Source organism: Orcinus orca, chromosome 6 (genome assembly GCF_937001465.1).
Source record: "Orcinus orca chromosome 6, mOrcOrc1.1, whole genome shotgun sequence".
Lineage (NCBI taxonomy): Eukaryota > Metazoa > Chordata > Mammalia > Artiodactyla > Delphinidae > Orcinus > Orcinus orca.
The window spans coordinates 42997225-43141403 of record NC_064564.1 but is presented as its reverse complement, the minus strand read 5'-3'; the positions used below and the strand labels follow the sequence as shown (position 1 = coordinate 43141403).

The 144179-nt window shown below is 34.1% G+C and overlaps 2 long non-coding RNA genes across 2 annotated transcripts; both read right to left on the bottom strand.

The window, feature by feature from the left end:
• Positions 1-40123: 40123 nt before the first annotated feature.
• On the bottom strand, positions 40124-120783 carry LOC125964691 (uncharacterized). The gene is made up of 3 exons (XR_007477931.1): positions 120698-120783; positions 94262-94312; positions 40124-40157 (listed from the first exon to the last, which is right to left on the bottom strand). It is a non-coding gene; the product is annotated as an uncharacterized LOC125964691 (long non-coding RNA).
• Positions 120784-121001: 218 nt separating this feature from the next.
• LOC125964690 (uncharacterized) lies at positions 121002-126664 on the bottom strand. Its single transcript, XR_007477930.1, has 3 exons — positions 126641-126664; positions 125697-125768; positions 121002-121121 (listed from the first exon to the last, which is right to left on the bottom strand). It is a non-coding gene; the product is annotated as an uncharacterized LOC125964690 (long non-coding RNA).
• Between the last annotated feature and the right edge of the window lie 17515 nt (positions 126665-144179).

Here is a 144179-nt window from a genome sequence, read left to right as displayed (position 1 = left end):
ATAACAGAGATATGCAATATAGCCAAATATTCTACAGATTAAAAGAGAGAATGTAAAACTCAAGCCAAAATGTAAGGTGAAAACATCAAGACTATGACTATAGCACAAAATTCAGAGTATGAAATCCTTTTTATTTGCTATTGGTAGAAGACATATTAATTAGTTGACCAGTATAAAGAGAAAAAAAAAATACTCAACTTGCAATTCTGTATCCATAAAATAAAAATAAAAGCAATTACTCCTGAGAACTGAGATTTATTCTGGAAATGAGGCAGAGACCTAATTCATATACTCATCCTCACAGAGAAAATATTGTAATGTGATAAACAACATCATGCACCATACAATAATGAGTTTCAAAGGGCCATATTTTGTAAGGAACTCATGTCTCACTCAGTAAGTTAACACCAAAAAACAATTCAAAGTAAAAGAGATCAACTTGCTTTATTTAAGGACAATCATAGACTCCAGCCAATGGTTGCTATAGGTTGATGCCAGGTAATTTTTCAGCACTCATTTAGAGGAATGGTTAGAACACAATCGTAGGAAACCTCTACACATACATATTTTTCCTCTCTCCCAGACATTTAATATTTATTGAATTTCAGTGAGATCAAAAGTTAGAAATGAGTTAAGCGTAGTTGTCATGCTTTAATATCAGCCAACAAGGGTTGTAGATTTGATATTATCTTTGGAATCTTGAAAGCCCAGAAAGGTCACATCCCCAATGGAGCATATCATTGATTACTATTGATTCTCCAAAAGATCAGCAAAAAAACATACTGAAAAATCAAAGATTGGGCCATTAGTCCTACCACAGTCAGAAATAACACACCTTGATAGAGTTTTAATAGTGTCGAAGAAAGGGAAGACAGAGGAGGTTATTTATAAGGTTTTAGGAGCTGAGCTGAATCAGTTTAAGATGGGTGTTGTAGGAAGGAAAATAGGTTGAGATTGTGCAGAGTTTATTACATAAAGCTTTGCATTGGTGGTAACGAGTTGAGGGTCTAGCGCTGAGTCTTGATGAGTAATAAGTAATACATTAGTTTGTAAAAGACAGCAATTATAGTTAAATCACAGTTTAATCTTTGGGAATATTTATGTTCTGGAAAAAAATGGCTAATATGGTTTCTCATTGTTATTGAGCACAGAAACAGAAATATACACCTAGTCCTCATACAGTCTAAATTAAGGACAAGAAATTATATTGGTTTCTGTTCCAATCACTTTGCTACAAAATTTGTCAAGGAAGTATAAAGAAGAAACATCCAGAATCATTACAGGAAGTAAATTTGTTTTTATATTTTAATGCATTAAAATACGGTAATGAAAATTTAAACAGTAAGTACTACTACATACCTATCAGAATGACTAAACCCAAAAAAGTGATAATAAGCCATTTCTGGAGAGAATATGGAACAAAAGGAGCTCTTACTTATTGCTGCCAGGAATGCACAACAGTATAGTTCTTTGGAAGACAGTTTTGAAGTTACTTACAAAGCTAAACATAATCTTACCATGTAATCTAGCAATTACACTCCTAGGGCATTTGTGCAACTTATTTGAAAATGTATTTACATGCTGAAAACTGCATGAGATATTTATAGAAACTTTATTCATAATCACCCAAAACCAGAAATAACCAAGATATCCTTCAATAAATGAACAGATGAACAAACTATCCTGCATCCTTGCAATGGAGCAGTATTCAGCAATAAAATAAAATTGAGCAGACTTCCAGTTTCTAGTTCCGTAAGTAGGGAGCTTGGAAGTTGCCACTGTGTACTAAAAGCAAGTAGAAAGCTGAGCAAACTGAAAAATTCAACAACTGTTTTTGGATCTAAAAGAGGAAGGGCACAGGACAAACCACTGCCGCACCATTATCCACAGCAGGGACTCAGAAGCAGAAACTGCCATAGGATCCAGGGCTGGAGTAGGAATATCTGAACTGTAGATGGTGAATTTCTGGATGCTCAATGTGAAAAACCTTGAGAGCTAAAAACTTCAAGGGGACCCAGCCATAGGGCCCCCCACCCCACAGTTTTGTGAGATTTATCTCCAGAAACTCAACCGAATTCTCACAATAAATATCAGAGAAAAATTTTTGTGTGCTTCCTGCATGGAGAGGGGAAAAGGGACCATGTTGAAATATGAGACTGCATTCTGCCAGAAAGTAAAGGAATTATTTTAAAAATTTCATAATGGTGAACCACCTCAGCTTTCTATAGAAAAAAACTTTTTAAATACGAAAAACCATATGCAACCACAAAAAACTGAATAATAGCTAAAACAATCTTGAGGAAGAAGAACAAAGCTAAAGGTGTCTTACATTCTAATTTCAAAATATGTTACAAAGCCACAGCAATTAAAACAGTATGATAATGACAAAAAGAGAAACATATATAGACCAATGAAACAGAATAGAGAGACAACCCAGAAATAAATCTACACACTTATGGGTAACTGATCTCTGATGAGGGTGCCAGGAATATACAATGGGGAGTGAACAGCCTCTTTAAAAATGATGCTGGAGAAACTGGATATCCACATGCAAAAGAATAAATTTGGACTCTTCTACATTATACATAAAAATCATCTTAAAATAGACTGAAGACAAATGTAAAACCTGAAACTATAAAAACTTAGAAGAAAACATAGGGGATAAGCTGTATGACATTGGTCTTGTCAATGATTTTTTGGATATAACAATGAAACACAAGTAACAAAAGCAAAACTAGACAAGTGAGATTACCCAAACTAAAAAGCTTCTCTTCTTCAACCTGTTAATGTGGTATATCACATTGATTGATTTGCAGATATTGAAATATGCTTGCAGCCCTGGGATAAACCCCACTTGATCATGGTGTATGATCCTATTAATGTATTGTTGGAAATTCTCAGTCATATATGAAGATTTTTCTTCACTTTAATCTTTTAAAGTGAACATAATGTCTGAGTTCAGAAAAATTTAAGTTTTACTACCTTACAAGAAATAGAATTCTAGCAGCATTATAAAAAAGTATTTTAATACCTGGTTAGAAAATTAATCTCATAGAAAAAAAAATTGTTTAGAAAAACAAAAAGAAAATTTCTTGGAACAGATGATGATGTGATGATGGCATGAAGTATGAGTTTATAGAGAAATATATATGCATCTATATGTGTATATGTATTTACATACATATTTACTTAATAATAATGTAGGGGTGTGGGGGGATTAAAAATGAAGGAGAAGAATAAAAGGGCCATCATATTTCATTTCTCATGGGAAAGAGAAGAGAAGGAGGGTAGCTGAACAACACTGCAGAGTTCCCAAAGAAACTGTAAGAGCATGAATATCTAAATAATGTTTTTATATTTCTTGTGATGTTTCAATATAACTAGGAATTATCTCAAAAGCTCTATGTAAAAGCTTTAAGTAAATTCTGTTACTCAAACAAAATCCTTGTGTGTGTTTTGAATTATTTTTTGCTTGTATTATACATCAAGACTATGGGTTATTTTCCATGTTTTTGTTTATGCCAGAGATAAAGGAATATCCCCCAAAACAGAACAAATTATCCAGCAAAGGCAGATAGAAGCTACTGGTAACAATAAATTGATATTCCTAAGGAATTTGAGGAAACGGGAAGAAGAAATATCCTGCCACTGGATATTTACTTGATCTTACCTACAAATTAAGAGATAGACATATTTCTGACATCAAAGAGACAGAAACATTGGGCTTATATAGCATTTCTTACATCTGTTTAGATATTGCCCATCTTGATACATCTTAATACAATGTATATATCATAATATGATAAACTTAATACTCTGACACATCAAGACAACTGTTCTTCTTTAAGTCTCCATAGGCATTAATCTCTGCTCTTCTAAGAAACATTCCAAATTTGAAAACTTCAAACTACCCTGAAAGGGCTTGCTTAAAATTCTGTCTTGTGATGATGTTAATCCTTTTATCATGAAATTCTATTTCCAAGTATATTACTGGTTCCTGATGTTAGAAGCCCTATGAATTTATTTAGAACTGATTTTTTTTTAGTACACCTACCTTCTATTGTAAACCACGTGCTTAAACCTCCAGATGAATTTCTAGTGTAGTGAAAAATTACCATATTATCATAAGTAGAAGAGCATAAAATTACTATGTCCTGGAGTATAAAATCACTACATATTATTTTTAAATATGATAAATCTTATGGTAACTTCGAAAACTAAAGTAATATAAAACTTGAAGAAATAGATTTTTAAAAATTTGGAACAACAGTAATAATGAAGCATTTATTTTTCTGGCTGTTACTTATATCAAATGAAATGGCAGTCAGCATTCTACAATATAAGAAAAAGTTGCTTTTTTACTATATTCTGAGACAGAAGTCTACAATAGAAAAATGTTATTCTTCCTTCTCTCAGAAACTACTTGATTGGGGAGACTGTGAATTAGATGACCTTCAGCATTCCTTGAACTGAACACCCTGAATTCTACTGGTCTCCATCATAGCTGTGATACTGGAATAGAATTAGCACAAAGCCAGATAAAATGGGATATTTGTATCTGTGGCTTCCTCTCACATTCACAACAAAGGATCATTGAAAGGAGGGATGAAATTAACATCATCATTAGTCAACATAATAGATTTGACCTCAGTTAAAACAAAACAGTCTTCAGAGCTTGAACAAAGTAAAGTTCTCTGTAAATAAGTTTATAGCCAGGAAAACTGAATAATATGTGTTTTCTGATATTTTCTTAATAAAATATAAAGTTTAGATTTTTAAAGGCATGACCTAGAATGATTCCATGATGTCTGAAAGGACAGTATTAAAACAGAGACTGCACAACTCAGTGCATGAAAGCAGAAGCAGTAAGCTACTTATCCAGGAAAAAAAAATCTTTATTTATATTACTAGTCCTTCCTTCCACCTAGGTGAATGTGTTTAATTTTTCATTACTTTTATAATTAATTGGAAAATACTTGAGAGTTTTTGAAATTTTGGTCTAATTGAATATATGTGAAAACATCACTTGAGTCAAGCTTAACCTGAGATGTCATTTATTGCATGATGTGGGAATACAAACTGATTCAACCATTAAGGTAAAACATACAACTATACATGATGTAGCAATTGCACTCCTAAACATATACCCAAGGGGAATAAGTGACAATGTCCACCAAGAGACATGTATAGTTTCATTAATAATTGCCAAAACATGGAAACAATTAAAAATTCCATCAACAAGAAAATGGAAGAATATTGAGGTTATTTGTACAATGAAATATTACTTAGCTATAAAAAAGGGAAAACCACAGGTTTATACAACATAGTTGATCGTACATGTATAATGATAAATGAAGGAATGAAGGCATAAAAAGGTTTATGATTTATAATTCTATCTATATGGAGTTCAAACAAGTGCAAAAGTAATTGAGGGTGATGGGAGACAGAGGAGTGGATACTTTAGGGTGAATGGAAGGGGCACAAGAAAGTCCTTGCAGTTGTTAGGATTATTCTATATCTTGATCTAGGAGGTGTTCACATACACACACACACACACACACACACACATACACACACACTCACACAAGTTTTAAAATTAAAGCCCATATTGGTGTTCTAATTTTGTAAGTGAGGAAACTGAGTTAAGAGCTTATGTAAATACTATGACCTGACTGTGCGCAAATGGCAGAACAGGATCAAACAGTTTATAATATTAAGAAATGTTTGAAAATGTCTTTTTAAAAATCAGAGTTTTTAATGTTTCAAAACAAATAATTTTAAATGCTCTATATCAAGTTTGAAATTAACTTTAATTTAACTGAACGTTATCTCAAGTTGTAATATAGTAACATTGTCAGCTTGCATTTCCAGCTTAAGACATAAGCAATTTCGAGAGGTTTGCCCAACTAAAGCATATTTGAGAGATGTTTAGCAAGTGGAGTTTCTTTAACAGATATATTTGTATCAGCTCAGGACAATTTGCTGTTAAAAGTAAAGTTCAATATTCTCTAGCTATAGCATTTCAAATAACTGAATCCTGTAAAATGTAAAGATTCTATCTCTATGATTATTTGAATTTATTTTTATACCTTTATACATTTTTTTTCCTTATGTCGAATTCATACTGTCATACACATTCTACTCTATTTTTGTCAATCTGTAGGGTAGAATATTTTTTAATGGCGTAAACCCATCCATTTTATTTCCCTTTGTTTATGTAGCAAGTGTTTCACTAAGAAAACTATTTTTATGTTCTATATTTGTAGACACATCATGAAAAAAATTAAGTAGAAAGAACCTGAAGATCCAAAGAGTTGAACAGAAAAGATTGTATGTTATCTTGATAGCTGAACCAGTTCAACATAATGAATATTAATAGATAATTCCCTGAACTGTGTTGTCAGCTCATGTTCTAACTGCAGGAGCCTCTTTAAATATGGTTGTCTTAGTCTGCTCAGGCTGCCATAGCAAAATAACATTGACTCTGTGGCTTAAATAACATAAATGCATCTTCTCCCAGTTCAGAAAGCCAGAAGTCCAGGATCAAGGTGCCAGCATGGTTGGTTTCTGATGAGAGTTTTCTTTCTGGGTTATAGATTGCTCTCTTTTCACTATGTCCTCATGTTACGGGGATAGACAGAAAGAGAGCAAGTCCTCTGAGGTCTTTACCTAAAAGGGCACTAATCCCACCATGAGGACAACACCCTACAACCTTAATTAAACCTAATTATCTCTCAAAGATCCCTTCTCCAAATACCATCACATTAAGGGTTAGGGCTTTAACATATGAATTTGGGGGTGACACAATTAAGTCCCCAGTAATGGTTATTACAGAATTTGTGGCACATGGCTTGATACAATTTTCCAGCTCTTCCTTTATGCCTCATGGGATCATTTTCTTTGAATAACACTTTAAGTGCTTTTTCATTTTCAGTTTTCAATTTTATTTGCCATAATTCTAAAGTACTACAGGGTTCTACAGAAAGCAATTTGATACTATGTAAATTATCAAGAATTTTAAATTCATATTCTCATTTTAATTCGAATGATTATACCAGGGTATACAAAGTATTGATAAACTGCAATTGGTTTATCAATAGATCAAATACTCCATAAATAGCAATATGGTCCCTACTATGTATATAATTATGTGCAAGATGCTAAGTAGTGTTTATATTTTAAATCATTCTGAATTTAAACTGACCTCAATTCTCCATTATTAAAAATGCTTGGACTTCCAGAAAATAGGCTAATAAATTAACAAATGTATACATGAAAGACACAAATATAGAATGCAAAAGGGAAAGAAACTTCCTTAAACATGATTTTAACTTACTGATCTAGAGTTCAGTTTGTAATTGGATGTGAATCACACACATTAAAATTTTCTTAGTATATTGAACATGGAAAGCCCTTTTTATATTTTATTCAAAGCCAGCACAAAGACATACAGATATATTTATACTGAAGAATTCTGGGGGAAGCACTGCTTGACAACTGAGACCATTAATGTGATAATCAGATGAGCTAAAATCACAGATGAGTTAGAAACAGGAATTTGTATATAGTGACGTTGCTAAGGTTCACTTGATTTCTACAAACATCAGCAATAAATGAGGAAAATATCTCCCCAAGATATTATAATCCGAAGTGCAGAGTCAGAAACGGCAGAATAAGAACATTCTATATGTCAAGAGTGGCCTTCAGATAACCTTTAGATATCTTTTTTCTTAATGTATTTTTTCTGCTCTTTTCAAGTTAAGCATTATTACTTAAATGCTTCAGAGTAGACAAAAAGTATGTTTTTCATTCATGAGATTTCTATAACTTCTTTGAAAATAAGATTTTAAAGTAAAATATTTACAAAGTGGAAGTGTTGCATAAATTTCTATATTTTTTAAACATCTTTATTGGAGTATAATTGCTTTTCAATGGTGTTAGTTTCTGCTTTATAACAAAGTGAATCAGCTATACATATACATATGTTCCCATATCTCTTCCCTCTTGCATCTCCCTCCCTCCCACCCTCCCTATCCCGCCCCTCCAGGTGGTCACAAACCACCGAGCTGATCTCCCTGTGCTATGCAGCTGCTTCCCACTAGCTATCTACCTTACGTTTGGTAGTGTATATATGTCAATGCCACTCTCTCACTTTGTCACAGCTTACCCTTCCCCCTCCCCATATCCTCAAGTCCATTCTCTAGTAGGTCTGTGTCTTTATTCCCGTCTTTTTTTTTTTCCCTTAGATTCCATATATATGACCCAGCAATCCCACTACTGAGCATATACCCTGAGAAAACCATAATTCAAAAAGAGTCATGTACCAAAATGTTCATTGCAGCTCTATTTACAATAGCCAGGAGATGGAAGCAACCTAAATGTCCATCATCAGATGAATGGATAAAGAAGATGTGGCACATATATACAATGGAATATTACTCAGCCATAAAAAGAAACAAAATTGAGTTATTTGTAGTGAGGTGGATGGACTTAGAGTCTGTCATACAGAGTGAAGTAAGTCAGAAAGAGAAAGACAAATACCGTATGCTAACACATATATATGGAATCTAAGAATTTCTGTATTTTTTTACATTTAAATATTAAGTACACAACAATTCTCAAAGCAATTAAAAGTAAACATTATCCAACTGTATCCAACTATAATTTTATGTAAATATTGCTTCATTGCATCTCTGAGGTAATTCCTACAGTCTCCCAAATTCACTATGGGCATTTTCACCTTTGCTCTTTTGCACATATTGTTATTTCTTTCTGGAACATTTCTCTGCTCTTGTCTGCCCAATAACTACTTGAATTTCATTAAGAGTGAAGTTTTCTTTTGATTAATTTTGGATATGTCTAAGGTACCATTTACAGGGGTAAAAAGGTAAGCACCCTTGCCTCAACAGAGGATAATTCTGTGAAGCAGTTTATGCTAAATTTTACCTGAGAACACAATTTTATTCTCACCTTTTCCTTTTGCTATTCTGCTGTAATTCCTCAGCAGACCAAAAGCACCCGAATTTTTATCTCATGCTCTTACTAGCGAGACTGATCCATTATAAGTTTAACGTATTTTAAACAAGAATTAAACCACCTTTCTTTTTCTGGCTCTTTACTGCCTACCCTCAACTCCAGATGCCAGGTCCTTATAATTTATGAGAATTCTGAGATACAAATTAAGCTCCTTCTTTGTTTTCCCCTCTGCCAGATAAAGATTTGTATTTATGGATCCTCTTAGTCCATCTGCTTTGTAGCTTCCAAAATGCCACTGTTGTCAGTTTTCGTGTTCTCAGTGTCTTGGTGGTGTAATGCCTTAAAAAATCCTTTCCCAATATTATCTTGGTGTTTCAGAAGGCCAAAAAAAGTAGATGTGTGTGTTCTGTTTGACATTTTTATCAAGTTACTTCTTTTTAAACATAAATTGTATTTGGCTTTGCTATGTACCCATAGTGTGAATGCATAAATTTGAGGTTAATTCAGGAAGGCAAAGTTTCCCCATGAAATTCACAGTTCTTTCTTCAGTCTAAGCTTTCTATTAATTGTTATAGGGTTGGAAATATCTTTATATTCTTCAACCACAGATTCAACCAACCACTGACCTTGTAGGACTGTAGTATTTACTACTGAAAAATATCCATGTATAAGTGAACCCACACAAACTTACATGGTTCAAGGGTCAATTGAAACCATGATTATTGTTTGATTTGGCAATATCTTTTAACTACCATCTTTTCTCTTTCCCATCAATTTCCCTATTTGTCTTTTTCTTGCCCCAGGCTAATTTGGGGGCTACTCCTTTGTTGTCTTATAATTCAGTGCAAATTTTAATCATTTATTTCCCTGAACTGCCATCATTATTTTTCATGTTAGCATATCTGCAATACTCTCCTGCAGGAGGAACACATGGAATTCCTCAACACCGCTCATTCTGCTGGCATGTGTGATCTGCTTCTGTCTCACAAATATCATTCTCAGAGAATCTGAAATTTTTATTCCCCTCACGTATTCTGGTACAAACTCAATGGGTAGCCCTTTTCTTGGACCATTTTTAAATGTCAATTTTTATTTTGTCAAGACACACGGTTGGAAGCCTTCACTAAGAATTCCGTGTATAAACCAATGCCACAAATGATCATCTAACAAAATCTAAAAAAAAATCTATGTTGAGACAGATTTTTAACTTCCACGTCATAATAGCCCAAATATTTATGTATTCTTTTATAATTCACAATTTCCTTTGATTTACAACATAACATTGTATGCAATCAATAGACTTGTAAAGATACTATGTTAAGTGTTATTTCCAATTTATTGATAAGAATACTGAGCCTCAGAGAGATTCATGATTCATCTAAGGTATTACATATAATATAAATATGGGAGCTTGGATTCTAGTATGATATGCATTCTCCTAAACCTCAGAGCTCTCATTTAATTAATATTTTATATAATTACAAAGTTGTTATCTAATCAGCAATCTCATAAGTTTATAAATACTATATGGAATGTAAGAGGACAGAATATGCTTGGAGCTCAAGTTATCAGCATACCACACTTCAATGCATGCGATTATCAATGTGCAACTAATCAACAGTTTTACTGAACATACAATAAAAGGATAATAGCATATGGATTTATGAATCTGCTTAATATCAAATGCTAACAAAGAGCCATGAAAAGCTCATCATTGGGTTATGATTCAGATTCCACAAGTACATATTGAGAGCTTACTCAAATATTCAATAACATTCAATCCTTAAGACAAAACTGTGAAGTAGGTGATGTTATCTTGATTTTGCAGATGAAGAAACTAAAACTTAAGAAAAGTAAAAGAGCTCCGTATTATCTAGACTGCAAATATGAAAATCAAATGCACATATTCTGATTATTCTTCTATATGCCATACAATGTCAAACAGGTCCATGCTAATTCCTGAGTTCTGTGAGGCCGTGGAAAAAAGTATTTTAATTCAATAACTGGTTCTTTTGTACTTTTTCCCTGTTGGAAGTACTACTGAATCCAGTGTTCCACTGTACTAAATTAAAACAATCTAAACTTTTCCATGATATGTTTAAAGAATACTTGGTGTATTTTATTTTAGAAGGAATTTAGCTTTATTTTTTCTATGAAGTTAAAACTAGCAGAACCGAAACTTGTTATATCATCAATGTGCAATTTGTTGGATTTAAGATAACACAGATCCTTTTTATTTAATAGAAGTATCAATCTCATTCTTCTTTCCTGTTAAAGAGCCACGTGTGATAGGCTTTGGATAGTGCTAGACTAAAGAAGGTAAGTTTTCTTACCAGACTTTTTCAAGCCAGTGTCTTAAACTGCAGAGAAGCAATTTTGGTAAACATGGGATCTTAATGCTGCATTCTTTGTTGGCTCAACACAGGAAAGAGTCACAGATTGCAACAATCAATAGAAAGCAGCAAGTTAGCAGCTAATGCCCACCCTCTTATAAGCTCCAAGAAAAGTTTACCTCGGCAAAGAAAGTCATGACAACAGGAAAATCAAAACTAAAATGTCAATCATCTGCTCTCAGAGTATCTGAAGCCATAATGATCTGGTTACATCTCTCTAGACTCCACATAATTCTGGATTATTGCTCTCAAGTTTGGGGGACTATTTTCTATTTTATCCACTGACCTGACATTGACTTATACTGATAGATCATCTTCCAATCTTGATTCCATTTCATACTATCTTCTAGCACTTTTCAAAACAGTCTAAAATATCCGAGCATCAATTGCTAAGGTAAAACATGACAGGGTGAGCTCTAGTCCAGGAACCTGACTCAGTTCTCACATTCAGAAAGAAAATAACCATCTTTACAACTGCTATGGATAAAAGGCTTTGCAGTGATGATTAACCAAATGTTATATAACTGTCATATTATGTTTGCAAAAACTATGACAATGATAATGGAATATAATCTTTCTTGTTATTTGCTTAAAATTTTCATTTGAGAATCAGTGGTTGTAATCTCTTCATGAAGATACAATATATTGATCATTGGAGAAGGTATTACTTTCCCATCCAGACTGTCACATTAAGAGCTGTGAGACTGGAAGAGGAGAGGCAATAAATATAGATTATTGGTCATTAACTTGTATCACACAGTGTTCTTCACACTTTAATTATGCTACCAAAGTAATCCTCACAGCTTCCATAAGTGCAAGGTATTAATATTAGCTCCAGTTTATAGATGAGGAAAGAAAATCTGGGTGACTAAGCACTTAGCTCAATTTATCCAGCAGCAAGAAGTACGTGTCATTCCCCTAGACTTTCATTTGTTCATCTGAATAAGTTTAACTAGATTGCTGCTAATAACTGCTTTATTTTAAATCACTCGCCTGTGTGGGGAGAAAAGATGCTTGTTGGTACTTACATGGATCTAGAGAAATCAGTGAATACATCAATGTATGGTTTGTGTCATTGGTTATAAGAGCTTAAAAATTATCTATCTACCTGAAGGTTCATTTGAGAACATATCTAACCCTTTGAACTGTGGTTAGTCTGGCTAGAATAAAAGTTGCAGGAAATATGAAATTATACCTTCTGGTTTTAAAGATGTATATTATTTTTATATTATACAATATAAAATCATACTATATAATTTACCATAAGAATAAAATTATTACTCTAAACATGAGTTCATACTATATCTTTTTCTTCCAATATGATATAGTTTATTCTAGAATTTCTTCCCTGTTTATCTATACCTTCCAAATCCAATGGTGAGAAACCTAGCTTCCACCATCTGCCATCTATTTTTTTAATAGTCCCATCCCACTATACATATATAGTAGCTTCAGAATTTTTAGCTCATGCTCTCATGAGAGATAGCTTTACAAAGTAGAGGACAGTGCATAGGTACAGTTTCTTTTGACTTTAGTCCTACAGTCTTCATTATTTCAAAGTTACTTTGGTTAACACCCGCCCCCCGCAACATGCCACCCGCTTTCAGGGAGATTGTGTGAAATAATAGAGGATATACATACACGTCTCTGCCCCCAGGTGTTGGCACAGAGCTCCTAAAACCATTGGAATGTCCTGGATGATAGGAGTGTCTTTTGATCTAATGAGGTGACTGTTGGTGAGCTGTATAGCTTCAGAATGGGGGCTCATTACCAGAAAGACCATGACATGATTAGAAAGACCATGCCATGATCAGAAGCTTGGAACATTCCACTCCAACCTCACATCCTCTGGGAAGAGAAAAGAGACTGAAGACTGAGTTAACAATCAATTATGCCTTCATGATTAAATGTCCCTAAAAATCTCAGAAGTAAAGCATTCAGAGAGCTCTTAAGCTGCTGAACCCATGGAGGTACTAAAAGGGTGTCATGCCTGGAGAAGGTGTGGAAGCTCTGCAGCTCCTCCTTCACACCTTACATCTTCATACCTTTGCATCTCTTCCACCTGTATGTTCATCTCTATCCTTTAGTATATCCTTTTATAATAAACTGGTAAACTTAAGTGTTTCTCTGAGTTCTATGAGCCTTTCTGGCAAATAACTGAAACCAAGGAAGGGGTCATGAGAACCCCATGTACAGCCTATCAGTCAGAAATAGAGGGGACAAATGGGTTTGTGATTGACATCTGAATTATGTGTGTTTCGGTGGGGAGGTGGTGGGCGTTCTTGTGGGACTGAGCCATTAACCTGTAGTATCTGACATTATTTCCAGGTAGACAGTATCAGAATTAAGTGTAGGAGATCTAGCTGGTGTAACACAAAATTGCTTAGTGTGGGGAAAACACCCATACATCTGGCATCAGAAGTATAGTGAATGTGTGAATAAAGGAGGAACACACAGGAGTGTATTTTTTTTCTCATACAGACTCTTTTATATGTTTGTAATCCAATTAGATTTCCTCATCACAGTCTGCATTCCATTGTGGGATCCCCCTGACCTCCTAATTATTTTTTTTCAAGAATTTATAAACAATAGGGCTTCTCTGGTGGCACAGTGGTTGAGAGTCCACCTGCCGATGCAGGGAACACAGGTTCGTGCCCCGGTCTGGGAAGATCCCACATGCCGCGGAGCGGCTGGGCCCGTGAGCCATGGCCGCTGAGCCTGCGCGTCCGGAGCCTGTGCTCCGCAACAGGAGAGGCCACAACAGTGAGAGGCCTGCGTACCACAAAAAACAAACAAACAAAAAAGAATTTATAAACAATAAAGTTCACTCTTGTGCTGTAAAGTTCTATGGATATTGACAAATGCATAGGACCCTGTACCCACCACTACAGTATCATATAGAATATGTTCCCTTTTCTAAAAATAGCCCCTTGCTACACCTATTCAAACTTTTACTTCTTCTCCCCAAACCCCTGGCAACTACTGACTGACTGATGGATTGACTGATTTTACCATCTCTCAGCTTCTGAACTCTAATCCAGTTTTCCAACTCTTTTCCAAAAAGTCATATAAATGGAATCATACAGAAGAAAAGAAGCCGTTTTACAACTGGCTTTTCAATTTGTATATATATGCATTTAAGGTTCATCCATGTAGCTGTGTATTTTGATAACTCATTCTTTTTATCTCTGAATAGTATTCTATTGAGTGATGTACAACAGTTTGTTTATTCATTCATATACTGAGGTCACTTCCAGTTATTGGCAATTATAAATAAAGCTGTTATAAACATTCATGGGCCAGTTTTTGTGAGGATATAAGTTTTCCAATAATTTTGGTAAATATGTAGGTGCGTATTGGCTGGATGATAATACATGACTATGTTTTGTTTTATAAGAAGCTGCTGAACTGTCTTCCAAGTGGCTCTACCATTTTGCATTTCTACCAGCAATGAATGAGAGTTCCTCTTATTCAGAATTCTAACCAGCAACTGATATTTAGTTTGTTTGGATTTTAACCACTCTACTAGATGCACCATGATACTTCTTTTTTATTTTTCACTGTAACTTTAACCTATTTTCTTCTTATTATCATGTATCTAGTATACCTTTGACAACTTCTTTGCTTTTAGTTTTCCAGAGTCACTTTAGATTAGATGTATCTCCTGAACACCAAAAACATTTGGATACACAAAGGACCCCGAATAGCCAAAGCAATCTTGAGAACGAAAAATGGAGCTGGTGGAATCAGGCTCCCTGACTTCAGACTATACTACAAAGCTACAGTAATCAAGACAGTATGGTACTGGCACAAAAACAGAAATATAGATCAATGGAACAGAATAGAAAGCCCAGAGATAAACCCACGCACATATGGTCACCTTATCTTTGATAAAGAAGGCAAGAATATACAGTGGAGAAAAGACAGCCTCTTCAATAATTGGTGCTGGGAAAACTGGACTGGTACATGTAAAAGTATGAAATTAGAACACTCCCTAACACCATACACAAAAATAAACTCAAAATGGATTAAAGACCTAAATGTAAGGCCAGACACTATCAAACTCTTAGAGGAAAACATAGGCAGAACATTCTATGACATAAATCACAGCAAGATCCTTTCTGACCCACCTCCTAGAGTAATGGAAATAAAAACAAAACTAAACAAATGGGACCTAATAAACCTTAAAAACTTTTGCACAGCAAATGAAACCATAAACAAGACCAAAAGACAACCCTCAGAATGGGAGAAAATATTTGCAAATGAAGCAACTGACAAAGGATTAATCTCCAAAATTTACAAGCCGCTCATGCAGCTCAATATCAAAACAACAAACAATCCAATACAAAAATAGGCAGAAGACCTAAATAGACATTTCTCCAAAGAAGATATACAGATTGCCCACAAACACATGAAAGAATGCTCAACATAATTAATCATTAGAGAAATGCAAATCAAAACTACAATGAGATATCATCTCACATCAGTCAGAATGGCCATCATCAAAAAAATCTACAAACAATAAATGCTGGAGATGGTGTGTTGAAAAGGGAACACTCTTGCACTGTTGGTGGGAATGTAAATTGATACAGCCATATGGAAAACAGTATGGAGGTTCCTTAAAAAACTAAAAATAGAACTACCATACAACCCAGCAATCACACTACTGGGCATATACCCTGAGAAAACCATAATTCAAAAAGAGTCGTGTACCATAATGTTCACTGCAGCTCTATTTACAATAGCCAGGACATGGAAGCAACTTAAGTGTCCATCAGCAGATAAATGGATAAAGAAGATGTGGCACATATATACAATGGAATATTACTCAGTCATAAAAAGAAACAAAATTGAGTTATTTGTAGTGAGGTGGATGGACCTAGAGTCTGTCATACAGAGTGAAGTAAGTCAGAAAGACAAATACCGTATGCTAACACATATATATGGAATCTAAGGGGGAAAAAAATGGTCATGAAGAACCTAGGGGCAAGATGGGAATAAAGACACAGACCTACTAGAAAACGGACTTGAGGATATGGGGAGGGGGAAGGGTAAGCTGTGACAAAGTGAGAGAGTGGCATGGACACATATACACTACCAAACGTAAAATAGATAGCTAGTGGGAAGCAGCCGCATAGCACAGGGAGATCAGCTAGGTGCTTTGTGACCACCTAGAGGGGTGGGATAGGGATGGTGGGAGGAAGGGAGATGCAAGAGGGAAGAGATATGGGAACATATGTATATGTATAACTGATTCACTTTGCTATAAAGCAGAAACTAACACACCATTGAAAAGCAATTATACTCCAATAAAGGTATTTTTAAAAAATTGGATTTTGATTTGTGATATTTTTGGATATTTTGATACATTTGGATGTTTTTCTTTCTTTTAATAGGTGAGTTAAGCCCATTTATACCTATTAATGTGACTGAAATAGTTGGTCTTAACTGTGTTATTTTATACGTTTTTGTTTCTGTTTTTGTTTTTTGCAGTATGCGGGCCTCTCGCTGTTGTGGCCTCTCCGGTTGTGGATCACAGGCTCTGGGCGTGCAGGCTCAGCAGCCATGGTTCACGGGCCTAGCCGCTCCGCGGCATGTGGGATCTTCCCGGACCAGGGTACGAACCCATGTCCCCTGCATCGGCAGGCGGACTCTCAACCACTGCTCCACTAGGGAAGCCCTATTTTATACTTTTGTGTTTTATTTTATATTTTTATGTTTCTGTGTCTATGAGATTTATATCACACTATTTTTAAAAATATATTGTACTCAGGAAGATTTTTTTAAAATTTTTGTTCTAGTAGTTATTTATACCTCTGAATGCCCTTAGACACCTGTTTTCTTATTTAACTTTTTACTATCTCGTTTATCAGTGTTTAATTGTACTCTTTTACTACTATATATTTTATATGCTATAGTCAATGTGTTTTTACTAATTTTCTTTTTACTTTCCCTTCTCCTTCCATTGCTTACTTTCATTAATACATTTTAATAATATAAATTTGATATATCATTCATCCACTTTTATCCTCACTTTTGTTTTCAGCCTTAGATCTGTCATGATATATATTTTTATATCCTACATCAGTCCTTCACTAAAGTTTGCCTAGACATCTTCATTTGAATGAAACTTAAGCCACAGTAATTTCCTTAAAAGGGCTCATGGCTATACAATATTGATATACATGTTGTTGTATACTTAAAACTCATTTTCTATAGGATTGATACTTGAAGGAGATCTGAGATGTACATACAATCTTTGGATCATGCTTACGATCTCTCTTTTGTTGTGTGTTTTTGAAAAGGCTGCTTCATTGTTGCTTCATTTTCTATGTTAATTTGAAATGTCTGCTGCATTTGGGGTAAAATGTATAATTGTTTTGCCCTAAAATTTATTTTCTCCCCCATCCCCAGGAAACATCATCAAGAACTCTAAGAAAAAATTTTTTTCTTTATAATTAAAATGAAATACTTTTACTAGGATTAGAGTTGATTATTTGGGCTTACATTTTTTCCTCTATTTAATGGGCCCTTTCAAGGTGTAGGTTTAGGTTTTTTTTCTGGAAAGTGCTTTTGGATATAGTTTTAAACACTAGTGACATCCATTATTTTCTTTTTCTTCTTCAGGGACTTAAATTATATTAAAATCCCTTCTTTGTCCATCTGCTATTGTCTTACACCATATACACTCTATACTCCTTTTTTTTTTTTTTTTTTTTTTCAGTATGTGGGCCTCTCACTGTTGTGGCCTCTCCCGTAGCGGAGCACAGGCTCCAGACGCACAGGCTCAGTGGCCATGGCTCACGGGCCCAGCTGCTCTGTGGCATGTGGGATCTTCCCGGACCGGGGCACGAACCCGTGTCCCCTACATCGGCAGGCGGACTCTCAACCACTGCGCCATCAGGGAAGCCCTATACTCCTTTCTTGATCTCTCTCACTTTCATTCTCTTGCCTGTTTGCTTGCAGGTCTTCAGTACACCAGGTGAATTTTCATTACATTATTGCCTTCTGGGCATGTTGAAATTTTCTTAATTATTGAGATTTTTACCAAAAAAACTCCTAAATCTTCCTAAAATGGGGAAGCATCATATCTTAAGGTGTGTTTAAACTCAAATTCCGAATTTTTAATGGCAACTCTTAAGACATATATTGAAATTTAAAAATTGCCAGTGTAATTTCAAGGTGGTTTACAAGATATTTAGTTCAGTGGCACCCTTTTCTTTCAGTTTGGCAAAGTCCAAATTCTTTCAGAAATTGTTTTTGTTTGTTCATTTGTTTGTTTGTTTCTGGTAGGGAGATGGGATATGTGTCCACATCTCTTCCCCTTAACCAGCCAGTTGCTAGAGGATGCCTCCCCTGTCTTTTTTTCCTTCTCTTTTTTTGCCACATGTGGCGAGGTTACTCGCCACATCAAATCATTTTTACTTTGAAGCTCCTTCCATGCAGTCCATGTTCTTATCTAGTAGTGTACATTTTTAGTACTTTTCAACTCACAATGGACCTAGTTCCTCTTTCTGTGGTCTATCAGTAGTTCCCCAATTCTCTCTTCCTTGCGGTTTATCTCAGAGTGATCTTGCTTACCACAGAGGCTTGTGGTTGGGTAGGAGTGGTAGGATCTGGAGTTATTTTCCTTTATTCACTTTCAAATAGTTTTATGTTTGGGCATTCTATGACTTTAAGTTATTCAAATTTATTCTGATTGCTCTATATTTTTTGAAGGAAATATAAAGAGCTACCAGGAAGGCTTGAATATTATTTTTTAAACTGTTAATTAAATCTGTCTCTATATATATTCTGACTGTATATCTCTATCCTCTTTCTATACATGTCTATCATTTCTCTTTGCACACTTTGGTGGGGATTGTTTTATCCTTTCACTCCTATATCTAGTTCCCAAATTAGGTTTTCTCTTTAGTAAGTATTTGGAATATTTTTATTGCCTCCAGTACAATTTTAAGTTCAGCAGTTTTTTTATCTTCATACCAATTATCTTGATATTTATCACCATGTCTCCAGTTCCATAAGCCTAAAGTGCCTTGATTAAGTTGAAAGTTTGAATCTAGAATCCTAAAGAGAAAACTTTTTCTTTTTCTTCAAAACATATGTTTCTGAAAAGGTAATAATTTCCCTTTATTCTTTGGTGTTGTTGCTTTCTATTTACCTGTAATATGTTTGGCAGTTTTGATGATTTTTATCTCTTTCTTAATTTCAGACAAATTTCCTCCATGCTGGTTTTCTGTTTATTATACCTGACCACTCTGGGGCAAAGAATTGCTATGCTTTTCTTGTATGTTCTATAACTTTCTGAAATAAAAGGAAACATGGAAAGTCACTTACACAAAGGAAGTGATTCCCTAAATTTAGTTCTAGTATTCAGTGGTGATGGCTGACTGTCTTACTCAGATTACAATCATTGAATGAGGAAGAGAGACATTTAGCAACATTATTTGAGTGAAAGCCCTTTCTCAGTGTTTAGTTCAGTTCAGAGGGTTTTATGTCCTGATATTCTTGATTCCACAGAACTAGCTGTCACTTTTCATGTTCAGAGACACTTCTAAGAATACTCCATCTCTAAAATGGCCCCAAACCACTAGAACCAAGAACTTCTATTTCCCTTTCTTCATTACAATAATGTTCACATCCAAAAGGAATGTAAGATCTTTTGAAACTATTAAAAATACACAGAACAATGAGGAAAACTCTTCAAAAGCAATTTTTAAAGAATAAGGAAGTTTTGCCTACAGGTAATTTTATTTTCATGATTATAATGTGAAATAATGTGCAATTTCTGTGCTAAAGAAGAAAAAATATACAAAAATTTATGAGTGGCACCCCTTTACCAGTCAATGTTCAAAACCATTTCATAGTTTTCCATGTATTCAAACAATACTGGATTTTATGGTTCCTAATAATTTCAGAATAATGATTATTTCCATCCATAAAAAATGAAAGAGAAGTAAAAAAAACCCAAAAAGCTTCAACACGTTTTGGATACAACTACCCAGGGCTCTCAGATCATCCCCCTAAAATTCAGACAAGAAGAAAATTGTTCTATAAATGTGTTTACAAGTGTTTGCTTACTAAATGAGCATGATTTATAGTAATGACAGCATTAAAATATGAATCTGTTTTATTTTCTATTTCTTCTTTAGCATTTAAAATGTAATTTATAAAACAATGTAAAGAAATTTAAATAAAACTATATATGTATATCTATATGTATATCTACATCTATATCTCCATGGGAGGCTTTCTAAGAGTTGTGTTAATATAAGGTTGACAACCCTTTTACTATCTACTGGCTTCAATTTTCTTAGTTAGAAAAGCAGGTGTATCCTGAAGAGAACTGTTGAAGATGTCACAACTTCCACTAGAAAAACAAAATGATATCATATATAAGAATTCCATTATCTTCTCAGCATTCTAGCAGCTGGCACAGGCAGATGGTTGCTTTTTCTTTTTTCTTCCTTTTTTCTTTTTTTTTTAATCGAAAGGAACAATAAAAAGGCTGTACCTCACTTGAAAACCTGTGCTTTCTTTCGTTTAACTGCATACAGAGGTAAGGGATTAAAATCTTAAATTTACAATAAAAAATCAAAATACCAGATGGTTTTATAATTGGATATTTTTTTCTCCCAGAGCAAAGCAGACTTTCGAAAAGATGAAGACATGGGCTAAAAATATGTGTACATGTAATATCCAATCTTTGTACTTGAAAGTAAAAAAATATATATATATATATTAATGAGAATTCTGGAGAGTTTGACCAAATTATATTTCATAGTAAATTATATTAGTATCAGCCATCAGCCATTGTGTATTGATTTATGCTCAGCTATTTTTAGTAATTTATACAACATAATAAATCATACTTTTTGAAATGAAAGAATAGGGTTTTATATTCCATTGAGGCAAAGATAGCAATAAATTTATAAATTTCAGTTGAGTTATTTTCACAAACGATGCAAGATAATGAAAATATAAACCAAAAAAATATTATATCAAGTTAAATAATCATCAGCTCTGATATATCCAAGGTTCGACAAGAACATAATTACAAATATGTTATGTTGAGGTTTTTGAATTTTCCTTTTTGGGATATGCTCAAAATTGTCCTCAAAGATATCCATATCCTGAAGCCTGTTAATATTACTATATATGGCAAAAGGGAGTTTGCAGATATGACTAAGTTAAGGATCTTGCTATGGGAAGATTATCTTGGATCATCTGGGTGGGCTGTAAATATAATCACAAAATTTATAAAAAGAAGAAATATATAAGTTTTAAGTATTGAAATAAAATTTCATTTTAATAGCCATACTAAGTGAAGTTGAATAAAAATGCATCCATGTATATTTTTTCAATTTTTGCGGGGAATATTGATTTACTGTTATCAGAAAATGATGCTTTAAACACAAAGCAGTAATATTAGCCATTTCTTAAGAATCTTTTCATAATGAATACCTTATGATTAATGAAAATATTATATACCTAATTCGGGTTTTAAATGAGAAAGCTCTATGCTATAATGTAAAACTTCAAATAATTTATATTTCATAAAACTTTATTTAACACTTCTTTTGTAAAATGCACTAAATAACCATTTTGCATATATAAAATTTTGCAAGTTTCTTTAATTGAATGAATTCGTATCACTACACAAGTTCATTTTTTCTAATTATTCAATGACAAAGTCAAACTATGTATACATTAAAAAGAATTTAAGAACAAATATTGATTGATTATATTATCCCATAGAATTACCTGAGAATTGTTAAGTTTGCCTTATTATGTTGCTACTGGGAGGCATGCAGTGCACTTACTGTAATGTCTAGTTCATTCAAGGTAGCCACTCAGCCATTTGGAAAAATGTTCACTTGACAATAACTTTGAAAGTTTATATATTGATCTAATTTCAACCAGACAATTTTCCTATCATTTTCTGCAACTTATTGTTATCAAAGTAGGCATTTCTTGAACCCCTGATGTAATTTCCTGAGAACTAATTTGACCATCACTTTTATGTTGACACCAAACCTTACTGTCTAATTCATAGAGACCATGCTTTCATGAAGATGGCCAGTGTAGATCAGTTTGGTAAAACATTAGACTAGCAGTTAGTAGATAAATGGTTCTCCAAGAGACACTGAACATCCTTTAAGACATGGACTGAGTGATTAATCCCCTTATTAATTCAACAAAGATTGAATAAGTATGCGTTTACTATACAATGATGAACAAATCATTAAAACATCAGTATATCTGGAGCTTAAATTCTATTGAGTAGAGATATAATTAAATAGTATATACAGTATATAAGTAAATCATATGTTAGAACATAGTGTTATAGAAAAACTAGATGGGATAAGAATAAAAAATTCTTGGAGGGGCACTATTTGAATTTTTTAATAAATGCTTACCCTCATAGAAGAAGTAACGTCTGTGTAGAAAACTAAGTTATATTTTGAAAGGACTGCTCTAGCTGCTGGGTTGAGGATACACTATGTTTTCTTGGAGGGAGTGGGGAGGCAGAGAGAGTTTCAAATCTGTGAGTCTAGTTAGGAAAGCAGTGCTAAAACCATGCTGGAAATGTTTGCAATTGTACCTGGCTTGTAGCAGTGAAGGTGATGAGAAGTATCCAGATTCAGGCTTTATTCAGAGAGGGGAGAACCCAGGGATTTCTTGCAGAAAAATGTGGGATACGAGAGAAAAAGAAGTACCAAACATGATTAAAATATATTTGTTTTGAATAAGTAAAAGAATAAAATTAACATTAACCGAGAATGGGAAAGGTTGTAGAGTGGATCAAGCGTGTGAGGGAGATTTGGATGGGTGTTAAGTTTAAGATGTCTGTACAAAGGTCAAGTAAAAATGTGAGTGAGCATTTAGATATACAAGTCTGTTATTTACTGAAAGGAGAACTCTAGGCGTAAGATAAATATTGAGTATTTTTAAACTTATCTGAGGTATTTAAAGTCAAAAGACCAGAAGATGACAAAAGGAATTGACTGAGTATATGTAGAGATCCAAAGATTGAGTTTTGAATTCTACAAGGTTAAGAGATTGGAGAAAAGAGATGAATAAGAAAAGTAAAGTAAAGGGGCTAGTTTGGTAGCAGTATAACCATAAGATTTTGGTATCTTGGACATCAAATAAAGAAAGTACACTGAGGAAGAGGTAGTAATCAATTGTATGAAATGCTAAATGCGAAGTCAGAGATGGCTGGTGGCACTGACAAAAGGAGTCATATGAATTAAGTCCATTTGTCCATTCCACAAGAGTTTTATTCTCATACATGTAATCACCTTGGTATTCTCTTCTGAACCATCTGGCAAAAGAAGGTTACTGAGAAAATTAGCTAGTCTACAGCATATTTTTTTAGTATTTAATATTTGATACAAAGTGGTCAGGCAATTGACCAATCACCCATCTACTGATAAGGCCATAATAAATGTTGATTCATCAGAAATTCTGAAGCTTACGTCTTAGATACCCTTTCAGTCTATACTCACTCTTTGATTACATCCTCCAGTTGCCTGGCTTTATATTATCTCATATAAGATAGAAACTACTCAATTTATATTTTCAGCTCAGACTTCTAATCTAAATGCCAGAAATATATATATCCAAATACCCGCATAATACTTTACTTGAGCTTTAAATAGATAATCTCAAATTGTTCTACTATCTAGTCTACCATAATTGAAATGAGTTAAAATTTACTCTAATAAGATTAAGTTGGAGCATCCACTGGAGCCCATCAGTGTTTTTGTTTGCTTTTTTTAAAAAATAATTTGTTGTTGGAATATAGCAAGATCTTCTGATTATTACCTCATGAATACAGTTTACCAAAAGTTGGAGAAGTTCAAGATGAAGACAAGTTTAGTTGCTTAGGTTTGACAATAAATACCATACTCTAAAGTAGAATTATTTGCTTAGATCTGCAGCAGAATTTTCAGCTCAGTTTAGAGTTTATAATGACACTACTGTAGTTGAGTGAAAGAGAAAATAAACTCTTGAAGAAATTTCCATGACTGAAGAAAAATACTGCAAAAAGGCTAAATAGGGAGAAATATGGAAATAGAGAAGGAGGAAAGAGGGAATGACACTAGTTCATCTCTTATCTATCTATCTATCTATCTATCTATCTATCTATCTTTTTGAATTGAGGCTTCTGCTTCCTGAGTTGGAAGCACTGCAGAAACTACAGACAGTTGGAAGGCTAGATTCATCCTAATCTATTAGCAGCAAAAAGAAATATGACAAACATTAGCCTTCTTCAGTAGTAAGCAAACCTATATGCTGAAAGTATAACGAAGCTTAACCAAGATGAAAGTGTTCTCAGTGAACATGTTTTTCACTGAGAAATAAAATTTTCTAAAAAAAGAGAAGAATTCATAGTGTTTTTTCTTTGCTTTTTCCTTAAAAAGTCTAAGGTTAATTTTCAATGTGTATATAGAACTTCAAAAATGAATGATTCTTTTGGTCAACATAGCTGACTGCTGTAGAACATTGGCTAACCGCTATATCTCTATTAATGGCAGGAATCATTATGTGATTCACATCAGTAATCAGGGTACCAGACACTGCAAGGGGTAACACATTTAACCTTCACTTTGTTTCACTGAGCTATGTTTGCCTTTCATCTTTTCTGGTCCCATTACAGCTTGCCAAGGGATTGTGCATCTGTTATTAGCAAATCTGATTTTATCTTATGTCAGACAGGAGAAATGAATGATTGGCACCACCATAACCTTTTGTTTCAGGAAGATCCAAGGTATTGTGTTTCAATAGCAGTGATATAGCACATGTATTAGCCATAATCAGCTTGACAGGAAGCAAATATTGTACCTCAAAGCAGCTTAAAAGTTGAAAAAGGTGAATACCTTATATTTTATTAAAGAATGTCAGTCTACTGGCCATAATTTACTCTTTTTTAATGTAAGAAAGAAACAAAAAGAACCTAGTTTCTAAAACAGTTCAATAAATAACATTTGCCAGTATAAAATGGATAGGTATTCCACAACAGGTTTCAATGAAAAAAAAAAGGGAAATTCAGAAAAGGGTTTGTCCCCTTTTTAATTGGAGCAATTTCTTAGAACCCCTGACTAATTATTCTTCTGCATATATTTGTGAACTATTCTTGAGAATCCAGAAGATTCTTGTGAAAGGTACAAAATGTCACTTTTATTTTTTGGTCATATTTACACTGAAAGAAGCAAAAAGGGAGCAATATATAACGTAATCTTTGAAGGAAAATGGGGTTGAAATGCATTAACTATGTTAGTATATTTAGCAAATACACACACACATACACACACAAACACACACACTGCTCCCATCTTAATTACAACTCTGTCAAGATAAATATTTAAATGCCAAAGGCTTTTTGAAGAAATGGGAAAAAACAGTTTTAGGGTGAGCTTTTTCTGGGAGTATGATAAATTTGTGATGAAATATATTAAAATGGAGTATATTTGTATAGAAATCTGTGAGAATTGAACAGCCAAGGAGGTTGGAGGGGACCAACCATCTGCAGGCATCATCTGTTTGTCATGAAGGCATCAGTGCTCATTAGCAAAAAGAATTGTTCCCTAAACCTACAGATGTCCACCCTGGTTGCCTAGAGTAGACTATATCCAAAGGGAAGAGCATGAAGGAAATCACCACCAGCAAATAAGTAGAATGTGCTTTCTCTGTTTCCATATTGTTAGATTGCTAGATTTAGTAATTCTCTACTATGCTCTCTCGATGGTTAGAACTTTGAAAATCAGGTGCCTATAGAATGATTAACATCAGCTCTAATTAATTATGCCCGATTAATAGGTAGTTATCTGACAGTTAATCAGTATAACATCACTAATATCTCATTTCCTCCAACTGCACTAATTTGCAAACAATCTAATCAATTGATTGACAAGTTAATGATCGTCTTATGCTCCTTTAGGTTTCTCAAGAGAATCACATATTTCTTCCTGTAACTCAGTCAAAGGAGGCACACACGAGTATTACTGTTGTTTTCTTTTCTCTCTCTCTTTTTTTTTTTTTAATAGACGGGGGCATACATAGGTTTATGATCACACATATAACAAGCAGCAGAAGAAGAATCTTAATGCAAATGGTAATGTGTTATCTAGTTTCTACCTGTTTCATTTCTAATTAACATACTACTAGTGTATTAATAACCAGAGTCAGAAATTCACTGATTAATTTATTGGATTGGGATCTGACTTAACAATGTTCTTTTCTTCCTTATAAGAAATGAGTCACTGCTAGTAGATTGGAGAAGGAATTCCTGAACCTTTAGCCCTTCCCATTGATATGGCTAGTTCACAGCTTGCTGAAAAATGTTCATTAAAGTTTTTAAAAATCATTTTATGTAAAACAGTTCAAGAATCTGAACTTGCACGGAATTGAAAAAGGTTTTCCTAGCAGTTTTCTATAGACATAAAGACAAACTAGGGAGATGGCATAAGTGAAATTCATTTGTTCTTAAACATGTACCTTAATATAAGTAAGGGAAATTGAGCAACAAATACTTACAAAGTAAATTTTGCCATCAAAATCTCCTGCCACCCAGTTCTAAATTAACAGGAATTTTAAGTTCAATTTTAGGCCTAATAGATATTGTTAAGATATTAAACAAGGAAAAAAGCTATATGAGTATAGGGTAATTGTAGTTCTTGGAATACACATTACAATAAAAACACCCAATTACTAACCATATTTACATGCTGAATAATGCCTTTAGTTAATTATTTGCAACCAATTGTATTGTATAAACTGTGAAGATGGGATTTTTAGAAGGGTAAAGTCAATATAAATTGAGTTCAATTCAAAAAAACGTCATTACTATCTATGAGACAATCTGAATTCAAAACTCCTAATGGGCATTAATAACATTTACAAATAAAATCAGATCTTAGCTTACACAAATATTAGGATATTGGGAGTCATAAGAATTAACTGTTTGTTGAGAAATTATTGTTATTTAGACCATTATAGTGCTCTTCAATTGTCAGCCTAGAAAATTCAAAGAAGGGAAATGTGAGCTCATGGTACACATGTAATTTGTACTATATCCAAATAAGCATAAGATTTTGAAAGCAGAATTTCACATAGTCTGCCACCTAGGGAAACAGAATATGATCTGTAAGTTTCAGCAGGATTCTACCTGGCTTAGATATCCACTTCTGGCTATACCTACCTATAGTAATTATTTATTTTAGAAATTTATGAAGATAACTTGAAGGATTCATTGAGAATGGTCAAATAAACACTATAGAATAATAGCTATATGTGCTTACTATATAGTTGGTATGCACAATTTTACATATAAATCTATAAGTCATAAGCTCATTACATAAGTTTCCTCAGTTCTTCCATTTTAGAAACAGTATAGCCTTCAGCTAGGAGTAAATCAGGATTTGTCTTAAATATTCATTTCCTCACCTGTATGACGCAACAGGCCATGTTTCTCCAATGAAGGTCTTTATAACTAATTGTAGAAACTTTTTTCAGTATGCGTTTGTTCAAATTATACATAACAGAAAATGGTGATTGTATTTCTAGGCCTTATTTTTACGTAGATTTCCTACTACTTATTGCCCACGACAGTGTTGTTTCGTCAATATTCAACCTTGTATCTTTTTGTTCAAAACTGTTTTCTAATTTTTTTTTTTCCTGTGTTTTGCTACTAGCATTCTACATCAGTGAGGCATGAAGGCATGGAGAATGGAGACCTAAGTTCATGATATCAGCTGAAGTCTAAAGGAGAAACTATAACGGAATTCAAAATAGTACTAGGTCTTCCTTTATGATTAAAAACAAAACAAACAAATGAAAGAAACAGAAAGGCATGGAAATTGGTTTCCACATAATATTAATAAAGACCCTTCTTGGTTGTAGTATTTTGCAATAACATTATTTGAGTATCATGCTCACTGTTGGATATAATGCTAGTACCTTTCCAAATTCTTCTAGTTAAAAATCAGAGCATGTCATATCTGGTAACAAATATAACAAACATACTCATAGTGAATCAAGATGTTAATAATAGTGGAAATTGGCTGAGGGGGGTGGGGAGGTACATGGGAAGTCTCTGTTATTTCCACCTACTTTTCTATAAACCTTAAACTTCTGTAAAAAATAAGAGTTCATTAACTGAAAGGATAGAAAATAATGTAAAGTATCATCTGTACAAATGACCTGCAAATTCCTTAGCATATTTAAGATTTTCAAGTATGAGACAAATCTGTTCATAATAATCACTTTACAACTGATGGTATTTTAGTTAATTTATATTCATCTCAGATTTTAAAGGCAATTTCATGGCACTTTATAGTTTATTCAAAATTATGCAACATTTTGGTGTTGCTTTTCCTCATTTGCGAGTTCACAAATGTAGAGAAAGCTGTCTCATATTATAACTTTCCTCATATAAGAGAGTGGAAGTCAGCACATCTGAAAGTGCATAATATAACAGAATTACCCAAAATGATGTTCAGTTAAAACATCAGGAGATTTACTGAGAATGTGAATTAAGAGAGCTTTCCTTGACTGCAGGCCCAGAGGATTAGGTATGGATACATTTCTTTGGAAACAATCATCCCCAGTTTCATTTTATTTTGTGTTTGCCTAGTCTTCCTTACCTAATGGATGCCAAATTAGCAGCAAGTTTTCTTAAAGTTGTTTAGGAATGTTTGGTTGATTTTATAAATAGAAATGAAAGAAATGATGGTTACTAAACTAATTTGTAAATCATGTATACTTTATGCTAAACAAGTCTTCAGTAGCTGCTTTCTAAAAATGTAATCTAAAATTACACTTGATTTGACAGCTGCCACTCTATTCAGTCAAAATATTGAAATGCCAGCCTTTCAGTTATAAGAAAATGGGAAAATTCAGGTTAATCAACATATTTATTGAACAAAAAAGGACACATAAGTGGAATTTTTATGTCAAAATATTTCATTTTTAGTAAGGACTTATCTGGCATACCTTTGGTGGCACTAAAAAGAGTTACCAATTTTTCTTGTCACTCAAATAATCACATTTTATAATAAATGTTCATACACTGCATGGGTGTCTGAAGGAATTTCAATTGATAAAGGTTTCTATTTTCATTTTTCTCTCTCACTTTCCTAAAGAGATTGGACTGTCTACTCCTATTAGTTTTCCACAGAGAGTGTTACCATCCATGGAAGCTGAGAAGATTTGGCTTTCATTCTTTTTACCATATGCATATTCAAGCTGGTTGAAAAGCTGTTGGATGTCATTGTTCTCACAGATATTAAAATGAAATTGTTATATTTCCTTTTTTTGTGGTTCTCAAATACAAATGTGGCACCCCAGATGTCTAGATGCCTGTAAGAAATTATTTTCTGGAAAGAATTCAGTTGGCTTTAACTCACCTCAGGAACAATGGAATTGAAAACAAGTAAATGGGAAGAGATCAGGAATAAAGTGGCAAAAGAAATGAGTACCAGTTAGTGGTACAGTATGTAATACTTTACTCCATTTAATTACATTGATATTTATTGATTTCCTATTATACACTGTGCTTGGCACCATGGGTGATCCAAAGATCAATTGGACATAACTGTTTTGTTGTCAGAACTCAATCTACTGCGAGAGATAAGAAAAGTATATAAAACAAGGTCAATTCTAATAAGCAATGTAATTGAGCTATAGACAAAGAGTAAATTAAACAAAGGGAGGGGAGAGATTGCGTGTAATTGAATAATGTGGGAATAATTTACTAAGGATAGACCATGAAAGATAGATGGAAATTGTAAGAGTAGGGAAGGCAAATGAAGCAGAAGGAACACTATGAGCAAACTATGTAGACAAGAAATGTCTAATTTTATTAAATAAATCTAAACAAGTTCATTACAGCTAAAGGTTATTACTAATATGCTTCTTTCCACCCAACAGTTCACTGAAAACACTTATAGCCATATGACTTTGAGAACTGAATGAGTTTGCTTTGAGAATTATATTGCTATTAAATTATTTACCCATTTATGCAACAAATGTATTGAGTTTTGGGGGCCTGCTCTGTAGTCCCCCAAACAGAGTAAATACTAAAAATTTGAAGAAAATTGAATTTAATAGGTTCCCTACAGGGAAAATATGAGAGAGCAATAACACATACAACTGGTAATGGATAAATGTGTTAACTAATAGCTGTTTAGAAAAGTGAATATTTGAGATTTTAGCCCAATTCTGAAATAATATGATAGCCTGCTACAATTCTTATGGTGCTGGCAGAAGACACAAAAATCCTGGGTCAGAGATAAAGGACAGTTTATCATTCATAGTAATAACTAAAGGAAGAATACCCACCTTTTCTTGCACTAATTCCCCAAGCCATTATTGTTCCAGAGTGACACCAGTGGAGCCATGTGACAGTTGTACATGTGGTAGATTGTATTACAGGAGAGGAAACCTGAGCTTAGGGAACCCAAATCTTTCATAATGTGCACTAAGCATGCCTACCCTTTGTTTCAAGATAGTTAAAAACTATCTTGGTCTAACAGGGCTGTTGTTATACAAACATCATTAAAAAACAATCCAAAACAAAGACAGTCAGTCAGTGGCTCTGCTTGCAAGATATGCAGTAATGTGAGGAACCAATGGAGAATTGTCTTCCCACAAAACTAGAATACAGAAAAGGAAATTACTCTTTCTGACTAGACAGCAGAAGGGACTAATGTATCATAGACACATTAACAGTTGAGCTGGCTCTTGACATTTAAGTAGCTATAGAATCATAGGTAAGGATATTATAGGCAGAAAGACTAAAGCCAAAAGTATGGTGATGGGAATATCAATAGCATCTTTGGTGAAGGATGGTATTGTTGAGGGAAGTGTGGATAAAGAGGGAAATGCAGAGGCATTAATTTGAACAAAATGTGAGGTAGTGCCAGGTTATGAAGGTAATTGAATATTCTGCTAAATAATCTGTTCTTTCTATAGAAGTGTTAGAGAGCCATCAAAGATCTTTAAGTTAGGCAAGAATAATATAATGTCAAATGACTTAAAGGGGAAATATTGACAGCCTTTTGAAGGAGGACAAGAGATAATTGAGACTAAAGTCAGAAAATAAAAAGAGTAAGGGGGTGACTGTGATAAGAGATAAAGGTCTGTATATATATTGAGAAGGTTGCAGAGATATGTGAAATTTTAGTTGGTGGGACTTCTTGATTAATTGGATTAAGGGCATGAGGGTAAAATTGAAGATGCTTTTCAGGATCTTAGCTCCGTGAGAGAGAAAATGATGATACCATCAACTAAAAGAGGCAGAAACCAACACCAAACAACAAAACACACAAGAGAACTCTATATTAAAGGGGAAATTTAAGGTCTATTTTTAGACACATTTATTGTCATGTGCCTGGGAGACATCTAGCTATAGATGTCAAGTACATAGTTTCCAATTTAATTTTATCTTGAGCTAGGGGAGAAATGGAGTCTGTAAAAAGGACCAGCTTTGCAGACAAACACTCTATGTAGTTGCACAGGGCATCACTGGAAAAAAGGGACTCCCACTATGCTATGCCACTACTGTCTAGACATTCCTAACAGTATCTCAACAAGGAGCTCTGTTTTTTCCATTCAGTACTGGCCCCACAAATTATGGAGCTAGTCCTTAATGCAGATCTTAATTTGGAAGGCAGTACTACATTAGTAATATTTTAAGTTATTGGAGTAAATGTACAAAGTATTAATATAAATTGAAAAAAAAGAAGAATCAAATTGTGAACCTATATGAATGATTGGAAAAAAAAAAAGTCAGTGAAGACAATCATAAGTGATCACCATATATTTTTGGGAGAGGGGATATAATCTAAGCTATCATCATCCTTCCTCTGAGCTACTTTTTTACAGTAAAAATCTGTAAAGACCATTCTTGCTCATCATTCATTCTTTTTCACATGTGAGACATATTGTTCTTTTCAAAATACAAATTGATTCTGTTACCCTCAACTTCCATAGTATAGAACCCCTTCAATAGTTACCATTGCTGTTAGGCAAAAGAAACAAGCAAACAAAAAAATACTTACTCTGACCTACTTAGCTCTTCATGGTGTAGCTACTAACTCTCCAGCCTCATTTTATATGTCTTGCCCGCTCAGACACTCCACACTTTATTCAGTGCCTTAAACTAATCTTCCTTGCTAATTTTTTCTTCCACACCAACTTTGCTGTTCTCTCTGCTGGGAATACTCTCTCCCTTGGCCCCTATCCACATCTACACATAAGTCCATCCTTACTTTTCAGATCATATTTTCAGCACTAAGGCATCCAACCCCTACAGCTTCTTCTCTCACCAGAGATAGGTCAAGAGCTCAGTTTTAACCCTTTCATAGAACTCTGAATCATTCCAATTAGTATGTCTCAAAATTTATATATTTATTTTAAATATCCGTTTAATGTCTGTCTTTTTCTGTGGAGTTTAAACTCCACAAGGATAGGCACTGCTTGTGGTTACAAGCATAAAACCTGATGCATGCTTATTTCTTCTTTCAACAAATATTTCTAAAAATAATATTGAGGTACTGATATGTGCTATTATGATATGTGCACCTAATGAAAACCAACACAAACTTCAAAGGATCCCAGCTATGTAGCTTATATTCTAAGAAGGAGGTAAAAAGGTAAAAACATAAAAAATAAAGAAATAGAATTCTATTTTAGAAATTGGTAAGTCAAACTGAAAAAAAAAAAGGACAAATAAAGCATGGTACAGTATGGCAAATGTAAAGTTCTTTGGTGGGGGCTGGAAGAGCTAGTAACATCAAATAAAGTGATAAGCTTAGGTCTCAATGAGATGATGTTTGAGCAGAAACCTGAAAAGATGAGAGGATAAGCAGTGCTGATATTAGGAAGATGGTAAAGAGCAGAGGGAACGGAGTGCAGAGGTGCTAAATTAGGAGCTTGCCTGTAATTTCAAAGAACATGAAGTAGATCTACATATTGGAAATAACAGCCAGAAGAAAACCAGACAGTGAATAATTATCCTTCCAACTGATACAGTATGAGCAAGTTTAAGGTGTTTAAAAGTAATTAAAGGTTAAAACTCTACCAAACTTTGGGGACATAATGCATAATGATGCCATTGAATATTTTAATAAAATAATAAATATTACAGTACCAAACAGAAAAAATTAGTAACTATAAGTATATTAGTAATTTTTTGAAACAAGTTAGACAAGCTTATACATACATATTGGTTTGTCACAACAATTAATAATATTGATTAATGAGTTATGATGTAAAAGTTATGATTTTCTCAAAACTGATCTTCACATTGCAAATACTACAGATAATATTGCCTGATTTTTAAGTTTATTTTGGCTCATATTTGGTCAAAGAACATATTTTGTTGATTATAATTATAGAAGTTTTTAAATGAAACCAGATACATAGTACTAATAGCTAAGGTGGTAAGAAGTGGTCATATTTTCTAAAAAATCTTGAAGAGAAAGCTGAGAGGATTTTGTGATGAAGTGAAATTGTGATATGGGGGGGCAGAAAGGAAATAAGGATGATTTCAAGATTTTTGAGCACCAAGAAGTTATCATAAACTGGGAGGCTTCAGAGGAGTCAGTCAGGTGGAGTGAGGAAATTAGAAGTTCACTCTTTTTTTATTTGATTGAAGTAGAGTTGATTTAAAATGTTGTGTTAGTTTTAGGTGTACAGAACAGTGATTCAGATACATATATATATATATATATAAATATACACATATATATTCTTTTATATGTATACATATATGTATGCTTTTTCAGAGTATATATCTTTTCCTTATAGGTTATTATAAAATATCGAGTATAGTTCCCTGTGCCATACTCAGTAGCACAGTACATCCTTGTTGGTTATCTATTTTATATATAGTAGTATGTACATGTTAATCCCAACCTCTTAATTTATCTCTCCCCTACCCCTTTCCCCTTTGGTAACCATTTGTTTTCTATATCTGTGGGTCTATTTCTGTTTTGTATATAAGTTCATTTGTATCTTTTATTTTTTAGATTCCACATATAAGTGATGTCACATATTTTTCTTTGTGTGGCTTACTTCACTTAGTATGATATTCTCTAGGTCCATCCATGTTGCTGAAAATGGTATTATTTCATTCTTTTTTATGGCTGAATAATATTCCATTATATATATACACATTTATATATACATATATATATATAAATATATATATCACCTTCTTTATCCATTCATCTGTTGATGGACATTTAGGCTGTTTTCATGTCTTGCATATTGTAAATAGTGCTGCAATGAACACTGGGGTGCATTCACCTTTTTGAATTATGGTTTTCTCCAGATATATGTCCAGGAGAGAGATTCCTGAATCATATAGTAACTCTATTTTTAGTTTTCTAAGGAATCTCCATACTAAAAGAATTTCCTAAAAAGTCTGAACTCAGTCTTCTCCTTCTCCTTTTTACTCTGAGGACTTTTCTTCTCTTACTATAATAAGGGTCCAAGGTATCAGGTAAGTAAAATCACAAGGATATTAGATACACAGTTAGCTATAAGGAGACTGCTTACTTTTATGTGTTCATTCTTTTGGATTTCTAATAGCTCTAATGAACTCAAAGATTTCAAACTGACATAGCAACATTACAGCCAATGGACTGATTAGACATATACTTTTCTCTTAAATACCAAAATATTCATAATTCATTTTTATTGTCTGGGCAGTTGTTTTCAGTGCTTCAGAATCCCAGAGGTAATACAGAACATTCTTGATGGGGAAATCCAGGCTTTTGATTAGACACCTAGCCAGTTACCCCTCTTCACCCATCATCCATGTCCAATGCTTTTTAAATTATACAAAAGAATATAGACTACTGGACAATAGAAAAAATGTTTTTATAATGACAGGAAATAAGAACAAAGTTGGTTACATGGCTTTACCACTATTTCTCTTTCTTGTAGCAGGAGACTAGTGTCTTATTTTAGGAAGTGTTTTTTTGTACTACATAGGTGTCAGGAATGGACTAAATGTCCCTTAAGAACTCCTTCTACTCAAACTCATTAATAGAAAAGCCAATACTTTCATATATGTAACAGGATAAAATAACCAGCTCTTTGGGAAAGTATTACATAATACATCCTTAACAATATGTTTTGTCTCAATCAGAAGATCACAGTAATTAAAAGGTAGAGAAGATCTATATATACAACAATATATTTTGGTGTATAAAAGAGAACACTATTTTTTGGAATAAAATGCCATAATTATAACCTAATTTTAAACGAGATAGCCTATCTACCTTCAAATGCATGGCACAAAGTCCACCTTGTAAAAGAAGCGAGGTAATACTGGTGAATGTGTTTTCTTTATGATCTGGGATCATGTTAATATAAAAGAAAAAAATTATGCCATAATGAAATAACAGATTTAATAAAAAAACTACCACATATAGTTTTTGGCTTTTTAGATTCCACATGAGTGAGATCACACAGTGTTTGTCTTTCTCTGTCTAACTTATTTCGCTTAGCACAATGCCCTCAAGGTTCACCCTTCCTTCTTTCTCATGCCTGAATAATCCATTTGTATACCACATCTACATCTTCTTTATCCATTTATCTGTTGGTGGACACTCAGGTTATGCCTATATCTTGATTATTGTGAATAATATTGCAATGAACATGGGAGTGTCTATATCTTTGCAAGTTAGTGATATAATTTCCTTTAGATACATACTCAGAAGTGGGATGGTTGGATCATATGCTAAATCTATTTTTAATTTTTTGAGGAAACTCCATACTGTATTCCATAATGGCTGTAGCTTTTCATGTGCTATTGTCCACTTGTCTTTTTTAGAAAAAAAAATGTCTGTTTAGTTGCTCTGTCTGCTTTTAAACGGATTTTTTCTATTGACTTGTATGAGTTCTTTATATATATTTGAATATTAACTCATCAGGTTCATGATTTGAAAATATCTTATTCCATCCTTTAGGTTACCTTTTCCTTTTGTTGACTGTTTCTTTGGCTGCACAGAAGCTTTTTAGTTTGATATGCTCTCATTTATTAATTTTTCTTTTGTTGCTTGTGCTTGTGGTATTATATCCAATAAACCATTGCCAAGCCAATGTCAAGGAGCGTTTCCCAATGTTTTCTTCTCGGAGTTTTATGGTTTCAGATCTTATGTTTAAGTTTTTAATTTATTGGGGAAAACTTTTTAAATTTGTTATACCATTCCTATCAGGAATACATTATAAGCTCCTTTTATATCTGAAAAAAAACAGAGCCTCAAAAAAGTTAAGTGACTAAGCCAAGGTCACACAACTGGTAAGTGGCAGGATTTGAAATCCAGATAGTATTCAATCCCATCAACTTAACTGCTACTACACTGAGTAACAGAGTGAGAAGAAAAGCCAAACCATGAAGTACAAAGATGAAAGAAGTTTATGAGAATATGTTTTCAAATTTTAGTTACTACATATTTACAAAAACAAAGGAAAATTGTATTTCCAAATTTTTTAAAATTAATTATTTTTGGCTGCATTGGGTCTTCATTGCTGCGTGCGGGCTTTCTCTAGTTGCGGTGAGCGGGGGCTACTCTTCGATGTGGTGCATGGGCTTCTCACTGCGGTGGCTTCTCTTGTTGCTGAGCACAGGCTCTACGTGCATAGGCTTCAGTAGTTGTGGTGCACGGGCTCAGTAGCTGTGGCGCATGGGCTTAGTTGCTCCACGGCATGTGGGATCTTCCTGGACCGGGGCCCGAACCTATGTCTCCTGCACTGGCAGCTGGATTTTTAACCACTGCGCCACCAGGGAAGCCCCATATTTCCAAATTTTAAAAAAGCACTTCACTGTTTTGCTATTTGTTGAAATTTAGAAAATTCTACAATTTCAGTTTAAGCAAATATGACATTCAGTGAGTATTTTTGGAGGCACTAAGATGGCATTCTACTAAACTTGGGAAATTCCCAAGGTGTTCAATTGTTCTTACAAATCATATGGATTTAGGATGTAAAAGAACGAGAGAACAGTGAGCAAGGACTTAGATATATCTGAACATATTCCTGCAATACTAAACTGCCTTTGTTTCAGAGACTCTTATTTCTTCTGCCTCTGCTTTCCTTTCTTTCCCATATTAATGCTGCAGCTTAAGCTCATTTTGATATGCATGCACGTTTGAGGGTGCCATGGAAAGTTCTGTTATAATATTATTTACAGTTTTATTTGAAACACATATCTATTTGTTTGTTGGTTTCAGTAGAATGAAATGGTCATGTTTCTCAATTTATATCCATTGCCTTTTAACGCTTCCCTTAGCAAATCTAATATATTCACTTTATATTGTGTTCTGCAGTTTTGCAGTTCAAATGCATGGCCTTCTGTTACATTCTTGAGAATAAAATCTCTCAAGACATTTAATATCTATGATTTAGACAGTGTTGTCATTATTATAGTGCTACAGTAGGAACCAATGAAAATATCAGAACACTTAAAAAGTAATTTTATATACATAATATCACCGAAAGGAGATCATGTGGAAATAGCTAAAATATTAAAACAGTCTCCAGTATGGCAAGGCTAATATTTTCTGCCCCACATCTTGCGGGATGAAACAAGTCATTTATCATATATCATGGCTCTAGAAATGCTTCAGAACGATGAAAAACTCTGATAATAGGAGTTTATATATCTAAAAAGGGAAAATGGAAACAACTCTATACCTTAAAAATAATAGTCTATTATAATAATGTTATGACTCGATCTGGGAACTAGATCAAAATATTAAAAGATATATTATATATTTTAATTTAAGGTGGATATGTTATTAGTAAAATCAGGTTGCTGAGTAAAAGTACTGCAAATATAGAGCCATTTTAACATTTCACTTTCAGTCTCTTACCAAGAAGCAGGACTGGTGTTTGCATCCAGAAAGTGTCATTGAACCTATTTAAACAGGGCTGCCTCTACTTGTTTCTCATATAATATCTACTCCTTAAACACCCCAAAATTCACTAGAACAATATTTGTTACTTGTTCTCTCTCTCTTTCCAACGATTATACAGAGTCGGTATTTTTTTTTCTCCCAGCAGAGCAGTCGCTTCCTATGAGCCAAATGCTTGGCCCTTGGAGAAGCTAAACAAGATATGAATTCCATTTCAATAAAAACGTGTACATGTGTTTCTTAAAAAAATGATTATATAAATTTGCATACGTTCTGTAATAAGTCTAGCATATGGCTGGTCTATAATAACTCTATAGAGCACATTGGTACCAATCAGAGAAAGGGTTCTACATATGCTTAGTCAAATTGACATAATTACAGCATAATTGACATGAATATATATGACAAGTGCTTTACCTACTTAATTCATTTGTTCACTCATTCCTTATCCCACTTAGTATTTATGAAGGTTATCTTGTTCTGTTAGACACTAGGGGTATGATGAAAACAAAGATTGACAGGATCTCTGACTCTAGGAGCTTATGAACTACCTTCTGCTTATGCAGGTACAGGTAATTTCTGCATCTGGTAATTATAATGCATTTTGGGGGAGGAAAGCAAGGGAAAAAAACAAAACAAAGAAGCACTATATATATGTTAAAACTTGTCTATCACCAAGAAGTCATTATCTTAACTGTCCCCCATTACCTCTTCCTTTTACACCCAGATAATTCAATTTATACCCGAGTCACTTTTTACCGTCAGATAATATAATCACTTTTTTATATTCATATAATAAAACTACTTTTACTAGAAAATGCCTAAATAGTTCTTTAAAACTTTCAGAAGTATTCAGCAAATATTACTTGAGTGCCTACTATGTGCCAAGGATAGGAGACGTATAAAGGTGTCACTTTTCTCTTTCCCTTCCTGGTATTGCTTTACTGAATAAGAAACAGAGAAGAGGGCGCTGTGCAGGGGAATGGCACGGAATGAATAAAGATAGAGAGTAGATGGGACCACAGTTGACTTCTTTCATTCACTGCTACCTTTCACAGTATTTTGAGAGATGGTAAACATTTATTTTAAATGCAAGTACATTATAAGGTTTAGTTTGACCTGGATGGTAATAATACAAAGACAATGAGTAATTTGTCAATATTTAAAAATAAGAATATTTTATGTAATAATCCATATTTCTGGCTTATCTTGAAAACTTGAAGGTAGCTGGCCCTAGTCCCTACAGCCAAGGCATTATCTCAGTTCCTCACCTGCCTGACTCACCATGCTCCATCCACTTACGTCATCTACTTAGCTCCTATCGGCTAGGGTTTCCCAAAACTGCCAGATTAGAAAAACCATCGAGACTCTTGACTAAAAATATAGATCCCCAGCTCAACCTCTGGAGATTCTGGTTCAAAAGATCTAGAATAATGGTAGATTCTGAATTTTAACAATCATCCTACGTGATTCTTTGTAAACAAAGTAGCTGGGGAAACACTGTTGTAGGCATTTCAGTTTGCAACCCCAAATGATTAAGAACACACTATTAACCTCACATTAAGAGTTGGTGATCTCAACACAGTATTAATTTATGGGAGTTTAATAAGTATATAAGCAGAAATCAATAATCTCATATAGTTCATTATATGTGAGGAGATAGATAAAAATATAGATATATACCAATGTGAAAGTAATTTTTGATGTGCTTCATCTCAAGTGCCCTAGATTGATTTAACAGTGTCTAATGCATGATTATAGCACCTCCTGGGGGATACAGTTGGAATTTTTCCTGAATTATGTCAATATCAACCATGACTGACTGGTACAAAATTGGCTGGGAGCCCAAGCACTCTCTAAAAAACAAAACAAGATAAAAAAAATTTACAGATGATTCTAATATGCAAACTGGGCTAAGAGTCACTATCATAGTTATAGAGCTTTGGTTTTACGTCAGTATTGATAAACATTTAGTAAGGGATGTGCTAGTAAATGAGGCACAAACTGCTCTCCGACATAGGAGGAAGCCCCGATTATTGGTATTTTCAATTTCTATGATGTAAATAGTCCTGCCGTGGCTAATTTCAAGCTAACAGGATGATGTCATTGAACAAGAAGTTGAGAATGGGAAGAGATGTGCCCAATCAGCTATGATGTTGGCACAAGGCGAATCCAGCACATCACATGGTTTAATGACTCCTACTATGTTAGGTGTTGAGGATAAAAAAAGAGCCTTGCTTTCAAGTCTTTCATTATGTCACTGGACCTTTATATTGTATACACATAAAAATACAAAGAAACACTGCCTTCTCTGGTATCAAATAAAGTACTAATGATAACAGTAAAGATAAACACTATCATCCACTGAACATTTACTCTCTTCTGAGCATTATGTTAATAGTTAATTACATACAAACATATTACATTTATATACATACAATATATATAATTAACTGAATCCTCACTATGTGCTGGACATTATCCCTAGCAATTTACCATATTATTTCAGTGGTGTCAGTACTATTTTTCTCTCATTCCAGAAACAAAATATACAACTTTTTAATGTCCTACAATTGGTAAATGTGAATATTGAATCTGAATCTAGGTAATGTGACTTCAGAGCTAACATCTTTAACAATTAATCCCACTGCCCTATTGGTACAGACAATAAATGATATTAGAGGTCAGCACAAGGAATAAATACCCAGGCAGAGTGGTTAAAGGTGGATTCATACTTATGTGACCTATGAACTCTTGCTCTCTTCAGAATTTGTAATCAATAATTAATACTGCAAATATCACTGCAAAATCAGGACAAGTCACCATATTATAGACTGTCCCAAGAAAACCTACAAGAAACATATGTTATGACAAAACAAACTAAACTTATATGAAAACTATGATTTGATATTTTTATAGATTCACAAAATATAGTGACCATGGTCCCCTCAAAGCTTTATTAGAGCAAAGTTAATTTTTTCCAATTTCAAGTAGAAAATAATATTTCCTTTGTTTTCAAACATAAAACAACTGGACTCATTGCCAATTTATTGAGTTATTATCTTCAAAACTAAATGCTCCTTCCTCTATTTCTTCGAGCATTTAGTACTACAAGGATGTCTAGGAGAAGGCTTATTTTTCTCTCGTTATGTTAACCCCTCCCACTCTTTCTCTTTCTCTCCCCACCCCCCCCACACCTCCCCCAGTCTGGAGGCAGGAAAACTTCTTTATACTTTAAATTTAAAATATGTCTCTAGAGTCTGGACTCTTACAAAGTGTGGACCACTTTTGACTGATTTTTTTCATGAATATATTGTGTACATTAAATCTGCGTACTAAATCATTTCCCTTAATTGTTTTCTGGTAGTCTTAGTGTCAAAGTAGATCTAGAAGGAAAGGTACTAATGGGATGGGAAATGATTGGCAGCAGTGTGCTCCTCCACCAAATCAAGGAACCGCATAGTAAGAGTGCCCACAGCTTACACTGTGGATTGATTCTGAGCTTGGGAGGCTAGTGGGTTAGGGAACTAGGGGACTTTATTGAACTTCTCTGTAGACTGTCCCACTCTGTTCTGGTAGTATCTGTACAATGTTTGTTCTTTGAAAGCCACTCTATCAGTTTCATAGATAGAGAACATTTATTTTGTCTAGATTCTGGAATTTCTATTAGTATTCCTGATTTTACTCTCTTTTATGTATGTCTTTATAATTATTTTAGTGAGAAGTTGAGAAAGTCTATGTCAATTGTTTCAAAATAAATATAATTTTAAAATCTGCCCTAGGAGTTCTTAAACCATTCGGCTCTTGGGATTATTTCTAAGATACTAGTTCTGTTCTGAGGTTGTCGTCACCCTTCAGACCCTTCAAGATTGTTTATTTAGTGTGAACCAGGGCCAGATGTGCCTAAGAATATCTGCTCTAGTCCTCTGAACAGCTGTAGCATAGGGTTCTCTGTTTTGGCCCATCAAGTGGGATAAAAAGAAATGTAGAAATGATTAATAACTATAGAGCAAATACCCAGTGCTCATCTAAAGAGTATGCTAAATTATTTTATTTAATCTTCATAACAATCCTAACACTAAGGAACTATAATTGTCTCTGGTTTAAAGATGAGAATGCTATGGCTTTGGGAGTTTATGTAATCCACCCACTAACAAACTAGGAGACTCAAAGTCAAATTTAGAATTCAATTTTTGCCTAACTTCAAGAGATGGACTCTAATTTACATATGTAAGTGATGAGTTTGTACCAATACTAAACACTAACATAAGAAAAGACACACAGTAAGGAGAGTGCTTGTATATTATTTTGGCTAATCAAAAAATGCAAATAGTCTAGAAAGCCCCATAATAGTCAATTCTACCAATAACAGATTAAAAATTCTTTGGGGAAAATATAAACTATTTTGATAACAGAGGTTATTTGTTAGTTTTTATCTAAAACTCATCTGCCTATTTTTTTATGAGGCATATATTTAATAAAATGTTGTCAGAGGAGAGAAATTTTAGAACTCGAACCTTACTAAAAATCCCTAAATACCCAAAAGTCAACTTCAATCTGTATACCACCTTTTGCGTATTATGATCAGAGAAAATATTCATAGGAGAGAGAAATATACCATAACACAGGCTTTTTTTTTCCTTTAGAGATCAGAATTACGACAGCTCTCATTGCTCATGGTGGAAAAATCTAATTTCACAGCCAGTTTCAAAATCCTGCTGTTTCAGCAGAGCTTACAGAGATATGTGAATGAGTAGAGTCAGCCCTTATTGTAAAGCAGCTATGAAATCTACTTTCATATATCCTTCTGTGCAACCTTTATTGCTAATGTTATATTTCTTAAAATAAATGGGGTTTCTATGGTGCTGGGACCCCTAAAATTATTAAGATTCTGTAAGTGATATACATATCTGCAATGGCTAATGCCTCTTGCTAGAGGATCATCATGAATGCCTCAATTAAAATATTGAAAAGGTACATTCTCATACAGATAGAATGAAAGTAGGGTAGACAAGGTAGATAGGAGCTGAAGTATACTAACATTTTATTTGAGAAGCCTGGAAATTGAAATTATAACCTTTTATGTTTAAAAATTGGGAGTTTGAAACTTTTCCTTAAATTTCTTCATTCTGAACATAGTAAAATTTTGCAGTAAGTAGGTTTCCTTGTATTTACAAGGAAAAAATGTCTTCAGGTTCCTATGAAATAAGAAATCAAAAATCTAGATCCTCCACATTTTGCTCTTCAATAACCTAAAAGGAATGTGGACAAATGATATATCAAACTCTCAGTAACTGACAAGTTTGAATGGTCAGATTTAATTTTTGTCTACTGACATGAAAATACTGTTAAATTACATTCCTAATGGACATGGCTGAAGGATTTGTGATATTGCAAAAATAACACAGTGCCAGAGTGGATAATATTCATAGGTTTATCAATGCTCAAACTAATATCTAAATCACACCAGCATAAACTATATTTAATCTCTAAATATTGCTGTTATTTCTAATAAAGTTGACATACAAATCCACTTTTTTAAAACTAATTACTTAAAAAGAAGCATTTATATTACTAAATATTTACAAAATTTGGTTTTATTTTCCTAATACTAAATATATTCTCTATAATTTATTTATCAGTAGATATATAAATAAATAGTAAAATCTTAATTTATTGTAATCTTTAACCTTATCTTATGAGAGAGGTGTCCCTGATATGACTCAACTAAAATTATTTTCATTTTAACACTAACAATTATATATAAGGTAAATGTTTCTAGAACCTATATCTAGGGGCTGTATACAGAAATTAAAGTAGAACATGTAATAGAAGAGTACATTATATGCCAAAATGATACTTCTACATATACCCGCAGATGATTAAAACAGAGTGAACAACGCCAATCAATCAAATGTAGTCTGTGATCACTGGAGAGGAAGGGCCACCAATTACGTACATTTGCATTCTTTTTCCCCACTACCTCTCCCAGTATCTTCCATACAGTGAAAGTTCATTATGTTTGTTAAGTATTTATTGAACATTCTCTATCTTTCCAGAACTATGAATAAGTTAGTATATTATTCCTTATACACAACACTACATTCTATTAATTTATATTCTAATTCTATAAAGTTTTAAAATTCATTTTGTAAGTGCCACTGGAGCATTTATTCACTATCATTTGAACAGTAGCCTCAATTAACCCCCTTTTGTGCATTTTGTATATTCACCATGACAGAATAGATTAGAGATCACAAAACAAATAGGCACACTCATATACACTGGGATCCGTTGAGAAAGGTGAAAGCTGCAGACTTTGTCCCCAGAGATGTACACTCTATTTCATGCTAATTCAGAAATGCATCCTGAGGCTAATGGACTTCAAGTTGAAAAAAAATACATGATTATAGATAACTTCAAACATGATAAGAATATCTGGTACCTGACTTGCCCTTCTAACATGAACTAGAAATTTGACAAAATATATAAAAGAACTGTTTGTCAGATATTTGACAACAGGCATCATCGTACTATGATCCTTGAGAGAGAAGAAATAATAAAGTGAGACTACACTTGCCCCGGCTTTCTACCTAGAAAGGCAAGACGTGCCTTTTCAGATCATGACATAGGCAGGAGACACCCAAGCACTACATGGTAGTCTTGTTGAATTGAGACAGATACTGAAGTTTGGGGAGGCCAAAGTAGGTGGAATTTTAGGAGCAAAATAATAAAAGAAAAAGTTATGTAAATAACATTCCAGAAATATGCATAGGGGTCCCTCAAATTTTTGGATGAATCTTAAGTAGCACACAAATAGGATTTAACTCCACTAGGCCAGCCCCCCCCAAAAAAATGTTTCTTGATACCTGTATATCTAAACAATTTCTAAAAGCTCATGCAGGCCCCAGATCTTGAGTTACAACCATCATAGTGGAGAGACCTTGTTCATACTTGGGGCATACAGCAGAGACCCAAGGAGAGTCATGTCTTGGTAGTAGGGATAAACAAGCTCTAGAGTAAGACTACTGTAAACTCACCCTTACAAATTATTAAAACAAATAAACAAACAAACTTTTAAAGGATGCAGTAACTAAACTGTCCTCTAGAATAAAGTCAAGTACTGTAAAGGGAAGAAAAAGAACTCCAGACCCAAATCAACATAGAATTTCAAATGTCCAAGCATACAAAATATGTTAAAAAATGATTTAAAAAATTTGACATTCATTAAAAGAATAACCTACAGGTCTAAGAAGTTCAGCAAAATAAAATGGAATGAAACAGAAAAATGTACCAAGGCATATCATAATTACTGATTATTAAAGTAATAAAAAGAAAATCTGGAAACTAGCCAGGAAAAAAATTCATATTATATATGGAGGCACAAAGAATGACGACCCACTTCTCCTCAGAAACTATGAAAGGCATCTTGGAAATGTCAAAAGACAAAAGAAAAGTCAGCCTATATGAAATAAATTAGTTCAGACAAACGAAAGCTGAAAATACTTCTTGTTTTTTTCTGCATTAGGCCTTCACTATTAGAAATGCTAAAGGAAATTATTCAACTGAAGACTATTACATGGAAAATCTGATCTACAAAAGGAATAAAGGGTACTGGAAAGAGAAAACCATACTATAGAAACTTGGCTTCATCCATTTATTATTTCTTTAAAAGTGAATTTAGTGCCTTGTTTTATACATATATATATACACACACATACATATATATGACAAAGAAGTGTGGGATTTACACTGTAGATAACAAATAAAATGTATTAAGCCACAGTACACATGTATGGGGGGTAACACAGGAGTACGCTGTTGTAAGGGTCTTATGCTCTATACGTTACAGTAAGTCTCACACATACACTATCACCAGATAGTAAAATGTGTTAAGTTGAAGATTCACCTTTAACACTAGGGCAACAAGTAATAAAGTAAATCAAAGAGGGATAACTAAAAGAACAACTATTGGAGATACTATGGAATATAAAATATATTCAATCCAAAAGCGTGGAAAAAAGAAAGAAGAAATGGACAAACAGAAAATAGCAAGATAGTAGATGTAAATTCAATCATATTAATATATTCATTAAATATGTGTAGTCTAACAATTTCAATTAAAAGACAATGACTGTCATACTAGATAAGGCAATGATTCAACTCAGCAATAAAAGAGAAACACTACCGGTACGTGCAACACCATAGATAAATCTCAAAAAAATTGGGCTAAGTGAAAGAAGCCAAATACAAATGGTTACATATTCTAGGATTCCACTTATATGGAATTCTAGAAAACAGAAAACTATAGGGACAGAAATTAAATCAGTGGTTTCCAGGGCCTGGTGGGGGTGGTGGGGGGAAGATGATTCACTGCAAATGAGCATTAGGGACTTTTAAGATGATGGAATTGTTTGAAACTTTATGTTGATGACTACATGAGTGTATAATTTTTTAAAACTCCATGAACCCACACCAAAACGGGTGAGATTTATTAAATGTAAGTTATACTCCAATAAAACTAACTTTAAGAGAATGAAAAAAATCAACATCCGAGTACAGGATCTACACAAAAGACACAATGTAAATCTAAAACTAATAATAGGTAAAAAGTAAAATATGAAAATTTTATACCAGGTGAAACCAAACATAAGACAGGTGCAATGGCTATACCACTATCAGAATGATCAAGGAGAAATTAGTAAATTGTTTAATAAAGAGTTTGCAAGTCATCAAGAAGATATAACAATGCTAAAATGGGTGTATCCAGTAACAGAGCTTCAAAAATAAACGAAAACTGTCAAAACAGGAAATATATGTATTCATATCCACAATTAAAAGAGAAGATTTTAAAACTCAAAACTGGTGGACAAGTAGACCAAAAAATTGGTAAGAATATACAAGATTTAAACAACTCTGTCAAATAAATGGACCTGGCTGACATTTATAGAACAACCAAGGGGTAATGGAGCTGGAGTAATTAGATCCATCAGCTTTGGGTCAAGAGCTACCTAGATATGCAAATTCTTTGAGACAATTCCCGCTTTTTGTGCTTGAAGGCAAAGAGGGCTCCAAGTAGCCCAGGAGGCCGCACCCTTATTAAAGATATGCTGGTGCTGGCAATTGGAAGTGAAAGCACAACAGTAGCCTCCCGGGTTGAGAAAATAATAATATGGCATATGGAGAAAACGCTGGCAGTTTCAGAGATGGAATGAGGCAGAGCCCAGATTGCCACTGAGAAAGAAAGAAAGGCAATTATGATGATCAATGTAAGAGGAATCAAAATCCACGGAGAACAGATTAAGTTGGGAAAAACGTGAGTATATCTGTTACATATTAGGGACAAATGTGTAGAATGTTTAAAATGAGAGCTTGCAGATACAGGAGAGCCAGCATGACATATAAAATCATTAAAATCTAAAGCACACAGAAAAATGTTATGGTGAGGTTGACTTTCAGGTAAAAGTGAAACTGAAGGACTGAGAGAAGTGGAAGGAAAATGGTGAGAATGAAGTAGAAAGAAAAAAGAGTGAATTACTGGATATTTACTATGAAGCACGCATCATTCCAAGCACTTTAGATGTATTAACACTGTCAATCCTGAATATATATAATTTTTTTTTTTTTTTTTTTTTTTGCTGTACGCGGGCCTCTCACTGTTGTGGCCTCTCCCATTGTGGAGCACAGGCTCCAGACGCACAGGCTCAGCGGCCATGGCTCACAGGCCCAGCCGCTCCGCGGCATGTGGGATCTTCCCGGACCGAGGCACGAACCCGTGTCGCCTGCATCGGCAGGCAGAGTCTCAACCACTGCACCACCAGGGAAGCCCGTCAATCCTCAATCTTTTAAGATACATAATATCAGTATTCCCATTTTCCAGATTAAAAATTAAAAAAAGAAAAAAAATAGAACACAAAGTGTTAAATTGGAGTGCCCTGGTTCTAGAGTCAAAGCTCTTAAAATGGCTCCCTAGCCTACCTCCCTCCATGAATTACATTTTATCTTGATGTTTCAAATGGGATCTAATTTCTAAGGAGGAAGGCTTGGTGAGCCATCAGAGCAAATTGCTGCAGTGATGAGAGGGTAAAAGTCCCAGCAAGCAAGGAGGTCAGAGGAGGATAACGTTGACCTAAATTTCTCAGAATGGGGCAGTTACTTGGAAACAAATAAGAAAAAGAAAATGAGTGTGAGAAAGGAGATAAGACCTGAAAAGGGGGATTTTTACAAGAGCCTGAAGCACGCGAGGCTCAATATTAAAAGAATGCTAACCTCATTTTTAAGTTGAGGGACACAAGGTTTGCAGGAGAACGATAGGTTGGTATACATTAAAAGAATCTCAGAACACAATGACCAATATTGTTTGAATGAAAGAACAAAATCTAAGAGATATGAACAAAGTGGAACGGACCTCCTCAAGCCGGGAAGAGTCCGCAGGTTCCATGCAAGCCATGGTGATGCTTCCATAGCCTTGAAGTCAGCTCTGTTACTATGCGTTAGTAGTTTTTCTAACCACCTACTAAACTGTATGATAAACAGGTTGCACGTGGAGGAAAGACTTAAGACTGTCCTAGAAGGAGAGGGGTGTGAGATTAATACAGAAGAAGGTTCCCTGAATATTAGGATCATAGGCACAGAGGCATAATCTTTTTTTTTTTTGAGTGGTAGGGACTGCTCTGTATAGGACACTTCATTCTATCATTCCCATTCTTTGTGCCCTCCTCCAAACCCCCTTCTATTGTTTTGATTCCCTGCATTGTGACCATAATCTGTGTTTCACTTAAATCCTGTTTCCTAGGGCTAACTGCAGTCTATTCCTATCCAGTCTGTTGGGCTCTCCTAATGCCAAACTTATTGATTATTTGTCTTTAATCCTTGCCTTCCTCTTTCCTATTGCTGTGGAACATCTGAACTAGGAAAATGGCCTTCCCTAAATATTTGTCTGCTCACCATCAATGCCTCTCACCACGTGTGAACTGCTGGGGCACTCTGAGTAGATAAATACCAGTTTCATTCTTGGAATATCTCGCTCATAAGTTATGTAGCATAACATATCCTAGATATTTAAATTATTAATACTAATTTTAGTACATAAAAATGAGCATGTGAATACTAAGAAAATTATAAAGTTAGAGAAAATAATGTATTGACATCCAAGGCTAATCATAATGGAAAAAGGGGTATGAAGGAAACATACTAATTTATAATACTTTTTTCCACTTCTAGGAATAAAAGTGAATAAGAGAGTCAGTGAAACACTTATAATTACAAGTAACATTCAGCTGCAGGGAAAGAGTACACCAAAGTGAGATTAATGGTGAGGATTCTAGATTCTTAAAGTGGGTGAGTATAAAAATGTTTGTACATATACTTTGTACCTGTTTTTGAAAGTCCCAAAACAAATAGAAAAATATTAAGCACTGATACTAAACAACTTAAAATTGATTTAAATTTTAATTATATATATAACAAGATAAAATTCCCAGGATATTTTTCTTATAGCCAAATTTAAGCAACAATATGAATGAATACGTAATATTTGAAAATTACATGTATGACAGGTAATTTTGAAATGTATAAGCATGAGTCCATCTGGATATATCAAATTTTTAATTAAAAACTTGGAAAAAAATGTGTGATTAATGGAAGTTGTAATAGGAAAAGGTACATGGAGGTGTCCTGAAACATAGAATTCAGGATTCCACAAAAGGGGGGTTGGGACACAAATCTACAGAAAAATGTAGTTTTAAAAGTGAACTTTAAAGAAATGTTAGCAGACTACATTTATCCAGTGTATCCAATATAGATCCATTTAACAATATGATCGGGTGGGAAAGAAAACACTGGTTGACTAACAACTATTCAAATAAAGGACACTTGTCTAAATAACTAAAGATTTCAACACAGTCCTTTAAGGAGATTAGAATCTATAGAAAAATCTAACTCTGATGTTCAAGTTTAGTCAAAAGTTTAGTCAAAAATATATTTTTAATGTGGTTAATCCACCCTACTAAGCAATATAGTATATGTTATTGACTCCGTCTAGAATTTTCTTTTCTTCCAGAAAATAAATTTGTATTTAGGTATCAATATTTCCCTATCTTAGTCATCTATTGTACCATTTGATGTACACACATATCAGCTTGGCTCTACACAAAACCTGAGGCTATGACATTAATAGGATTGGAAACCCATTCCTAAGCTGCCAAGTGTCCTGGAAATCATCTTTGCTGTGTCATAGATACCACAGTCCAAGGCAAGGCTAATATTAAGAGGCCTCCACAAAATATGTCTATTGGCTGTATTTTTTTTCTTAGAAATACCAAAAACCCAAGATAATTTACTATAGTGGGTGAATTGTGTCTCCTCAAAAGACAATGTTGAAGTCCTAACCCCTGATGCCTGTAGAAAAGATCTCATTTAAAAATAGGGTCTAGGCAGATGCAGTCAAGTTAAGACGATGTCATACTGGATTGGGGTGGGCTCCAAATGCAAGGACTGCTTATAAGGAAAGAGAAATACAGAAACACAGACACAGAGAGACGACAGCTATTTGAAGAAACTGGAGTGATGCAGCTACAAGGCAAGAGAGGCCAGCAACTACCAGAAGCTAGGAAGGGGCAAGGGAGGATCTTTCCAAGAAATTTTAGGGAAAGCATAGCCCTGCCAACATCTTCATTTTGAACGTCTGGCCCCCAGAACTATGGGGGAATAAATTTCTTTATTTTTTAGAAACAAACTTGTGGTAATTTGTTATGGCCATCCTAGGAAACTAATACACCTGGGACAAAAGTCTTTGTATATCCTTGTATTTTCACGAAAACATCTCATTAGGTCAGAACCTTACTAGTCTTCTGATGTGAGGGAGACAATACATCATTTTCTTGGATATTTAGCATCATAGAAAGGACATGGGCCCTGGAGTCTGACAAACCTAAATTTGGTAAGTCTGAGTTCAATGGCAACTTGAGCAGTTTGTCATTTTTTTGACATTTGACACCATGGCCTCAGTTTCTCTATGAAAATAAAATAAAATCTACTTTATAGGCTTGTTGTACTATTATTTGTGATAATATATGGCATATAACTGGTTCTTATCTTTTACTCTGCTTTGCCTTTAATAGGTTACCTTCTCCTTTAAAGCATACAATATCTAGATAAGTACATAGGGATGTACGGCAATGGGGCAGATTTCCACATTGATTTACAGGATAGAATAGATTGCCAAAATTATTCCATCTTTATTTTCTTGTTCTCTATGTTCTGTGACAGCTCAAGTTGAGGTTCATTTGAGGACTCTGACTTCTATCTTTAATTATTAAAGGAAATGGGATCCCTTAATTACTTTAACAACTTGTTCTCATTTGGCCTTCCTATAGTCTTTGGACAAAAGTACAAGAACCAATATTCCTCTAAGTTCTAAAAAGAAAATATAAATAAAATGTGGCAGTGATTTTCACCTATGGATCAACATGAAGTTTTCAATTATCATGACAACATTGTGAAAATTCTCAAAATGACTGAGAAGTCAAAAAATGCCTAAGAACAAAGCTATATATGTATATTATTTTTAATCCAGGAATTATTTTTATAATTTTATTTTGTGGAAGAATTAGTTATCTAACAACAGTTCTGTTAAATTTAGCTAATATAAATAGCCCAGAATAACTCTGTGTGTATGTGTGTGCACCTGTGTGTGTGGACACAGGATTTGAGAAATTCTTATTCATGCTTTCCCCACGATAACCTATGAGAGGCCAGATTAGTAGAGGAGACTTAAGCAACAGTAATGAATTATTAGAAATGTTTCACAATTAGTTCGTTATAAAAGCGAGAAGAAAAGGAATGGAAGGTGGGAATCTTTGATTTCTGAACAGTCTAGAATTTCGTATTTGGCACAGTTTACACAATGATGAGGGCAAAGATGTCTTGTCTATTATTTGTTACAAGGTGACTTCAGACATTATTGTTAAGAGGCCAGGTTGGAGACTAGCTCAAGGGTTGATTTCTCACATGTTTTACTATTTACTAAGGTTGGAAATTAAAGGTGTATGATGACATCTAACCACACACACACACCCCCATACACACACATCCTTATTTACATTTTCTCAGATGCTTATACGTATTCTCCATAATTTACTATCAAAAAGAAAGTAAAATTTTCAAAGAGAAACTTGAAACAAAGAGAAACTGGGAAATTGTGACATGAAAATATTTACACAAAAATACTCTTAATTTCAGATATTTAGATATTGACGATTCATACTACCTACAGGAAAGAGACAAACTTTCATTTAGCTGGAGCTCACAGACCTCAGCACCCTTGACCTAAAAACAATAGCAAAAATCAGGTAGTCATTTTGCTTCCCAAGAGAGAACATGGTGGTACTCAGAATATCAGATTATCATACAGATTCATTTCCCAAAGATATTCCATAATGCATTGGGCAATGTAAAACAGAAAAACAGCTATAAACTTCAATTACCTGACCTCTGCTGCAAAGATTAAATATTCTTTAGTTCTGGGCTTTCTTTTACTTATTTGTACAATGCATGGCTGGAGGAAATGCTCTATATATGATTTTTTTTTATAGCATGACATATTTTTTGCCTCAACTTCATTTTTAAACTTAGAAGTCTAATTGATCATAACTGTTAACTAAAACATACACAACTTCACCAACTTTGGTGGTAATACATAGTGTACAGTCCTGATAGCCAATTATTTCCATGTGAGGGATTCCAACTTATAGGAGCTAATACCTATCATCTATTGGGTTTTCAAAAGCATATTCAATATTAAATAAAACTGAGAAAAAGGCAAAGCTTTCTCTCACGTTTAATGATTTAAGATGTCACTGTAAAGCACCACAAAAATAACAGCGAACACTGCAAGAATCACATTACTTCTCTTATATTAATTGTGAGACGATGGAAAAGTCAAACTGTAGAGAAGAGCTAAGCTTTCTCACTGCAGCCAAAGCATATGAGACAAAATTCCCAGAAAACTGTTTGTTTTCTTGCACACTAAACCATGCATACGGATATCAAGATATAGGTTCCTGCAAGTGAGAGGGAGAGAAAAGGACTCTCAAAAGTAAAGCATCAAGATTTACATATTATTGTGCAAAATTAATTTATTTCAACTCATCATTAAAGGAAAAATATTTTCATTCATTGAATTCCTTAAAAAGTGAGAAAGACTGTGCAATGTGCATTCAGGAAAAAACAAACAAGAATGGAGTATAGGATGTAGAAGATACCTTTTTTTTTATGTCAAAGGGTCAGAAAGCTGTATCATAGTGAAGTTACTGCTTCAAAAATAGGCAGTTCAGTAACATTTTACTAGGAAATACCGTAGCTTGTCATACAGTTAAAGTCCTACATTAGTAAGCATTCCAAAACAATTGGATGACAAATCCACTTAATAGTGAAATTCTCACTAGATATTGCTATTTAAATAATATTGAGGATTGACCTAGATGTATTTGTTCCAGATAATATGTTTTTGAAGACAAAAAAATATGAAACAAGTAAATGAGCAGAGAGAAGAGAGTCTAAACTTCAGTAGCTTTATTAATTTGTATTTGTTCTACATAATCTGAGATGGTCTAGTCCACTTCAGTATTACTAAATAAATGCATTTCCTCCAGTGCTTTATTTGGGGTCATACATACATGGCTTTAGTTAATTTAGAAGTGACTGTCACAATGTAAATGCAAATCAGAATGGAGTTAGGAAGAAAGAATAGGTTAACTTCAAAGAAGACAGAGACACAAACAACCCAATCAAAAAATGGGCAGGAGACCTAAATAGACTTTCTCCAAAGAAGACATACAGATGGCCAATAGGCATGTGAAAAGATGCTCAATGTTGCTAATTATTAGAGAAATGTAAATAAAACTACAATGAGATATCACCTCACACTAGTCAGAATGGCCATCATCAAAAAGTCTACAAACAATAAATGCTGGAGAGGGTGTGGAGAAAAGGGAACCCTCCTATACTGTTGGTGGGAATGTAAATTGGTATAGCCACTATGGAGAACAGTATGACGGTTCCTTAAAAAACTAAAAATAGAGCTACCATATGATCCAGCAATCCCACTCCTGGGCATATATCAGGAGAAAAGCATAAATGAAAAAGATATATGCACCCCAAAGTTCATTGCAGAGCTGTTTACAGTAGCCAAGATGTGGAATCAACCTAAATGTCCATCAATGGATGAATGTATAAAGAAGATGTGGTACATATATACAATACACTATTACTCAGCCATTAAAAACAATGAAACAATGCCAGTTGCAACAACATGGATGGACCTGAAGATTATCATACTAAGTGAAGTAAGTCAGAGAAAGACAAATAACATGATACCGCTTATATGGGAAATCTAAAAAAAATGATACAAATGAACTTATTTACAAAACAGAAATAGACTCACAGAAGCAGAAAACAAACTTATAGTTACCAAAGGGGAAAGGTGGTGGTGGTGGTAGGGGTAAATTGGGAGTTTGGGATTGACATATACACACTACTATATTTAAAATAGATAACAAACAAGGATCTACTGTACAGCATGGGAACTCTGCTCAATATTCTGTAATAACCTAAATGGGAAAAGAATTTGAGAAAGAATATATGTGTGTGTGTGTGTGTGTGTGTGTGTGTGTGTGTAACTGAATCACTTTGCTGTACATCTGAAACTAACACAATATTGTAAATCAACTATAGTCCAGTATAAAATAAAAATTTTTTAAAAAAGGGAAGAAATACCAAGACCCTTACTATGCCTGTCCTGGCTCCTGCCTGCTCATACCTGCACAGTAGTTAGCAGCATATTTATTGCCTGAGCAGGTAAGCCTAGCCCCTCCTGAAGCAATCCTTCCCCCCAGCTGCTCTAAAAAATTTCCTTGGAAGGGCTCCATTTCAGTTGGTTTAGGGAGAATGAAAGGCATTCCCCTAACTTATGGAAAATGGAGAGACAAGATAAATTCAGTCCCTTTTCTCCCTATCATATTGATTACTTGTGACCACACTCTTTTGCTTGTATAGACAAGGGTCTGTATTTGGCTGGTAGAAAGAGGGTACTGTTGCAGCAATGGCTTGAGTTGTGCAGCCATTTCAAACGCTTCCTCCACAATCCTCAAAGCAGCTGATTCTCTATAGCTTCTTTTTTCTTGGTTTTATAATGTACACAGAAATACTTGGAGGACAAGAAGAGTCCTCAATATATTACATTTTATATAAAAGCACACATCCACACAAAAAAAATCAAATGCTAATTTCATATTAAAGATGAGAAACATAAATATTCAAATTCCTATTATATGCAATTATAGATGCTTGGGAGAACACAGTATATCATTAATATTCAAGAAAATATATTACCAATGAGAGTATTTAGAAGTCATTTTATAGTTTAGTATATTTATAACTCAATTACAAAAAAATAGCAATCAAGTAACACAACCAGGTTTTTGTTAAGTTCTGCAAGCAATTTTTTTCTTCCTTTCTTTCTCCATTCTCTGCTTATATTTCCTATGTGCATACTCATGTTCTCAATTAAATTTAAAACACTGTTTTGTATTTTGTGTTGTATTTTCTTCTTAATCAGTAAAGTGGACTGCAAGTACTGGACACTATATGTTTTTAAAGGTAAAATAAAAACCAGTTTTCATTCTTCTACAGACAATATTTTTAAACACATAATAGAAAACTATTTACCTATTATAAATTATATTTTAATATTTGACACTAAAATGGATGATCATGTTAAACAAATACATTTCAGCAGGAAAAAATTGTTAAGAAATAAATACAAGGACTATGTTTACATTCCTAAATTAGTCAACAGAAGCTGGAACTAATTTGCAATATAATATGCAGCAAAATACATAAATGCGTACCTGTAATTTTTTTCAAATAATGTTTAACATTGAATCCTAACATTAAAATGAAGTGCCAATAGATATGTTCCCATTGTTATTCTTGATTTTGTGAATTTCTTTACTTTGAGAAAGGATCTCTCAGCAGTTGGTAATATACTCCTTTTGAGGAATGCTCTAGATAGGTTGCCTTGGGAAGTACTTAGTTTTATCAAATAATATGTCAGTGCCAGATATATCTTATAAGAAACTTGATTTCTCTGGGAAATACGTTCATTTGTGTGGCTTTTAGATAAATAAGTTTGGAGAATGGTCAGGAGGCATTTCAGTTCTTTTCTACTGCGTTTGTTAAAAGTAATATGAGCACTGTCACAATTTCACTGAGATGAATCAGACAGTTGCAAAGGTCTCTGAAAATATACCTACACCTCTTAGGTAAAACACTGGAAACCTATGAGATATTCAGAATTATATAAAATAATAAACTGATTTCTAAAACAAATTAATGCTAAAAGGGGAGTAACTAGAACTAATATGTAGGTTTTGGATAAAAATAAAGTGCTTAAAGAATGCAGAAAACATATCTGCAAAACAACTACTCTCAACTAGCTCCTCCCCAACAGACTCAGAAACAAGTAACCAAACCACATTTGTCTGCGAGCAGAGTGAGACAACAGATTTTATGCATAACTAATAGAACAACAGAAATCCATCTTAAATGAAACTATAGAAAAAAAGCATTCAATGAAATATGATCAGCATCAGAATAAAAAGGTTAATACAACTAATCATAAAATAATAAATTATTAATAATGCATATTGATATCATTGAAATAAATATTTGACTTACAGTTTTACCAAAGTTCATAATTGAAAGAGGAGGGGAAAAATTGCAATAATATGAAAGATTATGATTTATAAAAATTAATCTATAAATAATAGAAATATTTAATTAATAGGCAAACAATTGAGAAGAATGGATAATAAAGAGAAAACCTACTTTTTGCATAAGAATAAAATGTATGTCAAAATAATAAAACTAAATATGCTTAAGATTTAAATACACTAGAAATAATACATAATTCATCATGTTAGAAGACTAGAATATTTTTTCTTTCTTTGAATTTTTTGAAATACCTAAGGAAAAAAGAGATTATGATTAAAAGAGAATTTCTCAGGCAGTTAAACTAGCCATTTCCCTTTGTTTCTTTTTTGAAAATTCAACTGATAAAATACTAATTCGAGAAACATAATAAGGTGTAAAACAAAATAAGGTGTAGAAAGACAAAATGCCTTGGAAAATTAAGATTATTTTATTCAGGCTATTGCAATAAGAAAAATGCTCATTAGTAAAAAAAAAAAAAAAAATCACAAAGAATGGAAGGAAACCTGGGGTTTCACAGAAGCAGGTAAACAAGGGAGCAATATGTGATGATTAATATATGTGTCAAATTGGCTAGGCTACTGTACCCAATTGTTTGGTCTAACACCAGTCTAGATGTTGTTAACATACTTTTTATATAAGAATAACATATAAATTAGTAGAATTTGAATAAAACATATACCCTTCACAATGTGAGTGGTCCTAACAAAACCTACACATGGATGTTTATAGCAGCTTTATTCAGAATTGCTCAAACTTGGAAGCAACCAAGATGTCCTTCCGTAGGTTAATGGATGAATAAACTGTGGTACACCCAGAGAAAGAAATATTATTCAGCTCTAAAAATGCACAACTATCAGCCCATGAAAATATATAGGGAGATCTTAAATGCATATTACTAAGTGAAAGAAGTCAACCTGAAAAGGCTACCTATGGTATGATTTCCAGGTATGGAAGGTATGCATTCTGAAAAAGGCAAAACTATGGGGACAGGAAAAAGACCAGTGGTTGCCAGTGGTTAGAGGGAAAAGAGGAGGATGAATAGACAGAGTATATCGGATTTGGGGGGCAGTGAAAAAACTCCTATGAAAAGAGCACCTGTATGATAACATAATGATGGACACATGTCATTATACATTTTCCCAAACTTATACAATGTACATCAAGAGTGAACCATAATGTGAACTATGCTCTTTGGGTGATTATGATTTGACAATGTAGTTTCATCAACTGTAACAAATGTACCACTCTGGTGGAGGACATTAATAATGGGGAGGAAAGTGGAAATTTAGGGGTATACAGGAAATCTCTGTACCTTCAGGTCAATTTTGCTGTAAACCTAAAATTGCTTCAAAAAATCAAGTCAATTAAAAACCCTGCATATACACACTACTGTATATAAAATAGATAACCAACAAGGACCTACTGTATTGTAATAACCTATAATGGAAAACTATATGAGAAAAATACATATACGTATAACTGCATCACTATGCTGTACACCTGAAACTAACACAACACTGTAAATCAACTATACTTCATAAAATAAAAAAAAACGCACAAAACCCAAGACAGATACACATGTTATTAGATACAGAGTCCCATTATCAATCTACATCAGTCAGAAAAAGCAATATAATATTTATTTAAATTATACCATTTATGAGATAAGATTAACAGTTTATGAAGTAGGATAAATTAAGATAACTAAGAATACTCTTCTTAAAAACATTGTTCTCAATGTATGTCATCTTTGTAGCCTTTGTAGTGACTTCAAAAATAATAATAAAAATTCCCATTATGTAATACTAATTCTTTGCCAGGCACAGAGGTATATTTTACACATGTCCTTTAATCATTATAGCAAGTGAGAGAATACCATTTTCCACATTTGAGAGTAACTTGAGCAAGCCTCTGAGCTAGCTAGAGGCAGACAGAGGAGCATCTGGTCTAAGCAACTCCAAATCCCAAGCTATTAATCACCACTGTCTTGTTCTGCAGCATCAAAATATTTTATTTCTGAATTCAGTGCAATAAAATAACAACTAGTGCACAAAGGAAATTTCAAAATGGTCTGCTATATAAGAGCTAGCTCACCGGTAATTAGAGAATACAGTACAATACGAAACCTTAAATCCAAATGATTAAAGAATTACTGAAAAGAAAATATGCTTGCATTTATGTTCTCTCTAATAAGAAAGAAAGAGAGACACTGTTGTACTAAAAATACATTTTAAAGGCATAGAAAAAATGAAAGATAAAAAGGTTTTAAAATGGAAATTATTAAAAAAACACTGGAAAATGAAGAAAAGATCATTTAAAATGGCTAAATTATTTGGAAATTCTCCCACGTTTCATAAAGAAAAACACAAAATAATAATTTAAAAAGAGAACTGATAAGGTACACACAATACTGGCGATGTATGGAAGAATATTATATGCCATTATTTGGAAATATATTTGTCCTTTAAGAAGAAATAAAGGTGATTAAATAGATAATCTAGAGTTTTTAAATAGGAGAGGGGTCCATTTCAACACGCAATAACATGAAATAAAACTACCTAAGACCGCTTTGTCATTTCACGAAATTTCTCTAAGATTAGTATTTAAATAACCTGTACAGATTTACACTTTTAGACAATTTCCACATATATACCCTGGAAAATTTGATCAGAATGGATAAATATCTATTAAATCCAGCTATTGAATAGTTCTCAAATAGATGCTGTACATAACATAAAACACACTAACATGTGTTTGAAATTGATTAATTCTATTTTCTATAACAACTTTCTAGAACGGAAATCATATAACGTCTCAAAATTCGAAACTATATCTTTGCTGTGAAGATTTGTTAGATGTGTACGCTAAAGGAAAAGTCTATCTTTCTGATCTCCACCACAAAATAAACCATCAGTAAAACTTTCATGGGAATGGTTAAGTAATAGCAGTATAGGGGGTGCTATGGCATGAATGGATAAAATCCTTTATAGGTGTTGGTGACTAGTAGAAGCGTCAATTCTGTGTCAGATGTCAGGTTTCATAACAAAAGAACCCTTAGCGACACAAGTTGTAAGAAGGGAAAAATAAGTAATCAAGTGCAGGTTAATTTAATCTAAAATTTAAACAAAATGGAGGACCTTCAGAGATCTGCAGTATAAAGCTGATTATGTCAAATAATAAAGCATGAAGTTGAAGAGATGGATGCTTTGTCCTCATGCTTTGATAATTGTCACAGAACAGCAAGTTGTTATGCTGGGAAGGTGATAATTGCATCTAATAATTATTAGAAACTAGCTTCTGCACTAATATTTATGAAAGAAAGGATCAAGTCCTAAAGAATCAGGAGTTCTTCAGTTCAAAACAAATGTCACATACTTAGATGGATGAACTCCAAAGATCTTTCTAACAAATATTGTGTAAATCATAGAATCAAAGAATTCTGGAACAGGAAGAGAGCATGCAGCAATCAAGCCTAAGCTGGTTGTTTTCTGTGTAATGATAATGAGGATATAAGATGTGGCTTAAGTTTGCTTTTGTCACAGATCCATCAATTACTAGCAATTTAAATAAACCTGTATCTGAAAATGGTAATGAGAGATGACAGTGAAAATGATGGTCTTTGCTGTATTCCTAAGAACCATGAAACTAAAGCCCTATACAATCCCCATCCCCAAATCTTATCCCACTGAAAATGTATTCAAACAACTTTAATCATTGTGGGTGATTTTAATTAAATCATTATTCATTAAGTATCAAAATTTACAACTCCTCTTTTCAATTAAATAAAACAGTGTGCTAAGAGATGCTGCGAGTTTAAACATTGGTAAGATACAATGGAGAAGCACTGGACCCTGAGTTGAAAGATACTGAGTTAGATACTGAGTTAGTCTTGGGATGTATAACTATAGGCAAATAGCTTCTGTGCTACTTTGAGAGACTGCACAACTCCTATTTCAATATTCCCTAGCACTTTCATTCATTTCAATACAAAGAAGAGTAAAATTTTGTAATAGTGAATATTCATACATAATCCTATTTGTGACTGGTGTCCAGATCTCAGAATTTCTGGCCAGCTAGTTTTGCAGCTAGAATAACCTTGGTTATTTCATTAGCCTCAAATCTGCATGACTTCTCATTTCATATAATAGTATTTTATTTTTACATCCTATTGTTTTGGTTATCTACTGTTGCATAACAAACCACCACCAAAGTTGTGGATTACAGCAACAACTATTTTATTATCTCTCGTGGTTTTGTGTATTGATTGGGCTTCACTAAGCAAGCCTGCTATTTTGCTGGGGGTCTCTTAACTGGTTGCAGTCACATGGCTTCTAGGGCTTGAGTCACCTGGAAGCTGGTACAGGAGGCTTCAATGTTTGTGCCTCAATCTCTCTTGTTCTCTCTTCATGTAGATGAAGGGCCTCTCTCTCTCTCTCTCTCTGAGTGACCTTATATATGGTGTCTGCCTATGATCATCCCAGTAATATAGTCAGATTTCTCATATGGCCAATCAGGTATCTCCAAACTGAGAATCCGTGAGCAGAAGTTGACAACTCTCCTAATGGCTAGTTTGGAATGGATTCAACACCTCTTCTGACACATTCTACAGTCACAGTGAGGCAGGAAAGACAGGGCTGGGCCCAAGGACAGCGTCCTCATGTATAGGCATTAGGACCAAGGCAAAGCTACCTCCTTGATTGCACTTAATGAGGCCATGACGCATGGAGGAATGGCATGTAAAACAGAAACGGTGTAGCATCTGAGCAAGAAACTCTGACCATGAAAACCATGGAGCATGCGCAAAAAAAATGCACAGGTTGCTGATGACCCTGTACGACCTTCCACATGTGGGGCTCGACTAGTAAGGGAAAATTTAAGGGAAAACAGCTCTTAGAGCTCATGTACAGTGTCTTCAGGAGACAAATCCACAGGACCCAGAGCTGATGCAACCTGGTGCAGTCCAGACCACACCTCAACCCTCCCCTCAATGAATATTCCAGCCCTAATCAAAAATAAGCCAATCATTCAAAGGGCTAAAAATAAGATAAAAAGGGGGAGAGCCCCTCACTCACGACAACACCAGCATTTTTCGTGGAATGTGTAACTTTCACTTCTGCCCTGAATAAACTGCTTGTTTGTTCTGTTTGCTCCTCAGGGGGGTGTGTGTGTGTGTGTGTGTGTGTGTGTGTGTGTGTGTGTGTGTGTGTGTGTGTGTGTGTGTGTGTGTGTGTGTGTGTGTGTGTGTGTGTGTGTGTGTGTGTGTGTGTGTGTGTGTGTGTGTGTGTGTGTGTGTGTGTGTGTGTGTCTCACCCAAATTCTTTTGGATGAGACAAACAAGAGCCTGGACTTTTGATAAAGCTTTTCCAGTATCAACAGGGTCAACCTGAAACCGAGCAGGACCCTGTGGGACTCCTTGGCACAGATGTCTTTCTGTGTCCCCTGTTCTTTGCAGGGGACAGACTCCAGCCTCCATGACCTTCCTGAGTTCCAAAGGGCAGATTCAAACAGTTGCTAATCAGGGAAGGGAGGGGATGCAGAGACAAGAGAGAAGCAGCCAAGAAACAATAGTGCAGGCTTGGGGCAGGGTCCTGGTTCTGCCTTAAGGGATACACATAACAATATTTTTGAGCTCTTCTGCAGAACTAAAACCCCCAACAAGTGGAAGATGTTAGCATTCTTCATTCCAGAGAAGACCACCTGAGGCCAGATTAAAGGAGCCAGAGTAGCTCATCAAGAGATTACCTGAGACCAGATTAAAGGAGTGCTGGCCCTGCACATACCCTAATCCTTATCATCAACCCCACCCTTGAACCACTGCTATTAAACTCCTCACCAAATCCTCCCAGGTTGGGACATACAGTTTTTGAGGGGAACAAGCCTGCTGTTTTCCCCCTTTGCCTGGCAAAGCAATAAAGTTTTTTTTTTTTTTTTTTTTTTTAACGTCACCCAAAACTCCATCTCAGGTTCGAGTCAGCACCAGTGCACAGAGGCCAAGTTTTCAGCAGCAAGCTTAGATTCAATACAGGACGGACTATACAAGGGCATGACTAATGGAAGATGTTGACTCATAGTAAGGTCATATTTGGAGGCTAACTACCCCCATCTACTTTAGATTTAAAATGAGAACTTACTAAGTTCTTTATCCAAATAATAAGAGTGTGGTGGGGACATTGAGGCACTTGCCTAATGCATGAGAGAGGTGAAAATGACTATGAAAGGAAAAGCTTAATGGCTGGTTTCTGACCTTTTCTCTAGTCTTCGAAACACCTGAGGAGTTACTTTTTAAAAATTCTTGAGTTTATATGTGGAATCTAAAAAAAAATGGTACAAATGAACTTATCTACAAAACGGAAATAGAGTCACAGAAGTAGAAAACAAACATGGTTACCAGGGGTAGGGGGAAGTGGGGGAGGATAGATTAGGAGATTTGTATTGACATATACATACTACTGGCTATAAAATAGATAACTAATAAGGACCTACTGTATAGCACAGAGAACTCTACTCAATTCTCTGCAATGACCTATATGGGAAAATAATCTAAATAAGAGTGGATATATGTATAACTGATTCACTGTGCTGTATACCTGAAACTAACACAACATTGTAAATCAACTATACTCCAATAAAACTTAAAAAAAAAAATAAAACTCTTCTTGAAACACTCACTCAGGCATTTATAGGACCACAGCAGATTCAAGATTCATGAGAATTCAGTATAGATAACTATGTACTAGAACAAGCACCTATACCTCAATGTTAAATCTGTTTATTTAGTAACAACTATCAGGTATTGACAAGATTCCATTGCACCCAAGAATGGAAGCTAGCCATGTACCACTGAAGGAGCTTCATATATGGAAAGTTATAAAAGCTGACAGTACTCTGGAGCTGATGACTTGCCCAAACTGATGTAGTCTTTGCTCACCCAATTTCATTTCTCATTACCATATGTGTCCCAAGTAAGGCATGGCTGCACATTGGGAAACTGCCTACAACTTATGAGATGTTTAACTATGCTATTACTTTTTTGCCAGGTTGCTATGTTTTGTCAATTCTGTATTCATTCTCACAGCAAGTAACATGGGTTCTGGATGAAGCCTATTATGTTTTGTAGCTTTATGGTCAGCATGACCGAAACACCATTGGCAGTTAAAGAGAATGTGTGAGTACAAATTTCCAATTATTTTCACACTTCTCCTCACTTTATTCTCTTACTCTTGGACACAAGCCGAGGAACTAACTCATTAGCTGGAACACTTTCCTTTGGGATGGATATAATTTATAGATTCAGTGTCACTAAATTCTCTTGGACAATAGCATGGCTGCACTATTTTGAGAGTGTGTCTGTGTCAGAGGCAGAGGGAGTGAACTCACTTTATTATTACTCACTGCTCTTGTCACTTAGACTCATGTCTTCATCCCATCAGAAGCAGGACAACTAATCTGGAGCTTATTTAGTTTCTATTCTGGAACTAATCAGTGCTGTAAGGCATCTTATTACCAGCAACTCAAATACTTTAGTAAACTTAGAAAGGAAAGACAAGGCTAGGCACTGACAAACCTGCTTCCTTTCCTTTTTGGTCAACAGTCAGATCATTTCTTCCATCTTCTTTGCTCCTATATTGATCTAAGTGACAAACTGTTGTCATGGAATAAGAATGGAAATGATGTGTCATTTCAGGGTAAAATGATAAAAAATGAACATATTTTTCCATTGTCTCATTCCTTATTCTCTGACTGTATAATTCTAGATTAATCTTGAAATTGCAGGTTGAAGTTTGAGAGAACTTAGGGCCCTGAATCAATGTTTGCAGAAGACTCCCTTCATACCTTCAACACATACACTGTCCTATGTTGGATAGTCAGTAAAAGGACTAAAAAATGTTTTATTGCGTTTTGCCACTGAGATTTGAGGGTTTATCTGTTGCAGCAGCTAACATTATAGACCTTAAATAACAGAAATTGGTATGTGGAGTTCTGGTGTGACAAAAAAATTAAGTATTTGGCTTTACCCTATTGGGCAGCAAGAAAATGAGATTAGAGGCTATGAAGTTGAGCATATGTGTCTTTCAGTTGCAGATATTTGGAAAAATTGTTGTCTGTGATAACTTAGGAAGCAAGCCTCAAGATTGTAGATGTGGCATCTTCTGAAAGTGGTCAGAATGAAGTTTTAATGTGCATGGGAGATTGCTAGCCATCTGATAGGGTCGTAAAATAAACAGCTCAGGACAAGAAGGATTGGTTTCTAAGCCAATATGAAAATACTTTCCTAGAGTCTATGAATTTGAAGGCTTGATGGTTAGAAAACTCTGAAAAGTAGGAAATAAAAGATTGAAAACATTGTTTATGGAGATAAATTTTCAGAAGTGGGAACAGTAGGTGGTGCATTATTGCCATTACACTCTGCATGGGGGGCAGCATGATATTAATATTGAACAGAACTAAATGTCAGATTCTGTGAGATGAATGATCCTTTAACTTTGGGGTGTGGGGTTAACAAGATGAATGATTTGGGAAACATCAGTCCCTTCCCTAATGTGATCACAAACTGGGTTCCAAGACTATTTTCAGCTTCTGCTGTAAAATGGTACCAGTCTTATCCTCCACCCTTGTTTCTCCTCTTCAGCATTAATATTCAGTGGAACATCAGCCCCTCTTCTGCAGTGACTGGGACTAGAGTCCAAGCTTTCTAAGTGTCCCCCTATGACTTGTCAACTAATGGTGCTCATCCCTGATTTGTCAGTTCAGCATTCACCAAGGATTACTGCTTCAAGCACTCATCTCTAGCCCATTTCCATGGAGCAAGGTTAAGTTCTCAAATGATCTTGCTCTTCAGAAAGTTTACTTCCTCTTTGGAGGCTCGTGTACAGGGCATCAAGTTTGGACATGTTAATCCTTACCTTTCATTAGGGCTTAAAACAACCTGCAGTGAACAGGAAGTGAGCTGTGAATACTGTATAATCTGCAACAAAAAAAGTCTCTCAAATGCCCCTGAAAATTTGCCCATGGAATATAAAAAATAAACCCCTTGAGGGCAGAGCCAGGGACAATGGGGTAAGAGGAGAGATGAGATAAATAGAACCAGAGTCTAAAATGGGAAAATACTCCACCACCAAGTCTGAGAAGCCACATAATGCCTGTCCCACAATATTCTAACATGGCTAGAAATCTAATATTCTATAAATCAGTAATGACTAGCCTTGCTGACTTTCTCTAGGTGGAAGATTTCAGGGAGGTTATCCTGTTCCTGGTTCAACACTGTACACTGGGTTTGGAAAGTGCAGAACTATCCCTTTTATTTCAAAGTTTTCCAGACAAGAACCACCATATCTGTACCTGATGGAAAGGACTATATATCACCTGAAGTTCCTGGACCTTGACCTTGATGCAGTAATTGCATATTACTTTGGCTTCTCTACTTTAAGGTGAGTAATAGAATTTTATCTGTTGGAAGCAGGGCCAGCTAACTTATCCATTAGGCAAAGTAGGCACAAAGCCTATGGGCCACAATACTTTCAGATGCCCAAGAAAATGTTTTCTTTTAAAATCCTAAGAGAAAATACATTTTTAGGTCAAAGAAAATACATAATACATAAAATTAATATATTTATCTTCATACCAATGCAGTGGGTAAAACATAACTTTAATGATTTTGAAAAGGAAGTGTCTCACGAAGGCAAAATTTTCTAAAATCCTCGAAAGTCATATTGCTGCCCTGGTGGAAATAAGACTGCAATGCATATTTGGTGTCAAAATGGCAAACTATGGTAGAGACAATGGTATGTGCTCATACTGTTATTTTTTGATTCGTGGGCAAAGAGTTAAATGATATTGGCCACTCTTCTTGCATCCAGACGCTTCTATGCTACTACCCTCTCAGTGGAGAGTAAGAGGAAGTTAAATTGTCCATTTCAGGCACAGACAGTTAAGATCACCCTGTGCCTTCTCCATCCTCTCTCTCCTTCCCCACTTAGCAGCTCAGTGGTGACTCTGGAACCTTATGTAAAAGGAGACTGGGTCCACAAAAGAATGCATCAAAGATCCCTGATGGGCCACCCTACGCTTTATGTGAGCAAGAAATAATGCTCTGTTAAGTCACTGAGAATTGGAGGTTACGTGTTACCTTAGTTATGCGGTGTACCCTAAATAATACCGGTGCAATTTGAATACATCAGAATAGTCTTTGAGCTCATTTTTTCAATTAACAGACAGCATCTTTGTTCATGGTACATTTTATGATAAATATACACTTACTTTCTGAATCCTCAGTATACTATAATAAATAAATATCTCTAAATTTTCAAAAGTGATAAAGTCATACATTTTTTCTGCCACACACAGGATGGTACCTAAATTATCTTTTTTCAATCCAACCCCTAAAATAGATAACCTCAAACATACACACACACCCTAAAGAAATTCCCTACATTGTATATTTTACAAAGGGAGAAAACTCATTTTTATCATCACAAGATAACACTTGATATAACGTTTTAGTCCAACATTCCTCACCCTATTAGATAATTTTAAACACACACAGACCTTAAATCCCCTACCTTGGGAGCTTTAGCCTCTCACTTTTTTCTTTTATACAATGAAAATAAAATTATTCATAATGACTGTACCAACTGTAATAGGTTTTGATTTAGATACTATAGGTAAAATTATTTTGCAAATTGTAAAGTGCTGAATTAACGTAGTTGAGACTATTATGTTGAAGAATAAAGATAGGTAAAACTTGCTGCCTAGTAAAAAGGCAGACCAATCTCCAACAATAATCAATTTAAACTATATTGAAGGCTTCCTAAGGGATAAGGAAAGGATAAAGTGGAGAGGAATCAAAACCTTTTGTTAAATATTTTGCTTTGTTTGAAGATTAGTATTTTGAAACTTAGGAACTAAAACAAAAGTCTTTTCACTACAGTGAAAAGCAAGATCTGTTATTTAAAAAAGCATTATGGCCGGAAAAAAATGACACTTCATATTTTACTAGATAGATAGTAATGAGAAAATATGTGTTTCTTCTTAAAATCTGAGGCATTAAACACAATCAAATATTAAGGCAGGGGAACAACAAAATAACATTTTTATTTCCCTCTTATTCTCCACTGACAGATGAACTAATTGAAATTCAGAGATAATTATTAATTTTTTCCTAAAATTGTCTTGGTAGTTTTAAGGATACCAATGTGTCAACCCTGCAAAACTACATCAATGGGTAACCAATTAACTTCAAACAACAATGTCACACCCAGGATGAGCCAATGAGTGAGTGTGAGGGTATATTTTGCAGAGGCCATCTTCTAAAAAATGATTTCTCAAAGTATAATTCCATAAAACAAACATTCAGGATTTATATAAACCTGTGAAATTTACATGTGTTCCTATTTGAAAAATTTCAAATTTTATATCCTTTAACTTGTTTCAGTTGTTGACTAATACTGGGAAAGATAGATTTTCTGCAAGCTTGTTCAAATGTGTCTGTGTTATCAAAGACTTTTTTCTTTGACCCCATAATAATTTTAATAGGAAACACATTATTATTTAAAAAATCTACTTCGGAATCATTTTCTATACTTTCAAATATTGTGTGTGTGTGTGTGTGTGTGTACACCCACCAATGTATATTTAAATTTCTGATTACTGGATATATATGAAGCAGTAAACGTAAAAGCACGTGGAATTTTATTCATTAAATAGTAGAGAATTTATGCCATTTTTCTAATGCTTATTTAAATAATTTGATTTTATATACTTATCTCCAAGTTCTAAGCTCAAACCAAACAGGACTGTCAATTTTAGTGCACTGGCATGCAATTGCTTTGCTTATTATTCATTTATACAAATGAGCCATATCTACATACAGTGTCTACTCAAAGGAAGCACAAAGAAAGTACAGGAAAAAATGGTTATAAGCAACTATAAATGAAAATGAAAACTTATTTTAAGAATACTAGAGTATTTCATAAAACACAGATAACTAAACAGCTGTATTTTAGGAATGATTAGAACTGATTTATCCCTGGAGACGTTAGCAGCAGGTATTCCTGAATATTTCTTTTCTTTTTTTTTTATAAATTTATTTATTTATATTTGGCTGTGTTGGGTCTTCATTGCGGTGGTGCGTGGGCTCAGTAGTTGTGGTGCACCGGCTTAGTTGCTCCACGGCATGTGGGATCTTCCCAGGCCATGCCTCGAACCCGTGTCCCCCACATTGGCAGGTGGATTCTTAACCACTGCACCACCAGGGAAGTCCCTCCTAAATATTTCAAATTGTCTCTTAGTCTAAATTTCTATGTTCCTAAAAGTATTATTGGTCCAGCATGGATTCACGTGCTTACTCCAAGACCAAATAATAAAACCATCGATGTTGGAAACCACTTCAATGGTAAGAGAGGGAAATCCAAAACTAGCAAAAATAAGCCTAAATTTCAGCATCTGTCTATTACAGATCCCCAAGACAAAGGGGTAGGGGGAAAGCAGAAACAATTATACTTAATTCTCTAGGTCTAGGGATTGCAAATATGGAAGAGATAATTTTGCTTGGCTCTTCCAACTTTTCTAAGTATGCAGGGAAAAGAGCATATTCAGTACTGAGCCAATCATTGGTCTACTCTGCATGAAGTAATTTTAATCTGATTTGGAACCGGTACTGTACATTAAGCATTCTATGTATGATGGCAAATATTTTTCAATGTTGAGACATTAGTAAAATTATGTAGAGCAACATCTGGATAGGCTGGGTAATTATGTTCCTTGAATGACCTGGTTAATATGCTATTATGTCCTTTCATATATTTTATATTCCAATACATGGTAAAGAAAAAAAAATGACTGAGACAAAAATATAACCCGGTTGAATGATTTTAAAGATCACTTTCCAAAGTGTTAGCCTCATTTATAATGTATGTACATGTTTTCTATTCAAACTGATACTGTAGATTTCATGCCACTGATAAATTTGTTGAAATAGACTACGATTAGAGCTGTGAGTCATAGAATTCCAGTGTATTACAATGATTACAAGCCTGCAAGTTCATTTAAAAATATTTACTGATTCTTAATCCATGGCTCTCATAGGTTGTTGCTATTTGAGTCTGTTGTCTCAACCTTGGCATATTTTTTTTCTTTTTAAAATGTAATTTTAAAAAATATTATGTAAAATATTTTAATTATTGAATAGTGATATTTATTATTCTTTTTAAATAAATACAAGCTAAATAAACCTTTTATATTTTAAAAGCTCCTTCCATATTGTTAAGACACTCTTAAATGCTGTTATTTTTCAGTCTCCTGAACATTTCAGCACACTTACTAAAGAGTATACCATACTTCTACCAACTGACAGATTCTACCTGTATCTACTTATAGCTCTATCTAGCTAAAATACACAAAACATAAAACTTACCATTTTAATCATTTTAAAGTACATAATTAGTGGCATTTAGTACATTTGCAATTTTGTGCAACCATCACCACTATCTAGTTCTAGAATATTTGCATTACCCCCCAAAGAAACCCATCCCTATTAAATAGGCACTCCTATTTCTTCCTCCCCTCAGCCCTTGGAAACCAATAATCAGCTTCCCATCTCTATGGATTTGCATATTCTGGGAACTTCATATAAATGGAAATACATGTGACATTTTGTGTTTGGCTTCTATCACTTGGCACAGTGTTTTTGTTAAAAAAGCAAACAAAAAAATGAGACATAACTTGATGTTCACTGTTGTAATTTAAACATACTTTTTGAAAAAGTAAATTCTTGAGCTGAGAAAAACTGTAGTACATATAATAAAGTCAGCTGATAAAAGAATATGCTTACTCTAAACATCATTGTGTGTGTGTAAGTAGAGAGAAAGCCGTTTTGATTTTGTTTCTGGTAAACTATAGCAGATGTCCTTGTTGTCAATGCCATCTTGGAATTAATTTACTATTTCCTCTTTTTTTCCCCAGTCTTATTTTTCATACCAACTAGGCAGTAAGAAAATGAAACTTCACTCTCAGATGGCTTAACTATAAGACATTTTGTAATATTCCAGACTTTGGTAGAACCCTACTTATGAGCCATTTACATTTCAAGATACACAAATAAACTATTTTGAGGTAAAATTATAACTTAACAACTGAAAATGTAACATCCAGATAAATACAGGAGAAAATGCCTCAGAAGATAAGAAATACAACTCTGCATTTATAAAAAATGTGGATAGCATTTTTTGTAACACCACCTCATTTGTGAAGAAGCAGTATCCAACCTATGCTGTCAAAGAAGTTCGGAAAGTTTTGCATTATCTCTTCTATTTATTTATTTCTTATCTGAGAACTTACTATTTTTGCACTTACTGATAAGACTGTGATAAGAAAAATAATAGTTTTAAAGTAATAATCATCTCTTTCTTTCTACTTTGGGAGGTTACACTTTATAATTAAAATGTTTCAAAGGCATCAATATTAGAACAGAATCTAAAACGAGATCTGTGTTCCCTGTATTCTCAGCCCTAAGTCTCAGCCCTGGGGATGTAAGTCTCATCCCTAAATACTGAACATAAAGTGCCATTTTTAAGTTATATTTTTTATTTCTAAATAATAAAAGTCACACAAAAGGATAAATATAATCACATATGATGGATAACTGGAAGGTGGTGCAAAAAGCATCTTTCTAATTTGAAGATAAAATTATTTTGTGAGCCAAATTAATAAAATCAATGTATAAAAGTCTAAGAAAGCTACTTTAATTAATTAAAAGTCAGGGAAATGAGAGGTGATATTTCACAAATTAGAAAAAGCATATTAAAAATTATTTGAGACAGAATAAACACATACTTAAAAATTGGTTTAGGTAAAAGAAAGATCTATCTAATAAACTGCATCAAGTCTGGAAAATAATTACAACATGGGATAATAGTTTTAAGCAAAATGCTTATAAAAGGGGAACTCTTGTTAGTTTTTATTTCCAGTCATCATTTTAAATGAGGCACTAATATATGTAAGTGTTGCAGGTTTTTTTCTTAAAGAAGTTTATTCTGTTTTGAGTCAGGAAAAATTCAACAGGGCTTGTCATCACTTCACTGAAATGTTAGTCAAGACCATTTGATTCTGTTTGTTCTGACGTCCTGCTAATTGAAATGAGCGACAAGTTTGCTTACACTTGCTTACATTTTTAATTTAAGATCATCAGTTTATAAAATTCAAATGATGATTTCTTGAACCTTATGTGGAATCATTAAGCACTAAAGTTGCTTAATGATTCTACTGGGATTATCATAGCTCCATGTTTCAAATGGAAATCATTTCTCTTCCAGCTGAATGTGAATAGTACGTGAATAGGAAACATGCAAGTCTGATGGCAACTTCCACTCATATAAAGGGACTCAATCTTAAGGATGAAGAAATCACTGAAGGCAAGAGAGTAGAGAATCTGAAAGACTACACATTCTCATTGGCACATATGACTTTCATATTCTACTTTAGGCCATTTTTCCTTGTACTTCAAATACAAGAGCTATCAAATTCCCTTTCTATGTAATCCAGTGTGAACTGAAGTTTTGAGTGAGGTAATTACCTCTTAATGGATACACTCACTGTGGCAGAAATTTTTGATTGTCTACAACAGCATACCATTGTCTCCTTCCTCTTTCCTGGGTCAAAGTGTTAACTAAAAATGCATTTCCGTGTTTTTCTTGCAGTTAGGTATGTACATATATCTAGGTCCTGGCCAATGTGATATCAGCAGAAATAAATTATTTGAGAAGACAGTAAGAACATGTTAAAGAAAGGTGTTCTTATCCTTTCTCCGTTCTGCTGTTCGGAATGCAGATATAATAGCCTTGAGGATACATGTTTTACTCTAGTGATGACATAGGGGAAAGTTGGAAGTAGTTGTGTTGTCACCCTCTATTCATAACTGACTAGATGTTGATCATTTTTTATGTGAGAGAGAATTAAAATTCTACCTTTTATTTTTGAGTCTATGTATGGAAAGCCAAACTGTTCATAACTTACACTGACAAAAAAATCCTTCTGATTACTACTTGTTTCTTAGTTATTTTAAAAATAGGATAAAAATGTTCTATACATAATAATACTATTATTTATTCATTAGCATCCTGCACATTTGAGTTTTATGAATCTGTCTAACCATGGAGCTCTGGTAATATCCACGTTCTGCAACTAATCTCTATAATATTTCATCTATGTGACCTTGGGAAGATATTTAACTTCATTGGGATTGCTCATCTGTATGGGCAACATTGTATATAAAGAACTCCTGGGTGCACATAGATATCTCTCAATACATGTTAGTTGCAAGACTTGGGAGAGAAACTGAATAATGCTGACCCAAGTGAATTCTTGCCCTTTCTGAGCAACCAACTGAAAGCCACAGTAGTTCTCACAATTCTCAGTCATACTGGTTCCAAGAAGTGAAGAAATATTTGGCTCTTCAAGTATTCTACTCTGAGGTAAGGTATTTTAAAGAATTTAAATATTTTTACTGAAATTTAAATATTTTTAAAAATTTAAATATTTTTACTGAATCACTTTGCTATACACCTGAAACTAACACAACACTGTGAATCAACTATACTTCGATTAAAAAAATTTAAGTATTTTAAATAAATAGCTGAAGCTCTTAAATATAGTTCCCAAAATATGCATTGCAGGATTGACAGCACCTCATCCAGAGTGCAGAATATTATGAGGAAGTAAATTCTATTAATAATGGGGAAAAAGGAGGGTGGAAAAGTGTGGTAGACAGAATTCTAAGATGGTCCCTGTATTAGTTTTGTAGAGCTGCTATAACAAGCTACCATGACCTGGGTGGCTTAGGAGAAATTTGTTCTCTCACAGTTCTGGAGGTTATTAGCCCAAAATCAAGGTGTTGGCAGGGTAGGTTCCTTCTGAAGACAGCAAAAGAAAAATCTGTTCCAGGCCTCTCTCCTTGGCTTACAGATGACTGTCTTCATATACACAAGACATTCTCCTCAGGTCTGTCTGTGTCCAAATTTCCCCTACTTGAAAGGACACCAATCATATTGGATTAGAGCCTACCCTAATGAGGTTACTGGGGTAAGGACTTCAAAACATAGGAATTTTGAGATAACATAATTCAGCTGATAGCATACTTTAAGATCCCTGTCCCCAGTATATATGTCCTGCATTAAGTCATGCTTTTGAGTGTAATGTGAGTAGCATGGGATAACCATTCCCTTTGTTAGGTAATGTTATATGGCAAAAGTGAAGGGACTTTTCAGATCTCTTGAAGTCTGCTGACTTTAAGTTAATCAAAAGGGAAATAATCCTGTGGGAGTCTGACCTAATTAGGTTAAGTGTTTTACAAGAGGATCTAGAGGTCAGAGGCAGAAGATGCTCTTTTAAGAGCATCTTAGTTTACCTTGGAAAAGCAAATTGCCATGTTGTGGGAGAGGGCCAAAGGGCAAGGAATGGTGGGCAGCCTCTAGGAGCTGAAGATCTTAGTGTTATAACTGCAAGAAACTGAATTCTTCCAACAACCAATAAGGTAAGAGGACCCCGAGACTTCTTTGAGATACCACCCTCACCTGACACCTTGATTTCGGCCTGGTTGGATCCTGTGCAGAGCACCCAATTAACCTGCACCTAAGCTCCTGACCCATGGAAACTGTGAGATAATAAATTTGTGTTGTTTTAGGCTGCTAAAATTGTGGCAATTTGTTAAAAACAAAGCAATAAATGAACTAATACAAGAGAAATTAAATGTTTAACAAGTACATATCATGTGATAGGTCAGACCTCTTTGGAAAAAGATTTTATATCAAGCATGAATATACTTTCCCCAAGAAAAATCCTATTTTCTGCACACACTGATAAACCTACAGATTTATGTTCAGAGCATAGGAGCCTAAGTATGTACATAATGGATTTAGTATGTGAAAAGGGGCTATTGGGTACTTGGGTAAAAACTTGATGTTTGCCTCATACAATATATTTTTTGATCATATCAGATAATATATATATTCTTTTTTAATTTATTTTTTTCATGGACATTTTATTTTAAACACAGCAGTGCGTACATGTCAATCCCAAACTCCAAATCTATCCCTCCCCTGCACCCTTCCCCCCCTGGTAACCACAGGCTCTTTCTCTAAGTATGTGAGTCTGTCACTGTTTTGTAAATAAGTTCGTTTGTATCATTTTCTTTTAGATTCTGCATATAAGCAGTATCATATGATATTTGTCTTTCTCCGTCTGACTTACTTCACTTAGTATGATAATATATTTTAGAATAGGGTCTTGGATGATACATACCAACATGTAAACAGTACTTATCTTTGAGATATGGGATAACCAGTTAGAAAGTGAGAAGAGAGGGTGAAGATAATCATGATAATTATTATTATTTTTTTGATCCTAGAAATTTGTTCATTATTCATTTAACTAGTTAGGAACTTTTAGTAAAACTGAGTTTAACCAAGTGCTGACAAAGGAAAGCAAAGTTATAACATTAAAAAACAAAATCTGTACAGTGTCATTGAGAAGAAATTACAATTTATAGTACTAGATTCTAGTCATTGGGTGGTAGGAAATTCATTTTTATCTATTGTCAAAGGAATTAGGGAAATACACAGTATTCAAAGGAGTATGATAGGCTTGACTCAAATCCTGATTGGTATATTATTTAACTTCTCAACCTCTGAAATCAACACTTGAATATATCATATCATTTAGATTTATGAAGGCTATTTTATACCCAAATTTAATGAAGGCCATTTTACTCTGAAAGTATAATGTTAGTATTTTGTAAGCCTTGTTGGCATAAATTGAAATTTGAAGACAAAAATTTCTTTACTTTTCAAATATGTCTGTTACTTTGCTCATTTTTAATCTTTTTCAGTATGGCTATGGTTCTTTTTCTTAATTTATTTTTTAAATTATTTATCTTTGGCTGCATGGGTCTTCGTTGCTGGGTGTGGTCCTTCTCTAGTTGTGGCGAGCGGGGCCTAATCATGTTGCAGTGCATGGACTTCTCATTGTGGTGGCTTCTCTTGCTGTGGAGCACGGGCTCTAGGCCTGCAGGCTTCAGTAGTTGTGGCATGTGGGCTCAGTAGTTGTGGCTCATGGGCTCTAGAGTGCAGGCTCAGTAGTTGTGGCACATGGGCTTAGTTGCTCCGTGGCATGTGGGATCTTCCCAGGCCAGGGCTCAACCCGTGTCCCCCGTGTTGGCAGGTGGATTCTTAACCACTGAGCCACCAGGGAAGCCCTGGCTATGGTTCTTGTTCCTAGTTTTTCATTTCACCCCACACCTCACCAACATCAACATTTTGCACTCTTACACGCTCATATACTCCAAATTTGAACCAAGAGACCATGGATATCTTAGCATGATGTCTTCCTCCCCAACTTCAGTCATGCATTGCACCCTTCTCACTTCAAGAGCTAAATGGGAGAGGACAGGACCCAGTCACGTGTGAACAGGTTTAGAAGATTCTGAAGTGATTGTTAATGCTCAGAAGTGGATAAAACTAAGACCCAGTGAAATAGAATAAATGCCATTCCACTTTTAGGATTTTTTTCTCACCTAAAACCCTTGCTTTCAATATTTTCAAACACTGATTCTTCATAAATTCGTCACCACCTTCCTCCAACACACCTCAGAAGCAGCCACATTTTTGACTTTCTGGTTCTAGAGAAGAATTCTATCATAACCTCTTATTTTCCTTATAATACATGCATAGAGGATTCAAGGAATTCCCATTAAAATTATACACTAATGTTCCATAGAATTTTATTTTGGTTTATATTTTTCTTATTTGATTAAAACTAGAAACTCCATCTCACTAACATCAACACTGCTTTAAAAAATATTAAAACAGTAACTGAAGCACACTTTTTTAACCATCAGCTTTCAAAATGGCTAAAGCTCTCAGCTGTTCAAAAAACTTCCAGCCCATTTTCTATTTTGTCAGTTATTCTGGTAACATATTTTCTAGTATATCAGGTGAGAATCACAACAGTAGAATATAACCTTTTAACTAACTGACATTAACTGAATACCTCTTCTGGTCCATTCTGAAGTAAACAATACTTAATATTAATCTGCTTGTATATGTTCTTCATTTCCAAAAGGACTGTGTTAGCTTGCTTTACTTCCTTAATTTCTACAACACATCTTTGGAAAATTTAACAATTATATCCCTACCAAAAAAAAAAAAATGAAATCTCAAGTGTATACACTACATTGTTTTCTAAAATAGAGTATGATTTAACACTTGAGGTGCAAAGCATTTTCCTTCAGCTTTCACTGTCTCTTCTACTTCATGAATGATAATGGAAAAAGATAGTCACAAGGATATTTCATTCATTCCTCTGTCTTTAAAATCTTATTCCAATTGATAATATAACTGTTAAAAATATAAGTAAATCATGAGGACCTTCAAAATGGTGGAGGAGTAAAATGGGGACATCACCTTCCTCCCTGGAAATACATCGAAAATACATCTACAGGTGGAAAAACTCCTAAAGAACATATACTGAACATTGGCAGAAGACCTCAGATGTCCCAAAAGGCAAGAAACTCCTCACGAACCTGGGTAGGGCAAAGAAAAAAGGAAAAACAGAGACCAAAGAATAGGGATGGGACCTGGACCTCTGGGAGGAGCTGTGAAGGAGGAAAATGTTCCACACGCTAGAAAGCCCCTTCACTGGTGGAGAAAGGGGTGTGGGCAGTGGGTGGGGATCTTTGGAGCCACCAAGTGCAGTAACAGGGGTGCAGAGGGCAAAGCAGAGAGATTCCCACACAGAGGATAGGTGCCGACCAGCACTCACCAGCCCGAGAGGCTTGTCTGCTCACCCACTGGGGCGGGCGGGGCTGGGAGCTGAGGCTTGGGCTTCGGCTTCGGTCAGAGCGCAGGGAGAGGACTGGGGTTGGACTCATCAAGAACAAAAGGAAGAATGCTCAAATCAACAGAATTAGAAATGAAAAAGGAGAGGTAACAACTAACACTACAGAAATACAAAGGATCATAACAGATTACTACAAGCAACTACATGCCAATAAAATGAATAACTTGGAAAAAATGGAGAAATTCTTAGAAAAGTACAACCTTCTGAGACTGAACCAGGAAGAAATAGAAAATATAAACAGACCAATCAAAAAAACTGAAACTGTGATTAAAAATCTTCCAACAAACAGAAGCCCAGGACCACATGGCTTCACAGGCGAATTCTATCAAACATTTAGAGAAAGCTAACACCTATCCTTCTGAAACTCTTCCAAAATATAGCGGAAGAAAGAACACTCCCAAACTCCTTCTATGAGGCCACCATCACCCTGATACCAAAAGCAGACAAAAATGTCACACACAAAAAAACTACAGGCCAATATCGCTGATGAACATAGACGCAAAAATCCTCAACAAAATAATAGCAAACAGAATCCAACAGCACATGAAAAAGATCATACACCATGATCAGGTGGGGTTTATCCCAGAATGCAAAGATTCTTCAATATATGCCAATCAATCAATGTGCTAAACCATATTAACAATCTGAAGGATAAAAACCATATGATCATCTCAATAAATGCAGAAAAATCTTTTGAGAAAATTCAACAGCCATTTATGATAAGTTCCCTCTATGATAAAGGCATAGAGAGAACATACCTCAACATAATAAAGGCCATATATGAGAAACCCACAGCCAACATCGTTCTCAATGGTGAAAAACTGAAAGCATTTCCACTAAGATCAGCAACAAGACAAGGTTGCCCACTCTCACCACTATTATTCAACATAGTTTTGGAACTGTTAGCCACAGTAATCAGAGAAGAAAAAGAAATAAAAGGAATCCACATCAGAAAAGAAGTTAAACTGTCATTGTTTGAACATGACATGATATTATACACAGAGAATCCTAAAGATTCTACCAGAAAATTACTAGAGCTAATCAATGAATTTGGTAAAGTAGCAGGATACAAAATTAACACAGAGAAATCTCTTGCATTCCTATACACTAATGATGAAAAATCTGAAAGGGAAATTAAGAAAACACTCCCATTTTCCACTGCAACAAAAAGAATGAAATACCTAGGAATAAACCTACCTAAGGAGACCAAAGACCTGTATGCAGAAAACTATAAGACACTGATGAAAGAAATGAAAGAGGATACAAACAGATGGAGAGATATACCATGTTCTAGGATTGGAAGAATCAACAGTGTGAAAATGACTATACTACCCAAAGCAACCTACAGATTCAATGGAATCCCTATCAAATTACCAATGGCATTTTTTATGGAACTAGAACAAAAAATCTTAAAATGTGTATGGAGACACAAAAGACCCTGAATAGCCAAAGCAGTCTTGAGGGAAAAAAATGGAGCTGGAGGAATCAGACTCCCTGACTTCAGATTATACTACAAAGCTACAGTAATCAAGACAATATAGTAGGGGCTTCCCTGGTGGCACAGTGGTTGAGAGTCCGCCTGCCAATGCAGGGGACACGGGTTCGTGCCCCGGTTTGGGAAGATCCCACATGCCACAGAGCGGCTGGGCCCGTGAGCCATGGCCGCTGAGCCTGCGCGTCTGGAGCCTGTGTTACGCAATGGGAGAGGCCACAGCAGTGAGAGGCCCACGTACCGCAGGGAAAAAAAAAAAAAAAAAAAAACGACAATATGATACTGTCACAAAAACAGAAACATATATCAATGGAACAATATAGAAAGCCCAGAGATAAACACACGCACCTATGGTCAACTAATCTATGACAAAGGAGGCAAGGATATACAATGGAGAAAAGACAGTCTCTTCAATACATGGTGCTGGGAAAACTGGACAGCTACATGGAAAAGAATGAAGTTAGAACACTCCCTAACACCATACACAAAAATAAACTCAAAGTGGATTAGAGACCTAAATGTAAGACCACACAGGGTATAACTCTTAGAGGAAGACATAGGAAGAACACTCTTTGACATAAATCCCAGCAAGATCTTTTTTGATCCACCTCCTAGAGTAATGGAAATAAAAACAAAAATAAACAAATGGGACCTAATGAAACTTCAAAGCTTTTACACAGCAAAGGAAAACATAAACAAGACGAAAAGACAACTCTCAGAATGGGAGAAAATATTTGCAAACAAATCAAGGGACAAAGGATTAATCTCCAAAATTTATAAACAGCTTATGCAGCTCAATAAAAAAAAAAACAAACAAACAACCCAATCCAAAAATGAGCAGAAGACCTAAATAGACATTTCTCCAAAGAAGACATACAGATGGCCAAGAAGCACATGAAAAGCTGCTCAACATCTCTAATTATTAGAGAAATGCAAATCAGAACTACAATGAGGTATCACCTCACACCAGTTAGAATGGGCATCATCAGAAAATCTACCAACAACAAATGCCGGAGAGGGTGTGGAGAAATGGGAACCCTCTCGCACTGTTGGTGGTAATGTAAATTGATACAGCCACTATGGAGAACAGTATGGAGGTTCCTTAAAAAACTAAAAATAGAATTACCATATGATCCAGCAATTCCACTACTGGGCATATACCCAGAGAAAACCGTAATTCAAAAAGACACATGCACCCCAATGTTCATTGCAGCACTGTTTAGAATAGCCAGGTCATAGAAGCAACCTAAATGCCCATCCACAGACGAATGGATAAAGATGTGGTACATATATACAATGGAATATTACTCAGCCATAAAAGGAATGATATTAGGTCATTTGTTGAGACGTGGATGGATCTAGAGACTGTCATACAGAGTGAAGGAAGTCAGAAAGAGAAAAACAAATATCATATATTAACGCATATATGTAGAACCTAGAAAAATGGTACAGATGAACCAGTTTGCAGGGCAGAAATTGAGACACAGATGTAGAGAACAAACGTATGGACACCAAGAGGGGAAAGTGGCAGGGGTGTGGGGGCTGTGGTGTGATGAATTGGGCTATTGGGATTGACATGTATACACTGATGTGTGTAAAATTGATGGCTAATAAGAATCTGCTGTATAAAAAAATAAATAAAATTAAATTAAACAATTTTAAAAAAAGACTTTCAACTTTGGTGGACGGTGATGAATAGTAAGTGGAACAGTGAGTATTCATTATGTAAAAGTTCTGGCATTTATAGATTTAAGGCAAAAAATAATTGTAAGGAGTGTAGATTTCACTGGTTTTTGTTAACTTCTCTGGAAACTTTGAAGGAGAAGAATGACACATGTTAACTTTTTTCTCTTACATTACTGTCTATATTTCTCATATTTTTTCTCTATTTGCTTGAACATGAATATTTTTCTCCAAAATATTTTTAAGAAGAATTCTCTCTTTAGCTGTACCAAAAAAGCTATTAAACATATTTTACATAAAGTTATATTTTAGTTCTTAAATTTCCATTTGATTTATCTTTACAGTTTCCATTTTACTCCTGAAATTCTCCATCTATGTTTTGTTCCCTTGATCACATTATTTTGAAATCTGTATCCCAAAACATCATTAGTTTTATTTCCTTTGAGTCTCTAATTACTGTAATTTTCTTGATTTCTGTCCTCTTGTGTGTCTCATGATTTTTTGATTGATTTTTAAATAAAGTGTATGAAGAATCTTACATATCTTTTTAGGTCATAGAAGGATATCCTTTCATATTTTGCTAAGAAGTTAGACTAGGTGACAATCATCTTAAGCCTATCAAAAATTGACAATCATCTTAAGCCTATCAAAAATTTATGGTAAGCTTGTTTTCAGTTCTTTTGAGAAATGGTCTATTTCACAGTTATTGGTAGAACATTCCTATTCTAGGTCCTTGTTAAAAATGTAGCATAATTTACCAGCTTCTTGACAGATCCTGCACTTCACTATTTGTTTCCCCATCTGTATGAGAGTTCAGATATACGTGATCAACCTCTCAGCTTCTAAACAGGACTTTCAAAGTTGGAATTGTTTTATAGGGGAGACAGTGTGTCAAATGCTTTGCTTAGCTATATTATCTTCAGGCACACGATCTTTCTTTTAAAATTAGATCTGCTGGCTTTCAGGTATCATGAAATAGATTTTTTTTCTTAACTGTGTGTCCATCTGTTCTATTTATTCTTGTAAAAGAGTTAGTTTGATACAACCTAGTTCACCATTGTCAGGAACAGAGCTCCTGAAAAATTTTTTTTCTCTGTAAGTATCTGAAATACTCATTTAAAAACTATTTTAGATCTTCTATTATGACATATCTCACACTAAATATTTTTATATGTAATATACTTACGTATAAATAATACTTGCCTTGTTTTTATTGCAGGTATTTAAGGACTGGTAGTTTTTCTTACTCATCTTCATGAATAATCTTGTATGTTAGGCTCTCAATACTAGTCGCTATATTGAATAAACTATTTTTGTTGTTGTTTTCTGTGTTGTTTTTCTTTCTTTTTTTCCCCCCCGATGCTCTTCAATTAATGCTAATATTGGATCTATCCCAATTTAGCTAAAATTTTTCTTGGTAACAAAAATAACTTGTTTATGTTTTATTCATCATTTTTCATTTCCATGATTTGCACAGCAGTAGAATCACCTGTTAGTTATTTTATCAAATTATAAAATAGTCATAGATGGTTGTGGCATTTGCTAATAACATCCTACCTTGATATCTAGTAAATATAATATCCACCTCAATTTACTCACTTGCAAATTATTTTTCTTACATGAAATATTCCGTTCTTGATAGCCTAATGCACCCTAGGAAGTACAAGTTAAGGGTTATTGTTGTGTATCCAGAGAGGTAAAATTACCACACATTAAGATTCCAGCCAGTGCCTGATGTAATCACCTGAAAATTTACTACCTACTGGGATTTACTATTGAAAAAAATGGATGCAATTCTTAAATATTTTGAAGAATATAAATGTAACAAAGTTAGAATTGATAACTGTACTGTTCTAAAGACAAACAGCTCTGCTTCCTTCCAACAAAGTAACATATCAGGATGACATTCTAAAACAGCATTAAAATAAGGTTAAAAATACCCCACAAAAGATGTGGTATTACATAAACTAAATATTTACAAATAACAATGTTAATTTTATAACTTTCTTTATAAGAAAGATATTTTTGATATATTCTTTTTATAACAATTTAAAAAATAGTTTTCATGTTTAATAACTTTAGATATTTTAGATATCAACCTAACACTTTTTCTGCCTTAAGACATAAAACTATAAGTTTTATACTTATTTCATGTAATTTGAGGTTAGATATATAGGATATTTTTCTCTTAAAAGATCTGCTTTAAGGGTAACTATTAATTATTTATTTCATTATAGCCACTCCTTGCCTTCAAGAATGAAAACAAAGCAAATTGCTTGGATATATTTTTAAATAAACTTTTTTCAACTATAACTTACATATAATATAAAGTACCCATTTTACATACACAGAGCAATAAATTTTAAAAATATATTCATCTGTTTACCACAACTCCAAACTCTCTGTAGACTATCCACTTAGCCCCTTTGTAATCAGTCAACTCTAGCCTACCACTGATCTGATTTATGCCATGATAACTTAGTTATGTCTTCTCTAGAATTTTATAAAAATTAAATCAGGTAATATTCACACTTTTGTGTCTGCCTTCTTTTCTCAACTTCATGTTTTTGAGGTTAAAAATCTATTTTAAATGTAAAACTATTTAAAATATTACTATACTAAAATATTTTGATAAATATAGTAATTATTTCTTTCTATACTCAAGATATAAATAAATATTTTGATAAATATAGTAATTATTTCTTTCTATACTCAAGATATGAATTATGATATTTAGTTATCTAGGTACCATTTTTTCAAGAATACAATGAAATCAGTGTTCAACATGCTCTCTATTGTTCCAGAAGACACACTGGAACCAGTGGGCAGAAGTTATAGGAAAAAAGATTCTTGTTCAACAGACAAAAGTAATGCCTGTTAATTGGAATTGTCCATCATTTACTGAGATTTACCTACCATTGTGAACTCCCAATTACTACAAATATAAAGTCAAAGATGTCTGATCAGGGTAATCCATAGATGTCATACTCTCAGAGAAGATGAACTTTAGTCAGTAAAAGAAAACAGAAACACAAACTGAGTATCAATACAGAAAGTAACAAGTATATAAAGAAGAGTATAAAGATGGAAACTCTGGGATTTCAAAGGAAAGAGTCCTCTGATATAGAAAACAGGGCCTTGACATACTGGCAGGATTTCATCAAATTGAGACTAAAACTGAAGAAGTATTTTCAGACAGAGAAAACAATATGAACAAAGGTAGAGAGATGGACAAAGTGTTCAAGATGTTAAAATATCACTGTTTGGGGAAGGTGAAAGGAAGTAACTGAAAATTTGGCTAGAAATGTAAATAGATCAAAGGCAGACCAAGGAAGTTTTCAGATGCTTAGTAACAATATACCTTTAAGCATTAGGGAGATATTGACGGTTTAAAGATACTGGATGGGATGTTTTCTGTTATCTAATAATATTGGTCAATTTCCACAAGGCAATGGTATGCAGAACTGGAGACAGTTGGAACTCTGGTTTATCTCTGACTTTAGTGGAAAACCTCTAATGGTTCCTCATTATGAAATATGCTGGCCCATAAGCTGCTATAACTGTGTGCACGTGTGTATGCCGGCATGCATGTATGATGCATATGTTAAGGAAATTCTATCAATTTCTTATTTCTTCAAAGCTTTTAACATTTATGTTGGACAATCTTAAATATCTGTAAGGTAACTGAAAAGTATCATATGATATTTTTCCTTAGCTTCAATAATGAAATAGATTATATTAATTTTTTTTATATTGAGCACATTTGCTTTCCTGGAATAAATCTCATTTAGTCATAGTGTGCTATTTTTTACTATGTTCTTGGTCTGTTTTCAAATATTTTATATGAGATTTTGCATCAATATTCATAAGTGAGTTTGCTTGCAGTTTTCTTTTATGGTATAATCTTCTTAAATTTAAGGATCAATATTTACTAGTTTCATAAAACAAATGTGAAAGTTTTCATTCCATTTCTATGTTCTGAAATAAACAGCTTTATGATGATCTTATTCTTAAAAATTCTCCTGTGAAATTATCTGAGCCTGGTGCTTTCTGTTGGATATGCTTTTAAAAAACAAGCAAACAAAAAATTTGATTTCTACAACAGTATTATGTTTATTTAGATTTTTTATCTACTAGTAAACTCTCCTTTTAGTACAGTATTTGATCAGTGTAGATTTTTCTGTCTCTACAGTGGTAAAGCTTGAAGAGTTTAATCTTTTTTTTTAAATGTGTTTTTCAAATAGAATTGTGCAGAGGAAACTTCTGTTATAAATTTCTCTGTTTGATTGTGATTCATCCTTGTCATTTTCAATTACTGTTTTTGTAGTTCCTCTTTTTTATTATTTTTGGTTGGACTTGTTAGTGATTCATTTAGTTTGCAGATTTTTTAAATGACAAATTATTTTTTAGATTTATTTTAGTTTTTTCAGATAAATTGCAGGTTACCCAGTTAAATTTGAATTTCAGGAAAACATTTCTTTTTAAAGTTTGTCCCAAATTTTGCATGAACCATACTCATATTAAAACTTATCTGTTTTTTATCTGAAATTCAAATTTAATTGTGCATTCTACATTTTAATTTGCTAAATCTGGCAATCTTACTTATTTATTTGTCCTAATGGTTTATTTCTGTTTATGTTTTATACATTTTTATCTTTATTAACTCCTTGCTTCTCTTCTCTTTCGGTTTACTATAATGTTATTTTCCTATATTTTTGAAGTAGGTGTTTAATCCGTCTATTTTATTTATTTTTACTGATATGGGTATTTTATAGTAAAATGTTTCCTAAATAAATGCTTTAGCTCTTTTGATATGATGTATTAACATTATCATTACATTCAGGAAGTCTGTCATCTTATTTTTATGTCTCTTTTGACCCAAGATTTGTTTAATTTCTTTAAAAAAATTCCAGGTGGAAGGGACTTTTAATTTTGTTATAAATTTAAAATGTTAATGTATTATGATAAAAATGCTATTTAGATTATTTCTATTTTTAAAATGTATCAAGGATTTCTTTGTGGTCTAATGTATGGCCAACTTTTCTAAATACATTATATGCCCTTGACCAAAATTCTTATCGGAGTTCAGAATTTGATATTTATATTTCCTTATCAGTTATGGCATTTAGGTCAGCTTATGTTTATTGATTCAATTTGCCTATTTAATCTGTCTTTATGAGGAAGGTATATTAAAGATTTCTTATTTATACTGTATGTCTATTTCTTTGAATCTGTTATACCTTGTACTATGGAACTTTTTGCTGTATTACTAGGTACATAAATATTAATAATTACTATCAGGGGGTGGTATTTTTGTTCTCCTTAAATCCTTTTATTGGTGTAAAATCTATTTAGTCAAATAGGAAGATTGTGACTTCTACTTATTTATTGTATTTATATTTACCTGTTATTCTTTTGTGTCTTTACCCATCCTTTCACTTTGAACATCTTTTCTGGTTCTGGACTGGTTAAGGACACATATTGATATGTTGGTCTCAATTCTGTATTTTTATGTTTTATTTTTAATATGTATAGTTTTTTACAACATACTTTATTTTCTTTTTTTGGCCTATCTTTTGTCATATAGAAATTTTTTTAAAGTTTGTGTACATTATGTATATTTGTCCAAACATACAAATTATATGTAGACATTATTCTTCTGAATTCTTTAAGTAAATTATAGATATAAGCCCATTTGTCACCTGATCATCTAGTGTACATTTCTACTTAAAAATGAATTTTTAATATAACGACAGTTAAAGTTCCACAATCAAAGAATTAACATTGAAACAATACTGTTACTAACATATAATTTATATTTAAATATTGACACTTGTCACTATAATAGTCTTAGCAAATAAAAGTCAAAGTATATTTATAGTTTTCTACTTTTTTCTAACTAAAAAAGCAAAAGAAAAATATGCAGTATTGCTCATTTGTGCAAGAAATACAGAAACAGTGAATAAAAACATAATAAAGTTGGTTACATGCAAGAAGTGAAAAGACATGGCATTGAAAGGATAGCAGGAAAGGAACAGGATGGAAAGGCAGTATTTGGAATATAACTTTCTGTATATTCCTGACTTTTAGAATCTTGGTAATTTCCATATAACCAAAAGAGAATGAAAATTACTAAGGTAAGATGGGTGAAACAAAACAATATAAGCAAAAAACAAATGAAACTAATTATAGGGAGGGAGAAATTAAGTAAATTTTAAACATAATGTTTGAACTATATATTAAATCCTATGGAACAATTTCAGAAATATTCTATGTGTATTCTGCAACTGACATAATGAATGAATATATTTTGGATAATGAGAGCCAGGATTCTCACCACTGGAGTAGGGAATTATATATGTGGAAAGGGGGAAGGCAAGAAGAAGCCTCATCATGTTCAATTGGAATTGGATGTATAATTGTGAATTTATTAGTTCAACATAAATATATATATATATATATATAGGCAGAAATCTACACAGATGTGTTTATGTATACACTAAATTCACATATACCTATGTCTACATATCACTGTATAGGTATGTAAATATACACATGCATATATATATATATATATATATACACATATATATTTGATTATGACTATACATGTATATATGAATACGAGGATAAATAGTATCTGGAAATTATGTTTTAAATTTTCCAAGCCTGAAATTATTTTAAATGAAAAGGCTTAATATATCCTATTCAACTGACATTATTTAACAATATTGCCCAAATTCTTTTTTTTTTTCCTTTCTGATGCAGATCCTTAAGCTACACTGAAACATAAAATCCCCTTTTCCTTCCTTCAAAATATTTTGCCTCTTTTGGTCTCTTCTGTGATGAATTATTTCCTGTATTTTCTCACATTTTTGTTATTCTTCTTTAAAATGGAACACACTTGATGAGTTCAAGTAAAATGAGTGAGGCTAGAAAAATCACCACTTCTGTCACAGTAATTTCCATCTATTCATCGCCTGAACTACTATTCGTGTCTCCAGCCACTTTTTGCTATAAAATTTACTCATTAAAATTGTTCCATGTCATACTGTGACCATTAAAGTATACTTGATGTCATTCAGTGAAGACAATGACTTTAGAGTTCTAGTATCTTTCCTTGTCAGTTACCACAAAAGTGACAAGACTAAAGATGCATCCCGAATATTGCATTTTTCTTCCCTATACAGTGCTCTACACTTAATAAATATTTACAATCTCAGTTGTTTGTCACTAACAATGACGAGACTTATCCAACAGTTTCATTTCTTCAAAATGTAACTGCTCAGTTTTGTACCCAAAAGTGTGCAAAATTTTCCACTGCATTTATAGAAGTTTATTATAGATACAGGGGCATGAATGTAATGGTGTGTTGGAGCTGGCTCATACTGGCTCTCAAGAGCTGACTGGGTATAACTCTTCCTAACTCCACACTCAGTGACATCATACTGATAGCTTAAAATCACCAAAGTGAGCAAATTGACAATATAGGAACTGGTAAATGGTATCAACCAGCTCCGCTTCCCTTCCCCCCGCCTGCCCAGGGAGCTGTCTGCTAAATAATTATTAGCACTCTATTGTTCTAAAATCTTGTAGGAATATGGAACATTCTACATTGATAAACTTTAAATGGAAACTTGGAAGTCTCCTCTTCCTTCATTCAGCTTCAGTTACACTATTCTTGCTGCTTTTCTTAGGAAAGTAGGTTCTCAAAGCAGGGTTTTTGCACTTGCTGTTTCCTCTGTCTGAAATACTATTTGTCCAGAGAGCTGCACAACGTGTTCCTTTGCTCCCTTCACTTATGCCTGAAAAGCCATCAGTGAAGTTTCTCCTGATCACACTATGTGAAATAATTTCCCTGTGTGCCCGCCTCCAACAATCCCCTCCCCAAACAATATACAGCTTTGTTTTACTCAATAGCAGATATCACAATCTGAAGTACTCCTTATTGATTGCCATTTGATTACTACCTATTTACCACCAAAGCAATGCAATCCCATGACAACAGACGTCCTGCCAATTTTGCTCAAATTTCTATCTCCAAGGTCTAAAAAGTGGCATGTAACTGACACTCAAAATATATGTTGAGTGAATAACAATAATGAAAATAAAACTGTGAATAATATTTTAAAAATATAAATTGTTTATTTTTTATAAGTACTTTAGAAGTATGTATATTCTTAAAAATTGGTGCTTTAATAATGTAAGTTGTTTCTTATTTATCTCTCAATCTCATCATACATATGTTTTCTTTAAATATTCCTTTATTATGCCTTTTTTATCCATATTACTAGATATAGGTATTATATAAATAAACTAGCCATTATAAATGTCACATTGAAGAACTGCTTTCTTCATAAACAACTTTAGGTTTTATGGATAAAAAACGTTTTTTGTGTAAAAAGCACATTTTTATGTGTAAAAGAAGTGTTTATACTTCTAACACATTCTTCTTTTACTGAGAAATCATTTAAACTTTTTTGCTAATTAGTGAAATTATATAACAATTTATAGTATAGTGTGTTCATTAATTAATGAATTAATGCTCATTAAGAACATTAATGTTCATTAATTAATTAACGTTCATTAATTCTTTCAACAAACTCTCATTGATTATATACCTTAAACATAGTTTCCCTGTGCTAGGAACTTGATATTTTTATTTGCATTTTTTATTAATAGCAAGGCTTACAGAACTGAAATTGTGTAAATTTATCATTTTATAATGATCCCTACAATGGTGCTTACTGTCCCAAATTTATAGGTGATAACACCAAACACCTTTTTGACATATGAATCTGTTTTCCTTGGAAACAAGAAACATGTCTAATTGACTTTTATCTTCCCAGAAAATGACACCATAGCTGTTAGATAATAAGTGAGAGTCACCATGAATGAATGAATGGATGAATAAATGAATGAATGAATTTTTAGGACGCTTGTATTAGATCAGAAAGTAATTTTTATAAGATACAATGCCTGAACACAAATTAAGGACTTCTGACCTCAATACCATCATTCTTTCTTCACAGATAAATAGGAAACACCTCGATTTTTTTAATTGAAAACAAAATTATGATGACTTAATTTTTTAGGACAGTTTTAGATTCACAGCAAAATTGAGGTGAAGGTACAGATTTCCCATATACCTCTTGACCCCATGCATGCATACCCTTCCACATTATCAATGTCCCCCACTAGAACAATATAGTAGTTACAGCTGACAAACCTACATTGACGTATCATAATCACCATGGTCCGTAGTATACGTTACTGTTCACTTGTAATGTACATATTTTTGCTTTCGACAAATTTATAATGACATGTATACATCATTACAGTATCATACAGAGCATTTCCACTGCCCTAAAAATCATCTGTGTTCTGCCTATTTATCCCACCCCACCCTCCTCCCAACCCCTAGCAATCACTGGCACTGATTATTCTGATCATACAAGGAAGACAACCAAGGATGATCTCTTGATTTGCTAAAAAATATTGATGAGGATTCAAAACTACCTGCCAAACAGAAGAAAAAATTGCTAGGTCAGTTCTATAAGTGTCACCCAAATGTCTATATTGAGTATTTTGCGGACTGAGTTTCTAATGTCTACATATAACCTGTGTATTTTAACAATAAATTATGTATTCTAAGGATCCAATCACACTGTAAGATTGGATGTTCTTCTACATGTGAAATGTACTTAATAAAACTTTTTTATATAAAAAAAATAAAATCACATCAAAAAAATAAAATATTTAGGAATGAACCTAAACAAGGAGGTGAAAAACCTAAATGCTGAGAACAATAAAACACTGATAAAGGAAATTGAAGATGATTCAAAGAAATGGAAAGATATCCCACGCTCTTGGATTTGAAGAATTAATATTGTTAAAATGGCCATACTACCAAAATCAGTCTCAAGATTTAATGAAGGGCTTCCCTGGTGGCACAGTGGTTGAGAGTCCACCTGCCAATGCAGGGGACACGGGTTCATGCCCCAGTCCAGGAGGATCCCACATGCTGCGGAGCAGCTGGGCCAGTGAGCCATGGCTGCTGAGCCTGCGCATCTGGAGCCTGTGTGCCGCAACGGGAGAGGCCACAACAGTGAGAGGCCCGCGTACCGCAAAAAAAAAAAAAAAAAAAAAGATTTAATGGAATCCCTATCAAATTAACCATGACATTTTTCACAAAACTAGAATGAAATTCTAAAATTTATATGAAACTGCAAAAGACCCATAATTGCCAAAGCAATCCTGAGGTAAAAGAACAAAGCTGGAGGCCAGCCCAGACTTCAGACAATACTACAAACCTACAGTAATCAAACAGTATGGTATTGGCACAAAAATATAGGTCAATGAATAGAATAGAGAGCCCAGAAAAACCCACATACCTATGGTTAATTAATCAGCAACAAAGGAGGCAAGAATATACAATGGAGAAAAGACAGTCTCTTCAGCAAGTAGTACTGGGAAAACTGGACAGCCTCATGTAAATCCCTCACACTATACAAAAATAAACTCAAAATGGTTTAAAGACTTAGATATAAGACATGACACCATAAAGTTCCTAGAAGAGAACACAGGCAAAACATTCTCCGACATAAATTGTAGCAATATTTTCTTAAATAAGGCAAAAGAAATAAAAGCAAAAATAAATAAATGGGACCTAATGAAACTTAAAAGCTTTTGCACAGCAAAGGAAACCATAAACAAAACAAAAAGATATCTGACAGACTGGGAGAAAATATTTCTAAACGATGTGACCAACGAGGGATTAATTTCCAAAATATACAAACAGCTCATACAACTCAGTATGAAAAAAAAAATCAAATCAAAAATTGGGCAGAAGACCTAAATAGACATTTCTCCAAAGATGACATACAGATGGCCAACAAGAACATGAAAAGATGCTCAACACCCCTAATTATTAGAGAAATGCAAGTCAAAACTACAATAAGATACCACCTCACACCGGTGAGAATGGCCATCATAAAAAGGCTACAAATAATAAATGTTAGAGAGGATGTGGAGAAAAGGGAACTCTCCTACACTGTTGGTGTGAATGTAAATTGTTGCAGCCACTGGAGAAAACAGTATGGAGGTTCCTTAAAAAACTAAAAATAGAATTACCATATGACCCAGCAATCCCACTCTTGGGCATATAGCCTGAAAAGATGAAAGCTCTAATTTGAAAGGATACATGCACCCTAATGTTCATATCAGCACTATTTACAACAGCCAAGACATGGAAGTAGCCTAAGTGTCCATCATCAGATACACGGAGAAAGAAGATGTGGTACATATATACAATAGAATATTACTTGACCATTAAAAAGAATGAAATATTGCCATTTGCAGCAACATGGATAGACCTAGAGAATATCATACTACATGAAGTAATTCAGAGAAAGACAAATATTATATGATATCACTTATACATGGAATCTAAAAAATAACGCAAATGAACTTATTTACAAAACAGAAACAAACTCACAGACATAGGAAACAAACATGGTTACCAAAGGGGAAAGTTGGGGTGGGGGGATAAATTAGGAGTATATGATTAATAGATACAAACTACTATATATAAAAATAAACAACAAGGATTTACTGTATAACACATGGAACTATGTTCAATATCTTTTAATAACACGATGGAAAAGAATCTGAAAAAAATATGTGTAACAATCACTTTGCTGTACATATGAAACTAACACAATATTATAAATCAATTATACTTCAATTAAAAAATAGAAATTTGCCACTTCAAGCCTCAGTTTCTTCACCTGTAAAGTTATTATTTTGGACAGTCCTCTTTCTGAAGATTGTTTTGAGAAATAAATTGCCATAAAATTTGACTGAGTGTAAAACATGCTCCTTGACTTCTTATTAGGCACTTATTAAATTTGGGTTCAGATCCTACCTTCTTTAATACACTGATCACCCTCAGGATTCAAATTTCCAATTGATTTTAGTTTAGTTCTAGTTTTAAAAAAATGCACTACTACAAAAGGCAATATAGTTCAATGTTACTTGTTTATGAGCCTTAAGCAACCCTCCCAAACTGCAGGAGACATACAGAGACAGCCGCAGGAGACATTGCTTTCTATTTAATAATTTAGACTAATATAAATGAAAAGCTTTTAGAAGAACTATTTAAGACACAAATATCTGTATGGTTTTCATGAGAGAAGGCATTACTAATTTGCTCTGGGAAAAGCAGAACATTATTGGACATGATCCTTTTCCCTGTGCAGGTTTTCTCTTGCTTAGCAAAGGTACACAAAGAGAGTTCCAGTTTAATGCTCTGGAAAAGGCTGTCAGTCCCTCCTGAGCTAAGCTCATGCATCTTAATGCAGCATCAGGTTTCCTGTAGACGACCACATTTCAGGCCCTTTGACAAAATCCATATAAAAAAGATGTGATGTTCAAGAAGAGGAGGCGGCTTGAATAATTTAACAGCTACATATAGGCCTATGAAATATTAAAGGAACAACAGCGTACAATGGGGAATTTTATAGAGATTCTAGCTTGACATCAGTCTCCCCCTTACATAGTTGGCTATTTGGCTATACCAATAGTTAATGTGTTATGATAGTGAGACAGTAATTACAATGGAGTTAATAAGTACTTTAATTAAAGCTAAGCCAGCTTACTGGCAGGTATTTTTTAAAGTTTTTAAAAACTCAAATAATTTAAGCTTTCTTTGGAATATTGAGCTGATACTAAAAACCATTTTAAAGAACATTCTATCCCTGCTATTTTTAAATAAATTTGTTATGAACAAGAACTGTTCAGCCAGCTATGCATTTCCTTTAAAAATATGATAGGCTTTAATAATCCCTTTGTAAAATGAAAGGCAAGAAAGCAGGCACAGGGTCTCTGAGGCTGTGCTGACACAATGTGAAGAGTCAATGTTTTTCAATTCACATGGTACCTCCACATACTTCATCCCACTTTATAATCAGGAGCATTTCCATCAGAAACTCAGATTGTACTGCTGATACTCATATAAGGCAGATGGCCCAGACAGGGACTCTCATTTTTCTTAATTGCAAATCTTTGGCTTAGACATCTATAATATGCCTTAAAAGTTTCTAATTGTTTCTAAAATATACTTGCCTTTACTTTTCTTCACTTTTTTGGCATAACAATGTGCTTACAAAAACCTGTAATTAGATAAAGGTGTATTTTACCCACGTTAAGTAAAGTAAATGTCTGAGATAGCTTACTTAAAAGAAAGTACCATGCTATTTTGCTATTGCTTCTAAGAGACCTCTGATTTGCGTTTCCTACTACGGTGCACTGAGTTTTTGCTTGGAAGAGACACCTAAAGATGAAGGCAGTGGAGGCCAAGGCGCATGTTTCCCAAAGGGATATTTTCTTGCAATAGCTGTGATTGTGGCTTCATTGTTAGATGGATACTTTAAACCAGTTTAGCAGAGACAATGTGATCCCACCGAATACTCAGGATGTGCTTTATTTTCTTTCAGCACTTAGGGAGATCCACGGTGTGGCCGGTGTGGCCAGGACTATATATGACTCATTCTGTAGAGGCAGTGGGTCCACAAAACAATGATTCCTATTCTCTGGACATTAATAGTCTCAGAATACTCGTAAAGCAAACAGCTAACTGGTGAGGTAACTCTGCTATCAATATAGTCCCTTCACAATGCTTTACAGTTTTTGAATTGCTTCCGCATATATACTTTCAAAGGAAATCTACTGATACTTAGCATAATCCCATGGGGAAGACTTGGAAAGAAGGGGTGCATTCCAAGCAGAAGCAATTCAGCAAATAGACTGCAAATTCAGAGATACATACGACATGGAACATGCCTTTGGGAGCAGAGCCACAGAGCTGGAAGAGCTAATTCCTCTGAAATTGTTGGTAATTCTATTTTCTTTTAAATAGTGCCCAATCTTTCCAGTTTAACTACCACTAGTCTTACCTCTTTTGTTCTAGACTAGTTAAATGGGACAACTGCTGGATCCTATCTATACATTCCCTGTTAATGGTATAGCAAGAAAATTATCATAACTCATTCCTTGATCTTGGTGAAATAATCAATAATAGAACTATTTCACCGATGCATGTCAGTAGAGTATTTCCACGAGATAAACAATACCAATCTGTCAGATTGGCATTTGAAGTGAAATCCAGGCCCACTTAATTCTCACTTTCATCCTTTGATGTACTAGTTTTCTTGGTCTTAGGTAGCACCCACATAGCTCCAGTATGTGCTATATCCCTCATTAAATCATGTTCTTATAGCATTCCTTAATAAGATAAACAATTTTTTTAAAATTTCCCACATCCCACAGGGGTTGCTTTGATTTTGTTATACTTTAGTTGCTTACATTCTTCTTTTATTTCTACCCATTCTGTTCCTAGTTCATTGAGGTCAAGAATTTTGCCTTAATCACTGGTATACTATTAATGCTATCTCACATGCAATGAGTAGTACTTAGCCAAATTAACTAAATCCATACCATCTTTTCCATTCAAGTTTATTTTTTAAAATTTATTTGTGTTAATATTTAAAAGCTGTATTATTATACATACTACACATAGACATAACTGCATAATAGTGGACATCTAATATAAATAATAAAAATGATATAATAAATGTCTGCAAAATTTCAAAGATTTATGTCAGTAAAAGCAGATAAAGATTTTCCCCCAAAATGACTAAAAACACATGATGAATACATTTTAACATTGAAAGTTAATCCAGTTAATGAAAATAAGCCAATACGTTTTACAGGAGACTTTATATCTATTCGAGGGGGCAAAAAGGTCTGTGTCTGTGTGCTTGTGTGTCTAAAACAAGCCATCGATTTTACTGTTTTGCTTTCGCCTAATAGATAAAATAAGCTATCATGGTAGAAATGAAGCACAATTATCAATGATCAACACACATTGCAACATCTACTGAGTTACTTACTGTTAATATCAAAGAGTAAGACATGTGGTACCTAATCTTCAGCACTAGGATTGCAGTATTAAGAGATGAAAGACACTAGGCAATATTTTCCTCCCTTAGCAAGTGTTCGTTTACCTTTTCTTCAGCGTTCCTCTTTCTTAACCACCTTAAACCCTTTTATAAATAAAGCAGTATTCTACAGATTAAGCTTTTTATAGATTTAAGTGACAGTAGATCTGGATTCTAATCTCAGTTCTGACATCTACTAATGCATTTTGACTGCTCCCAGAAGTTTGTTCTGAGAATCACATAAGATAATACAAGTGAAAATGCTTTGAAAATTATAAAGCTTTGAATGCATGTGCCTGATTTCATTATAATAATGTTGATGACTTACAGCTTATTTACTTCATTAACCTATATTTTTGAATGATCAATTTTATTGGATATCTACAGATTTTCTTGTCTGAAAATGTGGAAATCAGTATTTTTAACTTAAGCTCAGGAGTGTCATTTAAAATCTTTATGACTGGGGGCTTCCCTGGTGGCGCAGTGGTTAAGAATCCACCTGCCAACGCAGGGGACATGGGTTTGAGCCCTGGTCCGGGAAGATCCCACATGCTGCAGAACAACTAAGCCTGTGTGCCACAACTACTGAGCCTGCACTCTAGAGCCCACAAGGCACAACTACTGAGCCCACGTGCCTAGAGCCTGTGCTCCACAACAAGAGAAGCCACTGCAATGATAAGCCCGCACACCACAAACAATAGTAGCCCCTGCTCGCTGCAACTAGAGAAAGCTCACATGCATCAATGAAGACCCAATGCAGCCATAAATAAATAAATAAATAAATAAATAAATTTAAAATCTTTACAATTGTCATGGCCTGAGCACTAAGCAGTCAGGATAAGGGATGTCTTTTGTAACTCTGGAGTAGGTTTCCCTTCAGGTTTGAATCATGAAGGTACATGGAGTAGTGGGTGTTGCTAAGGTAGCTGGATTGGCAAGAGGGGTAGGACTAGCAAGTTACATTAACAACAAATAACAACTAATACAACCATATTGCAGCAAACTAATTGTGTAATTCTAATTGTGCTTTCCCAATCTAAAACCCAATTTGATTCTCTATATTATTATTTTAATATTTCTAGTGGTTATGGCCTCACCTTTAAACAATGTACCTAAAGCTCTATTATTTATGAATTATAATTTAACTTACTGAACCTCTAGAAATAGAAGATGAGAACATTCAGATCACATGTATTATCCAGCAATGTCTCATTCATCCAATTACATTCAATTATTTTAAATTATGTAACCAGATTAAAGCCATGATTCAAGTTGTCTAGTCTATTAGTACTTCTTCCACAATTAAAAACAACAAAAATATGACTCAGTATATGGAAAATAATTTCAAAATTACAGAAATTCTTTATTTGCATCTTTCAAACACCATAAATTAAACATAACTGCACAGGAAATAGCAGAAGATCTATAAATTTCCCTTTATCTACCATTAACTTTTATCACACCCCACATCTATTTTAGCACTGCACTCTATAAAACACCCTGGTACTCCTCTTTCATCCCTAATTTAATTTTTTTGTTTTTGTTGTGTTTTGTTTTCCTTTTTAAAACACAATTTCTCCTCAAGGCCAAATATATGTACCAGTTTTTTACTTCCCCATAAATTTCTACTTTCTCCATTTTTTTTTTTTCCTGTCTGACTTTTGAAATTCATCATTGCCAACTATGAAGAACAGCTAGGCATGGGCCTCAAAGAAGACAAGGTAAGGAATTCAATCACTTTTCAGAAGAGAAAAGAAAACATTTAAAATACCCATTGAATGATGCTACTTATTGAATCACTGATACATTATTTCTACTATAATATAGATGTCTATATATAAATTATAATTTTGCTTACATTTTGTTCAGTGATTGAATATGCAGAGTTAACTTTTGATCTATACGTTAATAGTCAATTCTATCACTTTTTCTAGGAAACACTTCTTTCATAACTTAGTTGACTGAAGTTCATCTTCAAGAGCATTTTTCTCAAGAAATGTACCTGGATGCACACATTGTCATAGTTGTGCATGTTGGGAAATGTAATCTGTGTGGTCTTGATAACAGATTGGCAGCTCAACTGGATACAAAGTCTCTGAGTCAAAATGTATTTTCTCTCTTGTTTTTCTTCTTTGATAACTTTCTGGAACTTGCTTTTAAACAGTAAGTTTTCTATTGAGGGGAAAAACCCAAGAGGTTTAGAAACTTAATCCTTCTTGAAAATATGTTTGTTTCTTGGCTTTGATGACTATATGAGTCTTACATTAACTTCCAAAATCAAGTATTTGAATGGTTTGTAAGGTTAATAATTTTTTACAAAGTTTCTTTAAAGCTATATACTTTATATCTGTAGACTCAGATCTTTTATTCAAGGGGAATAATTTTTTTTTAAATTTTGGTATAATGACGTCAGTTCATTCTATTCTCTGGGTATACCAGTTATGCATATATGGATTGTTATCTTTTATACCTATTTTTTATCCTGAAACCTTTTTCTTCTAATTTAATTTGGCTTTATTTTCCTTGAGCCTGTACTCTATAGGATTTTTATGTTTCAAGATGCTGTTTGTTCCCATCTTGATACTTCTAATGTGTTTATTTTTGTATTTATTCTCTTTATATTTTTTTGAGCTCTGCAATTTAATTTTTCTCTGCTTTTTTGTCTTAACCTCCCTTGTTTGATCTTTTCTCCTTTTTAGAGAGGTTTTATTTAAATTTACTTTTTCATGGTAAAATATTTGTCCCAAACTAGCATCCAAACTCAATATTTTTCTTCAGTTTATAAATATTTCTTCCTTTAGAGTACATTGTAAATGGGAGCATTATTTTGGGACCAATTATATGTTGAACGAGGGTGTGGGGGAAAAGATGGAGGCGTTAACAACTTAGATTTCAGTAAGACATCTTAGATACTTTCTTACAAACTATTCACTCTTGTGTGTCAAGAATCCCTTACATAGTGACTTAGCACATTTTGTACCATATGCTCAAGAGCCAACTGTGCTAGTTACTGCTACATTTTCTCCCTTGCCTTTGTGTATCTAAGAATATGTATATAAAAGATAGTATATGAATATGTCCTCTATTAGCTCTGCCATTTTTCCCTTTTCATGTGTTCACTAAAAAATCATGGATATTTTGGCAGTCTACTCTCACATGCAGGCATAAATATCCAAGCAGTGGGTCATTAATGTGAATCTCCAAAGATGATTTCTTTTACTTTTTAAGAGAAATCTTCATGCTTCTGATGACCTACAAAGGCATCTATCTTCCCCTAGTAAAGTTCAATTTTTACTGATTTTGACAGCCCTTCTTTTTATATTGCTTTTTAATGTCTGGATGTTTTCTTATTTTCCCAAAGGTGCATTTTTCTTTTCTTTTATCCTAAGTGCTATCAGGGAGAATGAGGCAAGAATACCTTAACTCTGACTTCTTTAAAGGAAGTCCATACTAAGTGGTACAGATGTTAACTACCATCCTATTCTGAACATTTATAGTTTGGAAGTAAACATGATGGTTATTTTAAGATAAGAGATATTTCTTCAGATTTAGGCAAAAAATTAAATGAGCAGAGGAGGTATGTAATGATATCATCATTGATAGAGGGGTAGAACTTCGATAAACAGAGAGAATGAAGTGGAATATTCTGGTCCTGCGAGTTAGAAATAAAAAAAAAAATGCTTAGCAAAATCTGAAAAGCTCTACCCTGGGAAAACTGATGTGGTTTTAATATGCAGACTGGTTAATAAGGTACACAGTCTGAAGTCAGTTTGACATGTTAACGTAATTTGTCATGAGTGAACTTAAATATAATACCTTGCATTTTAATGCCATTTACTTTACATAGCTCTTTTGCACATATGTTACATAAATATCTTCTCTTTAGAACAGAAATTGAACCTGTGTATTTTGGTGTTATGCTCAATCAATGTAAATCATCAATGTCCAATTAATGGATCAATGTATCATTAATCATTTATGGTCAATTATTAGTCAATATATTATATTCATCAATGTAAAAGGTTTGCTAAGGTCTGGGCTGTCCAAATACAAACTGCACTGTACATTTGTAAGAGGTTTTGTACAAAGAGCATTATGACGACAGGGAATCTAGAGGGGATTCAACATCAAGTAGGTAATACTGATACATCTTTCCATCTGAAATGATATGGATTACATCTGTAGCCATATTAAAGAAAATCTCTCACTGGGGAAACTGAGGTTCATGGAAGTTAAGTGATTTGTTTAAATCTCAATTGATTAATTGAGATTGTAAGCCAAATCAAGCATTGGAGCTATGGCACAAATGAAAAGTAAAGCCAGAGTGTCATGAGATGGACATATCATCAATTACTTTTAAAATTAAATTATAAATTAAAAATACAGAATCACTAACTGGAAAGAGGTTATAAGATAACATGCTAAGCCCATTACTTTGCTTAAAGTATTGCTTTAAAAGGAAGATTAAAGCAGAATAATTGTGATACTTCTGGTGGGAGAGCAAAAATTTAGGAAAAGTGAGAACATAGTATGGAATTGGAGAGGTTCCCAAGGACATCACTTTTTTTTTTTGATGAATTTTGACATTTTTACACCATTCCACAGGCGTTCCTTTTATATATTTCAGAATTCATGGTTATGGTCAATTGCTACTGCAGGCTCAATTATCACCAGTTACATTTTCATCTATTTCTTTCACTGATCCCTGGAAAGTCTAGTTGTCAAACTGACCTGTTCTGATTCTGCTTGGCCAGCAGGAACTGGCTCATCAAAAGTATTAAACTGCTCTTCTATTTTAAATACCATTTCAAATATGAGTTTTAACCTAAAATACATTGTCTTTTTTAAGACATTGTCTTACAAAAATCCCTGCCCCATATCCTTTAGTCAATAGTGATTTTCCTGTAACATAACCACATACATTTTCACTATGTAATTTTTAGTGCATGCCCACATCTCTTCATACTTTTATTCATTCTCTTTAAATCCAGTTCCTCTTGTTTCAGCCACTCACACAGATGACATGTCAGAGCTTTGTGTCTAAACTGTAAGCTAGGAAATAAATTTTAAACTTTGCAAATGATTTATGGGTTATAGGGTAGAATGATATATATCGTATGAAGGGTTCAGGGAGGGCCACTTATGCACAGTTAAGGACAAACAGGTGTAATTGCTTTCTCAAACCTTGACCTTTTTTCCTTTAACCTTCTGAAAGTCATTATGTAATATTTCAAAAATCTTATTTTGCTTGAGGGAAAAATTTAAGTCACATAACTAGGTCATAACATTCAAATGACCAAGCTTTTTTTTTCTGTGTGATTTATAACAGTGCATACATTCATAACGTGTAATTTATCAGATACAATGCAAGATTTTATGCCAATTATACAATTTATTCCTTAAATCTTTAATGGAAGAAGAGAAATTGATTGTTGAGAGTAGAACAAGCTGCCAATAATTTCTTCATGACATCTCTATAAGACATCACTCATTTCCATGTTTAAGCTGCCAACCTAATTACATTCTTCTTACCTTTACATAGAGATTAATGTAGAAGCCCAAGGGTAATGTTTCCAGTTTATTCTGCTCTCAATATACCATTTTCATTATTACCACTGTCGTCATTCTCACCAGCACAATACCTTACATAAATTATAGTCCTTCACAGTTGGAAAAGTATCGTGACAGGTTTTTTTTCCCCATTTTTTTAATTGAAGTACAATTGATGTACAATATTATGTAAGTTACAGGTGTACAACATAGTGAATCAATTTTTAAAGCTTATATTCCATTTATAGGTACTACAAAATACTGGCAATATTCCCTATGTTGTACAATATATCCTTGTAGCTTATTTTATTTATAAGAATTTGTACCTCTTAATCTCCTAACCGTAACCTGCCCCTCCTCCTTCCCTCTCCCCACTAATAACCACTAATTTGTTCTGTGAGTCTGTTTCCTTTTTGTTATATTCAGTAGTTTGTTGTATGCTTTATATTCTACATACAAGTGATATAATGCAGTATTTGTCTTTCTCTGACTTATTTCACATAGCATAACACTCTCCAAGTCCATCCATGTTGTTGCAAATAGCAAAATTTCATTATTTTTTATGGCTGAGTAGTATTCCATTGTAAATATATACCACATCTTCTTTATCCATTCTTCTGCTGATGGACACTTTAAGTTGCTTCCGTATCTTGGCAATTGTAAATAATGCTGCTATGAACACTGGGATGCATGTGTCTTTTCAAATTAGTGTTTTTCTTTCTTTTGGATATATACCCAGGAGTGGAATTTCTGGGTCATATGGTAGCTCTTTTAGTTTTTTTAGAAGCCGCCATACTGTTTTCCATAATGGCTGCATCCATTTACATTCCTACCAACAGTATACGAGGATTCCCTTTTTCTCCACATCCTCACCAACATTTTTTTTTTTAAGGACGGCCATTGTGACAGGTGTGAGGCAATAGCTCATTATGGTTTTAATTTGCATTTCTCTCATGATTAATAATATTGAGCATCTTTTCATGTGCCTGTTGGCTATCTGAATGTCTTCTTTGGAAAATGTCTATTCAGATCTTCTGCCCATTTTTAAATTAGGTTGTTTGTTTTTCTGATGTTGAGTTGTATGAGCTATTTGTATATTCTGGATATTAACCCCTTACTGGTCATATCATTGCAAGTATTTTCTCCCATTCAGTAGGTTTTCTTTTCATTTCATCAACAGTTTCCTTTGTTGTGCAAAACCTTTTAAGTTGAATTAGGTTCTATTATTTTTGCTTTTATTTCCTTTGCTTTACGAGCCAGATACAAAACAATGTTGCTACAGTTTATGTCAGGGAATGTTCTGCCTATGTTTTCCTCTAAGATTTTTATTCTTCCCTCTGGCTGGAAGCCATCACATCCTTTAAGGGGCCTTCATTGAACATCTGATCAGGAAGCAATACTATCTTTTGAGGTCCTATGGTTACTCATTCTCATATGACCTTTGCCATATACTGGGTTGAGAAGTACTTTAGCTGTAGGCTAAAGTTATGACACATTTTTACATTATATGAATGATTAGATGATGATACAAATGTAGAGGGCAAAGACCATGAGTGATAACTCAATCATCAAAGACTCCTTGAAACATTATAAATATTTGCCAATATCGACTACTATGTACACATAAATAGGTAGCTCAGCAACTTCTTTTAGCATATCTATTGAAGGGTAAATCACGTGTCATATAATTCACTTTTTTAAAGTATAAGGCTCAGTGGTTTCTAGTATGTTTTCTTTTGTAGGACCAAAAGGAACAAAATTCTGCCAACACTCTGAATGAACAAAGAAATGGAAACTTTCTTAGAGCAGTCATAATGAAACATGGCCTGCTAATCCCATGATTTTAGACAGTAAGGACCACTGAAAAATGGAGCTGTAAGGCAATATACTGGTGTTAAGACACAAACCTGTGGTAATTTGTTACAGAAGCACTCCCTTCTGGCCAGCAAGTTTCCACTGAAAAATCTGCTGATAGTTTCATCAGGGTTCCCTCAGATGTAACAAGTTGCATAACTAACCCCAATTATCATTTGATCAACAAACAGATAATTCTAACCAAGTTATTTAAAATGAAATCAAGTGCCCAAGATATTGCAAGTGTTCAGAGATTAGGACTGTGCCATCTTATACTTCAATGTTATAGGCAGCTAGACTGTGGAAATTAAACATGTATAAAGGGGAAGGTAATAGGATCTGGATTAGTAAAATACCTGACTGTGAGTTGGGAAACACTCCGGTGTGGCATTTGAGTCCTCTGTGATATGAATCAGCCACATGTGGCTAACAGAGATTCTATTTTGATGCCTGACAATATTGCCCTGAGTATGTGGCAGTACTGCTATATTTAGTTGTTAATCTATTTTAATCCATCAATTTGAATATTCATTAACACATGTCAACAAGATAAAATGCAAATAAATAAGAAGACAGTTTGCAAGGGTGTTGATAAATGTATGACACTGGTAAAATAACATAAAATGTATGAAATCAAGCTTAGATCCAATTAAAATCTAAGAGTTTCAATGTTATTTCTCAAGGTATTTCTTTGTTTAGGAGTATGCAAGCCTATTTGTTTAGGTCTCCATTTCCTTCTTAGATTTTGTCTTAATATCTACAGTACATGATGCCTTTAGGAAGAATTTTTTCATTATGGGCTATCATTATGCAGAAAACACTCAGGTTTATGTCTATTTGATAATTTCGATTTGGCAGCAGATGATCTGATTCAGAGTCTGTTTACAGTGAATAACTGAATGTCAGAAATGTTTTAAATTAAATTCTGACAAAGATGAAATGCTTTGTGGAGGAATCTTAATGTTTGTTAAGTTCCTTGTCCTTTTTTTCATGGCCTCTTAATGGCTACAATTTTGTATCTGCTTTTCCAAAGAAAAGTCTGTGTGCTATTTAAGATTCTGTGGGGGGAGCCTTCAGTCACATTAAATCTGTTCCTCTGTGTTCTTTCACCAACTTAAGTATATTGTAAGTGTAAAATAAAAAGAATAGCAATGAAAGAGAGTTTCTGACAGGATGGCATAATTATTTAGTGTCAATATATATTTCATTTCCTGTTAATGGATATATTATAGATAAAAGAAATCAGACTGGTTATTGATCTCAAATGGATAAATATAAAGAAGATTTTGGTGGAATTTAGGAGCAGTGGTCCTCTAATATACTGAATGGTCAACTGAATTACCAATTGATGATATTGCAGAACAGGTAGGAAATATTCAAGTTTTCTTGTATGCAACTTATGCATATATCCACTTCCTATTTGTAGACTCAATATAGATCCATAGGGAGTTGAAATACAGGTATATTCCAGGTTTGCAGGCACTAATCTTGGTTTAGGGGTAAAATATAAACTTTAGATAATATTGACTTGGATTCAATTTCCAGCTCCACTCTTTATTATTTGTGTGACACTGCAAAAGTTACTAAATAATCAACTTCAGTTTCCTCATTCATAAACTGGGAATTATATTGCCCTCATCTGTTAATTCAATCAACACATATTTACTGTATATACATGATGAGCTAGGCATAACCAAGCAATGGAGGGTAGAGTAGAAAACAAACAAAATTTCTGCCTTCATGGACCTTAAATTCTAGTAGGAGACAATAAATGAGAAAATAAAATATATGTAAGATAATTATAAATATAACAAAAATAAGATATAGAGAAATGTTATGAAAGTATGGGGTGGGTATGTGTATATATATTGTGTGTGACATGAAGAATTCTAAGATAGTGTATACATGCCTTCTCCTGGTTGTTTAATCAAGCAATATTTATACACATAGTTTGGAGATTTTATATATATAATATATAGTTTGCATATATATAGCATTTTATATATAACATCTGGAAACTAAACAGTCAGCTATGTTTTATTGGTAAAACAAACACTCAGTGTTGGAGGAATAATCCAATTTCATATTTCTTGCAAAACTAGAACCAGGTGTTCCATGGCACCAGAAAGGAAGACATTAAAATATCTACATTCAAGTGTGTTCTGTTTAATTATTAAAATACATACAAAGGGATGCCAATCACACAAGAAATGCTACTGAAGGCAGAAGAAATTGTCAAATTCCTGTGATTAAAGATTCTAGGTCTAGTATGTGCTAGGTCTAGTATGTGCTATGATGCTTTTTGTAACCCAAGAGGATTTTCAAGAAGAAAGTTTGACCCTGTCTGCAATTCCTCATCTGCTTCAGTTTCTTTGCTGTTCCCAAGAAGTGTGACCCAGTAAGTATCAATATATCCTTGTTGTGTGGTATAGGTGAAATCTCGAAACATACCTGATGACTGCTTAACATGAAGCTGGTATCTTTTCTTCTAAACATCCCCCCCATTTAGTGGCTGACCCAAGTTACTTGCATTGCTTTACAAAAACATCATTGCTGTAGAGAATAAAATAAAATTTCAACAGTTATTCTCGTTGTTATGGATTTTTGATGGCCTGGTCTTAAATTATATAAGTTTTTGGCTTTTTTATTGAATTAACAAAGACTAGTAAATCACCAGACACATATTTATCATCATTAGCAATATCTCCATATTTTCTTCTTACCAGCCCCTGAAAATGTATTTGTGTTGCATGTTCTTAAAAGTCACAACATATAGAAACATATCTAAAAATCCCTAAGTAATTGATATTGTGCATGATTTTTATTAATGCTGCCCCATATTTTTTATTTTTAAAGTAAACATTAGATATTTTTTAAAAGTCACAGGTTAGTAAAAACAATTTTATATATACCAAATGCTCCAAAATAAATAATAGATATTAAGATAAGAAACTATCTCAATCAAAATGAAAATTCTCTAGAAGGACTAGGAGTGGTAATTGCTTTCATTATTGTTTCCTTATATTAGAACTTCTCTATAATAAGCATATACTGTCTTTATTTAAAAAAAATAAGTTTCATTTTAATTGCAAATTTTACTTCATCATTATTTATCTGGATAGATGTCTTAAATGAGTTAGGTTCAATAATGTGTTATGAGTTTCTCTCCGTTAACTAAATGTCAAGTCTCAGAATCAATATTTCAAACTTTGGCATATAATTTTGTTATATTAAAAAATATATTTTATTAATTATATTGAGTATAGATTCCCAGAGGCAGAAGCACCTAGTCAACCACCTGCTTCACCTCCAACAGTAGCTCTCTGCTGTTGATTTCAGCCAGCATCAGCAATGAGAAGGTTTTAAATCCCTGAGCCAGAGACTAAGATCAACACCAATGTCATTTCCACAGTCAAGATTGACTACATCCAGGCCTTAGAAATAAACAGGGATATAGAGTGCCTGGGAGGGTCTTGTAGTTTGGAGTACTGATCTGAACATAGGGTCTGTGGGATCTTCCTCAGTGCCTTTTGGATCTAGGGTTTCATTAAGGAATATCCCATTTCAAACCAGACCAAGCCTGACACCCCAGATGGAACCTTAGCAAGGAAACATTTAGGAGTAGAGGCAGCAACCGGCTAGAGGTGCGATTGGTGGGATTGAAACTCATCTGTCCTCAGGCTCCATGGGGTTAACCTGCCAAGTCATCTTGACTCAAGGGAGTTCTCACATTAGTGTTTCTAAGCCAGACCTGCCCAGGGTGTCTGAGCCTGGCATCCAGGGCCTAAGAGGAACCAGCATGCAAGTAGGAATAGAAGTCTCCTGTTATGGGAATAGGTGGATGGAATTTGATAACACTCTGTGGGGATAGCCTTTAGTATCTGTTGGATCCAAATGATTCTCCAGGAGTGGCCACAACTAAGCAGGATCTGTCCATGGTTCCAGGTCTATGAACTCGTTCTGAAAGATGCAAAGTTGGCTGCCCCAGTGAGGAGTTATGGTGCTTTGCAGCACTTAGCTGACCCCACGCTCATGTGGCTAGGGCTTTACTATTCTTGGGAAAAGCCTCAGAGATCCAAATATCTCCTAGAGATTCTATAGTCATGTCAGGGCTGTGCATCCACCTATCCACCCATTCTCCTGCCACATGTTTCCCAGCTCTAAGGGGTATGTTCCTTCAGAACCTGGACGGGTGAAGTGGGAAACTTAAACAAGGCTGATTAGGATACCCTTGAGTACAGCTTTGACTTAATGTAAAATAAAAGAAAGTACAAGGATTAGAAATGTGCCACTTCTTCTTACGTGTACACTTAACTTTGAATTTATACTTTAAATTTGTTTTTACTGGTTTGGCAGTAAAATTAAATGATGAACCCTCTTCTTCATTTCTCTTTACAGAAAGTCTTTTTTTACCCCCTGTTGTTCTATTTGTCAATTACTACATGAGTAACTTTTTATTTAGTGAATTTCTTTTCTGTTACATGTGTGTATTTGATAGGGAAGAATGAATTTTAGACTCAAGTTTCTAGGTGTCACTTTTTTAAGTTCTTGGAATTTTGATTTTCATTACAGACTGATTTAGAAAGAATGGGTATGTTTACCATGATGAGTGCTCTTTTCCAGACATTTGACATGCCATTCCAGTTATTTAGGAAAGTCAACTTTTACGCTTTTTTCAAAAGCTTTTATAGATTTACAGATTTTTAACTATAGCTGTCCGTCAGATTTCTTGTTAAAATATTCAATGAGTATTTATATTTTGCTGCCATCAAACATATTGCTTTTTTTAAACCTCCAAAGCTCTTGTCTTTTTTTATTATTGATGCAATAATTGACATATGTTTTATTAATTTTCAGGGTACAACATAGTGATTAGACTTCTATGTACATTTACATCATCACAATAAGTCCAGTTACCATCTGTCACCATTTAAAGTTATTACAATATTATTGACTACACTCCTATTCTGAATATTATATCTGCATGAATTATTTACTTTATCACTGGAAGTTTATCCCTTTTAATCCCTTTCACCTATTGACTTAAAAAAAGTGTTCAATTTTTAAATGGGTTATATGTGCCCACTGTAAACATTTTAAAAAGTGCTTCCATTGATATCATCTGTTACAAATGAGATCTATCCTTTCATTTCTTTCATCTAACTCATTTTGTACATTTGAAGGTAATTTTTGTATATAATTTTAAAATTTCTATATTGTTTCTTTCATTTCTCTAATTCCATTTATTAGACTTTTGAGTAGAATATTCAAGGAGTGTTAATAACACACAACCTAGTTAGTCTTCCTGAGTTTAGTGTTAATTGCTATGTTACTGTACTATGCACGATATTGGCTTATGAGTTAATGTTATGCTTATGTATTCATTATTTTTATTTAAGGCTTTTAAATAATTTTTGAACTTTATTAAATAAATTTTCAAGGAAATGACTATATGAATTTTATGCTGACCTATTAATATGATGAACTGTATTAATATATTTCTTAATGTTATACCATGTTTACATTCTTGAATTAAGCCTGTTTGCTGAACTTTTAGTAATGATTTTTACACCAATATTAACAGGGAGACTGGTTTTAGTATTCTCTCATTGCAATAGGTTTATGAATACATTATTAATGTTTTCTGATTTCAAAAAATAATTCATAAAAATTTAATTATCATTTTTGTCTAGAAAACTTAAAAAGTACTGGAATTAAATATTACTTAGAAATTTTGTAGAATTTCTCCTACTTGAAAATACCTGTATCTGGTGAATGTTGAGATGTTATCCAGAGCATTTTAAACCAAAGTTTGAAATGGAGATTTATTAATGCTGTTAAAAAAATGACTGATTTATTATATCAGCTTGGTTGCCTTTGTTATATTTTTAGTTTTTGAACATTATTTCTCTAAGTATCCTTCTAGTTAACGTGAAACCATTTTATATAATTTATAGTTTCTTAGAGAAACATCCATTTCATCTAGATTCCCAAAAAGTTTGCATATAATTGAGCAAATAATTGACTAACTCTATTTATAAACTAGAAGCTTTTTCCTATTTATTTCATATGTGCATTTTTGTAAATGAAATAACTTGGTCTATCAATTTTATTCCTCTATCTGGTCACCAGGTTTTCTAATTAATAAAAATTTCCATTTAATTGCAGCAATAATTTGATACTCCTGTTGTGTTTTCTTCATTTTCTGTTTTCAAAGGAATTTTGGTTGGAAATTTGAGGAATGCTTTTTTAAGGGCTGTCATCCAGAGCATTTTAAATCAGTTTTGAAATGGAGATTTTTTTCATGCTGTTATTAAATGTGATGGATACAATCATATTAGCATTGGTTGCCTATGTTATACTTTAGTCATAAGTCCAAGTCTTTTTAAGCATGCTGTTTATAATAATTATTTTCATCTAAAGTCTCAGTGTTAACTCTGATATCTATTTTTATGTGGATTTTAAAGTCGAAGTCACATAATTTTATGGACTTTTAATATGCATATTCTCTTCATATTCATTCTAAATAAATCCTTATTTGCATTCTACCTAGAGCATTTTAAAGTCATTTTCTTCAAAAGGAAGCAGCATTATTCAGTTGCTTGTATCTTAAGAAGGCAAATTTCAGGAAGAAATAAATTTCAGGGACTGATGTTTTTCTTGAAACTGTATATGAGAAATGCTCAGAAATTCATGGCTTGAATATAATATTTCTGGGTTAGATGATCCAGTATACTATTTTCCTGAAGATACTAATTTTGCATAGACAAATCAGTCATTTTTTATCTATTTTGTTGCATCAATATTTTGGAATATCTATGCCAAAACAAGATGTAAAAATAGCAGCACTGTTATACACGTTTATGAAGGTTTCCATTATTTTAAACTACAATTTTTTACTTTGCTCCTTTAACAATTGAGCGATGTTTAATGTGACATTTTGGCTTATTGTTTTTAAATTCTTGGCCAAAGATAATAGATTGAATTGAGCCCATAGTTTAGATTATAAAACATAGGACAAGTAAGAACTGAACAGAGGAGGAATGCACAGATAAATATTGGCCCAGAATTGATGTGCCTTTCATTTGTATTACAACGTATAAACTGATATGTTAGTTGAGTCTAGAATGATACTCTGCATGGTACAATCTCAAACTTCTTCAAGTTGAGAGAGGAATGCAGCAAACTTGTAAGATAGGTCATTTCAAGCAGAGCTAAACTGGTAGGCATTTACCACAGGTGGTTATAATCCCCTCTGTCCTGTCCTGATAGGAAACAGATTAGCTAGCTTTTAACTTTCCTTTCCTTTTCAGAATCTGTTTTCTAACTTTAAAGAAAACAAAAGAGATACCTGACGATTTAAATGTTCAGTCCCTAAACTGCCCCACAAACAATCCTAGAATAGCTACTTAAGCATTTGCTGTATAAGTGTAAAAATAAGATTTTATTAATATGGATAACATGTATGAATTTTTGTTTCTCATTTCACTAGGATGTTGACTTCCAAGTAAATTTCCATTGCTATAGATTCCAGGTGCCTCACCTATCTACTCTCTGGGGAATGGGCTGTTTCTGCTACCTTAAAGAATTATTCAAGAAGCCTCCTTAATATTAGTGATTGTGTTTGACTACAGAAATTTTGGAGGTTTACAGGTCTTTGAGATTTTCAAGACGAGGTTTATTTATAGGAACGTTTTTTAAACCTTAATCACACTTTCTTGTTTATGCTCTGTTCTTCAAGCAGTTTGTTAATACATGAAGGTTTTCTTGGCCAATACTGACTTTTTTGTTCATAATGGCATAGACATATGCCCATCCAGTAAGAATCCTAGACATGCTCAGAGTATTACTTTCCTGAAATTCTACCACATAGAGCATGGTTAACTCAATTTCTGGTTAAAGGAGAAATAGTATGAGTTACTGGTGCCTGTCACCAGCACACACATGGCCCATGTGTTAGCTGCTGCTAATAGTGACTAACCAGGTGAAACTGTTTTTTTAATCTTGAGGTCAGCAGTCACTAAAACAACCATGAAGTAAAGTGTTATCCTAGAGTATTAGCTTTAGCTTTCCAGTAAATTCGACAGTTTCCCACATTGCTTTACATTTTATTTATGTTTTGCATGAATAAAATGCTATACTCTATTTTACCAGTGTTCTTCTAATCACTAGTATATGACACTCATTAGAAGTTAAAATTTTTATTACAGATTCTAATAATACTCAGAGAAAGCTAGTTAAGTATACTAGTGAATGCTTCCTGATATTTACAGTAAGTATAAAATACATTTCTCTGGAATTCTATAGCATGTATCTAACACTCCAACACGAAACCCAAAACTCCATCTAGTGGTATAATATTTAGATTTCGGTTATGAAAGTTTATTCAAATTGTTTAATATAATTTAATGATGATGATAATACTTTTGGAAGCCCCTTCAACAAAGCATCACTATTTAATCCTACACCCTTAAATACTGACACTTTCTTGCAAACAGCATGGACTTTTAAAAACCGTGAATGTGACCAGCCTTTAAAAGAATATTGTCTATAATTTAAAAATGCTATTAGGGTAAACAGATTGAAGGACAAGAATAGGTGTATACACAACTATGCCTCACAAAATGTAAAAATTAACTTGAGAAAGGTTTTTCACTATGGCATTCCATTACCCTTATTTTTCTCTTAAGTCTGAGAGAAGGCAGTCAAACAGTAGCCTATCGTTGGCCCAGATTAAGATTAGCTTTAAACATAATTATTTTCATTCAGAGACACACCTTCTTTACCCTTCCAGCCTCCTAATTTAAGAGTGTGATTAATTCAAATCCATCCAAGTATGTGGTTTTAAAAGGTGACAATGTTGGAAATGCACACACCTCCAGATACTGCTGGCATAAGCAATATCACACACATGTTAATATACTAATTTACCCCATAAGCTTGAACACTGGATACTATTTTCACAGTGGCTGACAATTACTTTTTAACATCAAACTAAGGGGTAAAGAAAATGCTTTAAACTTGTATTGAGCTATTTGAATTGTTTACTATAATTCTAACATGATGTATAATATCATTATACTGCTTTACAATCAGATAATAAGTGAAAAGTGATCCTTTAAATTGATTTTCTAGAATGCATTCTCTGTATGTGCTGTCAATCCTCATTAAATGAGCAATTTTTATAGTACTGGTTACATGACAAAGATAATACTTCCCACTTGCTAATGACAACTTCCTTCCATCTTAAGTAAGAAAGAAAACATATAAACCAAAATTAGCACGTTAAACGAAGCTGCAGGATAATAAAGGACAGCAAAAGAGAAGGAGAGACAAGAACAGTGTGGATGGGAAAACTGCAATTTAATAGTATGCTCTAATACCTGACACATCAAACTGCAAACATGAAAATATTAAAATGTCTTCATTTTAATATGAAATGACAAAGTTAAAGATCCATCTGTACAGAAAACAGCAACTTTAATCATTAAATGGAACTCATAATAGTTTTTGTGAATTCCTGTTTTTTTCTAAATGTTCAATGAAAAAATTACTACTAACAGTAGAGTCATGCTGGGATAAAAGTATGCTAAACTGTTAGTTTCTACACATCAGGGGGAAAAAAAAATCAAGGATTTCTTTTTTAATTTTCTTGACAAAGATTTTAGTTCTAAACAAGTACTGGTAGTTTATTATCCAACATATTATTTTAATCTGTTAATTTATTTTATGAATTGTTCATTTACTTTGCATATTTGTAGACTATTTTTACATCTAGATCCTTGTATTTCCTTTAGTTGTGGACATGTTTTACAATTGTTAGGATGGCAATTTTAATATTATTGAAAGTTCCTTATTTTTCACTATTTATTTTTTTTAGGTCATATAAAATATATTCTAACTTTGAATCAGTTAAGACTTGATCAATCCCTTCCCTTATGAATTTCATTTTTTATATGAAATTTTTATCTCAAAAAATTATTTATAATCATCAATTCTAGTCAAGTAGTAATTAATTACACTAAAAAATAGTCATTTCGGCAAAAATTAAATTGGGTCAGAACCTTGCTAGACCACTGAATAAACACAGAACATGAATAAACAGAGACATGAAAATTGCCTAACATTTTGTGAAACTGTGATATAAACTGCAACTTTCCTAATCAACGTCCTAAAACCATCATAATGTGAATTTTGTTATCAGGAAGCTACACTTACCACTATTTTTTATTATTCTGTTTCTAACTCTTATTGGAAAATGTTCTCTCAAGGTCTGAAGGTATTAACAGTTTTGGAAATATATATGGGCTATGGATTGAATTGTTCCCTCCAAGTTTATATACTGAAGCTCTAACCCCCAGTGTAAAGGTATTTGGAGATGGTGCCTTTGGAAGATAATAAGCTTAGATGAGGTCATGGAGGTGGGGCCCTTATGATGAGATTAGTGCCCTTAGAAGAAGGGACACTAGAGAGCTTGCCTTGTCTCTCTCTATCTCCACCTGCACTGAGGAAAGACCATGTGAGGACATAGCCATCTTCAATCAAAGAAGAGAGTCCTCAGCAGACAATGAACATGATAGCACCTTGATCTTGGTGATCTTTCAGTCTCCAGAACTATGAGAAATAAATTCCTGTTGTTTAAACCACCCAGTCTATAGTATTTTGTTATAGAAAATTAGCCTGAGCTAATATAAAACATTTTTTATAAAAATTGCAGAAGTACCATTTATACTCTAGCATCTTCTGTAAGAAATTTATTCTGGGCCTCATAATTTCTTAACTAGCAATTCTAGATCTCAAAAGACACTATATAATTTGAAAGATTCTACGGGAACAAATTTTAATTGCCAACTTGTATAGCAACTGGTGTGAGAAAAATTAAATATACATGTATAATAGCTGATCAAAGTTTCAACTCTTTATCTCCACTTGGAAGCCAAGTAGGATAAAAAAAATCATGTATGTGTGTGTGTTTGTGTGTGTGTGTGTGAAAATGTTGTGAGTGTGTAAATGCATGTGTTAAAGTATGTGTATGTATGCATGTGTACACTTTATAAATTTCAGTTCCACACAACTCTTCAGTTCTTACAGACTTTAACTTGTTTGGGTTATTGATGCAATTATTCCACAGCTATTTTTTTTTAAGTTATTACTTTTTTACTGTTATTTTTTTGCTGCTTTTCTTGTCAAGCACTCCTGGTTGTTTTAACTGATGTTATAATCTCTGATTTGTACAACTACTGCAAAACTAAATAAATCAAATAAGAAAAAAATAGATCAATATTCTTATGTAACTAGTCAAACAAAATAACTGGGATTATGCTTACTTCTTAATCAAAACATATCTATTATGTATCCACCATTGCACTTGCTACTCTAAAAGATATTACACAATTATAAAGCATAACTGCTAAGTCAAAGGTCTTACAATTTATTTGAAAAAAACAAGGATACATAATAATTCAATTCTAAACTCCAGTCTAACAAAAATTACAGTAGCAACACAGGGAATTGAGAATTATTACATTCCTGGACTACAATCATTAGTAAACGGTTATATGAAAGATTTGAAAATTTGTTATTTGGGGAGAAGAAACATTAATATTTATGCTTTGAAACCTCTGATAACCTTTAGGGAAGGTGTGATAATTAAATATTTAACAATGAGACACAAACACAAAGACCAGAGGAGGAACACCTTGCTGTGCTAGGCTTTATTTCTTTAGTTACTGCATCACTTAATAGTGTTTTTAATAACAAACTTTGCAATGCTTTGGTTAATCTCAAGCATTGCATTAATTTGAACATGTCCTGACCCAAAACCAATAAAAAAATATTAATTTATTGTAACAATGGATATATTTTGATTTATTGTTCATGGTTCTATTTTTATGAAATATTTTTCCATAGTTCCATAGATTAGTTTTTTATGGAAGCATTAAGTCAAATTTTATATGGAAGATTTTGCAATTTTATTATCTAAGAAAATTGTATTTTATGTAACAATGAAATATATTAAATAACATTAGAAATTATAGTTAATAAGTGATCGAACAATAGCCACTGTTTAGTGACCATGACAGAATGGTCACAAAATCATTCATCAATTTTATAAATCAGTCATTTTATTAGGCATCACACATATGATATCCTATTTTTTCCTCACACAAATATCAAATTTGAAATTACTATACCCAATGGGAAAATAGGAAAACTGTTTCAAAGTACTTAAGGAACTTGACCTATCCATACAGAAGCACGGTTTATATCCTGTTTTCTCTGACTCCAAAGCCTGCTACACAGCAGAGCAAAAGTACTGGGCTGGCCAAAAAGTTCGTTCAGATTTTTCATGTTATGGAAAAACCTGAACGAACTTTTTGGCCAACCCAATAACATATTCAAAGTTTAGTGTTTAAAAAAAAAATCCCTTAAATGTTAATGTTCCCAGGGTTATGTTCTAGATCCATATTTTCTTTGCTGTCTTTTTGGCAAAGTATACAAACAATTTCCTCACTGCTTCAATTACATTTTATATATTCAACCCTGAACACTTGGGTTTTTTTGTTTTTGTCAAACTCATAAAGCCAACTGATCTCTCAACTGAGAGAAACCTATTACTTGATATATGTTACTGAACTTCTATTCTCCCAAATCTTCTCCTTCAGTGTTGATATATCATTCAACAATTCTACCACCCACCCATTACCCAGGGAGGAAACCATGATATCAACATTGTCTTCTTTGTTCACCACTTTCACTGTTAATTCTAACTCCTATGTATCTTATTAATCTTTTTCATCCTCTTTATGCTTAAAACTTCCAGGGCCTGCCTGCAGCCCTTAGTTGGTCACTCTTTCTAAACCCAAGCCAGAATGTCTGGTACGTCTTTTTCACATCACTTCCTTCTGACACTGAAGCACCTGCCTCCCTCTTTTACTTCTTAGAGCCTTTATAAATTACATAGGTCCACCCAGACAATCTAGGATAATCTTCTGATCTCAAATTGCTTAGTCACATCTGCAAAGTCCCTTTTTTCCATGTAAGGTAACATGTCCATAGATTCCCAGGATTAAGATGGGACATCTTGAGGGGCCCATTATTTTGCCTACCACATTTATTCTTAAGTTTTCAGATTAAAGGTTAATCTTCCCCAAAACTCCTTATTATGGTTAACTGCCACTCCTATATATCAGCGTAACTTCTTAGTTATTCTTACCATGCAAGAGTAAGACAATCACTGACCTCATGTGGTTTATAATCTAGTGAATGATAAAGAAGATTAAACAAGTATGTGCAAAAGGGTAGGCATTTGGCTCACTATTGTATTCCCAGTGACCATCAAAATTCATTCTATCTAGTAAATTTTAAATATTTTGAGTGAATGAGTGAATAAGTAGAAACTACATTTTCTACTTAAATATATTTAATAATTTCACAAAGCGTCTTCTAATCATTAAATTCATATTTATCTGTAAAGATATTTTTTAACCAATATCTCATCCAGCCTTAAAGTCTTATTTTGTCTTCTCTGGTTTCATTCTTTTTCTCTAGAAAATGTATATATTACCCAAAACACTGATGACTTTGTATATCTGCCTCATAGAAAACATTTAATTAGGCAGAAATAATCATCCTCTACTACAATCTTTCCATACACTTGTATAGTCTTTCTATATACTTGCAGTGAACAATCTTAAAATGAAATTAAGAAAAACATTCCTTTCACAGTAATATGAAAAGAAAAAAAAAACTAGACACACATTTAACAAAGGAAGTAAAAACTTTTATAATATAAAAGCCACAAAATATTCAGAGAAATTAAACCATATCTAAATAAATGGAAAAACAATCCATGTTCATGACTGAAAGACTTACCTTGTTAAAATAGCAACACTTCCCAAACTTATCTACAAGTTCAACACATTCCCCATTACAATGCCAGCTGACTTCATTACAGAAATGGACATGCTTATTCTAAAATTCATATAAAATTATAAGGGACCCAGAAGAGCCAAAACAACTTTGAAAAATAAAACACAGTATATCAGGGGTCTCCAGCCCCTGCCTCCCACAGGCTGCAGAGCAAGAGATGAGCAGTGGGTGAGTGAGCAAAACTTCATCTGCCGCTTGCTCCCCACTGCTCCCCATCACTGGCGTTATAGACTGAACCATCCCCTGCCCCGCCCCCCAGTCCATGGAAGAACTGTCTTCCATGAAACTGGTCCCTGGTGACAAAAAGGTTGGGGACCGCTGCAGTATCTGACCTCACACTTCCCAACCTCAAAGCTTACTACAATGCAATGGTAATCAAGACAGTATGATACTGATAGAGGAACAGAGATGTAGTTCAATGGAAGAGAACTGAAAATCCAAAATCCTCACACACATATGGTCAAATGATTTTCTACAAAGGTGCCCTGACCACCCAAAGAGAAAAGAAGAATCTTTTCAACAACTGATACGGGGACAACTAAATAGCCACGTGCAAAAAATTAACGTGGGCCCTTACCTGACACCCTATTTAAAAATTAAATCAAAATTGATCAAAGACCTACGGACCTCCCTGGTGGCGCAGTGGTTGAGAGTCCGCCCGGCGATGCAGGGGACGCGAGTTCGTGCCCCGGTCTGGGAAGATTCCACATGCCGCGGAGCGGCTGGGCCCGTGAGCCATGGCCGCTGAGCCTGCGCGTCCGGAGCCTGTGCTCCGCAACGGGAGAGGCCGCGGCAGTGAGAGGCCTGCGTACCGCAAAAAAAAAAAAAAAAAAAAAAAAAAAAAAAAAATTGATCGAAGACCTAAATATAAGAGGTAAGGCTATAAAACTCTTGTAAGATAACAAAAGGGTAAATCTCTTTTACCTTAGGTTTGGCAAAGGATTCTTAGAAGTGACACAAAAACATGGGCAACAAACAAAAAAATTGGATTAATCAATATTAAAAACTTATTGCTTCAAAGCACCATCAAGAAACTGAAAACACACAGCATAGGAAAAAAATACTTGCAAATCATTTATCTCATAAGGGACTTGTATCAAGAATATATAAAGAAATTTTACAACTTAATAATAAAACACAGACAACCCAATTAAAAGATGAGCAAATGATATGAATAGTTATTTCTTCCAGGAAGATATACAAATGGCCAGTAAGCACATGAAAAGATGCTCAACATCATTAGTTATCATGGAAATGCAAATCCAGAGCACAATGAGACACCACTTCTCACACTTCAGTGAGATGGTTAGAGTATTATAGGAAGACAACAAGTGTTTGTGAAAAAATAGAGAAATCAGAACATTGGTACACTGCTGGTGGGAATGTAAAATAGTCTAGACACTTTGGAAAACACTGGTAGTTTCACTACTGATTAAAAGTCGAGTTTTCCTATAACCCAAGAGGAATAAATGCATATGTCCACACGAAAACTTGTACATGAATGTTTCAACAAAATTATTCATAAAAACAAAAGGTGGAAACAATCCATAAATCAACTGCAGAATGAATAAACAACATATGGTATACCCATACAAAATATTCAGACTTAAAAGCAATGAAGTCCTGATACATACGAGATGAATGAATCTTGAGAACATATGGTAAATGAACGTAGTCAAAAAATATCACGTATTTTATTATTGCATTCACATACAATGACTAGAACAGAAAAATATAGAGAGACTGAAAGATGAGTAATTGCTTAGGGATGGGTGTAGAGATCAAAGGGTTAACGGGATGATAGTCACAAGGTATGGGCTTTCCTTTTGTGGTGATAAAAATGTTTTATAATTGACTGGGTGTCACTGCACCTATCTGAATACACTAAAAAAAAAAAAAAAATTGAATTGCAAGCTTTGAATGGGTCAATTGGAAGGTATGCTAATCACGTCTCAATAAAATGTTTTAAAAATAGTCAAGTAGGGCTTCCCTGGTGGCGCAGTGGTTGAGAATCTGCCTGCCAATGCAGGGGACACGGGTTCGAGCCCTGGTCTGGGAAGATCCCACATGCCGCGGAGCAACTGGGCCCTTGAGCCACAACTACTGAGCCTGCGCATCTGGAGCCTGTGCTCAGCAACAAGAGAGGCCGCGATAGTAAGAGGCCCGTGCACCGCGATGAAGAGTGGCCCCTGCTCGCCGCAACTAGAGAAAGCCTTCGCACAGAAACGAAGACCCAACACAGCCAACAATTAATTAATTAATTAAAAAGGGGTATATTTATAAAAACATAGTCAACTAATACCAACTTCATTGCAAAAATAAACAGGTATTTAACATTTTATCTCTCAAATACTAAACAGAAAAATGCATGACAATCACACTATGACAGGTAAATATATTTTTCTAAAACACCTGTCTTGCTTAACTTGCTCAATACCTGTGACATCACTAGCATGTTAAAACAAACAAAAAATGGAGACCATTCTTGAAAATTCCCTGAGCAGATGAAACCAATTTAGTCCTATAAGTAAAGCTTAATTTAGCTTATTTTGCAAGATTAACTTCACCTGGGTCACGTTTTGTTTATGCATCTGGAAATCTTAAGCAAAAAAAACTTTTAAAAATTTCCCCAAATTGATACAAGATAACCACTAACCAATTTCCTATCATTTAAGAAAATTCTAGTTTTATAACCAATCACAGTAAAAAACAGTCACTTCCTTCTCACTGTATAAACTGCTTTATAAAAATATACCCCTGGGCTTCATTCCATGTTTGGTTTGAGTGCTCCCATGTACTTAAACTTTACTAATTACTACTTGGTGATTCATTGGTTTTACTCTTATTTCTGAACTTTCCACAGTTCAAATATAGCATCCCTTAGTGATAGTCAAAAGTTCCTTAAAGCTCTCACGCAGACACTTGGAAATCAATCCCCTTTCCTCTTTTACCAAATGATATATAACTATACCAAACTGCTACACTTAGGTGAATAGAGAGATTCCAATCTGTAGCTCTCTTATCTTTGTTCCTCTGATACTCTTTCTTTTATTCCTATTTGGTTTATATATCTCTTTGCTATAGAAATCTTATTCTAGTTTCTATATAAATATCTAGTATAAAACATAAACAGGTTGAGAGAGTAAACAGCATGCAGAGTTATTTCAATTGAACCAAGAATAAAGGTCTGCCCCAAGAAGAGGGAAAAAATATGGAACCTACTTGTCACAAGTTGGTTTCTTTGAGAAGTAGACTCTGAAGCAGAAAGCAGAGAGCAGGCGGTTTATTAAGGAGTTCTCCCAGGGTTGTGAGCCCTGAATGAGGAAAGAAGGAAGCTAGATCAGAGGAAGAAGTCAAGGTGCAATGCAGTTTCAATGGAAGGGCCGAGCTACCTCTGCAGGGAGTACTGGGGATGGGGTGACCCATCTGAGTTGTTCCAAGACTGAATGAGAATGCAGGGTATTTTTACACATGTGTTGAGCAATCACTGGATGTGGACCAATCAGAGATGGGGTCATAACCTTTGTGATAATCTTTAGTTGAGGCAATCCTGAAGCATGATGGTGGTAATCTCTATTAAGGGTTGACAGCTGAGTGCTGGATGCCGGCAACAGTTGCATCAGCTGGGCTAAAAACATCTTTAATTCTGAAGAGGGATAAATGGATTGCAACTCATGACCACCACACTGCTAAAAGAACTATTACCTTAAATAATATGGTAATCTAACTTAATACTTAATAAACTATTTCTAAATGAAATACAATAAAGTATAAGGATACAATAACTCCACATACAGATATTTCTTTTGAAAATGCATCTGTCAATCTTATTATTGCTCATATGAAGGTAGTGTTATTTTTTTCTTTGGCTGCTTTTCAGATTTTATCTTTTGTTTTTTAGCAATTTTCAATTATTTTTCTAGGCATGGTCTTATGTTCATCATATTTGGGGGTGTGTAACTACTCTTAAATCCTTGATATCCTTCTTCCCTTTGCCCTGCTTCACTCCACTCTGCCCTATCTCCTAGTATGTTAATTAGGAAGATTGACACTTTGATCTTTGTCCCAAATGTTTCTTATGCTCTTTTCTCCATTTTTCTTCCATTTTCTCTTCAGATTGTACTGAACTATATTATACTTTACTGATTCTTTTTGTTCATCCAATCTGCTGTTAAAACCACCTACTGAGATAGTAATTGCTCTATTGTATTTTCTTTTTCCCAGGTTATCCAATTTGTTATCTCCTGTTTGAATTCTCCTATGAAAGTCTCATCTTGTTAGGTACAGTTAGCTACAGTTGTTTTAATGTTTTTAATAACTCCACAGTCTTGATCATATGTGGGTCTATTTTTGTTGAATTTTTTATGTTGGTTTTAAATAATTTAGTACTGTATTTAGATGTGTCTGGTAGTTTTAGATGTAATAGTAGTCACTGTACATGGAAAATTTTAGAGATGTAGCTTTTATCTTCCCACAGAAAGGATTTAATTTTCGTCTGACAATTATAATAGGTATAATGGGATTCAGACTTTATAGGGACTTGTCTATGGTTTGTTTTTATTAGTTTTATGGGACTCAGCTACGAACCTGAACTATTTACTAGAGCTACTCATACTAGCCATGGCCTGTACTCCACCTTTTAAAACCCAAATACTGTAAGACAACCAAAGATTCTGCTTAGTTTTCAGGACTCTTAGCTTCACCTTTCTGTTCGCCTTCCTGATCTCTTAGTCCATGCACATAAATATGAAAATGCCTTGAGAGGATAAGTGGTATAGAATATTAAGCTAACCTCTTTGTTGTGTTTTTCTTCAGAACCTGGACCCCTCAGCTTTTTATCTTTGAAACCCTGAACTTCGGTGTCATGTTCTAACCCTATGATTCCATTTTTAAAAGCACTAGGCTTCTACTTTCTTCTTGGCCTGTTTGCTCTCTATTGCTTATAGATAAGCAAAGGGTGGAGGGTGATAGTCAGTGCTTGGTGCAGCTTAATAAATCTCCCATTGAAGGAAATCAATATTCAAATTTGAGCTTTCCACGAGACTAGCATGAGGGTTTGTGATCTATGCTGGGCTTCGAAGCAGGAATAAGTGATGTAAAAAGGCAGAGATAGGGCTTCCCTGGTGGCGCAGTGGTTGAGGGTCCACCTGCCGATGCAGGGGACACGGGTTCGTGCCCCGGTCTGGGAGGATCCTGCGTGCCACGGAGCGGCTGGGCCCGTGGGCCATGGCCGCTGGGCCTGTGCGTCCGGAGCCTGTGCGTCCGGAGCCTGTGTGTCCGGAGCCTGTGCGTCCGGAGCCTGTGCTCCGCAGTAGGAGAGGCCGCAGCAGTGAGAGGCCTGCATACCGCAAAACAAACAAACAAACAAACAAAAAAACAGCCACGATTTACTGATTGCTTGCTATATGCAAGTAAATTTGTGAAGTGTTTTACATTAATCTTCCCATTTAACACTCAACAGAATCTTTTGATGTAGTTGCTAGCACCATCTCTATTGTATAACTGAGGAAACAAATGTTTAGAAATATAAAGTGACTTGCCCAATATACTATAGCAAATGAGTGTGGAGCTGGGATTTTAAGCCAAGTAGCCTGACTGCAGAGCCCATGTGTTTAAGTACTATGCTTCAGCAGTTCCCCTTAATATATCTTTATTTGTTCATTTGATTGATTTACGATTGTACTATTTTTACAATAAGAAAACAAAATAAGGCTAATCTTATTTTATAATGAAGACAATAAAATAAATTATTATTATAGAACCTTAAATATATGACCAGTGCATAATGTCATATAATACAAAAAAAAAAGGTAAAATTCATTAGAAAACTAGAAGAAAATACATAGATAAGATTTGGTGTGATATTTGAGGTGTTCCAAACTGGTAAAATGTATAAATACCTAATTCCTAAAAACCTATGTTTTCTAAGTAAATTTTTCTTCGTATATATTTAGGAAATGCTGTATATTTGTGCATATATATAGAGAGACACACACATATACTGGTATGTACCTATGTATATGTGTTTATGTGTGAGTGTTTTGGCAGATCTTTTGAATTACCAAAATAATAAGTCCTCAAACATACTATTCATACAAATAGTCAAGAATGTTTTAAAAAACATTAAAGCAAAACAAAACAAACAAAAAAACATAGCCTGAAAATATTTCTTGTGGACTGGTCTTGAAACGAATTATCTACTTTGCTAGAGGAACAAATTGTAATAGGAATTTGTTGGTCAATAAATCAAGACTATGTAATCTTCTATGTAAGAATCAAAAGTGATAATCAATAATATTTGATTAACTGGCCCTACATGATGAAATTAAATATCACTCTGTTCTTTAAAGGTATCTCCACTCCTTAATGAATTGCTAATGGATGCTATACATGTTTACATTTTTAATCTGTGTTCTAAAGCCATTTTGAGATTATGCTGATGCAATATAATTCTTATATTTCCCCAACATAATGTTTGCGCAGTGTTAAAATGGACATTGTTCTGAGTATAATATCCAGAACAAGATCTCAATTTTATTATCCTTTTCACATTGTTTTCCTTTCTTTGAACATTTCTGGCATTCACACCCAAAGCTTTATATTATGACAAGCACCAAAGCTATGTCATGTTTGCAGATTGCTACTTTTTTTTTTTTAAATATGATCATTCTTATTGGCATGACCTATGTTTTTTCTTTGGACTGCTCCATTTATATCCCCATATTTGAAAAAGAAAAATAATCTGCTGCCCAGCAGCATACTAACTCCACTTCTCAACTCATACGTTAAATGTACTTTTACTTTTGGCCAGAATTGTACCAGTTTTTTAGTTTGGAGTTTTAATAAAAAGAGAAAATATAAGGAAACATGACTTGGGCACACTGCTGAGTGTGGAAGGAAACATGTATTTTCTATCTCTCTTGAGAATAAGTTCCCGTCTTTCTAGGAAAAGACTGTTTCTGGCCATAGCAGCAAGTAACTACCTGAGTTAGTTTTAAGGCCATCATATTTGATCAATGAAACTTCCTCCAGCAGCACACTTCTTAGAATCAGTCAAGCAGCAACAGCCTTTTTCCACTGCCCAGGCTTCTAAATGTCAGCCAATCAGAACAATCTCCACTTTGTAACATGCTTTCAAGCTGAAGTTCAACTGATCCCTAAACACGACCACTTTGCAAAGTCCATCAATCCTTGAGAGTCCCACTTTCTTAAACTCTACACAAAATTATCTCTCTGTTTTTCCTCTCTTCCTAGGAAAAGACTGATTGCTAAAACAAAATAATACAACTTTTCTTTCAGGCAATAAATGATCGTCTCTCCCCTTCTGTACTCTTCAATGAAAATATAGCTAAATACTCTCTACTTTTAATGTCAGACTCTGTAAGAAAAGGTTATAAGTTCTTTGAATGAAGAAATCTACTCTTATACCTATATTTCTTTGTATTTCATTTAGCATAATTTACTGTACACTGTGGTCTCTCAGTAAATCAAATCAAGGAAAAATATTTGAGTCACAAGATATTTTAGGTATTTAAAAATGCAGTGGTGCTCAAATTTTAGAATTTAGTGGTGGAAACCTCCTTAAAAGAAAATTTCACACCAAATCTGACTTGTATCCAAAAAGCATAATGTCTTTGGGTGAAGTTATGGAAGAATAAGCTAACCTTTTCCCATATGTTCTATTATGTACTTCACCTCTCTTGGGCTCTAAGGTGCTTCTAAGTTATCAGCTAAGACTTTGCTAAATAGCATTTAAACCACTGATGTGTTTCTATCCCCTCAATTAACAGATGAGGAAAGTGAGGCCCCAGTAACTTCTTCAGAACAAGATTACATACAAATAAAACATGTTTTCTCTTATGACTCACCAAATTTCCATGTCAAGCAATTCTTTTGATTATGGATTTCTTCTAAAATATGTTATTGTTTTCATTCATGTGGATTCACTAATGTATATGAAGTTAGTTATATTTTGCCTTTGTGTTATCATGCACTATATTACAAAGCTGTAGTAATCAAAAAAGTATGGTAGTGGCATAAAGACATATATACAGATCAATGGAACAGAATAAAGGATACAAAAATATACCCATGTACATATGGTCAACTACTATTTGATGAGGGAGCCAAGAATACTCAATGAAGAAAATACAGTGCCTTCCATAAATAGGGCTGAGAATATTGGATATTCACATAAAAAAGAATGAAAATAGACCCCTACCTTACAACACTCACAAAAATTACCTTGAAATGGATTACAGACTTAAATGTAAGACTTGAAACCATAAAACTCCTAGACAAAAACACAGGGAAAAGTTACTTGACATTGGTCTTGGTAATGACTTTTAGAATATGATACCTGAAGCATAAGCAACAAAATAAAAAAATAAATAGAACTACATCAAACTAAAAAGCTTCTGCACAGCAAAAGAAACAATCAACAAAATGAAAATGCAGCCTATGGAATGCGAGAAAATATTTACAAATATTTTCACAAATCCAATAAGGAGTTAATGTCCAAAATAAAAAAGTAAGTCATACAACTCAATAGCAAACACACACACACACACACACACACACACACACATACACACACGCAAATAATCCAATTAAAAATGGGCAAGGGACTGGGATAACCAGTTTTCCAAAGAAGACATACAGAGGGCCAACAGGTACAAGAAAAGATGCTCAACATCATTAATCATCAAGGAAATGCAAATCAAAACCATAATGAGATATCACATCACACATGTCAGAATGGCTATCATCAAAAAGACAAGAAATAACAAGTGTTGGCGAGGATGTGGAGTAAAGGGAATAGTAAACTTCACTATTGGGGGAATGTAAACTGGTACACCTACTATGGAAAACAGCATTGAGATTCCTCAAAAAATTAAAAATAGAACTACAGTATAATCTAGCAATTCCACTTCTAACTATGGGAGGTGATAGATGTTAATTTAACTTACTGAGGTCATCATCTCTCTCTCTCTCTCTCTCTCTTTCTCTCTCTCTATATATCTGTATCTATATCTATATATCTATTTATATATATATCTCAACTCATTACATTGTATACTTTATACTTATAAAATGTTATATGTCAATTATATTTCACTAAAACTGGAAAAAATGAAATATATTCTAGAATATTTATTTACTTACTCTATTTACTCACGTATTCTCCATAAGCATCTTGTAACTTTTTAAGTCTTCATTCATACTATCTAAAATTAAAATTTATAATAACTATTTATTGCAGTTCCCTGCTGTGTCTTACTCTATTGGGAAAAAGTATATCGCTGACTTTGTTATATATGTTTTCATTATTTTGTAAAAAGAGTGTTTATTTTTCTTACTTTCATTAAGTGATTAAATGAATGAATGATATTTAATTAATGTATTCAGCAAATATATATTGACCATCTCTCATGCACTAGGAAATTTTTTAAATTTTATTGAAGTATAGTTGATTTACAATGCCATGCTAATTTCTGCTGTAAAGTGACAGTTATACATATATATATATATTCTTTTTCATATTCTTTTCCATTAGGGTTGATCACAGCATATTGAATATAGTTCCCTGTACTATACAGTAGGATCTTGTTGTTTATCCATCCTATATATAATAGTTTGCATCTGCTAAACCTAAACCCCAAATGTTATAAGCACTTAAAACATTATCAATGAGCCAGTTTTCTGCCCTTGTGAAACACAGATTCTGATGGGACTCAGAAAAAAAAAGTGAATATGATAAATAAAGTACATGAACTATTACAAAATAAGTAGTATAGAAACATTGAAAAATAAAAGCAGCATTTTGGAATTGAAAGCACTTTTTGTAAAGGCACAGATTATAATTTAAACTAGAGTGGTGAAGGCAGAGCACAATGAGAGGGTGACATTTCAGCAAAGACCTGAGAGAGAAGAAGGAATTAGCAGAAAGATATGGATGGGAGAACTTTTTTATGCAGAAAACTTGGCCCGTGCAAAGGCCCTAAGATAGAGTGTACATATATTGTTCAAAGAACAGTTAGGAACCCGTGTGGCTGGGTAGAGTATATAAAAGGGAGAAATATAAGACATGAATTCATAAAGCTGGAAAGAGGCCAGACCATACAGGCCAGTCTTATATGCAGGCCTGTAATCTGAATAAAATGGGGAACTACTGCAGGATGCAGGATTCTAAGCTAAAGAGCAAGCTGATATGCTTAGAACCATTAGGAAGTTACGAAACTAGCCAAGAGATGAGGTAATTAGGAGTTTTAGGTTAACGTTTACAGTTGTACACACTCCTATATATAAAATAGATAACTAACAAGGACCTACTATATATCACAGGGAACTATACTCAATATTTTGTAATAACCTATAAGGGAAAAGAATCTGAATATATACATATGTGTATAACATATATATATATATATACAAATATATATATATATGTGTAAATCACTTTCTTGTACATCTGAAACTAACATAACATTGTAAATCAACTATACTGCAATTTACAAAAAAAGAGATAATGGTAGCTTGGACCAAGATGGTCAGTAGAATTTGCTTAGGAGTTGGGTGAAGAGGTGGGGGAAGAGAAGGGGGGGGAGAGAGAGAGGAGAGAGAGAGAGAGAGATAGACAGGCAGACAGAGACAGAGAGAGAAAACAAAGATAACCCTGAGGTTTAGGGTTTGATGGAGGTGCTAACAATTGAGATGAAGAAAATCACAGGTGGAGCAAGTTTGAGGGGACAAGATTTGGAGTTCAACTAGACATGCTGAGTTAGAGATATAACCAGACAAATGAGGAGATATAGTTCAACAAACCTGTCTTGATTTCAGGCTGGAGATTATAGAAAATCTATGAACAATCAATATATAAATGGAATTTTTAGTGATCATAAATAAATAAGAGATAAAGACAGTAGTTACTGAGCCCTGAGGCACTCCAATTTTAAGAGATCTGAGAAATCTGGAACCTTCAAAGGAGACTGAGAAGGAGCTACCAAGTAGGCAAGAAAACCAGGAGAGTGGGTTCCAAAAGCCAAGTGAAGGACTTTTTTTTTTCCCATGGAGGAAGGAGTGAGTGTGTGTATCGAATACAGCCTAGATGTCATAGAAGAACATACTCCAGAAATATCCATTAAATTTAATAACTTGAAGGTCATTGATAATTTTGAAATTATCAATGAAAACAGATCTGATGGTAGAGAGAGTAGGAGTATAAAGTATAAAGTAGGAGTATAAAGGCTCTTTCAGGAAGTTAAAGGTGATATGAATGAAAAGTATTAATTTGTCAAGTGAGTTTGAGCAATGCTGTCTTAATATTGAACATGCCTCTTTTGAATAAACTTAAACAGACTTTCTAATATACAAATGTTGTGAATTTCCCTGGAGCTTATAGTAAGCAGTTCTGGCCAAACTTAATAACAGAGGCCTTTTATTTTACAAAACATTTGTAGAATTAGTGTCCTGTACATTTTGAAACTATAATCTTATAGTCACTCATGCCTCTGGATTTTAAGAAAATCACATTAAAAAGAAGGATTGATAATGTAAAACTAGCTTAAATACTCAGTGTTTTCTAATTATGTTTAATTGGCTATGTACTTACATGTTCATTTTTTTTTAAATTTATTTTTGGCTGTGTTGGGTCTTCGTTGCTGTGTGCGGGCTTTCTCTAGTTGCCGTGAGCAGGGGCTACTCTTCGTTGCGGCGCATGTTCGTAGCGGCGCGTGGGCTTCTCATTGCGGTGGCTTCCCTTGTTGCAGAGCACGGGCTCTAGGTGTGCGGGCTTCAGTAGTTGTGGCACGTGGGCTCTAGAGCGCAGGCTCAGTAGTTGTGGTGAATGGGCTTAGTTGCTCTGCGGCATGTGGGATCTTCCCGGACCAGGGCTCGAACCCATGTCCCTTGCATTGGCAGGCAGATTCTTAACCACTTCGCCACCAGGGAAGCCCCACTTACATGTTTTTATATTGGCTTGCCAAGTCATATCTAGTTCATACCATGATTTAATGTCCCTAAATGAATTATATTTATGTCCCTAAATTCCTGAATTTAAATAATACCTCTAGGTATTCCTAAGCAAGAATATCTAAGCAAAATAGAAACAACCAGATTGAAAGCATCTCTTGGCTCCTCAACTAGGAAGACAGCTAATCAAATGCCTGATAAAATGACATTCTAATGATCTCACACTGTAACTCTAGCAATTCTTCACAAAACCCCTTAAGATTTAATACTATCAAGGTCATGGAATTTTTCTTTCTTCCCTAAAGTAAATACATACAATGTATGACTTGTTATTAGATGTACTAGTTTTAAAACAACAGTTCTATTATTCAAGGCAGGATATCATAATTGTGTTTCTTATAGCAACAGCAGTCACTTTTCTGATGTTGGCAGTGATCTCTGTTCAGTTCATGAACATGACGGAGCATTCACTGTGCATTCTTCTGGGTGTGCAGAAGTGTCAGACTACTTTCAAACCACCTGTCCTCATAGATAACAACAAAACTATGCTCAAGTGAACTTTTGCAGCAAGGCAGCAACCTGTGCTTTCACATCACAGTTGTTACAAAATGAAAGTAAAGGGTATGAATAGGATCTGGCATGTAGATAAAATTGCCCTTTAGGTATATTTAAGAACCCGAGGGATATTATGCTAATAATATGAAATGCAAATTGAGGAAATATAGTCACAAAATTACCATATAGTTTGTAATGCCCTAATATCTCCAATAGAGTCAATTTTTACCAATTTAGGACAACTGGAGGGAAATCAGTATTCATTAATATCATTAATGATATTATTAATCAGTATTCATTAATATCATTAATCAGTATTCATTAATATCATCAATAAAAAGTCCAAATTCATTTATTCATGCATATATACATGTGAATTCATTCTATGCGTTTAGATCCTTCTGAGGCATATTAAAAAACATATTACACCATGTAATAATAATAATAGCCCTTTAATGCAGGCATTATTTAATTTAACATGTAAGGGAATTGAAGGAAAGAGAATATTTTAATTATGTAATACTCAATGTCACATCAATATTTCAGCATTGTTTGCTGATCTTATAGGTTCCTGTCACCTAATTTATTGCTTAAAAAATGCAACTCTAATCTTGTCCAATTATTGGAAGATATATGTTTCATGGGTCCCTCCCAAGACAAAGGGGTTAAATGTTAATTTCTAAAAACCAATCTCGATAATTCTAATGACATAACCTAAACTACTAAGATAGAAGGGGGACTCTTGGGACTGTTTTTCTTGCTCTTATAAATAACACAGGATAAAGACCACCTTCTAGGCTTTACACTTATTTTTGTTAGGACTTGATGCTGGGAGTTACTGTAGCCAAGTAGCAAATAAGATACATGTCAAGAGAATTACACAGAAGTTGATCAGACCCTTGCCTTATTGAGTCACTGTATTAACTTACTGTATAACAGCTTACCTCTGGACTTCTGGTTATTTGAGATAACAAGCATCATTAATATATCACCAGAATTCCTTTTACTTGCCAATGGACACATCTGATATAGCTAGTAAATGTTGGAACAGTAATTTAAAACTACAACTTGTGATTCAAATTAGTGGGTTCTTTCCATTGCAAAGTCTGAAATTATTTTAAAATTTAATATTTATGTTATTGAAATATTCATTGAAAATATTTTTTTCTGATTTTCAGTTCATATAGTACAATCAGAATTTTCATGCTTAAAAAGAGCATTCTTATCAACAATTCCAGCCACCTCTACGTAACTTAAAAAAAACTGATGCCCAAAGGTAATTATTTGAAAATCCACCTCTTCTGTCCCCTATGTCACTAAGTTGAATAAATCTTGGGTTTCTAACAAAATGGCATGAAAAATAACTATGGCTTATCAGGGGGAAAATTCTTTTCCCTTTTAGCCTTATCACTATTAAGTGCTAAATGGCGTAAATAATGCATTATAATATTTTGATGAGGATTTACACACAGAAAATTACTGGCACACATTGGCTACCAAAAATACTAGTTTTTATACATACACTTTTCTATTCATACACTTGTTCAGCAAAGTTATAATTCCAAGAAATGCACTTGAGGAATCAGTACTATGGTTAAATATACTTGCACTGCATGATGTATTATTAGGTTTTTCTTTTAGAGCTAAAGCACATCAACCTATTAAAGCTCTGAGAAGTTCTGGAGTAAAAGAATCTCTATTTATTATCTATTGCTGCACAGCAAATGACCTCAAAATTTAGCATAAAAGACCAGTAAACATGTAATATCTCTCACAGGTTCTCTGGATCAGGAGCTAAACTGCTCTGGGAGCAGTTTAGATGGTTGGTTCTGGCTGAGAGTCTTATGAGATTGTAGTTGGGATGCTGACTAGGGCTTGCAGTTTTCTGAAGGCTTGACTGAAGCTGGAGGATCTGATTCAAGGAAGCTCACTCACTTGCTGGCAATCAGTATGGAGAGGACTCAGTGACTATTCACGTGGACCTCTCCACAGAGATGCTTAACCGTCCTCATGACAGTAACTGCATTCCCCCAAAGCAAGTAATCTAAGAGAGTGAAGCAAGGAGGAAGCTTCAATGCCTTTTACAAACTGATCTAGGAATTTATACATTTTTTCCATATGCTATTCACCAGATGCCAGTCGCTAAGTCCATCCCATACTGATGAGAAGGGATTTAAGCCCTACCTCTCAAAGGGAAGAAGTCCAAAGGATCACGAACATACTGTTAAACCACCAAAGGATCTATCCAACTTTATTTAATCTAGGTTTTCTGAAAGTCATTTGACCTTAGAACTCTAAAGTAACATGGTTTTAAGAATTCTCTTTAGGTTCTCTTGACACAACAGAATTCTATGTGGTTTAATTTGAATAAATAAATGAGAAAAGTTTGTCATGTGAAAATAAACAGTTTGAGTACTTCTGAATATTTAAGCAGCTTGACACTTTGTTTTTAAAAACCTCCTTGAATTACATTTATGTTATTCACTTGCCTCAAATAATTTCTAACCACTGATCGTGATCAATTTGAATTGGCAATCATGATTTTTGAATGATACAAATGGACATAAAAATATTGATTTGGGAGAGACATTTTCTAAATGCAACTTGGCATATATTGTTTATTTTTAAATTTTTAAATGGTGTCGTTAAGGCCTCTATTCTGGAATGTGATGCTGTTGTGAGGAAGAGTGAAATAATTTGTTTTGAAGTGAAAGGGTTTTGTTTCCTCATCAGCTATTAGATTGGCAAAAAGGGATATTTATTAATAAAATGCCCTCCTTACTGGAAGACCGAATAACACTCAGAGGAATGGAAGCCCAAAGGGTTTCTTAATCCTGACTGTAATACAGGATTTATAAGCAATGCTATAGAGTCCTCTTGAAGACTTAACATATCTAGCCTAGCTCCTTATAGTAGGCAAGTACATAGGAACTTAAACAAATGCCCTAGTCATGAATAATGAGCTTCAAGCAGCTTGAATACCTCATATATCGCCCCCTAAAATTTAAGTATCAGCAAAGTCATAGAGTCACTTGAAGTCCAGGATCATTTAGGAGATACTTAATATCTGCCATCATCAGTAAAATAGAAGATAATAGCCAGAAAAACAGCAAGAGATAAGATACACAAACATAAGTACTTTCAAACACAGGATGCACTCATAGGAATACAGAGAAAATAACACATAGAGCTTCATGTTCTTTGTTTTGTTCAGAAAACAGAACATGAGAAAGCCAATTGTTAGAATTTAACTGTCCTTAGACTGCAGTTGCTTTCTTTATCTACTGTTTTGTTCCTTACTCAGGTTTCAGCTATTCTGTACCCCATGTAGCCCCATCATAAAGAATTGTACCTTTGGGAAATGACAATTTTCCACGAGAGCAATTTTTATATCTAAAAGACAATGAAAATATGAGAAGAATGGTTGTTGCTGTTAAAGTGTGTCCTCAGTATTATAAACTACATTATGCAGTCATGAACTTCTATATTAATGTCATTTAAACTTTGGCAATATTAGTCTAGAGAGGATCTTGTGAAGGATGGTACATTAACTTTTAGAAGTGATGGGCTGTGATATACCTGCTGTGCTGTTGAATGGCATAGGCTGAACTTCAGCACAGCCTTCTAAAGACACTCTTTCTACAGGGCAAGGCTTACATACATGAGGGCAGAGCTGTGAATTCAGATAGTTCAACCTGTCCTTTGAACAGGAAGACATAATGGTGCCATTTAAAAAAGTATTCTAGGGGCTTCCCTGGTGGCGCAGTGGTTGAGAATCTGCCTGCCAATGCAGGAGACACGGGTTCGAGCCCTGGTCTGGGAGGATCCTACATGCCGTGGAGCAACTGGGCCCGTGAGCCACAACTACTGAGCCTGCGCATCTGGAGCCTGTGCTCCGCAACAAGAGAGGCCGCGACAGTGAAAGGCCCGTGCACCACGATGAAGAGTGGCCCCCGCTCGCCGCAACTAGAAAGCCCTCGCACAGAAATGAAGACCCAGCACAGCCAAAAATAAATAAATAAAATAAAAAAGTACTCTATAAAATAGCCCATTTTCCTGGTTTCTGGCCACTATATTTTTATCTTTTTCATTAATCACTTTATTCTAGAAATAGATACTGGGAGCCTGCATTGTATATATTAAAGTAAATATTATTGCCCCCAAATTCTAGACATTTACAAATATTTGGGGAAAAAACACTAAACAAATAGTTGAAACATAATGATATTAAGGCTTTAGTAGCAGCTTGTGTAAATTACTGAGAAAATAGAAAAAGTAACTATCTGGCTGGATCAGCGGGTGAAGGAAGCGCTCCTCCTAGGGAGAATAATGACTACGCTGATGGGTGGGGGAAAGAACAGGCAATGAATATGGACTTGGAGTCAGATCAAAATAAAATCCTTGGTCTTCTATTTTTCTGAATGACTTTTGACCTATTAATTAATCACACGGAGTTTCAGTCATCTCATACTTCTAACAAATGAACCATTTTTTCATTTTTATGTCCCAGTAGTAACTCAAATGAATATGTCTAAAATTTGACCTACCACATTTTCTGTCAGAATGTGCATCTCCTGAGGTACTCCAAACCTGATGAAATGTATCTCCATTCACCAGTTCCATTAGCTCCCAATTACACAGAAGGACTCATGTTTAGTGGAAATTGCATGGGCTCTGAAACCTGACAAATCTTGCTTCAAACTCAGGTTCTAGCACTTACCAGTTGTGTGTATTCATGTACAGTTATTATCCCCATTGAGCCCTATTCCCTCAACTATAACATGGTAGTAAGACTTGCCTTAAAAGATCATTATGAGAATTGGCTACTGTGTATGTAAAGAAGCTGCCACATAGTCATTTCTGGAAAAGAAAATGGATAAATATTATATTGATAAATACTATTTTCCTAGGCTCCTCACATATTCTAGAAATTCAGAGAAACTCCAAGCACTGTAAAGTATGTTTCCTAAATATTTCTCTGCATACCCTATTTTTGTCTCCACCCCCTGTGACTTGGTGCAGACTTTCAGTATTTCCCACTTGAGTTAGAACAAATTTCCAACTGAGTAGTTTGATAAAAGTTGTCCTGCCATGTAATTCATTCCCCACCATGTGATTCACGTGATTTCTCTGAGAAACCTGTTTGATTACATAAGTTTTGCATAGAAACTGTGACTGGCTGCCAGTCGTTTTCATGACGAAGTCAATACTTATTAATATAGCAAAATAACCATTCCTACTGTGATGCTTCCTAGTTTTTTGTTTCTTCTTTTAAAGATTTAATTTTTCATTATTATGGTTTACAATTTGCTATATATTTATATTATCAACCTTATTTATTATATTTTAAGCTTTTTTGTAGCTTTACCTAGATATAATTGATATACACCAAATTGCACCTATTTACTGTACACAATTTGATGAATTTGGACATATGCATATTCTTATAATACCATCGCTATAGAAAAATATCCATCACCTTCAAAAGTTTTCTTGTGTCACTTTTGGTCACCTCCACTTCTTTAAACCCTTCTGCTGAAGACACTCCTCATTTCACCAAACATAATAATAAATTATAATACCTACCATTTATTGATTACCTTCTCTCTGTCAGGCACTCTAACAAGTATTTTACCAACATTTCATCCTCAAAAGGATTTTATAGGTTAGTGAGTATACTTACTCTAATTTCACAGATGAAACCAACGTGCATCAACTTAGTGAGTGACCAGAGACTACACAGCAAGTAACTGGAGGACTCAGAATTGAATGTAGGTAATTTACCTCTAGAGCCCTTAGTTGTACATCACTGTGTATACACTGATTTATGGTCCTCTGAATGTACTTTTTTTTATAATTATGTGATTTTTCATGTGCTCTTCCTGATACAGCCACTATGGAGAACAGTATGGAGTTTCCTTAAAAAACTAAAAATAGAACTACCATGTGACCCATCAATCCCATTACTGGGCATATACCCAGAGAAAACCATAATTCAAAAAGACACAGGCACCCCAATGTTCATTGCAGCACTATTTACAATAGCCAGGACATGGAAACAACCTAAATGCCCATCAGCAGAGTAATGGATAAAGAAGATGTGGTACATATATACAATGGACTATTATTCAGCCATAAAAAGGAACGAAATTGGGTTATTTGTACAGATGTGGATGGACCTAGAGACTGTCATAGTGAAGTCATAAAGAGAAAAACGAATATCACATATTAACGCATATATGTGGAACCTGAAAAAATCAGTATAGATGATCTTATTTACAAAGCAGAAATAGAGACACAGAGACATAGAGAACAAACATATGGACAACAAGGGGGAAGGGGGGCGGGATGAATTGGGAGATTGGAATTGACATATATACACTATTGATACTATGTATAAAATAGATAACTAATGAGAACCTACCGTATAACACAGGGAGCTCTCCTCAGTGCTCTGTGGTGACCTAAATGGAAAGAAAATCCGAAAAACAGGGGTTATATGTATAAGTATAGCTGATTCGCTTTGCTGTACAATAGAAACTAACATAACATTGTAAAGCAACTATACTCCAATAAAAATTTTAAAAAAAGAAACAGATGAAATAAATTTTACTAATATTTTATTTAACCAAAATGTATCCAACACATTTGAAATGGTCATTTTAACATGTAATCAATTTTTAAATTATTAAATATTTTACATTCCTCCTTTTTTTAAAAAAAAGTCTTTGTAGCTCTACTTTTGCAAAAAGTTCACAATTGAGCTCAAACATCTTCTCCTCCAAAAATGTGTTTCTTCATTGTCTGACTCATTCACACTGAGACCTATGCAGATCTCTATTGCACAGTCTCTAGTTATCCTGACAGAAGGAGTGCCAAACTTTCATCTCTTATTATATGGTAAATATTCTCTAAAAAATTGCTGAGTTAATTTAGTAAATGACTATAAAACTTTTACAGAATCATGTTAATTTATTTACACCACATATTTATTAACCATCCTCCTATATGTTCTCCAACAACCCATTCAGTCCTTTTCCACACATCTAGATAATTCTTACAAAGCATAAGTCAAATCATATATTTCCATAGCTTAAAATATATAATACAGAAGTTTACTGCTACATTTATAATAAAATCTGAACTACTGTGGTAGCCAAAAAGTTCCTTCAGTTTCTAAAGTAAAAATAAGGACATTTTCATTTTCACCAAGAACTGTATTGAACATCGTATTTACCATTTTGTTCCACCACCTTCTGCCATTTTTCAGGCAACTTCATAATTCCATCTTCCCAAAACTTTTTATCTTTTTGAGCAAAGCACTGGTCCATGTGCTTTTTATAGTCTTCCAGGGAATTGAAATTTTTCCATTAAGAGAATTTTATAAACACCAAAATAAATGGAAATCCAAAGGTGCAATGTCTGGTGAATACAGTGGATGAATCAGAACTTCCTAGCCAAGCTATAACAGTTTTTGCCTGGTCATGTAAGAAACATGAGGTCTTGCATTATCCTAATGGAAGATTATGCATTTTCTGTTGACTAATTCTGGATGCGTTTCATTATCAAATGCTGCTTTCAGTTGGTCTAACTGGAAGAAGTACTTGTTGGAATTAATCGTTTCACTTTCCAGAAGGAGTTCATAATAGAAGACTCCCTTCCAATCCCACCATATACACATCACCTTCTTTGGATGAAGATGTGGCCAGTGGTGGTTCACTTTGCTTGCCCTATGATCTCTTCAGTTCCACATTATTGTACAGTACCCACTTTTCATTGCCTGTCACAATTTGTTTCAAAAACATAATGTTTTCTTTATGTTTAAGTAGAGAATCGCATATGGAAATACGGTCAAGAAGGTTTTTCTCACTTAACTTATGTGGAACCCAAACACCAAAGTGATTAACGTAAACAAGCTGGTAAAAATGATTGTCAATGCTTGATTTGGATATTTTGAGTATGTCAGCTATCTCCCACTTGGTATAACATTGATTGTTCTAAATCAATGTCTCGATTTGATTACTATCAACTTCAACCAGTCTACCTGACCGTGGAGCATCGTTCAGTGAGAAATCTCTATCAAAAAACTTCGCAAACCACTTTTGACATGTTCAATCAGTCACAGCACCTTCTCCATTACACTGTAGAAATCTTTTTTTTTTTTTTTTGTGCTTCAGTTGCGTTTTTACCTGTCTTGAAATAATAAAGCATGATATGCTGAAAATGTTGCTTTTTTTGGTCCATCTTCAATATGAAAATGCCTATACAAAAATTCAACAATTTTGATGTTTTATTTTTTTAAATGCACACTGATATGACAGCTGCCACAATAAAATCTAACAAAACAGTTTTGAATGAAGTTAAAGACAACTAAGCGCTACTGGAGCCATCTTACGGAAAAAAAACACACGGATTTTTTGGCCAACCCAATACTTACTTGGTCTTTCAAGAGTGAAAGCATACAGTCTCTGCCACTCTCTGACCTCCTCACTCTTCACACCTTTCACTATCCTTTGGACACTTCACTCTCTCTCTCTGCTCTTTGAATATGCCAAGTTTATCCAGCCCTGGGTCTTTTTAGTATGTGAACTTCTATTAAAACATTCTTCACGGGCTTCCCTGGTGGCGCAGTTGTTGAGAGTCCGCCTGCCGATGCAGGGGACACGGGTTCGTGCCCCGGTCCGGGAAGATCCCACATGCCGTGGAGCGGCTGGGCCCATGAGCCATGGCCTCTGAGCCTGCGTGTCCAGAGCCTGTGCTCCACAACGGGAGAGGCCACAACAGTGAGAGGCCCACGTACCGCAAAAAAAAAAACAAAAAACATTCTTCACCCATACGTTTGCATGATTTCCTCTTCATCATTTAGGTTTCAGGTCAAAAATCCCCTTACTGTAGAAGCCTTCTTTGACCTTCTAATAACAACTCTGTACTTACCACATCTGTCAAAATCTTTATCCCATCACCCAGGTTTAATTTGGTCATTGGCATTTGTCACTATCACTATCATTGTCTGAAATCCTCTTACTTTAAGTGAATAGTTGTTCTTGGTGTCCCCACCAAAATATAAGATCAATAAAGATAGTTAATTTATTTTCACTGTTCTACCTGTTAGGCATAGAATAGTGTTAAAGCCAATTAATTTTTTAACATGAATGGTGGAAAACATACAATTATGCATGCTGAAAATGATGCAGGAGGGAAATATACATAAAACACTTAGCAGGAATAAAGAAAAACAATTGTAAAGTAAGTTGCAACATGAATATGACAATTATTCATAAAGACTAATTGGAATAGTACAAGCGAGGATAACAGAGATGGAATATATTAAAGATTTTTAAAGGTATAATGGCTAGAATTCAGTCATCTTTTGATGTGGAGAAGAGAGTATCAATATCAATGACTTATTTGCCTTATGTGCCTAAGTCAAGTGTTAAAATTGTCTTAGAGAATTTCAAGGAAAAAACCCCCACATATTTAAGGGCTGGAGTTTGGCGATAATAATATTACTTTAGAACTTAGTGCCGATGAAGCATCCTATTAGAGACAGACAATCTGGACCTGGCTATATTTTTCTGGAGCTAAGAAGCATCTGAAATAGATAAGATTATCCAAAAGAAATATTTAATGAAAGAGGGAAGTTAGCAGTAGGACTGGGACAAGCAATAGGAACAAGAGGCAAGTATAGTGTTGAGAATGGGGAAGAGACAGAGATCAGGACCCACGCCACCTGACTATGCACGCACACTACTGCTCTCCTTTGTGCCTCACTCCATAATTTTAAGTCTCAAAGAAAAAGAATCCTGAAATACAGGTGGGGTATGGGAGGGCACTTTGCCCCTAAATGCCACGCAGAAGTCCTCTCTCCTTTCTCAATGCAATTCAACGAATACTTGAAAGTCTCAACGTGCCAACCAGAGAACTATGTAGCCACAAGCAGGACTTTTGTGTAGGAGTATCTCCTCTAGTCCCAATATTCTTTCTGTGTGATAGTTTGATTTTTAGTATGTCTTTTCCAGATGTTAGTGAACTCAGTGATATTTTGACTCTTGAAAAAGCCACCGTTGTAAAATATTACAAATAAATTTTACTCTGTTATTGTGCAATTAGGGATGAGAATGATAGGACATATACAGTCTTGGAAAAAATGCTGCTTGCTCTTTTTTAGGCAAAGAATAAATTTAAAAGAGAGGTGAACAATTACTGATATGATAAAATGTACAGGGAGCTCCAGCTCTCAAAGGCTTAAACAAATATTCAAAATAAAGATCATCTGGAGAGGAAATATATTCTTCTATTTCTGAGTGTTAAAATGCAATGCTTAAAGCCTATGAAGGAATTTACCAAAAAAGTAAACAAATAATAAAATAAAAAAGAAAATTATGATCCATTATTATCCTTAGGCAATTCTGTTACAAAGATGGTTTTTGTTTTTCTGCGGTACGCAGGCCTCTCACTGTTGTGGCCTCTCCCGTTGCGGAGCACAGGCTCCGGACGCGCAGGCTCAGTGGCCATGGCTCATGGGCCCAGCCTCTCCGCGGCATGTGGGATCCTCCCAGACCGGGGCATGAACCCGCGTCCCCTGCATCAGCAGGCGGACTCTCAACCACTGTGCCACCAGGGAAGCCCACAAAGATGGTTTTAAGGTCTCTGAATTCGAGTTGAAAAAAAAAAACAAAAAATTCTCTTAATAAGAATGATAAAACTACTTTCATTTGAAATCATTTATTTGAAATAAAAGCAGAAATCTGTATTATCTGGAGATAGTGTCCAGATTCAAGTACAGGACTGGGATTCCCAATTCCTAGACTAGGCTGAATTAGAGAGGTTAGTCATAGTAACTAATTAATATTTAGGTAATCACTGTGACCAAAACTGATGTGTAAATAGACTAACTTGTGAATAATTGCCTCTATATCTTGGGATTAGTTGAACACTTAAAAGGACTGACAAAAGCTTTCATTGGTTAGCATTTGTAAAGTGCTCCCTAGGAGTGAGTGCTCAGACTTTGGTTAGATAGAGTAAAACTCTACCTAGAGATGAACTCTGAAGTAAATTTAAAAAATGAATGTATATAACAAAACAGAAACAGACTCACAGATATAGAGAACAAACTAGTGGTTACCAGTGGGGCGAGAGACCAGAGGGCGAGATAGGTGTAGGGGATTAAGAAGTACAACTACTATATATAAAGTAGATAATCAACCAGTACATATTATACAGCACAGGGAAATATAGCCTTTATTTTGTAATCATTTTAAATGGAGTATAATCTATAAAAATATTGAATTACTAGGTTGTACAACTGAAACTAATATAACACCATAAATCAACTATATTCAGTACAAATAATAATTACTGTATTAATATCTTAGACATTATAGTAATCACTGAATTAGGAAATCAGTTTTATATTTTAAACCGTCAACTTTTTGAACTTAGTGACCATATACCTGTATTTGTTCATATAACATTATTATCTCCCTATAATCGTATTTCACAAACATTTGAGAAACTTTAGGCAATCAAATTAAAAAATCATCAAAATTTTTAGGAAATCTATTACCGATTCCACTTAGAAGTTTATTTGTAGCTTTCTGGACTCATTTCATTAACTCTTCCTGTGGCTTCATTTTATTACCTCCTATATCTATGCTTTCCCTTATGTTCTCAACATTATCATCTAAGCCTAGATTATTTTACCATAGGTATAGAATTTTAATATGAGCCTAAAGGGTCCTAGGTTCCCAAATTATTTCCCTCTCCATCTGTCATTTACGTAAATGAACAGTATGTAAATATAATTCTTATAGCAAACCCTTGTGCAAACCTCAATAGATACCTATTAATAAGGTCAAGCAGACCAAAGTTTCCATTCAACCTCATCTCCCCATTCTGCTACACAGATATTTAGGAATCCATAGCAGCCTGTTCCGTATGCTATGAAGATGTTAGAGTTATTCAGTTCTGTAGGTCTTGATATATGCCGTCTCCTGCCTTGCAGTAGTCTTCTCTCTATTTCATATCTCCAGGTCCCACTTGCAGAACTTTATTCAAATCTAACTGTGACTCCTAAAAGTGCCTTCTTTCTCTGAATTTATAATACTTTTTTCTATGCCAATTGTGTGGCATTTAAATAGGCTTTGCCTTGCTCTATCTAGGTGATTATTTCCTTATAGTGTTCCTTGAATTTTAAAGCACCTATCTTTAACTAAATCTATTTCCTGGAGTTTATCAATCCAGAGTTTACTTATTTGTATTCATTCATTAAACAAACATTACTGAGGATGTAATATACTTTGCCAAAATGTTTTATCTTTGAACTTTCAAGGGACAGTCTCTTTCCAAGTTTCTGAAAGCTCACAGTCTAAGAGTGGAGATAAGAAAAAAGAGATAATCATACTGTGTTATACTTCCTCATCACAGAGCCATGCATATATGAGGTAATTTAAGATTTTATATAAAGAGTAAAAAAATTATTACAGCCCTTATTTCCAGGCACTGTTTAAATCATTCATAGATAAATAAATACGTCTAATTAATAAACAGAGTGCCAGAAACATAACAAACATTCCAAGAAGGTCTGTTTACAAAATTTGAATTTTAATTATCATTAATGTTATTTTAGTTATTCCATCTAATATTCCTATAAGATAGAGGGCCTTTCTGTCTTTTGAGATAAGGAAAATTGGGCATAGGTATAATTATATAAAATTATTTAACCCTGTGGTCATCTAGCTAGTATTTTATAGGTGTAGAATTTAAATTCATAACCTTCATTCTAGAATTTGTATTTTTTCCAGTAAATAACCTTCACAAATGACGTTTCTCTCATTGCCATTCTTAAAGTAAGAATGGGTTTGGATAAGGACCATCTTATGCTCAAACAAAGTAACATAAATTTCTTGGTCTGTCATTTCTTTTTCAACCAAGCAACAGAGAATGAAAATATTAATGTTAGAGTATGGCTTTTTTTTCCCTTAGAGTTTAACCTGACTATAGGGTTCAATCATACAGAAGTCCATTCAGTTTGCTCTGAAAATAGTAGGTGTTATTTGAAGAAATTTAACTGCGAGGTAAAGGGCAAGATTGATTTGAAAATGACCATTGTCCACTTACAGCATTTTAACTCAAAACCTTGTATTTGAAGCTAGTACTTAGGCTTTTTAAATGCTGACATTATCAGTTAATTTTCCACACATTTTGGAATGTGTGGGTCACCATGACAACTAGGGAGAATCCTTGTCCAATGTCCAATGTCCTTCTTTTCAATAGTGCACCATTCGGAGTCTTTCTGAATGAGACTGAAAATGGTAAAAATCCTTAGTACTGCATGCCCTAGACAATCAGTAGTGTCTGAGTGATTCATTATAATCCCTCATAAACCTGAATCTAAGTAGAATGTATTTGTTAGTGCCACCCAATAATGAGACCATAATAGATGTTGTGTCTTTTTAATAATTAATATGATCATATGTATAATGTATATAATTATTATTAATAACATTTACCAGTACTGTACTCCAGGCCACTCCACCCATTAGACTGTATTAAGTACTGTACATAGTCTCAATTTTACTAACTCTGCGAGGTAGCCATCATGGGTTTTTTTTACCCTTTGGCACATACACAAATGGAGCCTTAGTTTACGATATCTAACCTAATTGTTGGCAGAGCCTAGTTATGGCCCATATTTGTTGACACTAGAACCTCAACTCTTAACCAGTTCTATGTACTATTTATAAATACAGCTGGTTGATATTGTAGGTAGATAAAACAGGATGTTGAAGAAGAAAATATCTTTTAAAAATGTAGTCTCAGCTAGTTTTCTTTCTTTCATATTACGATATTTATCTAAGTTATTCAACTGAAGTAACCAGGGTAAGCTCTGCTGCTCCCACACATCCTTTTCCTCAGAGCACTGATATACCAGTTGAGTCTGCCAGAGAGCTTTTCCCTAGTTGTCTGATCTTTGGGATTTCTGAATCTCTGCTGCAGAGGCAGCTGTATTTTTAATAGAAATATGGGAAACTGAAGATTTGTTCTTTATCAAATGGGATCAAAGGTATTGAGAAGCATGTCATGTTATTATGTCCTGTCTTATGAGATTCAAGTCATAGCATCCGGCATGAAAAAAGTACATTCATTCTATATTAAGAATCTTTTGGGCTATATACCA